The 144,179-nt window shown below is 38.9% G+C and overlaps 3 protein-coding genes across 4 annotated transcripts; 1 reads left to right on the top strand and 2 right to left on the bottom strand.

Moving 5' to 3' along the window:
- Nucleotides 1–658: 658 nt before the first annotated feature.
- On the bottom strand, nt 659–78,879 carry marchf2 (membrane-associated ring finger (C3HC4) 2). 2 transcript variants are annotated; one of them, XM_073068643.1, is made up of 6 exons: nt 78,743–78,879; nt 46,540–46,679; nt 31,668–31,892; nt 22,287–22,482; nt 21,395–21,604; nt 659–7,841 (listed from the first exon to the last, which is right to left on the bottom strand). In XM_073068643.1, the coding sequence occupies exons 3-6, from the start codon at nt 31,841–31,843 to the stop codon at nt 7,689–7,691; spliced, it is 735 nt and encodes a 244-aa protein (XP_072924744.1). In that variant the 5' UTR covers nt 31,844–31,892; nt 46,540–46,679; nt 78,743–78,879; the 3' UTR covers nt 659–7,688. The 2 variants fall into 2 exon arrangements, with proteins under 2 accessions (XP_072924744.1, XP_072924745.1); XM_073068644.1 differs by lacking the exon at nt 78,743–78,879 and adding an exon at nt 78,417–78,637.
- Nucleotides 78,880–79,123: 244 nt separating this feature from the next.
- On the top strand, nt 79,124–100,794 carry LOC140739947 (ras-related protein Rab-11B). Its single transcript, XM_073068646.1, has 5 exons — nt 79,124–79,280; nt 91,461–91,656; nt 92,321–92,514; nt 97,211–97,291; nt 99,327–100,794. The coding sequence occupies exons 1-5, from the start codon at nt 79,241–79,243 to the stop codon at nt 99,470–99,472; spliced, it is 657 nt and encodes a 218-aa protein (XP_072924747.1). The 5' UTR covers nt 79,124–79,240; the 3' UTR covers nt 99,473–100,794.
- A 16,458-nt stretch (nt 100,795–117,252) lies between these two features.
- lmnb2 (lamin B2) lies at nt 117,253–136,570 on the bottom strand. The gene is made up of 11 exons (XM_073068647.1): nt 136,071–136,570; nt 130,808–130,964; nt 130,138–130,263; nt 128,724–128,894; nt 128,487–128,612; nt 127,863–128,083; nt 122,694–122,913; nt 122,326–122,433; nt 121,619–121,735; nt 120,563–120,652; nt 117,253–120,265 (listed from the first exon to the last, which is right to left on the bottom strand). Exons 1-11 carry the CDS (start codon nt 136,418–136,420, stop codon nt 120,224–120,226), a joined length of 1,728 nt encoding a protein of 575 aa, XP_072924748.1. The 5' UTR covers nt 136,421–136,570; the 3' UTR covers nt 117,253–120,223.
- Nucleotides 136,571–144,179: the final 7,609 nt, after the last annotated feature.

Below are 144,179 nucleotides of genomic sequence, written 5' to 3' on the forward strand. Positions count from 1 at the left end.
GATCTAAAGAAGTCAGAGGTATCTTCCATCTGTGAACAGATGCTTAGAAGTACCAGCACCACACCTTTCTAAGATATAATGATCAACTTTCTTTAGGGCAGAGTTATTGCTTTGATGCTTCAAAAGCTGATAATACAGTACCACTTGTTCATTACACTTCACTCTAATACTCTGTTATGGAAAATGTTTTCAGTACTAGTGTCATTGAAAATACAGGAGAATGTAACAAGCAGCATTGCAAAAGTGAAATGGCAAGCTATGAATTCACAGACATGGATTTGTATGGGTCAATGGACGACATATGACCTGATGGATAATCCATAGAATGTTAGCTCTCTGACAGCTTGACCAAATGGACTATGTTTACAGAGGCACCTATAGATAAAAACAACATTTGGCATCACTGCTAAAGCCAACAATACTTTTACAGTTAATCACATGTGCTCTTTCCAGCAGAAGACAGATCAAATCAGAAGAAGCAGCCTCATGCAATTCCATCTGTCATCTTACAAGAATACCCAGCACACCAACTATTAATCTAGCTGGCAACTCAATGCAGATCAAGTTCAAAACTTTAATTTCTCTTTTGGTCTACAGGACTTTAATACACATATGTATAACATAACATAGTTATAGCAATGAAGTTCATCAAACAGAATGGAGTTTGAATAAGGTTTATTCCAGGTACTAAATTGAATTGTGAGTACATGTATCTTATTTATAAAATGGAATTAAGATAATCAGCCAAAGGCATTATAATAATTGTGATAATAAGAGTACAATAATTGGATATACAGTATATTTACAATTTAAAGCAACTGCAAACCAGATAGTTAAGACATCATACATTCAAAGAATAATGACATTAACAACATATATAGTAATTAACTACCATTGGGACAAAAACCACAGGAACGTATTCGACACCTGGTGAGGTGCCTAAAGTCTCAATTCATTTCCATGCAAAAAAGTCCTTTCTGCAAAGAGCTTGGTATAGTCTTTTCAAAAACAGTCTTTACAAAAACATATTTCAAAAATAAAACATTTGGAAATAAGTGAATGAAACATCATTGATTGAATTAATGTTTTCATATAATAAGCTTTTTGACTCTTTCAAGAGATGGTACAAAGAGAAAGAAGCAATTACTGAACAGTTTCCATCCTCAACAAGAATTTACTCCACAAAGTTTCAAATTCAACCAACAGTAAATCAATACAAAACAGAGCTGTATTCTGTTCAAGTAATTTTAGAGTGTCATTATCAAACACTTCAGGTTTAGAGAGGATTTTTAGGCAACCTCCTTTTGCCACAAGTCTTGTTCCTCATTCAATGGAACTAACAAAAGCCCATCTAAGTAATGGATTAAAATATGCTTTTACCTTCCTAAAATGTGACAAGTACTATTTTGGTATAATCAGATAGAGAGATTTATAGAAGAGGGAACTTTTCCAAAGATTAATTCCCAAAACTTTGCATTGGAGATATAAATCAGTGCATCATGGTGATTGGATTAACATACAAACAACTCCTCAATGGGATTCTAGCTACTGATTTCTTTGTGCAAATTCAAAGGTGCTTTAAAGATAAAAGATCTTACTAAAGATTTTGCCTCATACTTTTCTCTTTCTGTGTAATTTTAATTTCCACTTGAGTAATGTTCTTCCTGTACCTTATTCAAATACCCATTATTGATTTGATTCAAGAGCCCCTGCAAAGAAGGCTACTGGCAAAATATTTGACTATAACAGAACTGAGCCAGGCAACATACATGCATGCCATTAAGCAGGAACAGTGTTATGAAGCATGATAAATGCCCTCTTTCAATTTAGGCATTTGTGTTGAAAACTACTGTTGCTGAAGTCTGTAATAAAATTTAAAAATGCTGGAAACATTCATTAGATCAGGCAGCATCTGTGGAAAAGAGAAATAGTTAACGTTAGAGGTCAAAGACCCATTGACATGTTGTCTGCCACATGTTTTCAGCATTTTTCTTTTTATTTCAGGTACTGGCAGCTTCTATTTTACCTTAACTGGTTAAGTAAGGAGTGGGATCAAACTTGGAATTCTTGTTCTGCATGGTTCAGCCAGATGCTGTCTTTTTTGAAATTAAACTTATTTTTGGAATACTAAAAAATTAGAAACATGCACAAATAAATCTACTAAGTGCATATAATACAATTAATTTTAAATGCAAAGTAGTTGATTTAGATTATGAGCTCCATTAATCCATGTGTATAATCTTGCTCTAGATAAAATAGAAACTTTTAACTTTTACACTTAACTGGTTGCAAACACATTGCATCTCCTATTCTATTGTTTGGGAGATTTAATTTTGAGAAATATTCTAACAGTCAAGTTTATAAAACTGTACCATTTTAATATGTGGATTTCCAGTGCATTATTATCTCATCCAAAACATTAACTCCAGACTTACCTCCAATGAGTCTGAAAGATAGCACAGAATAGTGAGGCACATTTATTTACATAATCAAAATAAAGAATTCTACCAAGGTCAAGAGTGGAATCTGTTTCTTGAATCCATTTAATTCATGACAACCAATCAATGAAGAAAAACAGAGCATGAGACCAGGGCTCTGGGAACAAAATTAGAGTTTTGAAAATCCTGTCATAAATATCTGTGCATCAATTAAGACATTTTAAAACTTTGAAAAACAATAAATAAAAATGCATTAGCTGAAGATCCAAATGGAGGATCTTTAAAGTAAATCGGTACAGTATTTTATGTAAAATTAGAGTTCTGTTCCATTCTCAGAAGGAAAAGAGTGTCAGTTTAACAACTAGAGTACAATCTTTTGTTATCTTTCCACATCTATTAATCCAAATTTTGTGCAACTATAAAAAATACATCTCAGCTACATTTCTACAATTTTGAGAGTGATTTTTGCCACAATGCCAATTTAGTCAATGGTTATTCTTAATATACTTGATAATTCAAAAATGGATCAGTTTCCTAACTCTGGCTGGGCCAAGGATTCAGGGGTTGTTGGTCACCATTTGATACATTATCATGCAGCTATCCTTTAGAATACAAACAAAGAATTATTTTATTGTATAAGGGCTAGCCCATCTTTTTTCACCAAGATATCAATAAATGTGCACTGAGCAACAGAAGTCAGTTGACGATGATCAGGAACAGGAAACTTAATTGATATCCCTTCCCTTCTTGGCATTGGGATCACTGGATACTTGTTAAATACCATGGCCACATTACTAGCATCAGATCAGGAATTCATTCATCATCTCCCACCGTAATTTCCCTGAACCACGTAACATTCCTTGAATTTCTGCTAACTTTATATTCAACCAAGTACAATGAGTGTCCAACCAATTCACTACATCTCCACATTTCAATCAACACCTCAAAAATAAACCCAATGGAAGGAGTACATCTATTAATGCATATATAAACACTTTGAAAACCAGCTTTGGACGAGGATTAAATATTTTTTAAAAGTGCAGATCAAATGTTAAGAATCTGCAGCAAAAAAAGCAGAATTCCAATCCTGATTCACTTTTAACTTGGTGAACAATTGACTAAAAGATTCAAAGGGCAGCAACTTGGTTACATTTTGCAATTTCTATGCCTTTAAGCAAAAATAAAAAAATTATATCTGTAGCACATGAATACAATTCTATGGACACTATTAAAAGCTACCAAGAAAAATCTATAGAATAAAACATGTTTAGTCAGCACACAAAAATTACTGAAAGGGAATTAAAGTAAACAAATTAAAGCTCAAAGTAAAGCAATATCAGAAAATTCAAGGAAATTCAACTTAATTCTACAGTTTTATATCTAAACTCCTCAGAGAGATGCTTATAGAGTACCGACAATGAGGTATACACATTACCCAAATCGGCAAAAATTCTTTGAGCCATTAGGCAGTAAAATAATAGCTTTTCAAGCATTAAGTGTTCAAAAACATCATTAACAGATTATATTGCTAAGATTCTGTATATTACCAGAAGAAAGGCTGTTGCACACCACTGTACCTTTCATAATTGATATTTCCATAAACCAGGTAAGCTTCTACCCTGTTTTCAAACTTATTCACGTAACAAACAATGGGGAAGTTCTTTCCAATGCTGATAATACTGTGATTTTATTCATAAACTAGAATAAGCTCAAATAAAAAGGTTCAAATTAAGAAAGCAAAATATTACAAACTTTTCTTAATTAAATGCTTAACTCAGAGTTAGAGTATGAAGTGAGATGTGCCAATCTTACCCCGTCTAACCCTTAACTTGTACATTCTAGTCTGATACTTCAGATGTAATACTGACTGAAGCTACTCAGTCTTGTTTAGATAACATAATAAACCACTTTGTTTCTCTGTTCCATCAAATATAAAATACTCTAAACGAGCATGTGGCTTTCACAGTCTCCTAGTCAATACCTTCTCTTCAACAATAACCAACATAGTTCGCAGCACTCCTTTATTTTGCATTGCTGTTTCTACACCTTTATACACTGTCTGTTAGGGATAGTGACATCTGGTCATACGGGGCTAGGAAGCTTCAACAGGGCCCAGGGCAGGGACAGACGCAAACTGGTCCAGGAAGAGATGTGAACAGCTATTGAGGAAGTCTGTACCACCCAAATGGGGCAGCAGAGAGCTTGGACAAGGTGGGATGGTGCGCTGAAGCGGAACATCTTCTGTTCCAATCTTTGGCAGGCAGAACCCCATTGCATCAAGTTCATGATCCAGGCTGTATACAACGTCCCGCCTAGTGCACTGAACCATTTTGCTTGAGGCAAAAGCGAGGCACCATCATGTCCTCTCTGTCCTGGAAGAGAGGCCCTGGAACACATCCTCAGCAACTGTCCAAAAGCCCTGGGAGAAGGCTGCTACCACTGGTGCTATGACTAGGTGTTGAAGGCAGCGGCAGAAAATATCTCCTCGGCCATGCACCTCTGTCAATTCAGAAAGCCCAAAGCCTTTGTCAAAGCTGGAGACCAACCACAGCCTCAGCCCAGATCACCTGCAGGCTTGCTCACCATGGTGTTTAACTGGCAACCAATAATTAATCTTGGCAAGCAATTAAAGTTCCCTGACTTCATCACAGCATCATCACTGAGGTCTGACATGGTCATTCTGAAAGAAACCTCAAAGCAGGTGCTTTGGGAAGACCAGATTGAAGAGGCATTTGAGTGTAAGAAGGCCAAATACCAGGAGCTGGTAGAGCAATGTCAGATTCAGGGGTGGAGGGCATGTTGCAAGCCTATAGAGGTGGGGTGTAGAGATTTTGCTGACTGCTCACTCTGCAAAGCATACTCTCTCCTTAACATTACTGGAGCTGCAAACAGAAGAGCCATCAGGACTGTCAAGGATGCTGCTCCAAATGGCTATGGATCAAGAGGTGTGACCTGTGAACCAATGTTGCTGGGACACAAGCCAGGACCGGATCAACCTTGAACAGACCGCCTGGCCAAGGGTGTATGATGTTGAAACACCCAAAACATCCAATGACCCCAGGTTACATGAGTAATGATGTGACCCAGCACATCTTAGGATCTATCTCAGCATCATACACATTGTTCAGTAAACACATGCTGATCACTTTGATTACAAGAATAATAATGAAAATTCTTCAATGAAACAGTAATCCAATAGTTGTGGTTGTGAAATGTTTTGGGATATTAAAAGAATGTGATAAGACTATTTTTGAAATGTTAGTGATCAATTCAATTAAATTTACTTTATTAGTTAAAATTTTAAAAGTTATAAATAGATGTAAACCAGAATTTCCAATAAAAAAAGCTCCTTTTTATGCTCTCATTACCACTCTAATTCAATGAAGATATATCCACTAGGTTTGATTCATCATTTGAAAAATTGGTTTAAAATAAAAGCACATTTGTATTCTGAATAAAATGAAACATTACTACATAAAAAATAAGGCCATAATGCTTAAAACCTAAAAGTGCATTTCCAATGGGACAACAGGTTATCTTCTTACCCAACACTTGTCTTTCTGCAAGTGCTTTAAACTGACAGCATCATAAATGCATTTATTTAATATTTTATGGATGATCAACAACTTTGAAAGATAATTAAAAGGTGAGGTGTGAGGTCCATAACATGTGTTCAATTTTCTACTCTTTAACACTGTATCACCAACAACTTGTCGTAAATACAAATAATTTACAAACACAGACACAAACGTGAAATGAGAGATGAAGAGTGCTGTAGAGTTTTATCAATACTGGTGTTCTCTGGTACACTACTATTCATTTTAGTTCTGGAATCAAAAAGATAAATGAAAACTGTTGAACAAAATTTATCATATATTTTTTCAGTCTCCTTAAGCTTGTGTTCAAAGTTTAGATAATTTTTGGAACTTTACAAAAGTAAATTTAAAATGTGCATCAGGTATTCTATGACAAAACTATAGTAAGTGGTATATTCATTGAAAACTAAGTTTTAATACTAGCTGCTGTAATCATATATTTAATAGTGTTCTTTAGCTGCCTGACTCACCAAATGATTATGGAAAGACATAATGGGAGATGCAGCGTCCTAGCTTTAATATACAAAAGAGCCCTAACAAACATTAACCAATGAAACATAAAGGCATGTTTGATGAAGAAATTTCTTCATTCCCTAACTCATTCTATACCAAAGCCCAAACCACATTAAGATTAGATTATACAGCAAAGATTCAAATCTTCTACTATACAAAACATATTGAATAACAGTTTTCTAGACTTCCCTCTCTCGTTAATGAGTACCATAGCTCCAATTTTCCATTGGGAACATTTTTACTTCCTCTTATCCCATTTGGAAAACATTCTGCTTCAATATTGCAAATTTGACCTCAGAAGGTATTCCATTTAGTGAAATTCTCCGACTATATACTATGAGTGCTGCAAGCTGACTGCAGTGTTACTAACTGTATCACAAGTGAGTGATCTTGAAAAACATGCAGATTTTTTGGTGCTCAGAAGTGTCATTTAGTAAAGCAAGCACAAAGCTTCCCAAAAATCAATGCATAATAGTGTTAGAGTGTGTCAATTTGTTGCAAATCACTGATATGAGACCAGCACCACATCCTGTATACAAGAAATACTTCAGCAGATTCTTTTTAAATGTGGAAATTCCAAACATCTACAATTCAAAACTCAGCAACCGCATTTAAACTTTCTGATTTCCTCCAGGGCTCAGATTTCTGTTTCGTCACTTCATTTATAAACAACATTCACAAGAAATAAAGATCTCCGAACCTACTTTAGTTAGTGCTGACCGACCCAATAACTGGCTACTGTGCAATGCCGAAGCCATATCTCTCAAAATAAAAGCAGTTCAACACATTGTAACCTTAAGTCATTTTCTAAGCATGGTAAAACAAATGATTGTCTAAGTTCAAATTTCAACGGTCCCATTCCATAAATTTCAATCTTACAATGGAATAACAATACTATCCAAATGAGTGGCGCTAATATGAAGTTTCAAAACCCCACTCTTTATTGGGAATGCATTTAGATGCAGGCTGCATATATACTGTCTCCTGAGAGTGTTGCAAATGAAGTTTGCGTCATGTGTATTCCATGAAATTAAACAAGTTGTTGTTGTTTTGTCATTCCTTGCTGAGATTAGAAAGCACATTTCAAGGACTGTAGACTTAATGAATTGTCATTTCTTTAAGGTTCTCTGTGTCAATGAATTTACACAATTGTTTCACTAGAATCTTTCCTCACAAGTTTTGAAGAGAGGAGAGAATGTTGAGCGATATTCTTCTGGTCTGCAGCCATTAATCGGACTTTTTGGTTTGTCCTTCGCCATTCTGAGTAAAGCTGGCAGTGATAGCGGAATGAAACCTGTGGGCAAAAATCAACATGTATTATTCTTACAGGTACTGTTATTCCCCCAGTGTGATTCCATTATCTTGCACAGTCTATGCTTTTCTTCCTTTGGTGGTGGTGGTCTGGTGAGAAAAGGGGGATGGGTTATCGGTGGTGAAACATATTTTGACATCAGAATGGATAGCCATTTGGTGGCCTATTTTAGTATTTGGTGAATATTAGGCAAAACCAATTGTGTCTTTACTGGCCAATTGTACCACCATTAAGATAATCTAAATAGCAATTAGCCAATTTAACCTAGACCAGCAATTGATGCAAGGGTGTCCCCACCAGACCCCAAGACAGGAAATAATTTTCTGCAATTATTCCAGATTCTGAAACTTACTTCAGTTGTCAGTTTACTTTTCTCACATCAATTATGTACTAAATCGGGAAAATGAGATATTTGCCTTTAAATAGCTTGCCAATGGGTTTTTAAATCCAGATACAAGACACAAAAATGATATCTACAGTATTTCATTTTAAATCCATGTACATTTGCCAATGGAAACGATCTAAATATTGGTTTCATATTTACAGGTTCAGAGAAAAATGTCCATCAGCAACAAGTAGTGGATCATGCATCATCATACCAGACCGGAGTTGCAGTTCTAAATTGGGCTGCTGCAAGCCACACTGCAGATTGCTAGGGTTGTTTCCCTACAGAAACAACAAACAACCTCAACTTTGTAAGTTTCTTTCCAAATCTGTGCCCCTGACATTTAGAATGACAACAGCAGCAGATGCGTGGAATGATACCAATTTCAAGTTCTTCTGCACGTGGAAGTGTTTGGCTCACCATTGTGCCAGGAAGTCTACAGTTCAAAGTTTAAGGTAAATTTATTATCAAAGTACATATATGTCATCATATAAAACCCTGAAATGTCAAAGAGCATAGCGAATACATTTCCAACCTCACAGTGGAACCCTGGGCCAGATACTATTCTTGCTAGTAAGGATGGTGTCAATCCAAACACATGGAGCAGGTTTCTGCTTTTACTATCTACAAGACCACACATTAGGAATATGATGAAATGTACAGTAAGAGTGATTAGAAAGTACAGAACACTACATGATGCTGTTGTAACTAGGTTTTATTTATTCAGTGCAGGTGTGTATCCTCAGTCATTTCATGGGGATGAGCCTGAATTTATTATTATAGATAATAATTTCCCTGCCAGACATATCCTTGCAGAAGACTTTATATTAATCTCTTTATCGATTATGAGGCTGAGGATAGAGGTGTATCAGCTTCTGACACCTTCACTCTCTTCCACCCCACCATGTACATGCTTCTGCTTTCACACAATGAATAAATTTAAATGGACTTACAGTATACTTCAGTTAAGCATGGACATGTAGACTTCAAGGTGCATGGACATCATTTTATAACTTGGGCAAATGACTAGAAAAAGATGTGATGACCAATTATAGGGCAGCAGTAGTTCTGGTTTCCCCTCTCTGTGTTTCTAAAATAATGTGTTAGAAATGACTGCACTCCAGGATATAATGTAAAAACACTATGTTGCTTCATGTTAAACAATCAGAATGCTATCGATTAAATGTGGAAAAGACATTTTGCTATTGCTGAATATGAAGTCTTAGAAACCCACAAACTGCAACTGTGGTTGCTATGTACCATAGTTGAGTCTGCATTGATTTAATCAAATCAAGACCTTTAATCCTTGTCAGTGTGTTAGGAAAAGATGAGTGCTAAGCAAGTAATAGGAGACTGCACATTCAGTGACTTGATTACAACAATCCGAGCCCATGACAAATGGCTTTTAGCATGCAATTTGGGACTCACTAACATACACTGTTACTACCAAGATTATAAGAGGGGAATATTTTTTAAAACAAGAGATTAACCAGAGGGAACCCAATTGAACACAGCACTGTAAGAATAAACTTACTTGGAACATAACATTTGCTAAAGGGTTTCCCCAAGAACAGGTCATTGGTTCATTGTGTAGAGGCGATAGTGAGTACTCACATTATGGAAAATACTGTACATGCCTGTGCCCTAGTACATCAATCTCCCAACACACATTTCTGAGTGCTATTTTAGTGATAATTCTGAAATCAGCTGGGAAATTCACAATTTGAAAGTCCCAAAGGAACCATGTTTAGCCTTTCCACCATGCAAAATTACAGTTGCAGTCATCTTTAAAAGAGAGTCATGGTCTGTGAGGAAGTTCCTTGGTCGATATGGCTAAGAGCTCCATATGCTAGCTCACGAGCAATTCAACTTTGACCGTATAATTCAGCTGCTTTAGAATAAATCACAATGAGTCATAATGTGTTGACCAGGATATGAGTAGATGAGACTATTATAAACACACAAAAATGAAAACATGTAATAGCACATAATATACCTAAATAAGGTAGCTATTTTGACTGTAGTCAGAGAAAGTTCTTCCTTCAAGCCAAAGTCTTCAAGTTATTCTCAGTACAGATAATTACATGTTTAAATTTTAGCAGTCTATCAGCCTTATCAGATTTAGTAATTTAGTTGATGTCTAACAAAGCCTTAATAATATTTATGTAGAAAGAATCCTCATTAGGGACGAGTTGTTCCTATCTTTGTTTCTTTACTGATAATGATAAACTCCAAATGATTACCATCATATATCTCCTTCATGGTAGGGCTCATTAACAAAGTGAAAGGATAATGCCACAAGAGCTGCAGTTTCATAACTGGCTAATAAATTGGTGGATCTGGTGTCCTCATGGTCATTTCCAAATTGTTCAAAGCAAGGAGTGTGGATACTGGACATGGACTGGTTAAGCAAGTGTAGGTTACATCTGCTGTAATTGAAATTGAAACTCCCAGTGAAGCAATACACTAAGATTAAACATAGAAAACCTACAGCACAATACAAGCCCTTCGGCCCACAAAGTTGTGCCGAACACGTCCCTACCTTAGAAATTACTAGGCTTACTTATAGCCCTCTATTTCACTAAGCTCCATGTACCTATCTAAAAGCCTCTTAAAAGACCCTATAGTATCCACCTCTACCACCGTTGCTGGCAGCCCATTCCACGCACTCACCAGAGTAAAAAACTTACCCCTGACATCTCCTCTGTACTTACTCCCCAGCACTTTAAACCTGTGTCATCTTGTAGCAACCATTTCAGCCCTTGGAACAAGCCTCTGACTATCCACATGCTCAATGCCTCTCATCATCTTGTACACCTCTATCAGGTCACCTCTCATCCTCCTTCGCTCCAAGGAGAAAAAGCCAAGTTCACTCAACCTATTCCCTTAAGGCATGCTCCCCAATCTAGGCAACATCCTTGTAAATCTCCTCTGCACCCTTTCTATGGCTTCCACATCCTTCCTGTAGTGAGGCAACCAGAACTGAGCACAGTTTTAGAGCACCTTCAACATAAAAATGCCAATGTTGCTTTCAGGTAGGCTATCTTTACCTCAGTTACACCTTCTTTGACTGGATGAGGAGCCAAGAGTTTAAGTTTCTTCCCATTAATTTTGAACTTTTAAACATACCTTGAAAGAAAGGATCTCCCTTCATAACCATTGTCAACATGCTCCTTCATTATTGAGCAAAATGCCTTCACCTCCTGCTCCTGCTATTGCTAAAGGTTTAATAATGCTCATCCACAATTAAGGTTGAGAAGCTACTATTTCTGCCTGTTCTTGCCCCATGGAACTTATCTCCCTATACCTCGACTCCCTCCCATCTCCATTTGTCCAGTCCCTTTCCACCTATATCTGGGACATCTCACTAGCCCTCCAGCATTTGGAAAAGTTCCAATTCCCCAGCCCCAACTCACCTTCACTACAAAATCTTAATACACCTTAATCCTACCATCAGGAAGGTCTAAAGGCTCCTTTCTACAACTACCCAGACAGAACAGAGATAGAGTTCCCATTGTCTTTACCTTCCACCCCGAGCCTCAGCATCCACTATACCATCCTTCATTGTTTTTGCCAGCTGCAACATTCATCTCCTCCAATCTTGATTACTGCATTCAGTACTTCCAATGTGGCTTCCTCTACATCGGCGAGACCAAACACAGACTGGGTGACCATTTCACAGAACACCTTCGGCTCGGTCTGCAATGGGCATCCCAAGCTCCCATCTGCAGACCATTTCAAACTCCTGCCCATCCCCACAATAACTTGTCCATCTCTACTGCCAAGATGAAGCCCTACACAAACAGGAGGAGAACCAACTTCTGCCAGGATAATTTATAATCTACCAGCATGAATACCATATTTTCCAGTTTTTGGTACCTTCCCCTTCTTTTTTCATCCTCTCTTACCTCCTTCCCCTTCTGATCCTCCAGTTCTCATTTTTGGTCCTCTTTCCCATCCCTCAGCCTCTCCATCACCCATCTTTATCCCCTTCCTTCTCCTAGCTCCATCCACCCACTTCACTCACAAGTTTCCACCCACTCCCATCTGGTTCTAACTGTCTTTCACCTCTCCTTTCTCCTCTAATGGTTCCCATTCTCATCTACTTATCCAAATCTAGCTTTGAGTTTTGTGTTCTTGCTCATCTCACCCCAGGAGGTGTCTCCCATATGCACCTCCTCTCCCTCATCTTGCTCCATCTTTCCCACCCCCCATTTCCAGTATAGGTCCGTAGTCTAGTGCAGCTTTCTCTGTGTTGTTTTTATTATTACGTAGTTCAGTCTAGTTTTTTGTACTGTGTCATGTAACACCATGGTCCTGAAAAACGTTGTCTCATTTTTACTATGCACTGTACCAGCAGTTATGGTCGAAATGACAATAAGAGTTGACTTGACTTTTTGATTGTCTCCATTTATCACTCACCAGCCACAGTCTTCCACCCCCTTTTCCCTTGCTATACTGGTCATCTCATCTCCCCACTCTCAGTCCTGAAGCAGAGTTTCAACCCAAAATATTTACAATCCCTTTCCTCCCACAGATGCTGCTCAACCCACTAAGTTCTTCCTGCAGATTGTGTGTTGCTCTGGATTTCAGCATCTGCAGTTTCTTGTGCCTGAGGATAAATGCATCATGCAAGCTCCCCAGAAACAAAGCATCAACCTTGAGAAACTTCTTCTCGTGCTTATAGACAAGTTGGCCATTAAGGTAGTGATTGATCACGTGACTGAAGTAGGGATCCAGCTTTAGTTGGGGAGCCACAAGCCACCAATGCAGCAGCAATTCACACTCTGTAAACCTTTGGAAAGTTCAAAAACCTTGTAAATCTACATGCCTGTTCCAGCTTCTGCTCCAGGTAAAAGAGAGAACATTTGTGGTCCAACAGCAGTTCTGAGCTGCAGATTGGGAAAGATGACAAAGATCACCTGCCACAGCCTGGAATCATCCAGTAGGTAGGCAGTTTAGAATGACTGCAGTCTTTGCCTTCATAGGCTGAGCAGTTCACACGTGGGTGAGTGTAGCTAGTGCTGTCTCAAGTAGATTACTGATCAGTACTGCCTTTGAAAAGAGCTTTCCAGCTTTGCTCCTGGAGTTGAAGTGTAATCCCAGGTATTTCCAGGGGTATATAGCCTTCAGTCCTTCTATCCAGTTCTCCTTTCTCTAAATTTTGACTGCCTAGGATAACGCACCTCTAGCCATGCAGCACATCCAGTGGCACAGTCTCTGAAGTAGTCAAACTGGTAAATGGAAACTTGCCACTGCAGATCAATTCCTATTTGTTCCATTTTAATGCTGCCCATCAGGAATATTAAAAAAAACTTCCTTTTGTTTCTCCTGTGAGATCTTTGGAAAGGTATTGGATGATGACACGGTTTACAGAACCATTCACTTTCTGTTTAGTATTAGTAGTGCGCACATGATAATTTAGAAATGGTGCATGGGCAAAGATTATAGGTGGTTATATCTATGACTGCAAATCAGGGTCCAATAGATGAAAATCCAAAAATCTCAGATACTAGAAAACTGAAATAAGAATAAAATGTTGGAAAACAATCAATGTATCCTGAAGTTTAAAAAAATGCTTTAAATAAACTGCAAGTCAGGCAGCATCTGTGGAGAGGGAATCAGAGTTAACATTTCAGATCAATAACCCTTCATTATGTCACCACAGATGCTGCCGGACCTGCAGTGTATTTAAAGCATTTTTTTAGCTTCAGAATACATTAGATGTTTGTTAATGTATTTGATCAGTTTCACACAGTATGCAGTTTGCTAAGAATAAATCACTATTTTGCAATAGTTAGAATTCTGAAAAAGGGAACATTCTATTAATCTTTGCTGCAGCAACTATAAATGATTTTTTAAATCCCCAACGCTAGGTTAAAAATACTTCAATTAAAATCCCTTTATAGGCTTGAAGTAGAGAGCCAAGCTAAGTTTTCAAAGGAAATGTACTGAAAGCAGAACAGATTCATTGTTATGAATTGCTTGTTGAACTTCGACCAACATTACATGGATGCCTTTATTGCCCATTTCTTAATGACTGGTATAGTTCTTCGAGACCGCCTCTGTCTGTCGATGGAGTAGCAGTAATTCTGTGCTGCTCTTAGCTTTCTCTCTCTTCCCCCCAGCTTAAATATTGAATTTATAATTTTTAATTGCTGATTCTTGAAGGGGAGTAATATGTTTACAAGAAGTGGGAAGAATTTGCATGAATCTACTGACAAAGGGAATGGTAAAGGTAATGGAAAAGGAAAGATGCCAAAGGAAAGATCTGATGAAATGCCATCATGGGCTGAAGACATTGTTCAGGCATTGAATTTAATTCAAGAACAGAATACGGTAATTAAAGATCAACTGGAAAGGAATAATAATGAAATTAAGTTATTTCTGGGAAATCTTAAAGATGTGGAGACTCAAGTTACTAAACACAAAGAGGAATTGAAGTTAACCAAGCAGAAATTGTCTGAAACTACAACCCGTTTGCAAAAAGATTATAGATTTAGAAACCAGGTCTCGCCAAAACAATATACGAATCGTTGGATTGCAAGAAGAAGCTGAAAATTGAGATTTAAGAGTTTACTCTTGTAAGCTCTTTCATACTTTATTTCCGACTATTTTATCAAAGCCGCCTGCTAAAGAAAGAGCACACAGACTTTCGAAATTTAAAAACTCAAGCAGACCAAGAGTTATTTTGGTTTGTTTTCATCACTTTAAAATTAAAGATCAAATAATGTGGCAGGCAAGGAAACAGAGTTTTCAGATTCAACCAGTCTGAGCTCCGTTTTTATGAAGATTACCCGAAAGAAGTAATGGAACAAAGATTAAGATTTGCTTCGGTAATGAAACAAGCATATGATAAGAAATTATTTCCCTCTCTGAGATATCCAACAAGAATGAAAGTTTCTCCTCCTAATTCTTCTCCACGTATTTTCTTCGACCCCAAAGCCACGCTGGATTTTGTTCAGGCTATACCTATCACCGTCACTGATGTTACTACCGAATGAACTATTTGAAAAGCTGTTTGATTATTTGTATATTATTCATAGTTTTAAAAGAAGATATATGAAGGCTAACTGGATATTTTATTGAGAGATTAATAAAAGAAGATAAGAAAACCTGCTTATTATTATATCCTATTGGATTTTTTTTGGAAAGATTTATGGCTCAAGTTTGACTGTTTAAATGGCTAATTAGATATTTGACTGAGAAAAGGGGATAAAGGGATTTGTTCCTTTTATCTAATATTTGGTTTTGATGTTTCTTAATTTACTGAATGGTAGTTTTCTTTCCTATTAATAGGGTTTCTTTATATATATATATATATATATCCAGGAGGGTTTAGTTACTTATGATATTACTAATTAATATTTCTATAAATTTAGTTCAGTTAAATATACTATTAACCCTTCTTTTTTATATCTGTTTTATTATAGTGATATATAACTGAAATTAATCATTTTCTTAGAGATTTAAAGCTTAATTTAAGATGGCGCTGGTTTTTCTCTTTAAGAGATTATATTATTTTGGTTCTTTTTTGTTTAATACATGACGGAATGTAAACACTCGCCTTTGCTGAGACGTTATTGTCTTTCTTGCAAGGTCATCTTATTTTTTGTGTACAGGCCCTTGCTGGGGGGGGGGGGGGGGGGGAGAGACCGACAGAGCAGCCCATGGCTTCGCATCTATCTTAGTTTGCTTGCCTTTCTTCGGACTTTTGGGGGGGTGGACGGGTTTAGAGTTAGGAGTTTTTTTCCCCATTGGGTGGTTCCGGAGCATGTGTGTTTTCTATATGGCTGTATTCGTCATCACCGCCATCTTTGATAATCCCGTATTGGTATGTGCTCTGCGCATGTATAAAGTAAATTAGAATAAAATTATACTATGGCAGTCAAACGGATTAATGTAATAAGTTGGAATGTACGTGGTTGGAATCATCCTATCAAATGAAAAAAGACTTTCAAAATTATTAATCGATTCCAACCTGATATAATTTTTGCTCAGGAGACACATAACAAGGCGGGAGATCAAAATAGGTTTTTTAGATGGTGGAATGGCCTGCAGTTCCATGGTACTTCGCAAAGTAAAACTAAGGGCGTATCTATCTTTATTAAATCTAATATATTTACTCAAGAGGATATTGAATTAGACTCTAATGGCAGATTTTTAATTGTTAAAGGAGTGATTTGTAATAGAAAGGTTGTTTTAGTTAATTTGTATGGTCCCAATTTAGATGATCCTTCTTTTTTTAAAAAAGTATTTGCTTTATTGCCAGATTTAAATGAGTATATGTTAATAATGGGTGGGGATTTCAACTGTTGTTTAAATCCTATGATTGATAAGAGTTCAACTAATCAGAGACTTCCAAACCGCTCTACATCAGTTATCAACTCCTTTTTGATTGATTTTGGGTTGATCGAATTATGGAGGCATTTACACCCTGATAATAGAGAATATTCCTTCTTTTAGCGTGTCTACAAAAAATATTCCAGGATTGATTATATTATAATTGATCCCCGCCTTTTGCCTAATGTTAAAAACTGTGAATATGACGCTATTGCTATATCTGATTATGCACCTTTGAGTTTGTCCTTTGAATTTGATGATGTCATTTTTGTCCGTCCACCATGGCACATGTCTTAGACTTTATTGCAAAACTCTGATTTTAACAGTTTTATTGAAAGCCAGATAAAAGAATTTTTTCTTTTTAATGATATAGGAGGTATGTCCAAATTAATTATATGGGATACATTCAAAGCATTTTTACGTGGTCAGATTATTTCTTATTCAGCTAAACTCAAAAAACAGACAAAAGCAGAATTAGATAAAATTTCAAAACAAATTAAAGATTTAGATAATGTCTATGCGGTTTCCCCTAATATTGACTTATTTTTTTAAAAAGGGTGGAACTTCAATCACAATATAATCTATTATTAACTCATCCAATTGAAAGTTATCTACTTAAGTTAAAGAGCCAATTTTATATGTTTGGAGATAAAAGTAATAAATTACTTGCATTTCAGTTAAAATCGGCTGGAGCCAAAAGGCAAATTTTGAAAATTCATAGAAAGGATGGTACCTTGGATCACGAATATGAAGAAATCAATAAGATTTTCCAAGATTTTTATACTGAACTTTATAAATCTCAATCTTCAGCAGATTCTTCTGAAATGAATGCTTTTTTACGAAAGATTGTTTTCCCTAAAATTTCTGCTGAGGATCAAAAAACTCTTGATGCCCAAATTACTGAATCCAAAATCCATAAAGCTATTTTTTCAATGCAATCTGGTAAGGCTCCTGGACTTGATGGTTATCCTGTAGAATTTTATTAAAAATTTGGAAAACTACTTTCTCCATATATGTTGGAGATATTTAAAGACTCTTTTGTGAAAAGTGACTTACCCTTTACTTTCTATGAATCTTCTATTTCTTTAATCCTCAAAAAGGATAAAGATCCTACTGATTGTACCTCATACAGACCTATTTCATTACTGAATATTGATGCTAAGATTCTCTCAAAGATAATGGCCAATCGGTTAGAGAGTATTTTGGGTAAAATCATTTTTAAAGATCAAACAGGCTTTATAAAGGGTCATTATTCTTTTTCAAATGTCCGGAGATTATTTAACATTATATATTCGCCCACTTCTAAAACTCCACAATGTGTTATATCTTTGGATGCTGAAAAAGCATTTGATCGAGTCAATATTTAATGTTTTAGAAAAATTTGGTTTTGGTATTAATTTTAATAATTGGATTAAAATGATATATAAAGCTCCTGTTGCTACTGTTGTCACCAATAACTGTAGGTCTCCCCTTTTTCAGCTATCATGGGGGACAAGACAAGGTTGTCCATTAAGTCCTTTGTTATTTAACTTAATATTAGAACCCCTTGCTATTGCTCTTCGTGAAGCTAGGAATATTCATGGGATTTTTATGAATGAGACCATGCACAAGATCTCTCTTTATGCTGATGATTTATTGGTATATATATCTAAGCCTGAAGAATCTATTCCTGCTTTGCTAAAATTATTTGACAAATTTGGAGATTTTTCAGGATATAAAATAAATTTTAGTAAAAGTGAATTACTTCCTTTAAATGAATTTGTCTCTATTTATGATAATATTCCTTTCAAAGTTACGGATTCTTTAAGATATATAGGTGTCAGAATTACAAAAAAAATAAGGATCTTTATAAAGCTAATTTTCCTCCTTTAGTGGACTCTATGAAGTACTCATTTAGTAGATGGAGCCCATTTACATTTTCACTTGTTGGTCATATTCATATAGTTAAAATGATGATTTTACCGAAATTTTTATATTTATTTCAGAATATTCCTGTTTTTTTGACTAAGGAGTTTTTTGATTGGATTGATTCTATTATTCTATCTTTTATTTGGGATAATAAAAGACCAAGGATCAGTAAAAATCATTTACAAAAGTTGAAAAAGGATGGAGGTCTCACTTTGCCTAATCTAAGAATGTATTATTGGGCTATTAATTTGCGATATATGTCCTTTTGGTTATATTGGGGTGATAGGAATGATCGGCCAATCTGGGTAGACCTGGATCTGACAGCGGTGAAACAGTTTTATTTAACTTTGTTATTATTAGGAGTTGCTCTACCTATACAATTAGCTAAAGTTGCTAATTTAAATTTATATCCTGTGGTTAAGCACTCTTTACAAATTTGGCTCCAGTTCCGCAATTTTTTTTAACGTTAAAAAATTTAAACTTTGTAGTATAATTTATCGTAATTACTTTTTTAAACCTTCCTGGAGTGATCCAATTTTTTTACTTTGGAAAAATAAAGGCACTAAGTCCTTTTTGGACTTATTTAAAGAAGGCAGATTGATGTCTTTTGAACAATTAGTCGATAAATATTCTCTTTCATATTCACATTTTTTACAATATCTTCAAGTTAGACATTTTTTACAAAAAAATTTAAGTAATTTTCCTTATATGTTGGAGGCTGACTTGTTAGATACTATTATGAATATGAACCCCTTGATGAAAAGTTCTATTGGAAGAATTTATAATTTATTATTACAATGGGATAAGTGTCCTTTACTTAAGATTAAACAGGATTGGGAGAAAGAACTCAATTTGACTTTTATATGGGAGGATTGGACGCAGATTTTGAAGTTGGTTAACTCTTCCTCGGTTTGTGCTAGTCATTCACTGATTCAATTTAAAATTGTACATCATTACCATTGGACAAAAGACAGACTTTCTAAAATATTTCCCAATGCTGACAAGTATTGTGATAGATGTAAAACTGAGATAGCCGCACTGACACATATGTTCTGGTCATGTTCTATATAAAAACCGTTCTGGAAGTCAGTCTTTTCGACAATTTCTAAAGCACTTTGAATCAATTTACAACCTAATAAATTGACTGTGCTTTTTGGAATAATTCCTCAAAATATTCATGGTATTTCTCTGTCTGACCAACTGTTATTGCGTTTGTTACATTGATAGCTAGGAGGGCCATCTTGTTGAAATGGAAGGATATATCTGCTCCTACTTTGTCACAATGGTTCTCTCAAGTGATGCCGTGTCTTAGCTTGGAGAAAATTAGAAGTCGAACCTTTGAACCTTTATTTGATTTTGAGAAGAGATGGGGCTCATTTGCTCTTTATTATCATTTCAGTTAACTGATAGATATCCTCCACGATCTAAATGTAAATTTTGTTTTGATATATTTTTTCTTCTTGTTGGTGGTTTGATGTTTATTTTTAGAAGCTTTCTATATGACGCATGGCTCCGGGGTTGTGCCCTCAATGGGTTCTTTTTTTTCTCTCACTTTTCTTGCTTAGTAGGGATTTTTTTTAATTCACAAAAATTTTCAATCTTTAAAGATAATTTTTTTGAGGCATTGTAAGTGTTGGTACTTCGCTGTACCTGTGTATTTTTGAATAATAATAATAATAAAAAGATTTGAAAAGAAAGACTGGTATAGTTCTTTGTTTTATTTTGAAACAGATCCCCAATTCAAAAATATGATATCATCTTGATTTCATATTTCTTTGAGGATATTGGAAGGACAGTTGGAAAGACAGGTAGAGTGTTGAAAGATAGAATTTAATCCAGATAATTGTGAGGAAATGCACTTGTGGTGTCAAATACTATCAAGGCATGCAAGTTAACCAGCAGAAACTTCAGGAGTGTTGGTGCACAGGAGGACCTTGTAGATGAGGATATGTAGATAAGGTAGGGAAGAAAGTCTTCAGCATGCTTGGTTTTGTGGACCAAGAAACTGAGTATAAGATTTGGGATGCTATGTTGCATTTGTTCAAACATTGGTCAGGCCTCACTTGGAGTATTGTGTAGAGTTCTGGTCAGGAAGCTACAAGGTAATGTGGAAGCATCAGGAAGAATGCAGAAGAGATTCATCAGGATGTTACACCTGGAATGGAGGGCTGTGGTTATATGGAGAGTTTAAATAGACTGAGTTTATTCTCACTAAAAACTCAGCCGAGGAATGTTTATAAGATGATGGGGGGGGGGGGGGCATAGACATAGACAAAATCTTCTTAGGACGGAGGAATCTAAAACTAGAAGACACACGTTAAAGATGGAAGAGGAAAAATTTAAAGATCTTAGGAGCAAGTATTTCCTTTCAGAGGATGGAGGTTAGATAAATAAACTAACAGAAGAAATGGTAGAGCCAGATGCAATAACAATGGCATTTAGAAAGCTACTTGCATTGGAAAGGAGAAAAGGATAGAAGTCTAATGCAGGCAAATGGAATTAGCCTAGAGAGACATCACAGTCAACATGGACAAGGTGGGCAAAAGGGTCCATTCCTACGCTGCACAATTCTATAACTCAAAGACAGATTCATCATTTATCCAACTATTGTTGTGTTACTTTTTTTTAAATTCTGCATTCTTTGCACAGGAATTCATTCATTTTAAAAATATATACTGTTGATTCAATCTCCAAGATGTATTACAAAGGACAAAGTAGACTTATTTATATAAATGAAATGGGAGTCTAGTTTAGTAACAAAGCTATTAAAATAATTATTCTATAATTGCACACATAAAGGTGGGAAAAGGAGAAGTATTTCTTTCAACCTAGCAAAATGAGTGACACTATATGAGTGGAATGATTCAGCAATGTTTTACCTTGCTTAACTCCTACTTACCAGTGTCCACAGGACATAGATGGTAAAAAGTGCCACAGTGAGTGCAATAAGTCCAACTGCTTCTAGACGGCTGTTGAATTGTAGATGATCCTGTGCCCCTCGCAAGCAAAGCCAGCCAGAGATTGCTGCTAATGGAGTGATGAAAAGAAAGCAAATCATGTCACAAAACAATGTCCTCTTCTCATTCCTTGGACCGGGATCTCTCAGCCACTGAAAAACAGAAGAGCTTCATTACCTACCAAATATGTACAAGTCACATGCAAGATTCCTGATCTGTTATGCTTTTTTAAAAAAAATATTTGGTTAATAATAGGGTAGATGGCAGAAAAACTTAAGAAAAGCATAAATCCGTGGTTTGAGTTTATGATTTAGTCACAGGTAAAAAGCTACATAAATCTGTCTTAAAATATGCTACAAATTGAATATCAATAGCTTTCTTCTAACATTAGTGTCACTTCCAAAAAACTGAAATGTTATTAACTCCATAATTCAAGATTTGCAGTTCAAGAGAGCTTAATAGTAAAAACTTCAGACCTTATAATGAGGCAGAGAAGAATGAATTTCTACTTACTCATGAAATACCATGCAACAATTTGGCTTCAACTCAAAGGATATAAATTGGTGTGATGTGGTTACACAAATGCCTCCAGCTTAAGAAGGTTTGTTGTAGCCTTAGTGATCTCGTCAATAAGTGGGGAAGTGCCAAACCACTGTCAAGCATGCTAGCATTAATTTTATTTAGCCTTTAAAGCCTGATAAACTTCATAAAAATCTCTCAGAGGTGAAATCTATCATCAAATTTGAATGTACAGTAAAACCAGTAAAAAAAATGAGACATAGATTTCAAATACTGGTACCATAATGAACCGGATCATTGTTATCCTAAACCTACCTCCCTCAAAGGTCTAGGCTTTCGCTCAACCAGAAACTCAGTCTGGCATAGTTCACAGAAGCTGGTATTAGAAGATGAAAGCCATCGCTCTAGGCAGGTTTTGTGAACTGCTCCAAGTGTTCCAGTGCAACCACAAGGTGAAAGCAAAATTTCCAAGTTGTTGCCCTCATGACATATCCGGCAGATTGGTCCATCACTGGAAACAAACAAATATATTTTACTATGACATGCTTTTTAAAACATGTGTTGCTTTCTATTGCAAAGAATGCAGTAGACAGAACCAAATACAGTATCTAGCTAACCAATTTTATGAAATGAAGAGAAGAACCAAGCTAAATGTTGTAAGCCGTAACATAATCTTGTGTTCTGAAAAGGTTTATTAACTGCCTAAACTTCACATGTACACTTAACAGTCTCCACTAAGTTACAATGTCTTTATTCCCGTCCATGCGAGATATTGACAAGGACAAACTTGGGCAGCTAAAGGCAAAAAAACAAATATTTGACAGAATATCAAAATGTATCATTTCTCATATAAATACCCCTTTAAAAGTTACAATAAAATCTGAAAGGACCAGCATGAAGTGAGACACTAGATTTTGTTCTTGCCAATTCTTTCCCCATCCTTTTTTGATGCCTAAAGCTAGTGTGTTTTCTGTCTCATTTCTGATTAAGAGTCCTGGTTTTGATTGTTCACTGTTTCTTTTTCCATAGATGCTGTCTGACTTGTTGATTTTCAGCTTTTAAAGAACATTGCTCTACTGGTTAATTAGATTCAATGTGGTCTTCCCTGTACTACCACAATTAAATTAACTGAATTCTTCAGTATTAAAATATTGGTGGCATCTTTAGTTATAAATGAATGCAGCTTCTAAATTCGAGTGCAAATGTAAAGGTTAGATTCCACAGCATTCAAATTTCAGCCCAATTTGTAGCAAGTCTGTGCAAACCATAAGAAAATCATCACATCTTCCTGAAGTAAAACAATACTATATAGTATGAAAAAAACACCCACTAGCCAGCTGCAAAATGCATCCAGAGTGCTTGCCAAGCAGGAATGTTTCCAGAGCTGTAATTATATAATAAATTCAGCTCAGTGCTCAAATTTTGGTCATATTTAGTCCAAAAAATAATTTAAAATGATAAACTTCACTTTCTATAGCTGTTCACAACAAAGTCTAGAATTAATTTTGGTACTACATGACAAAACATTAAAATAAATTAGAGATATTGATTGTAAAACTGGAGGATTTTAAAACCTGTCTCCAAATCTCACCAGGACCTCTAGCTATTTCTTAACATTTCTTTACCCTTGCAGTTCAGATCTCTGCATAACCTACAATTCTCTCTACTCCTTCATCGGTGACTGTACTTTTAACTCTGGAAGTCCATCCCTAAGCCCCTTCTCCTTTAAAATACATTTTAATGCTATTTCTTTGGAGCTTTTTAACCAGATCAGGAAAACACTGTGCAATGTTTTATGTAAAATACAAATGGATTTTACAATGACTAAAAGAAAGTTAATCCCACATTTAGCCTTGCTAAGAGAAAAAAATCAAGCTTATGTCAGTACACAAAATGCTGGAGGAACTCAACAGGTCAGACAGCATCTATGGAGAGGAATAAATAGTCGATGTTTCAGGTTGCGACCCTTCATCAGACTCCTGGTGATAAAGACCTTCATCCTGATAAAGGGTCTCTGGATTTAAAGCATCTGCAGTAGAAACTGATGGAAACTAAGTAAGAACTCATGAACAGAAACCATTCAGATCAATCAATATGTATCCATAAAATGTTTACTTAAAATATTATGGAATTTCTTTCTTATGTTGACCTTTGCTTCTCTAGCTGTAATTGTTGTTAGATAGATAGATAGATAGATAGATAGATACTTTATTCATCCCCATGGGGAAATTCAACATTTTTTCCAATGTCCCATACACTTGTTGTAGCAAAAACTCATTACATACAATACTTAACTCAGTAATAATATGATATGCATCTAAATCACTAACTCAAAAAGCATTAATAATAGCTTTAAAAAAAGTTCTTAAGTCCTGGCAGTTGAATTGTAAAGCCTAATGGCATTGGGGAGTATTGACCTCTTCATCCTGTCTGAGGAGCATTGCATCGACAGTAACCTGTCGCTGAAACTGCTTCTCTGTCTCTGGATGGTGCTATGTAGAGGATGTTCAGGGTTTTCCATAATTGACCGTAGCCTACTCAGCGCCCTTCGCTCAGCTACCGATGTTAAACTCTCCAGTACTTTGCCCACGACAGAGCCCGCCTTCCTTATCAGCTTATTAAGACGTGAGGCGTCCTTCTTCTTAATGCTTCCTCCCCAACACGCCACCACAAAGAAGAGGGCGCTCTCAACAACTGACCTATAGAACATCTTCAGCATCTCACTGCAGACATTGAATGACGCCAACCTTCTAAGGAAATACAGTCGACTCTGTGCCTTCCTGCACAAGGCATCTGTGTTAAAAATGTATGAAAGCTAAAACATACTAGGATGATTATACATTCCTCTATCTACTTTCCCAAAGTTTCAGTGCAAAACCAGAAAAGATCCCAAGTGACACTAGCCAACTTCCTTCTCTGAGATTCCACTACAAATCCACCATCCCGTGGAGAAAAAAAATCAATCTCCCCCTCCTCTCCACACCTTTCCCAAATCAAATCCTGTTAACAATTGATCAATGTAGATACCTAGAAAAATCAGTTAATAATGTAAGGGGTTTAGAAATTCTGATTGTATTCCAATCTTCAAAGTGGAAGTCAGAAAATGAGGCAGATACTCCTCTCAACATGTTCTTGATATGCCTTAACCTCTTTCTCAATACCCGAGACTAGACCATGAAGGATTTTATGAATTCAGAATATCTGTATCTTTCAGGAGGAGATTAAATATCTGGACCTCAGCTGATAGCTCCACCAGAAAAAGAAAGCTGCCATAATTTGTGTTTTTTCAGGACTACTCTTCCTCCTTGGGAGTTGCATGATTCCTCATTATGCTGCTGTAAACTCTGCGGGACATGCTCTTGATGAGTCCTGCCAAAAATTTGCTGCCTGTTCAAAGTATGAAAATAACCATGAGTTCCGCCCTCATAAACCTCTACAAGCACAGTAGGCTTTCCAACAACTAAAGCACGAGTTTACTTCATCAACAAACCAACTCATTGTCCAATTACAAAGGAAACAATTTCACAATCAGAATGCGATCGTTGCTCGGCTCCTAGACCCCCAAAGTATCGTGACTAAGCATCCTCCTATTGTGCTTCCTGTAAAGATTCCATTCCTTTCTCCCCTACTTCCACTGTCTTCATTGTACTTGCTGCAATAATGAGACTTTTCACACAGGCGTCTTTGTAATGTCTTTCTTTCTCTCAGACTATGACTTCCCCTCAGCCACAGAAGGGAAGTATGGAGTCCTTGGTCTCATTTTATCTATTTCACACATTTCAGCTCTCATTCTCTATCTTCCTGACCTCTGGTCCTCACCTTTCAGCAGCTTCAGCATTCAACAGACCATCCTTTTCCATATCTGTCAGCTCTAGCAAGATTCCATCACCAGACAATCTGCTTCCCCCTCCTATTATGGTATCTTAAAAACTCCATTCCCTTTACCACTCTCAAATTCACTCTATCATATATCCTCATTAACCACTCATTGTCAAGCGGCATTTCCTCATGCAACTACAGAAGATGTAATACGTGTTATTTTGCTTTTTCTTTTTTCACCATCCAGGAACCCAAGTTGTCTGGTCAAATGAAGTAGCAATTCATTAGCAAACCTACCAATCCAGAGTACTGCATTCAGTATTCACAATGTGATTTCCTCTCGATTATAGGAACCAAATGCTGCTGGATATCTATTTTATGCTGAACCTGCATTCAGTCTGTATAGGCGATCCTAAGCAATTTTATTTTCCAGCCCACTGTCACTCTGATCTATCTGTAAACCGCTGGTACGAGGCCCACAGTAAGCTTAAAGAATCAGAATCAGAATCAGGTTTAATATCACTGGCATATGCCATGAAATTTGATGTTTTATGGTACCAGTACAGTGCAATACATAATAATAGAACATAAATTACAATAAGTATATGTTTCAAAATTAAATTAAATAAGTAGTGCAAAAAGAGAGGGAAAATTAGTGAGGTAGTGTTTATGGATTCATTGTCTATTCAGAAATCTGATGCGAAAGGGAAGAAGCTGTTCCTGAAATGCTGAGTATGTGTCTTTACTGATGGATGCTGCCTTTTCGAGGCATCACCTTTTGAAGGTATCCTCAATGCTGGGGAGGCTAGTGCCCATGATGGAGCTGACTGTTTACAATTTTCTGCAGCTTTTTCCAGTGCTGTGCAATGGCTCCTCCATACCAGACACAGATGCAACCCATTAGAATGCTCTCCACGGTACATCTGTAGAAGTTTGAGAGCATCTTTGGTGACATATCAAATCTCCTCAAACTCCTACTGAAATATAGCAGCTGTCATACCTTCTTTGTAATTGCATCAATATGTTGATCTTCAGAGATGTTGACACCCAGGAACTTGAAACTTTTCACTCTTTCCACTGCTGATCCCTCGATAAGGACTGATGTATGTACCTTCAACTTCCCTTTCCTGAAGTCCACAATTCCTTAGTCTTACTGACACTGAGTGCAAAGTTGTTGTTGTGACAGCACTCAACCAGCTGATCTATCTCACTCTTGTACGCCTCCTCGTCACAATCTGAAATTCTGCCAACAATAGATGTGTCATTGGCAAATTTATAGATAGTGTTTGAGATGTGCCTAGCTATACAATTGTGGGTGTAGAAAGAGTAGAGCAGTGGGCTAAGCAGGCATCCTTAATGCGCACCAATGTCACACAAGGAGGATATGCCATTTCCAATCTGTACAGACTGTGGTCTCCCAGTGAGAAAGTCAACAATCCAGTTGCAAAGAGAGGCACAAGGCTCTGGTTTTGGAGCTTTTTGACTAGAGCTAAAGGTATGATTGTGTTGAGCTATAATCAATAAATAGCAGCCTGATGCACATAGGTATTACTCTTGTCCAGATCCAAGGCAGAATGGAGAGCCATTGAGATTTCATTCACCTATTGTGGTGAAGCAAATTGCAGCAGGTCCATGTCCTTGCTTATGCAGGAGTTGATTCTAGCTATGACCAACCCCTTAAAGCACATCATTACAGTAGATGTAAGTGGCACTAGGCAACAGTAATTGAGACAGCTCACTCTGCTCTTCTTGGGCTTTGGAATGATTGTTGCTCTTTTGAAGTACGTGGGAACCCCTGACTGCAGCACTGAGAGATTAAAGGCATCCTTGAATACTCCCACTGGTTAGTTAGCACAGGTTTTCGGAGTGCTACCAGGTAAACCATCAGGACCTGACACCATGCAAGGGTTCGCCATCTTGAAAGACATTCTGATTTCAATCTCCAAGATGGAGATCACAGAGTCACTAAATACTGTAGGGATTCGTACCTGTGTAGTTTTATTCTCCCTTTCAAAGCGTTCATAAAAGGTGTCGATCTTATCTGGGAGTGAAGCATCACAGCCATTCATGATGTAAAGTTTTGCTTTGTAGGAAGTAATGACCTGCAACCCCTGATAAAGTTAATGTGCATCCAATTCTGTTTCTAACCTCAATCAGAATTTTTTTTGCTCTTAAAATAGCCTTCTGTAGGTTGTACCTGGTCATCTTGTATAGTTCTTGATCACTAGTCATGAATACCACAGATCTGGCCCTCAGCAGATTACAAATCCTGTTTCATCCCTGGCTTTTGGCTTGGGTATGGCCAGTATGTTCTCAAAGCCACATACTCATCCACACAGGTCCTGATGAAGTTGGTGACAACTGTGGCATATTCATTCAGATTTGAAGATGAATCCCTGAATACTGTCCAGTCTACCGACTCAAAGCAGTCCTGTAAGCACTCCTCTGTCTCCCTTGACCATTTGACCATACCTTCTTGGTCCTCATCAACGGTGCTACTATCTCAGCCAGGTGATCAGACTTTCCAAAGTGTGGGCGTGGGATGGCACGATAAGTGTTCTTGACTGTGGTGTAACAGTGGTCAAGTGCGTTGACTCCTCCAGTTCCATTGGTGATATGTTGGTGGTAATTGTTCAGAGACTTCTTCAAGCTGGCCTAGTTAAAATCCTCTTCAGTGATAGGGAAGGCATCAAGATATGCTGTTTCATGGCTGCAGATTACTGTGCTCAGCTCCTCCAGTGCCTGACTGACATTGCCTGAGGTGGAATGTACACTGCTACCAGGATGATGGCAGAAAATTCTCTTGGCAAATAAAAACAATAACATTTAGATGCTCCAGGTCAGACGAGCAGGACTGAGACGGAACCGCCATGTCTGTGTACCACAATGAGTTAATTGTAAAGCATACTTGAGCTCCTCTACTTTTAAAAGACTGAGCTGTCCTGTCTTTGGGAAGAAAGGTGAAGCCATTTGGGTGCAGTGCTGCATCCAAAATGGCGAAGGAAAGCCATGATTCTGTGAAGCAAAGTACACAGCAGTTCCTAATGTCCCTCTGCTATAGTAATCTTGCTCTGAGATCTTCAGTTTTATTTTCCACAGACTGTACATTCGACAGCAGGATAGCTGGAAGCGGAGATCTCAGGCCTTGATGTTTCAATTGTGTCCAGTGCACTGTCCCCACTTCCTTTTTTTTTAAAAAAGGGGAACTGCATTCGTGACACGAGTCTGCTGTATGGGATCTATCGATTTTGAATATTGATAGATTTTTTTTAAAAACTTCTTAAAATGATGCTGCTTACTGAAATACCCATGGCTGTGACTGTAGATTTAAGCTGTAGTAGTCCTAAACGGGAATATCTGATGATTCCCATAGGAACTGCATGCAAACTGTCACAGCACAATCCAACCTTCTGGATTCAGTGTTGAATTCTCCAACCTCCAACACTTTGCATTCTCTGTTGACATCAGAACAGGCTTTCTTTTGCTCCTAGTCATTTCTAATCTTTCCCTGTCCCTGTGTAGAGTGCCCTCTTGCTTCAAAACATCCACCATTGTCCCTGTACCTAAAAAGACCAAGGTAACATATCTGATCGATGGGGTCCTGTCGCACTCACCTCAATAATAAGCAAATGATTTGAGAGGCTGATCAAGGACTACATCTGCAGCATGCTATCACCCACACTGGACCTGCTACAATTCGCCTACCAACACAATCGATTGACAGATGACACAATAGCCACAGCTCTACACACCAGCCTTACACATCTGGAGAAGGATGCTTATGTGAGAATATTGTTCTTGGTCTACAGTTCAACATTCAACACCAGAATTCTCTCCAAACTCAACAAGAAGCTCAGAGACCTTGGCCTTCACCCTTCCTTGTGCAGTTGGATCCTGGACTTCCTGTCAGATTGCTGGCAGGTGGCAAGAGTGGGCTCCCTCACCTCTGTCCGTCTGACCCTTAACATAGGAGCCCCTCAGGGCTGTGTCCTAAACCCCCTCCTTTACTCTCTGTATACCCATGACTGTGTCACCACCCACAGCTCTAATCTGCTGATTACATTTGACGACAATACTACATTGATTGGTCTAATCTCAAATAATAACGAGGCAGCCTACAAAGAAGAAGTTATCACCCTGACGAGGTGGTGTCAAGAAAACAACCTCTCTCCCTCAATGTCGCAAAAACAAAGGAGTTGGTTGTGGACTACAGAAGGAACGGAGACAGGCTAATCCTTATTGACATCAATGGATCTGGGGCTGAGAGGGTGATCAGCTTTAAATTTCTTGGCATACACATCACTGAGGATCTCACATGGTCTGTACATACCGGCTGTGTGGTGAAAAAAGCACATCTCAGACGGTTGAAGAAGTTTGGCATGGGTCACCAAATCCTAAGAACTTTCTACAGGGGCACAATTGAGAGCATCCTCACTAGCTGCATCACTGGGAACTGTACTTCCTTCAATCACAAGGCTGCAGAGAGTGGTGCGGACAGCCCAGCACATCTGTAGATGTGAACTTCCCACTATTCAGGACATCTACAAAGACAGGTGTGTAGAAAGAGCCCAAAGGATCATTGGGGGCCCGAGTCACCCCAAGCACAAATTGTTCCAGCTGCTACCATCCGGGAAACGGTACCGCAACATAAAAACCAAGATCAACAAGCTCTGGGACAGCTTCTTCCACTAGGCCATCAGACTGATTAATTCACACTGACACAATTGTATTTCTATGTTATATTGACAGTCCTGTTGTACATACTATTTATTACAAATTACTATAAATCGCACATTGCACATTTAGACAAAGACATAACAAAGATTTTTACTTCTCATGTATGTGAAGGACGTAAGTCATATATGTCAAACTCAAGGCCTGTGGGCCAAATCCGGCCCGCGGTGGAATTATCTTTGGCCCGTGAGATAATATCTAATTACTATTAAAGCTGGCCCCAGTAATCGAAGCGCCTATGGTGTATGATATAGCTAATGCTGAGTTTATTCAGGTACCAGGTTTTCAGGGTTTTTAGTGTTTATTCGGCAGTCTTGCTCGGCAGTCTTCTTCATAAGAAATGGAATTTGTAAAGTGAAACACTTTGTAGTTATAGCAGAGACTGAGACACATGAGAGCAGGCTGAAAAAACGGAGGCAACGAAAGCTGCGTTCGCACGCGTCCGACTGATCCGGCCCGCATGAAGCTGCATTTTGCTCAATCCGGCCCGTGACCTAAAATGAGTTTGACACCCCTGACGTAAGTAATAAGGTCAATTCATCTATTAATTTTTTACCTCTCTTCATTAACACATACTGACAACAGACTACATTTCTTTGTCACCCTCTGTCCTATTGAAATTCATCCTAACTGCAATCCTAGCCCCACCCAATCACAGAAATTCCCCTTTACTTTTTAATCCTTCATCCAGGTTCCCTGTACGGAGTTGAGACCAGCATAGATCCATGACGATCATTTTGAAGGTGGGACAATCTTGAGGGGCCTGATGGCCTACTCCTGCTCCCATTTTCTCATGTTCTTGTATCTAAAAAACTTTTTAAAAATTTCCTCCCCCATCTCTGAAGAAGGGTCTCCAGTTTGAAACTTAACTCTGTGCCACAGGTGCTGCATGATTTGCTGAGGATGTCTAGCATTTTTTGTTTCTATGACATAGTTGTCCCAGGTTTGCAAAAAAGATCTCTAGCCCACAGACATGTTAATTTGGTCTCCTGGTAAACTGCAGAGAAAAAAGTTTCAGACAGAAAAAGCTGATTTACCTATAAAGCTGCTAAACATAACACTCCCTTTCTGTCATACTGTGAAATAGCAAGAACAAATAGAGAGAAATGTATTCCCATTTTCTGGCGGCGCACATTCACTTACCTCTGTGTACTTAGAGCTTTCACCACAGTTGATAGGAGACGGCCATTTTTTGCTGTCACTTGCGTGATGTATTGAGGCCGACCCACATCGGCTGTTGCTACCGTCTTAGAAAAGGCAGCACTGGCAGCACAGTCACAGAGAGAACCAGGGAGATGACAGCAGTCACCCGTTGTCATGGCAACAATGAATAAATGCCACTAGGGACAGACTCCCACTTTCACACGTCTAAAAAACAAAATTTATAAACCTTGATATTCTAAATTGATTTATCCTAATCGCAAGCCCTATTAGGACTAACGGTGCAGACATTCAATAAAAGATCATAATTACCATCACATCCATGTGTAAAGGTTTCTTGGAAGATGTCTAAGAAGCATTTAAACAGATATATGAACAGACAGGGAATGGAGAGAGATAAACCACATGCAGGCCGATAAGCAATTTAAATTGGCGTCACAGTCAGCACATATATTGTGGGCCTCTGTTCTGTGTTCTATGTACGTATGCTGTCTTTGTTAGATCATGAGTACTAAGAACCCTCACCTTGTCCTGCCTTGAAATATGTCACACTATTGTTTGTGTTAACATTACAATAAATACCACTTAAAAATCCACCTGATCAGTTCTCTTTCAGAGAACACTAAATATCATAAGACAATTTTTTGGAATAAAGGCAGTTGTAAATTTAGCACCAATCAAAAAGATCTTTCAATCATCTAAAATTGATTAGATTAGACAAATGTTCAATAATGGCAATGCAATCATACTGAGTGAATGAAAGGATTTAATCTTCATGTGTACTCGCAATACCAAATTTACAAAAGTAACAGAATGCATGTGTTTTTTAAGAATGGTATGTCCAAGAATCAATGACCAACAGCCATTTTAGATCAGGTATAAGAAACAAGGGGTGGCAGGGTGGAGATATGTCTCTACCAAAGGAGGTGTAAGGCTCTCCCTCCATCCGCTAGCCTGCAGGCCACCCTTGGATAAGGTGTAGCACCTGCTTAGCCCCATAATCAGTGTCACTGAAACCATAGGAGCTGGTGGTAGATGGTCATATGAGCAGCTGGTTATGCGACCTCTGATGCCAGGCAGACAATTTCTGAAGAATATTGATAATGGGTGGGGTCATCCATCTTGTAAAGACACTGCCTAGAAGAAGGCAATGATAAACCACCTCTGTAGAAAAATTAGCCAAGAACAATAATTGTCATAAAAAGACCACAATCAAGACATGGCACATAACAAATGAACAAAGCAAAATATAAACTGCTGGAGGAACTCAGCTCTGGATTCCAGTGTGTCCATTTTAGTTTTAGTATTGTGTTACATGACAGCAATAATTAATCATATTAAAAGAACATTTTAAAATAGGTGATCAGATTTGATAGATCATCAGAAAGTTTTACGAAAATTGTTGTTAAGTCTTGCATCAGACAATTTAAATAGCCATTTACAATACGTTAGTTGCAAGATGGCTTGGGAAATGAGAATAAAAGACAGGACAGGAATAACTGTAAACATCTGACAAGATTCCGCATGGGAGGTCAAGAAGGTTCAGTCACTAGGCACTCAGGATGAGGTAGTAAATTGGATTAGACGTTGGTTGCCTCTCTGACTGGAGGCCCATGAGTAGTGCTGTGCTGCAGGGTCCATTGTTGTTTGTCATCTCTGTCAATGATCTGGATGATAATGTGGTAAACTGGCTCAGCAAATTTGCAGATGACACCAAGATTTGAGGACAGTGAGGAAGGCTATCAAAGCTTGCAGCAGGATCTGGACCAGTTGGAAAAATGGGCTTAAAAATAGCAGATGGAATTCAGTGCAGACGAATGTTTTGCACTTCAGGAGGACAAATCAGGTTAGGACTTGTACATTGAGTGGTAGGGCACTGAGGAGTGTAGTAGAACAGAGGAATCTGGGCATACAGATCTTAATTCCTTAAAAGTGTTGTAGATAGGGTCATAAACAGAGTTTTTGACACATTGGCTATCGTAAGTCTAAGTACTGTACTGAGTACAGGAGTTAGGATGTTATGTTTAAGTGGTATGTTTAACCCTGCTGAGGTTAACAAAGCTTTGGCTGACGACCTTAATACCTTTTACTGTAGATCTGAGAGGGTCCATCTTACACCTGTCCCTCCCCCCTCTTTGGTCTCTCTTCCTGCCTTCCCTCGACCATCAATCACTGCAATCACCTCCCCACCATCTCTGCCCAGCCCCCCTGGATCACAGCTTAGAATCAGCGAAGGAGAAGTATGTCGACTGTTCCAGCGACTTAAGACCCGAAAATCTCCAGGCCCAGATGGGGTCTCCCCCTCCTGTCTACGAGCCTGTGCTGATCAGCTGGCTCCCATCTTCACTCAGCTCTTTAACAGATCTCTGGAGCTGAGTGAGGTTCTGACTTGCTTCAAGCGCTCTACCATCATCCCGGTCCCCAAGAAACCCACCATCACAGGACTGAACGACTACAGACCTGTCGCACTGACATCTGTAGTCATGAAATCCTTTGAACGCTTGGTGTTGAACCACCTGAAGACCCTCACCAGCAGCCTGCTGGATCCCCTGCAGTTTGCCTACCGGGCAAATAGGTCAGTAGGCGATGCAGTCAACCTGGGACTGCACTATATCCTGCAACATCTGGATCGTCCTGGGACCTATGCTCGGATGCTGTTTGTGGATTTCAGTTCGGCGTTTAACACCATCGTCCCTCATACCCTCTGCTCCAAAATCTCACCTTACTGTGCCACCTGACCTCTGCGATTGGATTTACAGCTTCCTGACCAACAGAAGTCAGCAGGTAAGGATGGGACAGGTCACCTCGGATATTCGAATCACCAACACCGGCACCCCCCAGGGGTGTGTCCTCTCTCCACTGCTGTTCTCCCTCTACACCAATGACTGCACCTCCTCTAACCCCTATGTGAAGCTTTTGAAGTTTGCAGACAACACTACCGTCATCGGACTCATCCAGAATAGTGATGAGTCTGCATATCGACAGCAGGTGGACCAACTGGCGCTCTGGTGCAGTCGGAACAATCTGGAGCTGAACACGCTCAAGACAAAGGAGATGATAGTGGATTTCAGGAGACATCCCCCCGCTATGTCTCCCCTCACAGTCCTCAGCAGCCCTGTGTCCACCGTGGAGATCTTTAGGTTCCTGGGAACCATCTCTTAGGATCTGAAGTGGGAGCAGAACATCAGCTCCATCCTGAAGAAGGCCCAGCAGCGTATGTATTTCCTGCGGCTCTTGAGGAAATACGGTCTGCCTCAGGAATTGCTGCTGCAGTTCTACACTGCAGTCATTGAGTCTGTCCTGTACACCTCCATCATTGTGTGGTTTGGAGCCACCACCAAGCAGGATAGAACCAGACTACAGCGCACAGTGAGGACTGCCGAGCGCATTATTGGAGCCTCCCTGCCCTCTATTGTGGACCTGTACTCTTCCAGGTTGAAGAAGAGGGCGGGGAACATCATAAAGGACTCCTCCCATCCTGCGCACGGACTGTTTGATCTGCTTCCGTCTGGTAGGCGCTTCAGATCCCTCCAGACTAAGACTAATAGGCACTGGAGAAGTTTTTTCCCTACTGCGGTCACTTTGCTGAACAGTTAACTGCCGGTTAACTGTCGGCTAACTATTACTTGGATTGCACTACCTGTATCTATAATCTATATTTTCATTTATATTTATCATTATTATTGTTATGAGCAGAGAGACAACATCTGCCGGAAGTAAATTCCTTGTATGTGCATAGTTGGAGTATTGTGTCCAGTTCCGGTCACCTACTGTACCTACAGGAAATATATCACTAACAACACACACAAAATGCTGGAGGAACTCAGTAAGTCAGGCAGCATCTATCAAAATGAATAAACAGTCGATGTTTCAGGCCAAGACACCTAAGATTGAAAGAATGCAGAGAAAATTTACAAGGATGTTGCCTAGAGGATCTGAGTTATAAGAAAAGGTTGAATAGGTTAGGGCTTTATTCACTAGAACACAGAAGAATGAGGGGAGATTTGATTGAGGTATACAAAATTATGAGGGATAAAAATAGGGTAAATGCAAGCAGGCTTTTCCCATTGACATTAGGTGAGACCAGATCTTCAGGTCATGGGTTAAGGGTAAAAGGTAAAATGTTTTAAGGGGAACATTAGGTGGAACTTCTTCACTCAGAGGGTGATGAGTACGTGGAATGAGCTGCCAGCAGAAGTGCTCAATGCAGATTCGATTTCAACATTTAAGAGAAATTTGGAGTAGTACATGGATGAGAGGTGTATGGAGGGCTATGGTCCGGGTACAGGTCGATGAGACTAGGCAGAATAATAGTTCAGCAGAGACTAGATAGGCCAAAGGGCCTGTTTCTGTGCAGTAGTACTCTATGACTATGACACTTTTAAAGAAATTCATCCCAATCTAGACATTATAGGTTTCTGTTTAAATTCATGTATGTTAATTCAATTTCTATCCACAAGCAAGTAGATAGTAATTTGGTTTTATTTCTAACCTTTTATGGCCTACATTTATTACCCTTCCTAACTGCACTCTAATGAAATGCTCTGCTGGCTGATTTTGGCTGGCAGTTATAGTAAGAGTCAACCACATTGGGTGTGGAGCACATATAGGCCAGACAGGGCAAGGTTCACCAAAATCTTCTCCCAAGTGGATCAGTAAACCAGATGGGTTTTTATAGTAGTGCAACAGCTTTATAATTACTATTTCAGACATTGACTTATTTTTGAAAGTCAGATTTTATTTAATGAACTGAATTTAAATTCCATGACTGCGACTGTGGGACTTGAACACATCTCTGGTTCTTTTGATTTCAATTTAGTATTTACAGCTCCACTTCCATCTTCCAACAAATACCACCGGTATGAATGTTTCTTTAGTTCTCCTTTAGCATACATATCTGTTACATTATAAGTTCTTAATGTAATCAGAGGCACAAACTTTGTTTTCAGAAGGATATGGGGTGGGCTATGATTATCTGTTAAGCTTAGGGAGAAAAAAAAATGTGCGCATATGATACTGATCCTCAGAGTACCTTATGTGGCCCTCATGACGTGACTGGAAAGTACAGAGTACGTGGCTGATTTACTAATTATTTCAACATCTGTGTCGAGATATGAACACACACACACTGACAAAACAGGAATGAGTCAAGATTGCCAATGATTACTCACTGGCCTAAGAATTCAATCGTATTGCTAATTCAACCAGGCACTTCCCAGTATGAGCTGATGTTTCCAACAATGAATGTGCAGCCAAAAGATGTTAATCCTCATTTTTAAGCATTGCTGAATGCAATCAGTGACCTTTATCCAAAGCTTACCAGCTGTTGACCACTCACAAAACAAGTGTTATTAATGCTGCTTTCTATAAAATATAAAAGGGCAACTCTTTTCTGCACTCTGCTTCAGCTCACTTTGCAACCTGGATGCTCATTCTAAGATCTATTACCAATCATCACTGGTTTTCCAATGCCAGTTCAGAATCTTGGATCTCCATACTGAATGTTTGCATGGTTCCCTGGTAACTTTATTTCAAAGCTTGGAAATGGACTGCAGAAACCAGAGGGATTACGTGCAGTACTCTGCAATAGTCTTATGCACCCTAGATTTTTTAAATATTGTTTCAGAATCAGAATCAGGTTTATTATCACCGGCATGTGTCGTGAAATTTGATAACTTAGCAGCAGCTCAATGCAATACACAATATAGAAGGGGGGGGGGATTAATTAATTAATTACAGTGTATGTATATTGAATAGATTAAAAATTGTGCAAAAAACAGTATATTTTTTAAAAAGTGAGGTAGTGTTGAAGGATTCAATTTCCATTTAGGAATCAGATGGCAAAGGGGAAGAAGCTGTTCCTGAATTGCTGAATATGTGCCTTCAGGCTTCTGTACCTCCTACCTGATGGCAACAGTGAGAAAATGGCATGCCCTGGGTGCTGGAAGTCCTTAATAATGGAAGCTGCCTTTCTGAGTCACCGCTCCTTGAAGATGTTCTGGGTACTTTGTAGGCTCGTACCCAAGATGGAGCCAACTAGCCTCTGCAGTTTCTTTCAGTCCTTTGCAGTAGCCCCCCCATAACAGACAGAGATGCAGCCTGTCAGAATGCTCTCCACAGCACAACTATAGAAGTTTTTGAGTGTATTTGTTGACATACCAAATCTCTTCAAACTCCTAATGAAGTATAGTTGCTGTCTTGCTTTCTTTATAACTGCATTGATATGTTGGGACCAGGTTAGGTCCTCAGAGATCTTGACACCCAGGAACTTGAAGCTGCTCACTCTCTCCACTTCTGATCCCACTATGAGGATTGGTATGTGTTCCTTCGTCTTACCCTTCCTGAAGTCCACAATCAGCTCTTTTGCCTTACTGACGTTGAGTGCCAGGTTGTTGCTATGACACCACTCCACTAGTTGGCATATCTCGTTCCTGGGTATGCCCTCTTGTCACCATCTGAGATTCCACCAACAATGGTTGTATCATCAGCAGATTTATAGATGGTATTTGAGCTATGCCTAGCCACACAGTCATGGGTGTAGAGAGAGTAGAGCAGTGGAGTAAGCACACACCCCTGAGGTGTACCAGTGTTGATTGTCAGTGACGAGGAGATATTATCACCAATCCACTCAGATTGTGGTCTTTGGTTAGGAAACTGAGGATCCAATTGCAGAGGGAGGTACAGAGGCCCAGGTTCTGTAACTTCTCAATCAGGATTGTGGGAATGATGGTATTAAATGCTGAACTACAGTCGATGAACACCATCCTGACGTAGGTATTTGTGTTGTCCAGCTGATCCAAAACCGTGTGAAGAGCCATTGAGACTGCATCTGCCGTTGATAGGCAAATTGCAATGGGTCAAATGGTATGGCCTCTACAGAGTCCTGATCTCAACATCATCAGGGCTGTCTGGGATTACCCGGAGAGACAGAAGCAAAGCAAGACAGCCTAAGTCTGCAATAGAACTGTGGCATGTTCTCCAAGATGCTCAAGACAACCTAGCAGTCAATTTTCTTATAAAACTGCATGACACTGTACCTAAGAGAATTGATGCAGTTTTAAAGGCAAAGTGTGGTCATACTAAATATTGAGTTTTAGGTTTTCATTTGTCACTGCTCTTTATAGTAACTTCTTTGATATTTAGAAACTTTTCATTTCATTATTTTTGGAAGCATCTTTGCTTTACAGAATTTTCTTGCATGTACCTAAGATTTTTGACAATACTGTACAAGAGTAGAACTGTGAGGAAGGAAGTATAGAAGGGCTAACTGCTGCACATCTTATCCTATAGAGAGTTCTTTAAGGGAACCACTATCCAATCTCAATTACATCCAACCCCCACCCCCCCAAGGATAGTCCACAGAAATCAAACTTTACCAAAATAGTTTCTGACGGAATTTGCAACCTTCTGTGGGTTCAACTACAGGCTGGATTTTGCAAGTCAAGATCAAGGTCACTGAGACACATACTTCCATAGTTTCAGAATTTAACAGAGCAGGCTGTCAATCCCTTATGCCTACGTTACTATTCAATAAGATCATGGCCCATCCTTTACCCTATGCCACTTTCTTGATCTAGTTCCGTATCTTTCAACTCCTTTAATACCCAATGTACTCACATCAGAGCCTCCACAGTCTTTGAAAACATTGAGATACAGGTTACCGGATTCTGATGATTTATCGGCTTTCAGTATCATTTCCCTCTAGACCTCCTGTATAACATCGGACAACAAAGATCTTGCTTCCTGAATACTTATGGACATATCTTATGGATTTTGGGCTGCGGATTATGAAAATTGCCATGAAGTTTCCCGATCATGCACCAATTTTTGAAATCACCTATATTTGTTATTTCAATTCATAATTCAAGTCAATTAAAATGTTGTCCACAATGTAAGCTGGAAAGTTTTCTGTCTTGCCCAAGAGCAGCTGGACATACTGAGGTAGGGCAGATGTTGCATGGCAGGGCAGGTTTTAGAAAGGCTATTAATTTCCTTAAAGGATTTTGATATATGATGTATGCATCTTTGCTCTCCAGGTGTTTCAGTTAATGACAATGTGGGGAGAATAAACATGGGACTAATTTTAGTGGCAATGTGTGGTTGATGGTCAGATTGAACTTGATGTACCAGACATATTTCTGTGCTGTGTCTCGATCATTTTGTTGATCATTTTCGTCTTAGCTGCATACAAAAGCCTTTTCAGTCTGTTTTCATGCTTCCTGCAACATTATCTGTCCTGATTGAATTTATTTAAATTTTACATCCATCCCACAATGTGAGAGCAAAAATCTTTGCGTTATGACTCCAACGCAATGTACAGATATGTGAATTTACAAGTCCAATGGCTTGTAAAAAGAAGCCTGTTGGTCCTGGCTTTAATGCTATGGTACTGTTTGCCAGACAGAAACAGCTGAAACAATCTAGGTTGGGGGTGACTGGTGTCCTCGATGATCTTCCAGGCCTTCTTTAAGCACCTGTTGCTGTAAATGTCCTCAGTGGAGGGAAGTTCACATCCACAGATGCACTGGGTTGTCTGTACCGCTCTCTACAGCGCCCAGTGATCAAGACTGATGTAGTTCCCGTACAAGGTGGTGATACAGGCAGTCAGGATACTCCCAAAGGTGCCCCTGTAGAAGGTCTTGAGAATTTGAGGGCTCATGCCGAACCTCTTCAGTCACCTGAAGTGGAAAAGATGCTGTTGTGCTTTTTTTGCCACACAGCTGGTGTGTATAGTCTAGGTAAGATCTTCAGTGATGTCTACACCAAGGAACTTGAAACTACTCACCCTCTCAAATGCAGTCCTATTGATGTTGAGTCTATCTCCATTCCTCCTGTAATCCACAATCAGCTCCTTTGTTTTAAGTGTTGACTGCTTATTCATTTCCATAGATGCTACCTGACCTGCTGAGTTCCTCCAGCTTTTTGTGTGTGTTGCACATTACTGTTATATTCTAGTTACCCTTTTCTTGGTCATTCCTTGCAGAATTCTGTAACTTTCAAGTCTTCAAGTGTATGGCACTTCTTGGTTACACTATGCCACTATCTTTAACTCTTCGTTAGATAACTGAACACTTTTTCCATTCTGTTTGAGGGAATATGTAGCTGTTGCAAACTACAGTATATGTTAATTATTTAAGTGTTAGCCATTGCTTGTTTAGTGTTACACCTTTTAATAATTGCCTAATCTATGAGTCAATTCATATCTCATTTCATTGTAGCTTGAATTATTTAGATTTAAGATTGAATTAACTCCCTTCTAGTCCCAATAATATAAAATTTTATATCAAATTATCAGTCATCCCTAAAGGCCTCTTAATTACAAAAAACATTAATTAATCCTTACTCAATGTATAACCATAGATCAAAAAGGCCTATTTCTCATTTGATTTCTCAACATAATGATTTGGAAAACTATCTATTATAAATCGAGGAATTTGTTCTTCAGACTATCACAGCTAATATCCCAGCTTAGATGTAGATTAAAGTCCCCCACTATTACAGTGTTATTCTTGTTAATATGCTCAATTCTCTTAGTGATACTACCTAATAATTCTCATCACTGTATTCTGCCCATGCTTATCTTAGCTTCACTTACCCTAATCCCAGATCTTGATTTTCGAGGTAGGATCCTATCTAGTGCTTTTATTCCATGCTTTTATAACAGATGTAATCAATTCTCATTTTCCATTTGCAAATCTTTGCAAAAATTTAAATACCTTGGAGTAATTAATTCCAGCCTTGGTCACTAGGCAGCCATATCTTTGTAATTTCTCATAACTTCTATATATACAATTCAATTGTCTATTATGAATGGTATGTGCATTTAGATAAAAAGCCTTCACTTGTGTCATTATTTTTCACTGTTTACCTAGAGTTCTAACTTTACATGTTATATTCTTTCCTTTCACACTGGTTCTCTCTATCCATTTTGCTGCCAGCATAATCACCTTATCATTTCTTTTTGACTTTCTACTTCAGGTCTTGCATGAACATGAACCCCAAATTTAACTACTTAGAATAATGCCTTGCTAATGATTTGAATTATTAGATTTGCTGCAACTCAGTTGATCTGAAGAATGCCCTAATCGGCTCTATTCCAACCGCTTTGGCAGTTCCCCAGGTCCACAGTGTTCCATGAAAAGAGAAACATTTCTCCCACTCTAACCTTTGAGCCAAGTATTCAATACTCTAACCTCACTGCCTCTGTCAGTTTGACTATATCTCGGGTAGTAATCCAGTTTTTCTGCATTTTAATTGGACCCAGGATTTTTCATTTCCTTCAGCAAAACCACCTCCTTCATCCTACCTATTTTGCTGATTCCCACATGGACCAGGAAACTTCTTTCCTACTTCTTTCCTTCTCCTATTCTTCTCATACACTTTAGTTTGTTTCTGAAAGGAAAGAGTAAAATATACTTTCCTCTCCTGCTCCATGTTTTTCTCCAGCTTCAAGGTCTAGTCCTTACTCCTGACAATACAGCAAGCAATACAGCCTTTGGGACTCACATTAGAGCTATAGAGATTATCTATCCTCTTAATTATATTATCCCCTCTCACTACAACATTCTTTTTTATTCCCCCTACCTTACTCAAACTCTAAGGAGTCCCTGTTCTTGTTCCAAAGCTTATAAAAACTTACTCACATTGGCCCTGACGTCACACATCATGAAGAGCCTAGAGAGGCTGATCCTGCCTTATCTCTGACCCCTGGTCATATCAGCTGTCAATCCTCTGCAGTTTGCCTACCAGGAGCACACTGAAGTTGATGATGTTATCATCTATCTGCTAAACAGAGTTTACTCCAATTTGGATAAGCAGGGCAGCACTGTGTGGATCATGGTTTTTGATTTCTCAAGTGCCTTCAATACCATACAGCCCTCGTTGCTGGGGGAGAAGCTCCGATCATTGCAGGTTGGCACTCCCATTGTATCCTGGATAATGGAGAACCTGACTGGCAGACCACAGTTGTGCAGCTTCAGAGCTGTGTGTCAGACATGGTTATAGCAGGACTAGAGCCCCATAGGGGACTGTATTTACCCTGTATACCTCAGACTTCAGATACAACAGTGAGTCATGTCATCTGCAGAAATTCTCCAATGACTCGGCAATAGTTGGATGTATAAAGGGAGGACAGAAGGATGAACACAAGGCTCTGGTGGAGGACTTTGTCGAATGGTGCAAGCTGAATCATCTGCAGCTCAACATCAGTTAAGACAAAGGAGATGGTGATAGACTTTAGGAAGACCAAGGCTATTGATGGTGATGACGTAGATGTGGTGAGGACCTACAAGTACCTGGTGATGCACCTGGACAACAGACTTCAGTGGAGCACCAATTCAGAGATTGTGTACAAGAAGGGCCAGAGTCGCCTCTACTTCCTGAGGAGACTGAGGTCCTTTGGAGTATGCAGGCCTCTCCCTCACATGTTCTACCAGTCTGCTGTCTGATAAGAGAGTGGACCATGGGAGAAAGGGAAGGAGGAGGGCACCAGGGGTATTTTGATAATTTAATAAAATCTGGGTGGTAGCTAGCATTTCAGAAGTGTAGCCAGGTTCAATTTCAATATTAAAGTGAAAGCCAATGAAATATACACAACTTGTGCATCTCAATAGAGATGTATAAATTGACACCTCTCTTTTAGAAGTAGAATTAACTGTACAATGATCAGAGGTTAATCAGAGGCCGAGGTTATCATTTCAGAGGACCTGTCCTGGGCCCAGCTCGCAAGTGCAAATACAAAGAAAGCACAGTAGTGCCTCTACTTTGACAAACTTCTATAGATGAGTGGTAGAGACTATATTGACTGACTATATCATGGACTAGTATAGAAACACCAATGCCCTTGAATGGAAAATCCTACAGAAAGTAGTGAATACAGCCCAGTCCATAAAGGTTAAACCCCTCCCCACCATTAAACATATCTACACAGAGAGCTGTCGCAGTTAAGCAGCATTCATCATTAGGGACCACCACCACCCAGGTTATGCTCTCTTCTTGTTGATTTCATCAGGAAGAAGGTACAGGAGCTGCAGGATTCATACTACCCAGGTTCAAGAACAGTTATTTCCACTCAACCATTGGGCTCCTGAACCAGAGGAAGTAACTTCACTCAACTTCACTTGCCCAACACAGAACTGTTCTCACAACCTATGGACTCACTTTCAGGCACTCTTCATCTGATGTTCTCAATATTTATTGGTCATTTATTTATTATTAATATTATTACTTTTTCTTTCTTTCTGTAATTGCAGTTTGTTGTCTTTTGCACACTGGTTGTCCGCCCTGTTGGCGTGGTCTTTCATTGATTCTACTATGGTTATTGGATTTATTGAGTATGCCTACAAGAAAATGAATTACAGGGTTGTATCTTGTGATGTATATGCGTTTTGATAATAAATTTACTTTGAACTTTATCAATCTGAAATTAGTTATTAATCACTAATTAGATCAACTAATTAGTTATTAATCACTATCTGCACTGAATCAGCAAATTCCAGATGTTCATACTATTTACTGAAACACTGTGGATTAGGCCATCAGTCAATCAGATCAACTGTTTATTTGGGACAACTCTTAAAAAACAAAAACTAGTCAGGATTTCCTTCATTTATTTGGGGCACAATGCAGCTTACTTGGGATAGTAGACTGTACCAAACAGCATCTAACTATTGTCAGTCATGTGCACTTGTGTGGCCATTAGACACTACACTGTACTTTAAGCAGTTTTTAAAGAGCGTCAGTTGCATGTGCTTGTGTTCAAAACACAGTGATTTTTGTCATTGATAGTTGGTGAGAAATATGCAGTAAAACGATATGGAACTGTTTTGCTCACTGAGGCTTCAAGTATTTAGGCTTGGAGACGTCAGGCACAGCCAGGAGTGAAAATGAAACAATTTCGTTATTTCCACAAGTTAGGAACTACAAAGAATTTGAGGGTATCGACAATCATCTTGAATTTTACAATGAAAATGGAGATTTGGAGGCTGCAGTCATCAGTATCTTTGTGCACTAAGTACACTAAGTTTCTGCACTGATTTTGATCGTTTACACACAAAAGATCACAGTAGCATTCACCAGATTAATTCCTCTGTCGACAACTAAAACACAGTTTTATAGTACTGGAGAGGTATTGGTAGTGTTGTAATTTGTCCTATATTTAATTTAAATACATAAATTGTTCCTCAGTTATATGGTAGTTTGTCTTAGTACTTTTTTTTAGCTCTTTTCATCAAACTTCAGCTAATTGGGGCAGCCATTTAATTGGGCGAAAATATACTGGTCCTGATGTGTTCCAATTAACCAAAATTCACTGTATTGGATTTTCTTTCAGATGTTGTATTTCTTTGCTTGTACTTGAGAAGCAGCCATAGAAGTATTTTATTTCAAGACAGGCAGGCGAGGGAAATAAAAGCATTAGCTTGAATTCATCAAAGCTGTGCTGTTAATGGTCTGCTGATGTGAAGGCATAACCTTTGCTGACATCCATTTTCGAAGGAAGAGGTCTTGAGGATGAAACTACTGCAATTACTAATGAATGTTAGTTCTAAGTTGCTATCTTGTTTCAACAGTAAGTGGCTCTGCAAATAGGATACGAAACTCTATGACATGATTCTACCCCTTCAAATAGAATGGCAGTGTTAAATGTCAAGTATCTTTTGCTTATGTAGAACACACACTGAATTATCAACATGCAAAAAATGTATGACCATCTAAGAGGAAATTCAACAAAGGACAGTGGTCATGGTGTACATGAACTTTCTTCTGCTGTCAATGCAATTAACTTTCTGTACTTTGAAATAATAAGAGGCAACAAGGCTTTTTCCAAATACTGAGCTTCATAAAGACAACAACCACAGAACTACTTCCAAAGTTATTCATCCTCTGTAATGATAGATGCAAATACATTGGCATTTAATCTGTGATGTCTCTGGCTGTTGAAAGTCTGATTCTGGAGTTTCAGAATATAACAACAATTGCTGTTTAATATATCAGTTCATCTATTCTGATTGTGGTACCTCATTGCTCTGCACAAAATTTCATGACACACAGAATTAAGCTATTACAAAACTACTTTATTCAGCATTAAAAATAAAAATTGAAGTTCTAAAATCATGAAACTGATAACATTTAAAATGAAATTGAAAGCAGAATTGATACAATATTTACTATACTGGTTCCTATTTATAAAAAAACACTTCAGTGTGCTTTGCCATGTTACCTCAATCTCTACAGCTAGTGCCAGGCTGCACACTTTCCATGCTAGGGGATGCAAAACTATATGCTGAACACCCAAAATTAGCTCATTCCCTGGAAGGGCTAGCTTCTACTTCCTGTGTTCTACCAGGAATGGCTATAGCAGAAGTGGCGAACATGCTCAAGATAGCACACACGAAAAGTTTGTTGACACATGACATGCATTCCCACCACTAGATTCATTAAACCCCATCCATAATAAAAAAGATAAATAATCATCATCTTTACTGCCAAATGAAGCAGCAAATTATTATTCATTACCTGAGAGCAATGAGGTATTTTCACATCACACCGGCTTGGGGCCAGCTAGATAGTTGATAGAGCACGTGACAAGTTAACCTTTCTAAAAGGTTCCCATGCCTGGTATAGAAGTGAACTTACACTACAGATTAGAATTGACCTTCTCCAGGTTGCACCTGACCTCCTATGAAAGTGATGGCTTTCTCCATGTTCTTAGTAATCATAAACATTCGCTCTGACAGGCTGGAAAATGTCTAAGCCTTTCACTGTACAGCCTTTATCTGTAATTCCCTGTATTCCTGCTGAAAAAAATTGACTGCCAAACCATGTTCTGCCCTCATGTTATCGGAGTTGCACTTACCGGGGATAGAAGTAATGTACAGGGTGTCCTTCTGCCCCCACATCATCCACAGACGCATCATCTTTAAACTCCTGCTCTTCCACAGCAATTATTTCTTATTGTCATGCAGGAGGTGATCTTCTCTCTAAGGAGCTGCAATGCTAAGGACAGAAATAAAGAGCATATTAATAATGACTATATATACCTTTTGCAGAATACAGTACTGTGTGACAGCTCACGTGCAGAATCTTTTGGAATTAGATTTTAACAAGGAAATGAGTGGTGTTTAAGAATAATAAGATACTTGCATACCACAAATATTGTGTTCCCCTCAGGGGACCCTAGCATTATCAGATTTAACTGCCCAATACCCATCAGGCAAAGGACCTTCTCCTCCTGTGTCTGAGCCCAAGAGGATCCCCTGCTCTCTAGAAGTGACTATTCCTTGCAATCCTGGCATGTTTGGCTGTTTGTGAGTGCAGGAAGATGTCTCAGTATGGTCATTTGAGATTGTTATAGCGTGGCGAGTGGGGGGAGGGGGGAGAAGAGGAGGCAGTGGAATTTGTGAAGGGAAAGAAATATCCTTATGTGACTGTCAATTGTGTGGAGGGGTCAGAAATGGTGCTGAGTGGCTATGGCATTGTAGAAAGTACCACATCTAAGTAGTGAACATATTGGCTTTGTGAGAGAAGCCAGAGAGTGGTCATAGAGGGTTGACTCTGACTGGAGACCTGTGACTAGTAGTGTGCCACTAGTATCGGTGCTGGGTCCTTTGTTGTTTGCCATCTACATCAATGTTGGTAATATGTTTAACTGGATCAGCAAATGTGCAGATGATACCAAGACTGGGGGTATAGTGGACAGTGAGGAAGGCTATCATGGCTTGCAGCGAAATCTGCATCAGCTGGAGAAATGGGCTGAAAAATGGCAGATGGAATTTAATAAAAACAAGTGCGAAGGTCTTGTACTTTGGTAGGACCAGCCAGGGTAGGTCAAGTGACACAAAGGTTGGGGGTGTTGTGGTTAGGCTGGAGGGTTGTCAGAGGTTACTGTGGAACATCGATAGAATGCAGAACTGGGCTGAGAAGTGGCAGATGGAGTTCAACACAGATAAGTGTGAAGTGGTTCATTTTGGTAGGTCCAATTTGAAGACAGAATATAATATAAATGGTAAGACTCTTGGCAGTGTGGAGGATCTGAGAGATCTTGGGGTTTGTTTTGATAGGACACTCAAAGCTGCTGAGCAGGTTGACAAGACGGCATATGGTGTGTTGGCATTCACCAACCATGGGATTGATTTCAAAGGCTGTGAGGTATTGTTGCGGCTATATAAGACCTTGGTCAGACCCCACTTGGAGAACTGGGTTCAGTTCTGGTCACCTCACTACAGGAAAGATGTGGATACCTTAGGGAGAGTGCAGAAGAGATTTACAAGGATGTTGCCTGGATTGGAGAGCATACCTTACGAGAATAGATTGAGTGAACTTGGCCTTTTCCTCTTGGAGCGAAGGAGGATGAGAGGTGATCTAACAGAGGTGTATAAGTTGAAGAAGGGTATTGATCATATAGACAGCCAGAGGCTTTTTCCTAGGGCTGAAATGGCTAAAATGAGGGGTCATAGTTTTATGGTGCTTGGAAAAGGGTACCAAGGGGATATCAGGGGTAAGTTTTTCCACACAGAGTGGTGGGTGCATGGGATGTGCTGACAGTGGTGGTGGTGGAAGCAGATACGAAAGGGTCTTTTAAGAGCCTCTTAGATAGGTATATAGAGGGCTATGCGCTAGGGAAATTCTAGGCAGAGTACAGGTCTGGTCGGCACAACATTGTGGGCCAAAGGGCCTGAAATGTGCTGTAAATTTCTATGTTTTATGTCTTACACGGTGATCGGTAGGGCACTGAGGAATAAGGTAGGTCAAAGGGATCTGAGTACAGAAGATGGGATGTTATGTTGAAGTTGTACAAGATGTTGGTGAGGCCTAATTTGGAGTATTGTGTGCAATTTAGTCTCCTAACTACAGGAAAGATATAAACAGGGTTGAAAGAGTACAGAGAAAACTTACAAGGGTGTTGCCAGGTTTGGAGGACCTGAGTTATAAGGAAAGATTGAATAGGTTCTGGCTGTATTCTTTAGAACGTAAAAGATTGAGAGGATACTTGATAGAGGTATACAAGATTATGAGGGGTATAGACAGGGTAAATGCAAGCAGGCTTTTTCCACTGAGGTTGGGTGGGACTACAACCAGAGGGCATCATTTAAGGGTGAAAGGTGAGAAGTTTAAAGGGAACATGAGGGGAAACTTCTTCAATCAGAGGTTCGAGAGAGTGTGGAATGAGCTGCCAGCAGAAATAGTCCATACGAGCTCAATTTCAACATTTAAGAGAAGCTTGATAGTAGTGATATGCAGGGCAATGGTCCCAGTGCAGATCATTGGGAGTAGACAGTTTAAATGGTTATTGGCATGAACTAGATGGGCTGAAGGGCCTGTTTCTGTTCTCTACTTCTCTATGACTAAGTGTTCAGCTCTTACCTTTATATCTCTAAGGCACAGGTTCTCAACCTGGGGTTGATGGACCCCTCAGTTAATGGCAGGGGCCCACGGCATAAAAAAGGTTGGGAACCCCTCCTTTAAGGCCATAACACTCTTTCTGCATTGCTCAGTATTTCAGTCCTGGAGAAAAACTCAGATGGTGCTCCTGACTATAAGACTCGATGATTTTCTGGCACTCCTGGCTAAGAGAACCTCTCTCCTGCTGACCTCCTCCACTAGAATCTTCTGTTTGCAATACATGAAGAGGAAGAAAAAGTGCTCCCTTGCCTCTCCTGTCGTTTCGCACAGAAGACTAATTACAGTATTTTTTTCTTGTGTGGTGTACACAAATTGCACAGGCTCCTTTAAGGGCTGAAGTTCTAGCTGAGTGGCTAAGTGCCAACAGCTGTACAAAATTCAATGCACCTTTTCTTATGGACTCATCACATTCCATAAAAGGAAAAACTTGGAAAAACAGAATGACTCCTCTGTTGCACTGAGCCAAAAGCTGAAAACATTTGGGAGCAAATGTAATTCTAGGCCAGTCTGAGTTAGTTAAATTGCACCAGCATCCTGACACATGGCCGAGAATCCCCAGTGTTTTTCTCCCCTCAAAAGGAGACTGTGCGCATCTGCATCAGGCAAGTAGAAACTCTGCATGCATTTCTCTGCATCCTGATTTGGCTCTGCTTCAACCTGATCATAACATTTGACCATAAAAACCACAAGTCTTGCATTCTAATCAGATGTACAAGTAATTTTACTCTTTCAAGATGAAAGTTTTAGCAGTCCTTCCCAAAGTAATACGTAACAATCACATCGTAGGTGATAACATCCATGCTTAATTTACATTCTAAAAGTATAATTTTTAATACATTTTTAGATTGACATACACATTAATTTGTCCAGATGATAATTTAATATTTGTTTTCCTGAGAAAATGGTATAATTAACAATACAAAATACATTTTAGATTTTTGAGAGAGAATTCAGCTGGAATTGTCAATAAGAACAGATAGCTGGCATCAAAAAGAGAAATGTCTTTATTTGTTAAACTGGGAAAAATTCCCTGTTGGATAATGTAGAGGAAACAGTTCAGCCCTTCACACATATGGAGGAGACTGTAATAACAAGTTTAAAAATCCAGAGGGATTTCTTAAATTTGACTCACATGAATGCAGTCTGTGTGCAAAATGGTACCCACACTTCTAAAAAATAAAAGGATCAGCAACATCAGAGGCAGCATGTAATACTAAAAATGGCTGCATTTTATATTGTATCATTAGTACTGGTGCAAGATTAAACTACCTGTAATACGATCATGATATAGCCCTCACCAACCACACCTCAAACACATCCCTTATTCTTCTGCCACATTCTCTTTGGAGCTCCTAATTCAGTTTCATTTCTATCACTGATAACTTTTCCACCAGCAGGAAATCACATTCAGTTTTGTCCAAAACTGTCATCTTCCTGTCTTTCCTCAATTTCTCATGTTTGCTATTTTGATCTCATCTCCATTCTGCTTTCCCTCTATAGTGACATTAACTGCCTTTCTAATCTCCCTTCGTAAAATTTCTCCGACAATATTTGTGAATAATTCTTTTCAATGTCTTGTGATTTTGATCACAAGGCACTTTGTCATCCTCCTCTGACCAGCCATATCAACATGTGCATATTTCTTGGTTAGTCTGGGCATCAAAGGTTACAGGGAGAAAGCAGCAGAATGGGGTCGAGAGGGATAATAAATCAGTCATGATGAAATGGCAGAGCAGACTCAATGGTTTGAATGGCCTAATTCCGTTCCTATGTCTAGTGGTCTTATATAGCTCATGAAAAAAAGCGCTTCCTTTGGTTACATTATTCAATTCCACCTGATTAGCCCTTTGCCAGAATACTTCATTCCAAAATTACTGCATTCATTGTACAAAGTTATTACTAGCATAATCAGCATTTACTGGTTTCCTATAAAGATCCCTGGGCACCAGTGGCTTACTTGGTAATACTGGGGCAGTTCAGGGTCAACCATAATTCAATGGTTCCAAAGTCACAAATCGCTGGATTTGATAAGAATGGCAGATTTTCTTCCGTGAAAATTTAGTAAACTAGATGTGATTTTAAATGACAAAACAGAAGTTTCTTAGTTACCATTACTGACAAGAGCTTTTTATTCCAGATTTGCTTAATTACTTACGTAAATTAAATTGCCCAGCTGCTATAATGCAATTAGAATTCATTTTGCCAGATCAAATGTTTTGGTCCATGGAGACTAATCCAATAACTTAACTAGAATGCTTATTTGTTCAATTACCACATAATATCTATTTACAATCTCTTCACATACATTAAAACTTCACTGTTTCCAGCCACTATCAATTCTCTTGTGCCCTCCTTCCACCTTGTTCCTTCATCTATGAAATACAAATATAACATAATTCACATATAACTGGTGAGCCATGAAATATGACAACTACATGAACCATATGGAGCCCTATACCCTTCTGCACAACTAGCCATTCTCTTGGAGCTTCCCAGCCCAATCCTCACTGATTTGCAGACACATTTCATTGTATGCTTCAACATACATATGAAAAACAAAGCTCATCTTTATCTTTAATTAATCTTTATCTGGAGGACATCAATAAGACCAAGGCTGTACTACTCATCCTTAAAACCCACTTCATGTTCCTTCTATCCTCAGAACCAAAACTATTAAGATGGATGAAAATTACCTTTGCAACCTGGAAGCTGTCATTTGCCTAGAAAGGGCAAATCACCCTCTCTCTTGGTTTTGTTAGTCCAGATGGTTACCACTACCCCTCTTCAAAGCTCATTTCCTTTAATTCATCCCAATGAGATTATAACCACACAGTTTGCCTTCTTGGCTTTATCAATGATCCTTCATCCCAGGCATTCTCCACATCCTTTTAAAAACCAATTTTGTTATCCCTTTTCAAAAACTTCATACTAGCTTAGGAGAATCGATGGCTCCTAACAGCGACTCCATTGCTTACATCTTTGAGAAACAACTCTATTTCTATCTTTAATATCTCCATTTTTCCCTGTCAAGGTTTTTTTGAAGGCCCTGACCTGGAGTTACATGCTGACTATGGTTCTTTGCAGGAATGGGACCCGCTCTTGGGGTTTCACGACTGACCGTTATTCGGCATGCCAAGGGTGCAGCACAAGAGCTTTGTTCACCTTCAGAGGTCCGAGATTTCATGGCTCTGGAGACAGGGGTGGGGGGGGGGGGGGGGGAGTCAGAGGTTGGTGTCTAGGCAGGAGACCGGTACGTCATGTGAGTTGGAAGATCATAAGGCTATGTGTCCAGACACCCGAGATCTTGGCGCACAGAGCTCGGAAAAAGCGATGCAATGGACTTTTAACATCATAAATCAGCGAATTGTTTGTTAAGTCTCCCCTCTTGCTGTGGAACGGAGACACCTCTTTCTCCCTTATTAGGGGGAGAGAGAGAGAGAGCCTGTGGTATGTTGAATACTGGGTGAACAAGTAGTCTTTGGAGTACTGCAAGTCTGCGTCTTTGCTACTGCTTTGCTACACGCTTGAGTGCTCGGTGGTGGGTGCCGATGCTTTTTTTGCTGGTGCAGGGAGAAGGGATCATTGCTTGCTGTCGCTCACACGCGGGAGGGAGAGCTGGGGGGATATTTGGGGTTCTAACATTTAACTGTCATTCATTCTTTGGGGGCACTCCTCTGCTTTTTGTAGATGGTTGTGAAGAAAAAGCATTTCGGGATATACTTTGTATACATTTCTCTGGCATTAAATGTACCTTTGAAACCTTTAATCCTTCTGACACCCCAATACAAAGTCATCTTTTTCTCTCCAAATTTTTTGAATTGGTGGATTCTCTTAAATTTGATCCTGTTCTCTTTCTTTTTTAATCTATTTGTGCTCCAATCCACCACAAAACAGAAATCACCAAACTGCTATATATTCTGTAACACTTATCTACCTTCTTTGTCCTAGACCTCTTTGCAATCTGCAACACAATCAAGCAAATTTATCTCCACTAATTACCGCTTTACATTTTCCAGTTTAGTATTACCTTGTCTCAGTTTACCTACATATCTGATCATAACCAACTTAGTCCAATGATGCTCCACCAAAAGTTTGCTGAATGTTTCTAAACACACACCAAGATCTGCCCTGCACCTCCTTCATCACAATTTATGTTGTCCCAATTCTTAAATCGTACAGTATTAATAGTTTGAAAATTATTATGTTTAACTTATTCTAGGATTTCACTCCTTTACTGCACCTCCTCTAGGTTCAATTGCCATCACTACCACAGCCCAACTCTCCCACAAAAAACATGTCCTTAAACTTTCACATAACTTTGCCCCACTCTTTAACCAGATTCTCTTTCCTGTTCCCACCCCTTTATTCTTAAAAATGCTATTTCAGATTTAGTTACAATTCATTAAGTTCCACTATCATAATGTAGTTATTTTAAACTATCTCTGAAAATCTATTTAAATAGGCCCCTACATCAAACACAAGCAATTCCAAACTCAACTGTTGAGATATCCATCCTGAGCTACATTAAAAAAGGGAGAAAATATACCCACAAACACTGTGTAAGATCATTGCTTAAAAAAATGCACATTAATAATTCTCAAGGGGTAAAGCAAGACAATTTACTTTCCCAAGCCCCAAAATGATATAGATTACTTTACTGCCTCAACATTGAGTATCAGCAAATTATTCATTTTTGGGATGCATTAGACATACCTGAACATATTCTTGTCCCTCAAAAATCAAATCATACTTACACCAGGGTCACAGAATAATAATCAAAAGCTAGAACCCTGGACAATCTAATGACAAAGAAAAACCGTGACACCTCCCCAGTGTCGTGTCTGAAATTAGCTGATTCATGGCCTGTCTAGTGCAACTCTGAAAACACTTCCTTGTTTTTAAAGAAAAAACAAAGCATTTAACAAAGACAGGAGTTTTCACTTGATCAAATCTGTGGTCATATGCAACATATTCATCACAAAGAAGAAAAAAGCAAAAATAACCTTCTTCTGGAATGTTAATAATTCAGTTGTAGGATACATTCATTTCATTTTAAATAAGACTGGCAATGCCAGACATCAATTTCTTAAGATTGTGGGACAGTACACACAGCTGCCTGATGTGTTCCGTGCGGTATTCTATTTATATTTACTTATATAGTCAATTGCATGTTATTTTCTTCCGCAAGGCACTCTCTAGACATTTATCACATCTAAAAATTCATCACAATCCAGCTGGTTGCATCACTGTCTGGTATGGAGGGGCGACTGCACACGATTGGAAATTTAAACTCAGCCAACTCCATCATGGGCACTAGTCCCCCCCAGTATCAAGGACATCTTCAAGGGACAATGCCTCAAGGAGATGGGATCCATCACTGAGGGCCCCCATCACTCAGGATATGCCCTCTTCTCATTGCTAGCAACAGGGAGGAGGTACAGGAGCTTGAAGACACTACTTAGTGTTTTGAGAGAATCTTCTTCCCCTCCACCATCAAATTTTTAAATGGACAATCAATCCACGTACATACCACCTCAATAGTTTTTTTTTCCATTTTTGCTCTCTTTTTGCACTACTTAATTTCTTTAAATATATTTCTTACTATAATTTATAGAACATAGAATAGTACAGCACATTATAGGCCCTTCAGCCCACAATGTTGTGCCGACCCTCAAAACCTGCCCCCCACCTTAAATTCCTCCATATACCTGTCCAGTAGTCTCTTAAACTTCACTAGTGTATCTGCCTCCACCACTGACTCAGGCAGTGCACTCCACGCACCAACCACTCTCTGAGTGAAAAACCTTCCTCTAATATCCCCCTTGAACTTCCCTCCCCTTACCTTAAAGCCATGTCCTCTTGTACTGAGCAGTGGTGCCCTGGGGAAGAGGCGCTGGCTGTCCACTCTGTCTTAATATCTTCCGTTCTTAATATCTTGTATACATCTATCATGTCTCCTCTCATCCTCCTTCTCTCCAAAGAGTAAAGCCCTAGCTCTCTTAATCTCTGATCATAATCCATACTCTCTAAACCAGGCAGCATCCTAGTAAATCTCCTCTGTACCCTTTCCAATGCTTCCATATCCTTCCTACAGTGAGGCGACCAGAACTGGACACAGTACTCCAAGTGTGGCCTAACTAGAGTTTTATGCATAATTACATCGCGTCTCTTAAACTCTATCCCTCGACTTATGAAAGCTAACACCCCATAAGCTTTCTTAACTACCCTATCTACCTATGAGGCAACTTTCAGGGATCTGTGGACATGTACCCCCAGATCCCTCTGCTCCTCCACACTACCAAGTATCCTGCCATTTACTTTGTACTCTGCCTTGGAGTTACACTCTTCCAAAGTGTACCATCTCACACTTCTCCAGGCTGAACTCCATCTGCCACTTCTCAGCCCACTTCTGCATCCTATCAATGTCTCTCTGCAATCTTCGATAATCCTTTACACTATTTACAACACCACCAACCTTTGTGTCATCTGCAAACTTGCCAACCCACCCTTCTACCCCACATCCAGGTCGTTAATAAAAATCACGAAAAGTAGAGGTCCCAGAACAGATCCTTGTGGGACACCACTAGTCACAACCTTCCAATCTGAATGTACTCCCTCCACCACAACCCTCTGCCTTCTGCAGGCAAGCCAATTCTGAATCCACCTGGCCAAACTTCCCTGGATCTCATGCCTTCTGACTTTCTGAATAAGCCCACCGTGTGGTACCTTGTCAAATGCCTTATTAAAATCCATGTAGATCACATCCACTGCACTACCCTCATCTATATGCCTGGTCACCTCCTCAAAGAACTCTATCAGGCTTGTTAGACACGATCTGCCCTTCACAAAGTCATGCTGACTGTCCCTGATCAGACCATGATTCTCTAAATGCCCACAGATCCTATCTCTAAGAATCTTTTCCAACAGCTTTCCCACCACAGATGTAAGGCTCACTGATCTATAATTATCCGGACTATCCCTACTACCTTTTTTGAACAAGGGGACAACATTCACCTCCCTCCAATCCTCTGGTACCATTCCCGTGAACAACGAGGACATAAAGATCCTAGCCAGAAGCTCAGCAATCTCTTCCCTCGTCTCGTGGAGCAGCCTGGGGAATATTCTGTCAGGCGCCGGGGACTTATCCGTCCTAATGCATTTTAACAACTCCAACACCTCCTCTCCCTTAATATCAACATGCTCCAGAACATCAACCTCACTCATATTGTCCTTACTGTCATCAAGTTCCCTCTCATTGGTGAATACCGAAGAAAAGTATTCATTGAGGACCTCGCTCACTTCCACAGCCTCCAGGCACATCTTCCCACTTTTATCTCTAATTGGTCCTTCCTTCACTCCTGTCATCCTTTTGTTCTTCACATAATTGAAGAATGCCTTGGGATTTTCCTTCACCCTACTCGCCAAGGCCTTCTCATCCCTTCTTAAGCTCCTTTCTTGCTACCCTATGTTCCTCAATAGACCCATCTGATCCTGGCTTCCTAAACCTCATGAATGCTGCCTTCTTCCACCTGACTAGATTTTCCACCTCACTTGTCACCCATGGTTCCTTCACCCTACCATTCTTTATCTTCCTCACCAGGACAAATTTATCCCTAACATCCTGCAAGAGATCCTTAAACATCGACCACATGTCCATAGTACATTTCCCTGCAAAAACATCATCCCAATTCACACCTGCAAGTTCTAGCCCTATAGCCTCATAATTTGCCCTTCCCTAATTAAAAATTTTCCTGTCCTCTCTGATTCTGTCCTTTTCCATGATAATGCTAAAGGCCAGGGAGCGGTGATCCCCCAGATGCTCACCCACTGACAGATCTGTGACCTGACCCGGTTCGTTACCTAATACTAGATCTAGTATGGCATTCCCCCTAGTCGGCCTGTCAACATACTGTGACAGGAATCCATCCTGGACACACTTAACAAACTCTGCCCCATCTAAACCCTTGGAACTAATCAAGTGCCAATCAATATTAGGGAAGTTAAAGTCACCCATGATAACAACCTTGTTATTTTTGCACCTTTCCAAACTCTGTCTCCCAATCTGCTCCTTGGTATCTCTTCTGCTACCAGGGGGCCTATAGAATACCCCCAGTAGAGTAACTGCTCCCTTCCTGTTCCTGACTTCCACCCATATTGACTCAAAAGAGGATCCTGGTACATTACCCACCCTTTCTGTAGCTGTAATAGTATCCATGACCAGTAATGCCACCCCTCCTCCCCTTTTCCCCCCTCTCTATCCCTTTTAAAGCACTGAAATCCAGGAATATTGAGAATCCATTCCTGCCCCGGTGCCAGCCAAGTCTCCGTAATGGCCACTACATCATAATTCCATGTATGTATCCAAGCTCTCAGTTCATCACTTTTGTTCCTGATGCTTCTTGCATTGAAGTACACACACTTTAGCCCTTCTACCTTTACACACTTTATTCTGCTTCTCTTTCCTCAAAACCTCTCTATGTGTTAGATCTGGCTTTACTCCATGCACTTCTTTCACTGCTCTATCGCTCCGGGTCCCATCCCCCTTGCAAATTAGTTTAAACCTTCCCAAACCATGCTAGCATACCTACCTGCAAGGATATTGCTCCCCTTCGAGTTCAGGTGCAACCCATCCAATCTGTACAGGTCCCACCTTCCCCAGAAGAGATCCCAATGATCCAAAAATCTAAAACCCTGCCCCCTGCACCAACTCCTCAGCCACTCATTCAACTGCCATCTCCTCCAATTCTTACCATCACTATCACATAGCACTGGCAACAATACTGAGAACACCACCCTTGAGGTCCTGTTCTTCAGCCTTCTGCCTAGTTCCCAAAACTCACCCTTCAGGACCTCATCCCTCTTCCTGCCTATGTCATTGGTACCAACATGTATCACGACTTCTGGTTGCTTTCCCTCTTGTACCAGGATGTTATGCACCCGGTCAGAGACATCCCAGACCTTGACACCCGGGAGGCAATAAACCACACGGGTGTCCTTCTCACGTCCACAAAATCTCCTGTCTGTTCCCCTGACTATTGAGTCTCCAATGATGACAGCTCTCCTCTTCTCCGTCCCATCCTTCTGCACCACAGGGTCAGACTCAGTGCCAGAGGCCCTGCCACCGTGGCTCACACCCGTTTATAGTTTTAACTATAATTTATAGATTTTTATTATTGTAGGAGCCATGTATCTATTTATTGTCCGTCTGTATTTGTGTTGCACACCCTCACTCTGGGTTAAGATAATTTGTCATGTGGGTTTGAGTGGCGGTAGAAATAAAGGAATATAGTCACCTGCACGGCAGCATAGAGAGGGGGCGTGCAGGGAGTCCATATTCTTGGTTGACACCTCGTCTTTGAATTTGATCCAATTAAGCTCGTCCTTGTTTGAATTTAATTCAAATATGCTTGTCTCGCTTGCTTTTGTTTTATATAAATTATGGAAGAGTCAAATGATTTTACTCTTGGATTGTAATAAAGAATTGAACATACTTTTTTTAAACTTGAAATTCAGTTAGTTGGGAGCGCATCATACAGTGTGATATTCCCTTTCTTAGCCTCTCAGCAACTTCAGTTTGCTTTCAAGTAGTTGTCAACAAAAAATTTTTTAATACCAGTTTATGGCAAAGCCATCAGCATGGACTGCTTCACACCAACGTTTCACATTCTGGATGAAGAGGGCTGCTCAAACCTGGGGGCAGAAGAAGAATTCCCATACAAAGGAACGCAAAGAAAGGCCAGCAGTTATCTGAGACAACTACCATCGCAACACTGGAAAGGCAAGTCAGCAATGTGAGCAGCTGAAGCAGAAGGCCTACCTAGGGCTTTATGTTGGTACATGCTGTGTTATCTGTGGATTGAACAGTTTGCATGGTCAGTGGTGCCTGTCCATTGGAGACTGTTGCTCATGGTTCATTGTTCTATTTTAATGAAGTACTCAAAGCCCTGAATTGCTGTGTGGTTTGCAAAATTCCTGAGTGCTGAATTATTGTCCTGGTTGCAGACATTTGTTAGTTTGGTTTGGTTGATGTGCTGTGGATGTGCGAATGGTTTGTTTGTTGCCTGTGTAGATCGAACAGAATACCACCAGTGCATTTTGTGAATGTGCTGTAGGTGAACAAAGAAATTAATTATGAATTGCTCAATAAGGAGAAAGCAATACGAGTGGATCAAAGGATGGGACTGAAGTCAGTGGCTCTGAAATGGAGAATGGCTAGAGAGAAGTTAAACTTACTACCAAAGCTTTGGTGAATAAAATTTAATGTCTTCAAAAGGAACATAAAATTAACTATGAACAAAATTAAAGGTTTAATACCATTAATTAAGGATCTTATGAAAAACAAGGAAAATGCTTCACAGGTGCAATCCCAATTTGAGAACTTGATTAACTTTTGTGAAGCTGCCACTAAGCTACATCACACAGCGATTCCTCTACTTTCCAAGGATGAACAGGAAAAACAAAATGGATTACCATCATTAATAAACACAACAGTACATCTAAAGAGGATGTGGAACAATGATTTCACATTGATGGCCATGTTCAACCTGATGCAGCTGCAATGAATGAAAACATGCATCACCTTCCAACAGACTATGTTTCTCGTTCCAATACATGTTATCATTCCATATATAACATATGACGTACTAGATGATGTAAAATCAGGTGTCAACCTGTCAGATGTTGAATTACAGAGCTCTGCTGCAGGAAGAAAATCTTCAATATCAACTACCTCCTTCGCACACATAAAACCAGAAGCTGACTTAGCTGCACTAACGGCACGTCAATGATTATAGAAGGACAAACATGGGCTGGAAGAGCAAGAGGAGCAACTACAGAAAAGAACAGCCAAACTCAGGTTGGAGGAGCAACAGCTCATATAGCGTCTGGGTAGTTTCCAGCCCCTTGGTATGAACACTGAATTTTCCAACTTCCGGTAATTCCTTCCCTCTCCCTTCCCCCATCCCACTTTCACTCTGCCTCCTCTCCCAGCTGCCTATCACCTCTCTCATGACTCTGCCTTCTTCTACTACCCACAGTGCTTTCCCCTTACATTCCTTCTTCACCTTTCCTGCCTATCCCCTCCCTGCTTCCCCTCCCCCACCCCTTGATCTTTCCTCTGATTGGTTTTTCACCTGGCACCTTCTTTACAGGGCCCCTGCCCCCTCCTTCTTCAGTCCTGATGAAGAGTCTCAGCCCAAAACGTCGACTGTTCGTTTCAACGGATGCTGCCCGACCTGCTGAATTCCTCCAGCTTGTTTGTACGTGTTGATTTGACCACAGCATCTGCAGTGTAACTTTGTGTTAAAAGAACAGCTGAAATTGGAGGAAAAGATTGTTGCACATATGGCTAAGATCAGTGTGCTAAGGGCTTCAAGTGCGTCGTGTGCCAAAAGGGTGCCACAGCACAGTCCAATGGCATGAATTTCTATTTTGAACAGTCACAAAGAAAAACAAAAACGCCCAATGTCAATGCTGATATATTCATCCCTCAAGTGTCTGGGAAACATGAACACAATCTCCAAAAGGTAATACTGGATGTTTACTCTCGACATGCACTATTGAAGCACTCTGAACCATATCCCATCCAACAGCTCAAAGTGCTCATGGGGACTTCCAACATGGAAAAATTCATGCTTCAGACAACAGAGATCAAGACAATAGTTTTGATATTATGATTAAGCAAGATGAAATAACAACCTTATTGGTAAAACAACAATATCATTCATTTTTGCCTAATAGAAAGATTCAGATCTTCAACATTGATCCATTACAGTATCATGGCCTTTCAAAATAAAACTGACAGCCATAGTGACTGCCTCTATTTCATTGAACAGTACACTAGGGGTTGCCCAAAGGAACTTATTAGAAATTGCCAACATATTAACCCGAAGAAAGGATGCATCAAGACTAAGACTTTACATTTTCCACATGTGGAAAATGGACTCTGAGCCTACGTACGATCTGTGGCTGAGAGAACTGGCAAACACTTTACATTTGGAGAGACTGAACTATGTAATGAGGACAGAGGGGACATCTTTGAAAGGATATGGGGCCCTGTATTGGACTTTCTTACGGGGTGAGGACTGAGGTTTTTTTGGTGCGGTGCACCTCTGCTGTATATGTTTACTTTTGCCTTTATATTATTCTCACTTTTGCTGCTCAATACTTAATTTGATTTTGTTATGGTTGTGGTTTTTGTGGATGTGCTGTATTTTTTTTGTTGTTTGTAGAAAAAAAAGAATAAAAAATATATTTAAAAAAAAGACTAAGACTTTACTACAGGAACATTTTGTTATGAATAGAAAATTGCATCCACCTACATGCAAAGGATTCTTTCATGGGTATTCATCGTATCTGAAGATGTGAATGCCCTTCAAGATAACAGTCTTTTTCTTAGAGACTGTTGCAATGCCATGGAACAAGTGCAGTACATGTATAAGCTAAACATGCCTGCCAATATGTTAATTGTTATAAAGAAATTGCCCCATAGCTTAGGGATAGATGGAGAATGATGGCCTGTGAACTGCAAGAAAGACACAACCATAGGGCTACTTTCATTGACATTGTTAATTTTACTGAAAGGCAAGTAAAGATTTCAAAAGACCCAGTGTTTGGGAATACACAGGATGCTCCATAACTGGCAATAAGCAAAGGTGAGAACAAAATTAAGTCACAACTTCATTCTAGAGCTAAAGAAAGCAGCTTTGCCACTACTGTGGCCACTGTGGGAAGTATAGCTAAAATTGAACCTGGAACTAAAGGAAGGGAAATGGTCTCATAAATGGGAGACAAAAGGGGTTTGTCTCTTCTGTGAGGGTGGACACACTTTAGACTTCTACTGGAGAAAAGAGCGGATTGTGAGAAGATTGTCTTCCTAAAGGAAACAGGGGTCTATTTTGGCTGTTCGTGCACAGGACACATCAGCAAAGATTGCAGCAAGTGTCTTTCATGCAAGGTATGCAGTTTTGAAGAAGGAAACTCTATGTTGTGTTTGACTGTGGAACGACTTTTCAGGAAAGATCACTTAATGCTCAGCTCTTACAGGGATCAGATCTTACTAGCTCACTGACTGGAGTCATGTCCAGATTCAGATCCACTTAGAGGAAAGGGGAGGAGAATCGGAACAAGCCATGAAGGAATCAGACACAGCAGAGGGCAGTTTTCTGGTCTCTAGTGGCTTTATGCGGGCTGCCGATCATGATTGTAAACTTCCCATTGTTCTAGTACAAGGGAAGTCTAAAAAAGATAACAAGATAGTGGTTACTTCTGCTTTCTTAGATCAAGGGAATATAGTAGTTTTCTGCACAATGGGCTTAATGAATAAGCTCAACCTCACAGGAAAAGGAACACAAATTTCATTATGCACCATGAATCACAAGAAGATCATAAGTAGCTACATTGTTTCAGGATTGGAAGTGGCTGGCTTAGATAATGAAAGTCATTTGTGAATGACCTAACATCTATACGCAGGAAAGGAGGCCTGTCCACGGAGGGAACATTTCACAACAGAGGGATCTCGAGGACTGCTCTCAGCTGAACCATGTCCATTTGCCAGAGATTGATTCAGATATTGAGCTGCTGAAAGGGACAAATGTGCCTAAAGCACTGGAGCTGTTGCAAGTGATTTACAGTATTAATGATGGACTCTATGCAATTAGGACAATGTTGGGTTGGACTGTGAACAGACCACTGAAAGGAGACAATTGTGATGGAGCAGTGTCTCCGAAAGGGAGCGTCCTTTATTAAGGACTCTCAGCACACAGGGCATGTTCTTTTCTCATTGTTACCATCAGGTAGGAGGTACAGAAGCCTGATGGCACACTTTCAGCGACACAAGAACAACTTCTTCCCCTCTGCCATCTGATTCCTAAATAGACATTGAACCCATGAACACTGCCTCACTTTCTTTTATATTATTTCAGTTTTTGCACGTTTTTTAAAATCTATTCAATAACATATACAGTAATTGATTTACTTAACCAGCACACACAAAATGCTGGTGGAACGCAACAGGTCAGGCAGCATCTATACGCAGCAGGCCAGGCAGCATCTATAGGAAGAAGCACTGTCAACGTTTGGGGCCGAGACCCTTCGTTAGTCCTGATGAAGGGTCTCGGCCCCAAACGTCAACAGTGCTTCTTCCTGTAGATGTTGCCTGGCCTGCTGCATTCCACCAGCATTTTGTGTGTTGCTTGAATTTCCAGCATCTGCAGATTTGCTCGTGTTTGAATTGATTTACTTGTTTATTTATTTTAAAATTTTTTTCTTCTATATTATGTATTGCATTAAACTGCTGCTGCTAAGTTAACAAATTCCATGACACATGCCGGGTGTTAATAAACCTGATTCTGGAAGAGATTGCGCACAGCCAGAGCTGACAGTTAGTAGGATTTCAATTTTGAACTTGGACAAACAACCTGGTTTGTCAAGAGAAGTCTACAAATTCATGGAGCTGATTGCAAATTCTGCAAAACTGGTGGATGACCATGACCAGATTGGTTTACCTTTGAGAAAGAAGGTTAACATGTCAAATAATAGGAAGATTGCAGAACATCATGCTCTAAATGTGAGGAGGAGATTTAAGAGGGGTTTGTCATTTCACACTGACTACACAGCTGTCCTGAAATTTGCCAACTCCAAAGGTTATACCGAAAGAGTGCAGAGGATCTGGAATGCAGTGATGTGCAAGTCTGGTATATTCCACACCATGGTGTTTACCACCCTAGAAGAAGGAAACTCCATGTTGTGTTTGACTGTGGAGCGACTTTTCAGGGAACATCACTTAATGCTCAGCTTTTACAGGGATCAGATCTTACTAGTTCACTGTCTGGAGTCATGACCAGATTCAGAAAAGAACCAGTGGTTATTATGGCAGGTAGTGAATCACTGTTTTACCAGGTAAAGTACCAGTATAAGATGCAGATCTGCTTAAGTTTCTCTGATGGCCTGATTGTGACTTTAGCCAAGATGTGATGGATTTTAGAATGGTGGTACATCTCTTTGGAGCAATTTCATCACCAAGCTGTGCTAACTTTGTCTTTTGCGCATTTCCTAAGGACAATGAAAAACAGTTCAGCTGCAAAAGGTTTTGCCTTGCTTCTATGTTGATGACTGCCTTGTGCCAGTGTCCTCTGAGGAAGAAGCAGCATCCCTCTATCATGACCTTGTATCCATTCATACTAAAGGTGACTTTCAACCCACAAAGTGGTATGAAACAGAATTAGTGTGCGAGCTGTTATACCAGAGGAACAAGAGTGAAAGATATTATGCATTTGTATCTAGATCAAGATGCACCTTCAGTGGTGGGAGTACTAGGTGTACAATGGCGCATTTAGTCTGATACTTTCAAATTTAAGATCACAATCCAAGACAGATCACTCAGCAGAAGGGGCATCCTCTCCAAAGTTAGTTCCATCTGTGATCCTTTAGGACTCTTGAGTCTGGTGGTGCTATCCACTAAGAAAATCCTATAAGATCTCTACAGGAAAGAGCACACTGTACCAACATCAGTTGCTCATGTGTGGACAAGCTGGCTGGAAGAATTCTGTCAGTTAGAAGACTTTAAGATTGTTAGATGTTTGAACCCAGATTTTGGAGAAGCTTCTGCTGCCCAGTTACACCACTTTACAGATGCAAGCAAAGATGACTATGGAGCAGTGACCTACCTAATGTTGTACAACACACACTCTCAGGTGCTCAGTGTTTTTATCATGGAAAAATCTAGGGTAGCTCTTTTGAAGTCAGTTTCCATCCCTTGTAAGAAGCTCACTCACAATGGTGGCAAGCCATATGGACACACTGTGGAGGAAGGAGTTGCACATGCAGCTTCAGGACTCATTCTTTATATACTTCAGTGCTGAAGTGTATCAAGAATGAAACTTCCAGGTTCCAAAACTTGGTTGCAAACAGGCTTTCAAAAATGGCCTGGATTCTTAGATGTAAGAACCTGCTGTAACACTTACCCAACAGGCTGGTATATGTCTAGGGGAAAAGGAGATCCAGCCACACACCAACCCACCACCCGTACACGCAGGTGCTGTGAGAATTGAGTTTATGCCTCGCGCCGCTCACCGTATCAACTTCACACCAAATACCGATATGACATACACTTTATAGAATTTACTAACATTAACTAAAGAAGTATTAGGCAATACAATATATATATACAAGGAAAGAAAAAAACAAAAGGCGCCAACTTATCAAAGTTCAGTCAGTGTAGTGCACATCGTAGGAGCTCAATCAACGAATCATCTGACAGCCACGTCGTCACCCCTGGGACCACCCGGTGGTCTTACGAGCCGTCTAGCGCCAGTCGCGGTGGTCCTACGAGCCGTCCAGCGCCCGTCCACCTTCCTCGTCCGTCTCTCCTGCTGACTCCCTTCACCCCCAAGCCCGCGCAACCCCTCCCCCAAGTTCCCAGCCTCACAAAACACAACAACATTCCCCATTGATTAACAAATGAATACAATTACCATATCAGCCATTCTAAAGCGAAACAACGGCGAGAGAAACATTTAACAGACAAAGAAACATTCCTACTCGTAACAAACCAAAGAAGCCTTTTGCTCTTGTTTCTTAGTCAGAAGAGGAAGCAATTGAGATGGCTCTTGCTTAGTCTGACTTGGATGAAGAACAACAAAGGTATTCTTTGGAGATAGAGATAAAGATAGATTAGACCAGCCAAGGTTATTTCTCAGTGGAGGACCTCTGAAAGGCTGAACTGGAGATTGTTGTGTATGTGGCCTGTTTACACAACTATGTTATCAATAAAAATGCGGGAGACGGGAGCTAAGTTTCATGGTTCTTTACTGGTAGAGTCCGAACTTTTACTCGCACATATACAGATCCATACGTGCCTAACAGCACATGCAATGATGTGTTACTACAACATGAAGTAGTCCCTTATTATAATGTAGACAATACGGTACAGAGATCATTGGGTTTTGCCACAGAAAGAGATTTCCAGATGAATTCTCGTTTGCAAGGGGAGAAAGTATGAAAAGGAACAGCCATATTTTTAGGCTCAATCCAGAGCTTAAAGATGGTACCTTGAGAGTTGGTGGATGACTTACTAGGACAGCTATGCCTGAAGAGTCTAAAACATTTTGTTATACTGGTAAAGGATCTCCATACCTCAAACATCCTTCTGAGGCATGTACATCAAGAGGTGGGACATGGAGGCCGCAACCACATGTTGTCCAGGTTGCGCCAAAAATACCGGATTCCCAGCATTAGAAGAATCCTATCTAAGTGTGTAGTTTGTCAATAGTTGCACACAGCTCCAGGGTGCCAGCACGTGGCAGATCTACCTCTGAACAGGATCTCTCCAGGTGAACTTCCGTTTAGAAGTGCAGGAGTGGACTACTTTGGATCTTTTAAGATGAAAAGCAGAAGGAACACAGCGAAGAGGTATAAGGTCATACTTACCTGTCTAGCTCTACAAGCTGTCACATTAAACTGGTATTTTTGTAAGACACATTTGTTAATGCACTTCGACACTTCATAGCAAGACAAGGACAGGTTTGTGAACTGCGCTCCGATAATGCGGCAAACTTTGTTAGAGCTGAGCGTGATTTTAGAGTAGCCATCAAGAAGTGAAATCATTAATAGATCAGCGATGTCCTCCTTCAGAAAGGAATTAAGTGGATTTTTATGGTGATGGCTCACCATATGGCTCACATCATGGGAGAACATGGGAGAGATTGATCAGATCTGTGCAAAAGGTCCTCAATTCACTATGAATGTACAGAACCCTGACAAAGAGAGTTTTCACACTGTCCTTTGCGAAGAAGAGGCTTTTATCAATGGTCGTCAATTACTAAGGCATCCTCTGATCCCAATTATTAGGAAGCACTAACACCCAACTATCTGCTGCTTCTGAAGACTTCACCATCCTAACCACCAGGAGAATTCCAAAAGGACGACATTTATGCTCATTGTAGATGGAAGCAACTTCTTTTAGAAATGGTGAGCAAAGGAGTACTTACCACAGTTACAGGAACATCAGAAATGGTCAGGTATAAATCACAATTTCTTCCCAAGAGACATTGTGCTTATTTACAGTTAACAACCCAGCACCTCGCAACTCATGGATCATGGGAAGAGTCATCCAAGCCTTTCCAGACAGAAGAGGATTTGTGCGACAGGTGTGCATCAAGACCAAGACCAACTGTGTGAACAGGTCTATAACCAAGATCTGTCTTCTACAGGAGGCAGAGATTGGAGAAGCTACAGCTATAGATCCAGAAGCTTCACCTACTTTGGTTGTTTGACTTCATGACATTTACTTGACTTACTGAATTGATAGCGAGTGGTGATGAAGATCACTTTGTACTGAGCTAAGTGCGAGTAACCTCTGGCTTAGATGACTGTTATATGACTTTGTGTAAAGAAGAAAGAAGATATTTGCATGTTAATATGCATTGATAATATGTGAATGTTTATCCTTGAAGATTTCATGTCTCCTATTTTGTAACATATAGTTGTAATTATTATAGTGTTATTAGGGGTGGGGATGTAGGTGCTATGTATCTATTTATTGTCTGTCTGCACTGTATTTGTGTTGCACATCCTCACTCTGGGTTAAGGGTATCTGTCATGTGGGGTTGTCTTGTGGGTTTGGGTGGTGGTTAAAAAAAAGAATATAGTCACCTGTTCACTTACATGGTGGCACAGAGGGGGTGAGTAAGGAGCGCGTATTGCTTAGTTGACCACTCATCTTTGTTTGAATTTGATTCAATTACGCTCGTCTCACTCATTTTTGTTTTACATGAATTACGGAAGAGTCAAATTATTTTACTGTAGGTTTGTAATAAAGGATTAAATGTACTTCTTTGACTTTGAATTCAGTTAGTTGGAAGCGCGATACTCCCTTACTTGGCCTCAGTGACTTCCAGTTTGTTTTCAAGTAGTCACTACAATTATAATGTACTGCTGTCTCAAAACAACAAATACTAGTGACATTAAACCTGATTCTGACGTTGACATCGCCAAAGATTGGAAGTTAAGTTTTCTACTGTGTTATAGTTCAGAAAATCCCACAAATACATAAATTATTCAAGAACAATGCCAGATGATAATAGCTCTGTTAATAAATTTCTTTAAGTTTCCTCATGGTAGTTATGGAACCCACCAGTCCCCAGGTCAAATTATGTAGTAAGTAAATTCGAGACTGCTGTTTACTCAATGTAAAAGAGCTAGTGTTAACAGCGCAATTCAAATTTGCACTAGCATAGCAGAGTTAAATTGCTCACTGCAAAGAATTACTGTACTAAAAAGGTATCACATCCATTTCACCAAGAAGTGTTTCCTGAAAGAAATCACTACTCAGTCACAGGCATAGTTATCTTAACATATTGTCCACATGCATGATCGAGAAATTAATACTGTACCATAACTCAGATAAAATTATTTTACATATGTATTTGTTTAAACATAAAACAGTTCTTAGAAGAACTTTGTAGAAGTTATCTTTCACACTGAATCTGGTGAGGCAGGGCTTGAACCTCTCTGGATTTTGCTCTGAATTCAGTGCTGGCTGCAGGACAGTGTACTGGGTTTCACCCACTTCACTTCACTGCATTGTCTGTGGGAAACGATAAAATTTTCCACTTTTTCAGGCATACTACTATATTGATTGGCATAAAGACAACTTATATTCACATTCAGCCTCTCAATCAGCTTACAAAGTCACAACTACTCCACACTATTCCTCAAAATGTCTAATTTGAAGATTTGAAAATAACAAGTTCAGTACAGTATTCTGATATGAACTTACCAAACACATCATATTTTAATGCATCTTCTAGAACTTCACCCAGCAATTGCAAATAGCATTTTGATTCTAAGAGCAATTGCTAAGAACAATGACTCACAATAAAATAGACATTGTTCCCCACCCAGAATATGTTTAGGTGCAGTTTTTTCTTTTTCATTATTTTGCTAAAATGCTGGCTTGGAGCACCAATCCGTTAAAAAGTTAGCCAAGTTAACAGCTCTTGCCAGCATTTGTCAGTATAAGTGGTCCTAAATAATGGGATTCCTGCAGGAACAGAGAAGCCTCAAACTTACTGATTAAGCTCTGCCAGCTATTTCCTGACTATGCTATGACACAGGAATCCCCAGAATGGAACTGGGAACTAGACCCTGCTGACATTCCCCAATGCAATTTGTACTGGGGAATCTGCTCTAGGATTCTATGCCCCAATCCCCTAGTACAGGATATTTTATGTTTTCTAGTTCATTTGAATGGGAAGTGCAAAATTATGGGGAAAATAATGTAAGAAGACAGGTTAATATTTCTTATTTTTAGTTTAATCTTTTCTATTTAAAAATGTTTTAATTATATTTGTCCAGACCCCAGGATGGCTGCAAAACTTGCAACAAAATTAGAGGAACTACACAATATGACAAGTTCATTGTGAACTGCTCTGGCATATATTTGAAAGAAATAGCAAAGACAACAGACAAAAAAGATTTAAACAAAATGGATTGGGTTTCCTACTATCAGAAAATCTCACGATAAAAGTTTACTTTGCATCTGTTTGGAAGCAACAGCACCATTCTCACTGTCAGTGCTGGGATAGGAAAATGGCAGTATTTGCTTTTACACAGCAAGCTGTTGTGTCAGAACAGCTCTCAGCACAAATTCTGGGTGACATAATGAATTCTGTTTAATTAATGTTTACCATATACATTTTCCTATAAACGGAATCAAACATTTATAAACAACAAGAACATTAGAAATGTTTTCAGAAACAGACCACTAAAGTCAAAACACCATTAAGAGAGGAAATACATGGAAGAAAAGGACATTTAAGAGACTCTTAGATAAGCACGTATGTGCGCAAGAAAAGGAGTATTATGGCCTATGTAGGGTTAGATTGATTATGGAGTAGGCTTATGTATAGGTTGGCACAACATCATCATGGCCATACAGTTCTATATTCTACAGTCTACAATGCATTAGTTTATTTACATTATTTCTGATGAAATTTGAATACCTGAAATTTAACCTTTCCAAAAATCTACAGTACTGTGCAAAAGTCTTAGGCACCCTAGATTTTTTATATGGTTTCAGGTGGCATGGCCTCTACAGAGCCCCAATCTCAACATCATCAAGGGTATCTGGGCCTACCTGGAAAAACTGAAGCAACCAAGATAGCCAAAGTCTGCAGAAGAACTGTGACAAGTTCTAAGATACCTGAAACAACCTACCAGCCAATTTTCTTATAAAACTGCTCAACAGTATACCTAAAGAATTGATGCAGTTTTAAAGGCAAAGGGTGGTCACACCAAATATTGATTTGATTTTGTTTTCACTGTTTATTGATCATTATATTAAATGTTTTGATGTTTAGAAAATTTCAGTTTTGAAATCATCTTTGCTTTACAGAGTTTACAAATGCCTAAGACTTTTGCACAGTACTATATAATACAGCACTGTATTTTTACTTGATATTCTTTATTCTCCATCTTGTTTCCAGTTTATTCTATTTTAAGGTGCACTTGATTCATCACACAATCCTGTTGAAAGCAGAAGAGTAGCAATACACATCAATTGACAAGTGAAATCTCATAACATTAATTCGTGGTAAAATCAGTCTTCTTTCCTTTTAAGTAAAAACTTGGACATACCTCTCTTCATATATGGACAGATGCTTTAAATGGCGCAGGAAGTAAATGAATACCAAACTTTCTGACACTAGGGAAGGTTATAGATCTGCTTACTTAAAGCACAGGATGAAATAAAAAGCAGTTACAAGGTATGTGAAAAAGAGGGCAAACTGTCTATGCAAATAGCTTTCCGGAGACAATTCCATGTTGTCAGATCTTGGCTCAGTTGAAAGGATGGTTAACTTGAATGTGGGAAGCAGTCAACCACAGCAAGCAAAAAGATGAGGACATGAGAATGTAAATAATGGCATCTGTGCAAGAAGTATGCTGAAGAGAGTAGAAAAGAAAACAATTGAGAAGGCAAGGGTATGGATAAAGATTTTAAAAGTAACCATCTGGGAAAAAAATGTATATCACATGGTTCTGCTTAGAGCATAGTTCATCAACAGCAGGGAAATTACAGCTGTTCCCATTTCTAGATCAACTACGGTTTAAGAATGTCCAGAAATATTTCTTCAAATTATTTCACTAAATGTCTCCAGATGAGCCGTGTGCTGTCGTACTGGGAATTTGTTTCTTTGAAGCAATAAATCTGTGATCTCATCACCATCTGTCTTGATGCAGAGTGAATGGCCACACAAACTGCAGAGGGCGCATGCATGGGCTAAAGTGAACAGTTCAACTGGTCAGCACTGAGATGAGCAACTCCAATCTGTTAGGGACTGGCAACATCTGTTCCATGTGTTGATAGATTTTACGGTCCCTCTCACTACCTCCTGTTGGGTTGGATCACAGCTATTGTCTCCCTTCTTGTTGCAAAAGGATATGGAGACAGCAAATTCAACAGGTGACGAAGAGAGTGGTTGTAAGATCCTGTTGGTTTGTCAATACACATAGCAGTTGTTACCAGTCCCATCTCATTTTAGTGTAAAAAGGTGCCACGCCTCTTTCCAGCCCACCCGATACCAGCCCTCACATACAGCTCTTGCACATTACCTCAGTGGTTCACTCCACTTAAACCTGTGCAGTGAAACAATTACTTTTAGCAGTTTTTTTGTTGCAGGAGCACCAGCAGAGAACTGAGCCTTAACCAGCTTCCTGGCACAGCTACACACAGCCATAGGAAGGCTAAGGGGCTCATACCAGTTTCCCAGCACAATAACACGTCTTTCTCTTCATGAATATTCCCTTTTAGCAACATTTCCATTTGCACACCTCTCCACAGGAATACATACTGAATGCTAGGTGAGGTGAGGTTATTTTATAGTAATAGCAAAATAAAACAAATTCCTTCAACACAAATACTACTGAATTGGAGACAATATCATCCAAACCAACAGAATGATCTCCATATCCAATACCAGCATTCCTTTTTATGCTAATAGTGACAGAAGTGTCATAAATATGATTACCACTAAAGAGTAATACAAATTCTTGCCTTTTTCCTATGTTTTAAATATAGCATTCTCCTTAAAAACAGGTTAGCTTTTCCTAATCTACATCCTTTTGTACCTTGATCTTCATTTGCAAAATTAAGTACACTAAGGATTAAGGTACAGTCTACCAGTTTAAATAAAAAGCAAAATAAAAATGAGCATTATATTATTTTAAGCAGTAAAGTTTAAAAATTGCAGACTGCAGGAAGAAAGAATTTATGAAGATGGGCAATTCTTGGGAAAGAAATGGCCAGATGATGGTAAAGAGTCAAATGTCCAGATTTAGAATTATGAAGGAAATACAAATATGATAAAAATTAAGAAATACTACTTTTCAGCTCAGTCTACAGCATCATTGACATCTTGTTTTAGGGATTCTCAGCATTGTTCTTTTGTGGTAGCACTGTACTCTTATCACAGAACAACAAATCTGATGACATACATATAAATTTGTGGATGATACAATCATTGTTGGCAGAATCTCAGGTGGAGGCGAGATGGCATACAGGAGCGAGAAAGACCGGCTAATTGAGTGGTGTCACAGCAACAACCCTGTAAGTAAGACCAAAGTGGTGATTGTGAACCTCAGAAAGGGTAGGATGAGGGATCATGAACCAAGCCTCATAGAGGGTTTGAATTGGATAGAGTGAGCAATTTCAAGTTCCGAGGTGTCAAGATCTCTGAGGATCTAAACTGGTTGATGCAGCAATGAAGGAGGCAAGACAGCAGCTATACTTCATTAGGAGATTTGGTTTGTCACCTAAGGCAGTTGAAAACTTCTACAGACGTACCATGGAGAGCATTCTGACAAGCTGCATCACTGTCTGGGTGGGATGGGGGGCTACTACAAAGGATCGAAAGAAGCTACCGGTACATAAAATTGTAAAATTAGTCAGCTCCATCTATTCTCCGCAGTATCCAGGACATCTTCAAATATCAGTGTCTCAGGAAGGTGGTAGGACCCCCATCACACAGGACATGCCCTCTTCTCATTGTTACTGTCAGGAAGGAAGTACAGAAGCCTGGAAGACACATACTCAGTGATTCAGGAACAGCTTCTTCACCCCTGCCATCCAGTTCCTAACTGGACACTGAACCCATGAACACTGCAATATTTTTAATTTAACTATTTAATACACATATATACTTAGTGTAATTGACTCACTTATTTATTTTCCCTATATTATCATATATTGCATTGTACTGCTGCCACTAAGGTAACAAATTTCACAATATATGCCAGTGATATTAAACCTGATTCTGACATGTCAGTGATAATAAATCTGATTCTGATTCTAATTTGGAGTTGTGTTTCTACAAGCCAGGTGTTTTGTGAAAGTAGTTTAGGGTCATTTGTATTCAGATTTTGCTTACAACTGCAATTTTCTCCTGAGCTTCATCTAAACAAAAATAGTTACTATTGTTCGCATCCAGTTTCTGCTTCTAAAGCCCCATTCATCAAAAACAAGGGTCTCTAACCACATTAGAAAAAAATAATCGCAAATTGATTCTGTTATTTTCATTTCCCAAAAAGTTAATGGGAAAAAATTGTATGCACTAATATTTTGGGAGCACTTGTCACACTCATTTTGCAGCTTTCCTATTAATGATAGCCATAATTTCAGCAGAATGGAGTTGAGGGAGGAAGAAATAGACAACTAAGTGTCTATGTAGTTACTAGAATTAATGAAGTTCTATTTATTTCATATTACTATGTTTTAAAATGGATGAAATTACCATTAGTTGAAACATATAGAAATTAACACCAAGTAAAAATGGAAAGTTTGCAAAATGGAACATACCCATTGTTAACAACATGAAAATATTATTTTGGATCTACCTGACTTCCTAGTAACCGCTTGAAGTGAACTAGTAGTTCATAAAAGTTACTTTCCATTATATTTCTAAGAGGTTTTGAAAATTCTATGAGAAAATAAAATGCTGGAGGAACTTAGTGGGTTCTTGTAGCTGTTTTTTTTCTCGCTGCAGATCTCAGCATCTACAGCTTCTGCATATCCTATCAAAATATCTTGGTTTGAATGGTAACCACTCAAGTTACATTGTTATTCAATCTTGATGTGCATTTCTAGAGCTGGCAGATCATTTCCAATTGATCTGGCATTCTTACAATCAACTTTAGGAGGGAGATCAGCTGATGCAAGATTAATTTCTATAATAACTAAAATGTTAGGAATACTTATTTTATTCTATCCATTCAAGGTGCAGATAGGACAAGTATTGAGGAGGTACAGGAGCCTTAGGTCCCACACCAACAGTTCCAGGAACAGTTATTACCCTTCATTTATCAGGCTCCTGAATAAGTGTGGACAGTTTTACACACCTCAGCACTGAAATGATTCCACGACCTATGGCTCACTTTCAAGGACTTTGCAACTCATGGCCTCAATATTATTTATTTATTATTATTCTATTTTTTTCTCAGCTCAAGCTGGTAAAACCTGAGGTATGGGCATAGCCAAGCAGACTCATTTCTCAATTGCTGGGAACTTTCAGATTAGGCTAGTGGTGTGTAGTATTGTGGTTTTTGAAGATCAACATAAATATTGCTATGTAGGCCTAATTGTTTAATACTATTGTGTAGTGACTCTGGTATGATAACAGTTCTAGCTATTACTATCAGGACAACGTATACCCTGTTCATATTCCATTGTCTTTCAATTTCCTCTTTTAATTCAGCATGTTTCTGGTGTTTTTCACTTATTAATTTCTGTAAGTTGTTTGCATTTGGAATGGCTATATCTATTACGTTGTCCATGCTTGTTTATCCTGTAATGTTATATCCAGATGGTTATTATGGATTCTCCTATTTGTAATAATGGATCAGTCGTAATATAATTTGTGGGACTCTGATTCTAAAACTGGATCACGCTTATATTTATAGTAAGGTATAATGTCTTTTTTGAGTTGATATTTTTAAAGCAAGATTGTGGTGAACAGTATTTGCCAATTGATTGTGCCTGTGTACCAATCAGATTGAGGTAAACTGCTGCAGGATCCTGAAATGTGTTGGATTGTTTCTGGTTTCTTTTGACTTTTTCTGCATTTACCATCTTGAATTTGTTGCTTCTTTATTATGTATTTTTGATCATTTGTGTTAACTGCCTGGTTCCTTGTAGCAATACGTGTACTGCCACAAGGAACCCCTATCATTATGTTTTTTTTAGCATTTGTCTTCCTTTGCATGTTGGCTGTTTGTCCGTCTTTGTGTGTAGTTTTTGACTGATTCATTTGTGTATCTCTGTATCTGCTGTTAATACCACAAGAAAATAAATCTTGGGATAGCATATGGTGACGTACATGTACTTGGATGATAAATTTATTTTAAACTTTGATGAGACCATGGCATTTGATTATTTAAATAAAAATCACATTTCTGTATTGCACCTTCTTTCTATGATGCAACTTACTCATTTTATTACATTTACAGTATTTGATCAAAACTACAGTAACTTTTTATTACCTACAGTTAGATGAAGGATTGATGAAGGATCCTTTGCCTAGAATGAATCCAGAAAAAGGTGCTGAATGGCTGTGCTAATCTAATGGTTATCCAGTTGAAAGCCCATTTTAATAAAGTGCAGCCCACTGACAGTGGATCACAAGGTTAATATCAGTTCATGCAACAGTCACTTGGTAAAAAGGCCACAGTTTCATAGAGAATATTAAAAAATACAATACAATCCTGAGTTGAATTAAGAGATAGATAAAATAAGTTACCAATGAAGAAACATGCATAATTAAAGAAAGAAAAAGAACAACTGAGATATACGATGAGTTACAACTCCACCTCAATCATGGAGATTTTTTTTATATTTCCTTAGCATATTTTATAGATAATAGTCCATTCAGGCTATTTAATCTTGCACTCTTCACAGATGCTTAAATCTGGAAACTGAACTTGTATTTTACATGTGAACCTATTTACCAGCTATTTGGCAAGAACCAAACAGTTCTCCCACAACAGTAATACTTCAGTGTGTGTTTCTACACAAGTGTTACATATACATGCCAATAATAAATGTTGCTCTTAAACCTAGGAATTTTACAATCATAATAATTCCCTTTATAAAGAAATTATAGAACAGAGTTGGTGGAAAATCTATTTCATACTGGCACTCATACAAGTGGTTATCGGATATTTTGCTTATAAACATATCTCTAGAACCTTAACATTTTCCTATTAAGTTAAAAAATAGCTATTTTAATTCTAGCTTTTAAAAGCTAATATTTTAATTAGGAATAGTTGCAGATTTTATCATACAAAATAATTACTTATTTTGTTATAACCTTCTAAAGCACTAAAGACAGCTATTTGGCACACTATGCTTCTTCCAGTTCTTCAAAACAGCTATCAAATTTCTCCTATTTCCTGCAGCCCTGCAAGTCCATGTTTAATTCTTTAAGAGTTACTAATCAAAATTCTTTCACCACTTGTCAGGCAATGCATTCCAGATCATAACACACTTGTAAAATATTTCTCTCTTCCATTCCGATTCTACTACAAATTATAAGTGGAAACAATTTTTCCACAGGTTATTACTGGAAACTTATTTTTCGTAATTACTATTCAACTTGTTTTAAGAAGCAACATATTCTTATTTTATGGTACATTTTACGAGTTTGCTCAATACGATTAAAATAAATATGTCAACTAAAATTTACGATTACTATACATGAAGTTCCAAATGATTTACAGTCTGACATTACCAAGACCACAAAGCCTTTCTCTGGTTAATTAAAGAAAAGGAATTGGGTACTGAGCAGCCATTCATTAACTCTTAGTAAATTTCAACAATTCTCCGTAATACTTTCACATAGTCATCGTATTTCCTTAAACAAAGTTTTGAGGAAAAGGTTACTCAATTCATTATCTAATTATAGTCATAATCTCTTGAAAACGCAGAGAAGGTCCATTTATAAATTATCCTTCCCAGAAAAAGGAAAGAGTGCAAGAGGAGGCATTATCAAATACAGACCAAGAAATCAAGGACCAGCTTTATTCGCCGTATACATTGACATCTATTTGGAATTTGCTGTGGTGTGTTACTGCAACATGCAACAAAAAAAAAACAATGTTCAACAATTATACAAACGAAGAATCATATTCAAAACTAAACAGAGTTCAAGAATGGATGTGGAATAAAATATCCAGAAATATGTAAATACCATCTTGGCACCAAGAATGTGTCATCAGCTGAGGGTTTGCCCACAGCAGACTTCAGGTATGTTGGTTGTTAATGCAAATGATACATTTCACTGTACGTTCTGATGTACATGTGACAAATAAACTTGCATCTTGACTGTCATGTATTTACAATGTAAAGAGCATTATAAAGTGCTTACAGAGCAGTGCAGTGACTGAGCTAATAGATGGAGGGGGTGGGATGGCTAACAAGAATGGTTGATCAGATTAACTGCCTGGGTGAAAAACATTCTAAGATGCAGCGCAGTTTCTATTTTAATAGCCCTATAGACTTTCCAGAAGGAAGCTTTTGGAAAAGATCGTTTGCTAGGTGGGTAATGTCCATAGTGATTTTTCCTGCCTGCTTCTTTGGACGTATACAAGTGACCTTTTCAGTTGACCTCACAATTCACTGTAGTTTTTGTACACTGTGAGAGGAAATAAACTAACTAAAGGAAAAACAAAAAAAAAACATCAATCCCTGTTAACCAAGAACATTTTATGCTACATCATTAATAAGTTACGAATAATAATCACATAACATATGCATATTTTCCATTTCCCAAAGGCAGATAAATTAATCTCTCTCTTTTGCCTACTCATCAAAAATAACCTGTACAAGATCTATGTAACTTTTGTCTGAACTTCATCAATATATTAGAAGGGAGAACTTTATAAACATAACTCTCAGTCCCAACTATGAACTGAAAACAAATCATTCCAAGCTCTTCATGCCACAGATTCTGCTTAACCTGCTGAGCATTTCAACCACATCTCATTTCATAGATTCAACATTTGTTTGTGCTTTTCATTAAGTACTTGCCAAATTTAAGATTCTATGAGGTTGCGAATAATGAAAAAATATCCTGTCTCAGAATTGAATCAACGGCCAACAAAGAAAAAAAAATATAGACAAACATGGCAGTGATATCATTACCCTTTCTACAAGATTTTAATAACATGTTAATCTAGAATTGCCAAGCCAAAATGAACTATGTCACTATATGAGGTGACTCCGATTACACAGTCATCAAGCGTGGCTCGTACCTAAAGCTTCCATATCATTTGACAACTCACCTGGAGCATTAGTCTAGACACAAAACACTTTCGTCAGGGAACAGACGTTGGTTAGATTTAACTGGGAGTTTATCAATTATCCAAAGCACTGAAGGATTAGCCTAACTTCCACCCGAGTTGTCACCGAAGGATCCTTGCAGAAATGCCAGGCTGCAAACCGAGTGACAGTTCACAGGGAGGCCTGTTTAAATGACCATTTGAGGAGACATTTTAACCATAAAATAAAAGCCAATCCCATGACTGTGACGCACACCGCCTCATCGGGAGAGAGCAATCTCTGTGTATTCGTGTAAAAGATCCGACTCCCATAATTTGTCTTTCGTTACCTCAGAGTTGTCGCTTTGGGAAGGGCCGATGCCCAGAGATCAGTTCAACGTCTCATTTGACCCATCCTTCCATCACAATCACCCGCGATGCGCAGGACGGCTCATGATTGAAAAAAAATCCGCGCCGGAAAGGTGTGTAGAGAGGATGACTATGAATGACAAGGCGAGATACGCAATCAACAGTCAGGATTTCTTTGATTGATAGATCCTATATGCAATCAGTGATTACGGTGTAATAAAGGGCTGGACGATTTCCAGACGGAATCGTTTCACCCAGTCAGATGGGGTGTTGTCACGCAGCGGTAGAATTTCTACGGTCTGTTGAGTTTGATTGGTCTATTACCATGTCGATTAACCAGGGAGTGGGCGGGCTTATTTTAATTTCCGGTTGTCCGCTAGGGGTTGGGCTTGTGCCTAGGCCGAAAAAAGGAAGGGTTTTTTTTTGCGGTTGTTGCAGGTTTTTTGGGTTTGGTGGACGCTGTTTAAATTGACGCTAAGATGGGAACTAGAGACGATGAATACGATTACCTCTTTAAAGGTAAGTGAATTAATAACCATGATATAGTTTAAAATATATGGGACATTTTACTTGTAATAGATGTAGGCCTTAGGCTTTGAGTCTTTAAACTGGGGAAAGGACACGAAAAAGCTGCTTCGTTGCAAACAAGTTTTCTCTTTTTTTATCGGAGGTTTGTTAACTTGCTAGCAGAAGGGAATGAGGGGGAGCCTAGAAAACAAACCTCTCTACCTTCGTTCCTCCTCCTCCGGGGTGGGGGGTGGGGGATGCTGTAGTCGGCAAGAAATAAAAAAGATCCATTGGTTGGCCAAATCATAACAAGCAGTTGGAATCCCCTTATCGCTTCATTATAGTTTAATTGTTAATTAAAAAGAGTTATTTGTCCGCAAAGTATGTTAACAATTGTGGGCACAAGACTTTTCTAAGAAATAGTTCATGTTTTTTTTGCGTAATTCATACGTATTACATTACTTCTCGCTCCCATTCTGTGCTGTTGAAATAGGACTTCTGTCAGGTATAATGGGCGTGAGCTGTAATCCTGAACGAATTTGTCATAACTCTGTAGTTGTGTAAACTGTAACTTGGAAATGTAACGAAATAGACCACAATGTTAAATCTTATTAGACCAAAGCAGTTTGTTTTAAACCATTACAACTTTTGGTGCCAATACATGAAGCCTCTATGATAACAGGAGTTAACCTACATGTAATTGATCCTCAGATTCGTGTTTGTCATTTCACAATACCTTATTCTTGTATTTCAACTTTTTATACACTTTAATAGTATTAATACTATTTTCACCCCTCCCAAAAGAAAAAACTCTATATTTTGTGTGTGCCATATCTTTTAGTGGGATAGAAATAATTGTACCCCTGTGACAACTTTAAATCTTATTTCAACATTAATATTTCACATTAAATGTAGAGTAGGCTCTGTGCTTCATAAATATGCCAAAAATTACAAGTGTTTGCCGTTTTAACTACTGCTTTTTAACAATTATAGAAACAAAAATTTTCTGCGCTTGAATGGTTGCCTACTTGACCTGGCAGCCACTTTTGAGGCACTTTTAGATTATCATCTTTTTTTATGTATTGTTTTATTTGTACCAGTTATGAGTAAATATTTCTAAGTAACCTTGGATTGTTTCTTATGAACCAATTAGCAGGAAGTTAAAGTTTAAATTTCAAAATAAGAAACTGCTGACATTTCATTAGTTTGTAATTGTTGGTAGTATATATTTAAAAGTGCATGTAAAATATAGTTCCATTGTTTTCATTTTTTAGTTATCATTTTTAAAATCTTAAGACTTTTTCTGGATGTAAAAATTGTGACAACTACTATCTAGGGTATTCTAATTTTTGCCTCCTGTTGAACCATTTTGGGTGAATTTAGAAGCATACTATAGAGCACAGCTCAGTTTCTAGTGGATAGGTAAGTGGAACGGTTTGCAAAAGGCAACTTTTCTTTCTTCTAGGCATAGGCTTACCTTTTCCTCAAAAGGGAAGTAACTGCACCGGAACAGATTCAGAGCATAGTTCTTTTAGGTTACAATGTATGGCTTCCCTGTTCTGATTTGTGCATGTTGATATTGTGCAGTTCTAAATATTAAACAAGATTCCCAAGGTCAGAGAGGGGAACAAGTTGGATATGCTTGTCTGTTCTTTTTCAAAAGCCTAGTTGCTTTTTTGAAAAATAATGGGAGTTTAAATGCAAAACAAAATTTGCAACTTCATCTAAGATGGAAGATTGTGTGTGGGATGAGAAAATACCAATTTAAATTTGGTCCTCTGTATCGTAAAGCTCCTAATATAAACACTACTACATTCTGAATGCACCTAATCTGTCTCATTACTTGCAGTACTAAATGTCAACCCCTTAACCCTGTAGGGTGCAGCCTAGGCAAGCATCTACAATGCCTTATGTCGTTGGGACACATTGCAACATTGGTTGAGGTTGTGAATTTTTAAAGTGGTGAATGGGTTGCCAATCAGGTAGGATGTGTTTTATCCTGGATGACGTCAAGCTTGTGTGTTGTTGAAACTGCACTCATCCATAACAGAATTTAATCACACCCTCATCTGCATCTCGTAGAAAGTGGAAAAGCTGTATCAGGTGAATTGTTTGGTGCTAGATGCCCAGCTCAGGTCTGCTCTTGTCACCACCATATTTATGCAGCTGCTCCCATTGAATTTCTGGTCACTGATGGAGAATATAATGCATGGTGAATGGCGAGGGCAGTTTGTAGGCCATCTCGTTGGCCATGGTTGTTGTCTGGTACTTGCGTGGTGTTAATGTCACTTGTCATTTTTCAGCCTGTATATTGAATGTTGCTGCATGCTGAGTGCAGTAACAAATTGCTTCACTTACTGGGACATTGTGAAATGTATTCAACATTGTGTTATCAGTAAAAGTAATTTCTGACTTTAAAGATAGAAGATTATTGGGAAAGATAAACATGTTTGGATCTGTGGTACTGCCTTGAAAAATGTGTCATGATTTGGTGTAGGGCTGAAATGATTGATCCCTGTCAGCCGCAACCCGTCTGTTCATTCGTAAGGCCAGCGATGTTGTGGGGGTGGAACTGGACTCTCTGACAGTGGTGTCTGAAAAGAGGATGCTGTCCAAGTTGCATGCCATCTTGGACAATGACTCCCATCCACTCCATAATGTACTGGTTAGGCACAGGAGTACATTCAGCCAGAGACTCATTCCACCGAGATGTAACACTGAGCATCATAGGAAGTCATTCCTACCTGTGGCCATCAAACTTTACAACTCCTCCCTAGGAGTGTCAGACACCCTGAGCCAATAGGCTGGTCCTGGACTCATTTCCACTTGGCATTATTTACTTATTATTTATGGGTTTTATATTGCTATATTTCTTCACTATTCTTGGTTGGTGCGGCTGTAATGAAACGCAATTTCCTTCGGGATCAATGAAGTATGTCTTTCTGTTAATTCGTTCCAGAAAATTTATATATTTTTTTAAGTTGTCAGGACTATTGTAGCAAAGATTATTGCACAAACTGGATTTTGGCTGTGGTAACAGGTTGCACCAGGGAGCCAACTGCACTTTGAAGCAAGCTATAATATTCTAGTATAGATACAACACTGGCTTCTGTTCTAACTTGTTGCCTAGTAACCAGTTTTACTAGGGCTTCTTGAAGCCATAGTCAAGTGCTGCCTTGAAGTCACATTCTTAACATCCCACTGTTGTACAATTGTATGACCATGAGTATCAGTTAGATTGCAATTTTGTATTTTTTTTAAAAAGGGAAAAGTCTCTGGTGGTAATAGGCTGCAGGCACCCTAACAGTATAGCAAAGAAAACAAGAAATAGGACTTGCAAGAAAGATAGTACAATAACTATGACTTTGATCTCCTTATTTCACAAATCAATGTAGCAAATAGAGCCTTGAGTATGTCTTCATAGTCAAGACTAATTCTTTGAGCAATCTGTTGTGGAACCAACTGAGAAAATGGAAATTTTCTTGTCATTTACAATACAAAAGCGATTGATCCCTGTCAAATAGAAGTATGTGGAATGAGCTGCCAGAGAAAATGGTTGAGGAAGATGTATTAACATTTAAAAGATACACATGTACATGAATAGGTAACATTCAAATAAGACTAGCTTTAATGGGAATCTTGGTTGGCGTAGACCAATTGGGTCAAGGGGCTTGTTCTGTGCTGTATGACTTATTCCAAAAGCTCTTCAGGGGAAGAGTGATCCTGTAAATTTCCTAATAGGTTTACAAATAGCTTTGCTCTGGACCTCTTAAACGTTAAATAATTATAGGCAAGCTTTGCCAAAGTGGACTAGGAAAACCAAAGGTAAGATGATAAATTAAAGCAACAGATTTTAAAATATTTCATAATTCTCCTCTACTCCACTAAGAAGTTCAGTTGATGAGAATGATTCAGCTGTGGCTAATTAAGGAAGAGAAGGGTTGTATCTCATTGAAAAAGCATGGATTGTTCCAAAGATTAGAGATATGCAAGAAGGTGGTGGGAATTTTTGAAAAGCAACAGATGACTAAAATGAAAGTATTTTAACTAAACTAGCAAGAAACATAGCATGAGAAGCAAAAGCGAACAAACTTTAAGAGATGGCACTGACAAATTAACAATGGGAAATTAGGTCATGGCAAAGAATTATCTTCATGGTAGAAAATGATACAAGTATTCCAATGAAAGATCAGGGAGCAAAGGAGAAAGAGGAGCTTAAAAGCACCATGATGGAAAAGCTAACAGGTAAATTAAAGGGTATCAAGTCCTGAAATTGATCACTTTCATCGAGTGATCTTAAATTAATGGTTACTGAGATAATGAATGTATTAACTGTTTTTCTTGTTCCCCCCCCTCAAAAAAAGCCCTAGATTCTGCATAGATTCCAGCGATTAGAAAATCACAAATGGAGTGCCCCTATTCACAAAAGTAAAAAGAATATTAATCTGATATCTGCCAATAGGGAAAATGCTTCCCATTTTAAGGGAAGATCAGCATGGAGATTTTTTTAAAATAATCATCATACAGTCTTGTAGTGGCAACAAATTCAATGGAAAAGGAAATGCTTTGACAAATTCTTGTGGATATAATAGGCAGGGTAGACATACTGTGTTTGTTTCCAGAAAGCATTTAAATACAGGTTTCCCCCACTATCCGAAGGTAGAGCATTCCTTTGGAATGGTTCGTAAGCCAGAATGTCGTAAAGTGAAGAAGCAATTACCATTTATTTATATGGGGAAAATTTGTGTGCGTTCCCAGACCCAAAAAATAACCTACAGTATCATGCCAAGTAACACAAAACCTAAAATAATAGTAACATATAGTGAAAGCAGGAATGATATGATAAATACACAGCCTCTATGAAGTAGAAATACTTTTCTGCAATCATTGCAGCACTGTCTAGCGTAGCGAAAATCTCATGCAAGCGCTCTCAACAGAAGCACTCTCCCCAGTAACCTTTAAGCTATGAAGCTGTCAAATCATACCAAATAACACATAAAAATACACAGCCTATGTAAAGTAGAAATAATGTATATACAGTGTAGTTTCACTTGTTGGAATCGAAGACAGTGAGCACACTGATGATGATGTTTTAGGCTGAGTCGTCGGAGGTTGGGGTGGTGGGACACTTGCTTATATGAATAACCACCTTCTGTAATTATTTTTATTAATGGGAACTTTTCGGCAGCTTCAGTATCAGCTGAAGCGCACTCTGCAGTAAACGTTAAACTATGAAGCTGCCCTCGCCTCAGAAACTGATCAAACCACCCATGACTACCTTTAAATTTCACTTTTGCAACACTTTCATCATCATTGTCCAGTGCTTTCTGTTTCAGCTTATTAAAAAGACTGATTTCTCCTTAAGTATAAGATAACTTAATAGAACATCACGCTTTGTACACCCATCAATCTACTCAAGCAGTAGACTTCCCATTTTATCCATTATTGGATGCCGACTAAAAGAGACCACTTTGCTACTAGCAGAACCAACAGTAACATCGGCAGCTTTCAAGATTCTTTCTCTCTGTGTGTAAATAGTGTGAATGGCGGACCAGGCAAGTTCAACGTGTGGACAGTGTCCTTACTTCATTCACCACGATCAAAACGCTTAATTATGTTCTAGTTTTATGCTAAGTGTAACACCCTTACAAGCTCTTTTAGGCCTTAGAACTCATCTTGCTAATGGGTGCACAAAATAAATCAAGATAAAGCACAGATGCTCACAAGCACGTGTTTAAGCAATGGCAGCTAGAATGCAGTTCCGGGGGAGGAGCATGGCTGCTCGTGGTGCGCGCTGCCTTTTTTCATAAAAGCGAAAACGCTCTTCGGCTAGCGAAAATGGATAACTAATGTAGGTCTTTAGTAACAGCAAACTGTCGTAAAGTGAACGTTCGAAAAATGGGGGCCACCTGTACATCCCATAAGGTTATTATAGAAAATAAATTTTCTGGGATTGTCTATTAATATAGATTGGTCAGTGGATTAGTACTGTAACTTAAACTATTTACAGACTACTTTATCTCTTACAGAAAGAGACTGAGTTTGCAAATCATGGATGAGAAAGTATGTTGTGATGAATGCATAAAAAGTCTGAAAAGATCCATTTGTTCATTTATTGTGTTGTGTTATATGACATGGGCAATCATGTTCTTGACCATGATTGTTCTTGGCAAATATTACTACAGAAGTGGTTTGCCGTTGCTTTTTTCTGGGCAGTATCTTTACAAGACATGTGCCCCCCCCCCCCCCCCCAGCCATTATCAATACTCCTGAAAGGTTGTCTGTGTGTCGTCAGTGGTTGCACAATCAGGACTTGTGATATGCACCAGCTGCTCATATGACCATCTGCTCCCATGACTTCATGTGATCCTGATCAGTGGGGGGGGGGAAGCTGAGCAGGTGCTGCACCTTGCCCAAAGGTGACCTACAGGCTAGCAGAGGGAAGGAGCACCCTACACTTCCTTTGGTAGAGACGTATCACCACCCTCTGAAGAGATTATTTGTGTATAATGTAGGAATTTGAAGTTATCCACTTTGGTATGAAGAATAGAAAAGTAAAATTGTTTAAATGAAGAAATTACAGAATGCTTCAGTACAGAGTGATCTGGTTCTCCCCATACACAATGTTAGCATGCAACTAATTTAGTTTATTTGGGATTAGGTGTTCCAACTGTATAACCTTTGCCACAGCTTCAGTCCACTGCAATTTAGTTGAGTGGTTAAACTGTGACCTTGTCTGTTCTCCCAGGAAAACATAGAATTGATTTATTATCCTGAAGAGCAAGTAAGTTTAAACTGAAATACTGTCCTTCCACCAGGGAGAATCTAGTGCCTTAACACAAGGGAAATTGTTATAGTGTAGTTTCCAACTAATCTCAGATAATGGGCCATGGTGTGCATGTATAAATTCAATCTCCATTTTAAAAAAAAACATGCTGAGTTTAATTATTTCTATCAATTAAATCTAATTTTCAAATTAACCTACAATCTACAAAAAAACTTGTCTTTTTTAACTAATGTGTCAAGTATGTATGCCCTGTTCCTATTCAAAAGTGTGGGAGTAATTTGTAACGTGAAGCATTTTAAGAAAGCATCAAGTATGTAAAATTGTAAGGTAAATAGTCTACAATTGGTTTTCTATAACCAGTCCTATTAATGTTGAAAATCTCAGATGTCACAGCCTGTTTCTATCTGAGTCATTCCTGACAGCACTACATCTTTGTGATATTCTCTTTGGAAAAATTACTGTGAAATTCCAAACATATTTGTGGTTGGCAGATTGAGTTTCCAGTTACATGAGGGTCCTTGATAGTTTGCTAACTTTGTAACTTTTTTCTATGCTATCAATTTGAAGTCCATCCATTGGAATCTGCCAATCTACAATCAAGAACGTTTACAGGTTTAAAAAACAGCACGAGCTACTAAAAAGGCACCTTTTTATCCTGTCAAGTATTTATACATTTTCATTCTTGCCAACACAAGCAGCAACATTTTTTGAAAATGGCTGTCAATACTTTTTCCAGCTGAGCCCTTGCAGAGCTTTCATGTTCTCCAATTGGACAAAAGTTAAATCTTAAAGCAGTAACAGCAAGTTATACCAAGAATAAGTAATTTTAGTTTTTTTTAAACACTTGAACAGTTTCCTTCTCACTATTTAAAATGTTTTAATTTTTAAAAAAAAAAGATTAGACAACATTGTGTTATAAAAACCATCTTCCAGCATAGTCAAATTTTAAATCTGTAAATTGGATGATGAAAGGAAGATTGGTTGAAGTAATGAGCTCTGCTAACTGCATTAGATTGGGGATATTTGTCATTAAAATGAGAAAGTAAAGACTAGTTTTACTTGACATTTTTTATTAATTTTTTATACGTTTCTACACTACAACAGGAAAAAACTGCCAACAAAATGGATATTTATACATTGATAAACAAATGTGTCTGTTAAACAATTCATAACAATACAGAAAAAAGCACCCAAAATGAAATCGTATAAAGTTAGTATCCTCCCCACCCTCCCACTACAAACCTCCAAGCCAAATCAGAGCTTTCGTCACCAGAGCTGTAAATATAAAAAAAAGTCTACTATCTAAACTATAATGTATTTCACAACAAAAAAAACTGTAAAACTTAACCAGAGGGAGAGAAAAGCTGAAAGTAAGGGATTGTAGTACAAAAAAAAAGATAAATCTTTAATCTAAAGATGAATTATGAAAATATTCAAGAAAAGGTTGGGGACCTTATGAAACTTTTGTCAGAATTAAGGAGTGAATAATGAATCTTTTCAAGGTCTAAGCAGGACGTAATATCTCTAAGCCATTGAGCATGAGCGGGTGGGGCAACATCTCTCCACCTGACAAGAACTAACCATCTAGCCAAAAGAGATGCAAAAGATAATGTTCAACGTTTAGTCGGACTGAAATGCTTGTCAGCTTCACCCAAGGTGCCAAAAAGAACTATCAGAGGGTTAGGTTCTAAATGGCAATTAAGAATATGAGATAAAGTTTTTTTTAATAATCTCTCCAAAATTTCTCCAAACTAGGACAGGCCCAATACATATGAATAAAAGAAGCCTCGCCCCCTTTACACATCACAAAAGGGACTAATATCAGGATAAAACCGCGATAATTTAGTTTTAGACATATGTACAAACTTAAACTGCAAAAGGCAGTGGCGAGCACATAACACGGTTGAGTTTACTGATTTAAGAATTGAATCCCAAACCTTATCAGACAGAGAAATATTTAAGTCATGCTCCCAAGCAGTTCTGATTTTATCAAAGGGTCTCAAGGTCGCTAACTTACTGCGAATTGTAGATATTAAATCTTTGCCCAATGGTTTATACAAAAAAACAAGTCCACAAAGTTTTTCTCAGGCATCTCAGGAAAGTTTGATATTAAGGGGTTAATAAAATGTCTAATTTGAAGATATCTAAAGAAATGAATATTAAGTAGGCTAAACTTTGTAGACAATTGTTCGACAGTTGCAAAATGATTATCAATGAAAAGATCTTCAAAGCGCCTAATGCCCTTTCTGTATTCACATTTTAAAATATGCTGTAACATCAATTAATTATCTAAAAACTCAATATTGAGAAAGTTTCTAAATTCCACACTTACTATTCTGGGAAAGAATTAAAAGCTGAGATTCGTGCAGGTACTTTGATTAAACAGGATTTAGGGAGGTCTCTATGTTATTGTTGTGGAGGAACCAATCTCATTCAGTTGCTCTCTTTTTGGAATACAGGGTTGACACAGGAAAGTGAAGTTGAAATACACAGTTCATCATAATCTTGAATGGTAGAGCAGGAGCTCTGGGGCTGAATGACAAATTCCTATTTCTGATATTCTTGTTTCCAATTTTTACACCACAAATATCTGCTTATGTTGTAGTAGTTTTATTTTAAAAGAGCAAGGTTCTTTTAAATGGTTTGAAGTCAAACCATTTGATTCAAGTTTGACTTTATGTACTGGGTTTGGATGGTGACCAAACAAATAATTTCCTTGAGTCCAATTCAGTATAGTTATCTTGAATAATTTTTGCTTTCTAAAATTAACTTGCATTTTTTCAAAGGCTTGCATATTTTTCCTCAATAGAATGCCTTCTGTGCTGTGCTAAAACTAGGAATTAAGATGTTTGGTTATAAATATTCAAATAAATATTGATGTGCTCTAAAACTTGTTTTGATTATTGTACCCAATCTGACTTTCAAATGTTGAAGATTTCTAGGTACTTGTTTCTAGAAAAGTATGTATAACCAGGTTATAATTTTAATTTTAAAATAAATAACTTTATAGAAATTATTCTGCATTATTAAATAATCCTTTTCACCTGTATTTTTTTGCCACAATCCTCCCTATTGAAGGCCACACCGGTCAACTGTTCTTGTTAACCTCTCTAAAGACTTTATCAATATTGTGCTGCCAACCATTTTTCAAATTTCAATCTCAAATGGCGTTGGTATTACATATTAGTGGCAAAATCTAACTAATTTTGGTAACGTTTAGATTATCCTGCAAATTGGGCCTTGCGTTGTTTTCCTATCAAGTGGTCCATATTGAGAAAGGTACACATTTTCTCTAGCCATTTATGTTGTTGCCTTTAGAACATTACATTATCTTGATTTATTAAGCATAACAGTAATACTTATTCACATACAATGTTAATTCAGGTAACTTCATAATTGTTAATGTATTTAGATTTATATTCAAATATCTGTTAAATGGACAGAACAGTCATAAATTGAGCTCAGTAGATGAGCATTTTCCTATATTTAAACACTACCTAAACAGTAATTATGAACTAAAGATTTATAGATTTCTGGATTAGTTTGCCTGATTAGCACAATCGGGGAAAGAACTATAGAGCAAACTCCTGTATAAAATTATCTTCCACTTGATTAGCCTGTGCTGCTTTTTGTTCTATGTAAAATAGTGCATGAAAATGCAGCTAAAATAGAAATCAGCACAGATCAAGGTAAATTCACCGGCTGCGCTTTGCTTATTGAAATGGAAGATGGGTCAAGAAGGTTCAAAGTTGATCGGAATCCCTTCTGAATTTCCTGATTTCTGCTAGTCCAACATTTGTGGAGCCATAGTGTTCATAATGGTCTTTGAATATTTGTTTTAGAAAAGTGAAAGTCAATCTGTCACTCTCACTGGATGTATTATTTTATGGATGTCATTGTATGCTAGAATTGGCACTCTGGACTTATGGAAAGTGTTTGTTTTGAGGTGGTACTGAAGCATGAGCTTTGCAAAAGCATGAGGATGCCATCATTGGCAAGTTCCCAGTCAAATTGCACACTGCCCTGGCTTGTGTATTATATTTTCTTCATCACTGGATCTAAGTATTGATACTTCTTGCCAAGCATGATTTTAGGAATACTTGAAGTACTCAGATAGACCTCAGCGGTTCAAGAAGGAAGCTTGCTACAATTTTCAGTAGGATTGGTGATGTTCATTTAGAGATGCAGTGTGGAACAGGCCCTTCTGGCCCAATGAGTCACACCACCCAGAAACCCACCTATTTAACACAAGCCTAATCACGGGACAATTTGCAATTACCAGTGACCCACTAACCAGTGTGTCCTTGGACTGTGGGAGGAAACCCACGTGGTTCTCATCACACATTTTTAAATGGTTATAATCCCTAACATTCCCCCCAAAAAAGTCTGCTTTCAAAATGTTAAACCAAAAACAAGAGAGTAAAGAGAAAGGTAAGATTTGCCTAATTGGACTGTTTCATTTGCACTATCTCAATGTCAAGTTTACAACTTGTCCTGATGCTTTGCTATCAACCTTGGACTACTTGACTGTTAAGCACCTTTTAACTCAGTTTTAGTATTCAGACTTTTTGTAAGCCACTTTATTTTGTATCTTCTTACAAAGGCTACTTAATTTGGGGATGCATGCACTGATTCAAGTATTGCATAAGTATGGCAGAGAATAGTAGTCAACCCTGCTGCAGACTTCATGTAGTTACCACAAAAACCCAAAGATCAACCAGGGCTTCACAACTGTTAGACTGAGAGATTAGAACTCACAGAGCCTCTTCAACTCAGGGGAGGAGAATTTCCTAACACGTTTTAGCTTTCATAACCATTTGTGTCTTGAAAAATAAACAAATGAAGCATTTTTAAATTGTAATTTTATGGATATTCTTTGAGACTTTAGTGAAAAGTGCCACACAAATGCAAGTGATTATTTTCACAGTTTGCCTTATTACTTAATTACTGAATAGGCCAGTGTTATTGGGAGATCCAATTTCATCCTCACAGAGTACTTGCCATAAAATAAACTATTTAAAGTTTAAATGTAGATATCTAAAGTATTTCATCTTTCAGTTTATAACTATATTAGGACCTGATGGAAGTTACAAATAAGAAATTATCATTAAAACCAGTTGTGCAGAAGAAGAATTTGAGCTTCAGCAAATTTCAGCTTCTCCCTGGGAAATGTGTTAACACAACAGTACAGTCTGCAGCAGTGAAATTATATTCCTCATTCACTTTAACCTACCCTTTAACAGCTTGCTTAAATGTGATTGGCAGACTTGACCATGTGGGATTAATGAAAGAAAAGACATAATGTCAGGATGTTGGCAGGGATCTCAGGAAAATAGTCTTTCACCAATTTTTTTTTTCTTTCTTGAACTGCAACACTTAAATGTTTAATGTGCTTTTTCTGCCAGTTGTGTTAATTGGGGATTCCGGGGTTGGAAAGAGCAACCTCCTGTCGAGGTTCACACGCAATGAGTTTAACCTGGAAAGTAAAAGCACCATTGGAGTTGAGTTTGCCACCAGGAGTATCCAAGTAGATGGAAAGACAATTAAAGCACAGATCTGGGACACAGCAGGACAAGAGCGATACCGTGCCATCACTTCAGCGTAAGTATTTCATTTCTAGATGTAGTCAATTTATAGCAATTATAAAACAATCAGATGTGACCATTGTAAGGAGAATACCTATTACATTTTGTGTAATGATTGTTTACTGGAACATAGAAGTATGTGTACCACATGCTGATATAACTGCCACTATCAAGAGCTAGTAAATGATTTTGTTAGCCTCTAAATGAATTATTTGGAAAGCTGGAAAAAGGTTAAAATCAGCTCCAGAAAGCTAAAAAGCTCAGAACACTTGGTGAAAAATGTTAAGTAAGATGTCGAAAATATAAACATTTATTAAAAAAAAGTGAAAATTAAAAGAAATGAGAGGAAATGTCTAAAATTGTTCATGTTTTTATTTATATTAAGAAATTCTGCTGACTTCTATGGCTTCTCACTTAAACTCCCATGCTGACTTTGACCTTTTCCTGTATTTGGTCTGCACCAAACCTCAGTGCAATCTTCCCAAACAATATCTCTCTTCCTTTCCATGCACCCTCCTGTCTCCATCTCCACATCACCTTCACTATATATCTCATGAAACAAGCTTTCTAAACATCAATGCTGACTAAAATTGTCAGAATTCTTCGTAGTCCACAAAATAGAAGGGTGCAGTCTACACCAGGTGAACAGAAATAAGGACTGGTGCAATCTGTGTTCTCAGGTACTACCGTGGAGCTGTAGGTGCCCTGCTGGTGTATGATATTGCCAAGCATCTAACATACGAGAATGTAGAGCGGTGGCTGAAAGAATTGCGTGATCATGCTGATAACAATATTGTCATTATGTTGGTTGGGAACAAGAGTGACCTTCGTCATCTGAGAGCTGTGCCAACGGATGAGGCACGGGCCTTTGCAGGTAAGGATACAAATGAATAACATCTAGACACTTGGCAGTTTTGAACTGTACTGGAATAAAAGTCACTGTGAGAGGCTCATCTTAAGTTAATTGCGACAGGGTTGCACTGAAAAGTGCTACAACCTGCCCAGAGGTTAATACTGCAGAATCTGGGTACATAATCTTTGTCCAATTTTACCTACAGAGATAAATGTTTGGAGAGTGAAGTTACTTGGGGTTGCTTAACTCTACCTTGTGCCTTTCAGAGCTTAAATTGTGATATACCAATGAGCCAGTAATTGTGGAGTTGTATCCTAATTCTCCATAAGAAAATGAGAAGGGGGGGTGTGGTGCAAAGTGTCAGGATGGGGTGTTGTCAGGACAGCAAGTGGGGTAGACGTGGGGAAGCCTACAAGCAAAGATGCAAAGCAGAAGGTTGAGCATGTTGGGACTAATTTCCTAAGTTGCATTTATTTCACTTGAACACGATGGGATAATTTCAAGCAAGGAATTTTGTAAGTCAGACAGATGAGCTCATAGCAGGGATCAACTTGTGGATTTTATATTGTCGCAATTAATAAGGTTTGGTTGCAGAACGAGCAGCTGAATGTTGTGGGTTTATTTGTTTTAGGAGTGAGAGGAGGGGAGCTATTAAAGGGTGAGGAGTGGCATTATTCATCAGGAGAAAAGGTCATTGCTTTACTCAGATTTGTCATACTGGAGGGTTTGTCTACTGGGGCAATTTGGGTGGAACTGAGGAATGAAAAAGGGGATGACCACATCAATGGGACTGTGTAATAGACCTCCCAATAGTCAGTTGGATTTAAAGGAGCAAAGGTGTAGAGGTAGTAGACAGTTGTAGGAAATAGAAGGTAGTGATAGTAGGTGATTTTGATTTTCCTCATTGATTGAGACATCCATACTGTAAAGGACTGAATGGGATGGAGTTTGTTAAATGTGTTGAGGTAAGCTTCTATAATCAAAATGTAGAGATCTTAACTAGAGGAAGTACAATACTGGGTCTCTTCTTTGGAAATGAGACAGACAATGTGATGGAAGTGTGTGTAGGGGAACACTTTGGATCTAGTTATAATTTCATTAGTTTCAAGATAATTATGGAGAAGAGTAGGACTGGTCCTTAGGTTGAGATTGTAAATTGGAGAAAAGCCAATTTTGGCATCAGAAGGGATCTGGGAGACATGGATGTGATATTTTCCAGCAAAGATGAGTTTTTTAAGGGGGAGGCCTTCAAAAGTGAAATATTAAGAGGTAGAATTTGTATGTTTCTGTTAGAATTAAGGGGGAAAAAAAGGCTAACAGGTTTAGGGAACCTTGATTATCTAAGGAAATTAAGATCTTGGTTAAAAAAAAGAGGTGTATATCAGGTATCAGCATTTAGGATTAAATGAGGTGCCTGAGTGTAAGAAAAGTAAGAGAACCTGAGAGACGTCAGGAGAGCTAAATAAAGATACAAGGTTGCTTTAGCAGAAAAGGAAAATGAGGATCTCAAGAGCTTTGAAGAGCTATATTAAGAGCAAAAGGATAGCAAGGGATGAAATCCCTCTTGAATTGTTCCTCGTGGCCAATTCTGCTTGAAGGCCAAAAGAGATAGGATAGATCTTAAATGAATTTTTTGCATCTGTATTTACTCGGGTGACAGATACAGAAGCTATAGAACTGCAGCAAAAGAGTAGTGAGGTCATAGACCTATTCCAAATTATGGGGGAGGAGGTGCTTGCTGCCTTGAGATGAATTAGGATTTATAAATCCCCAGGACTTGATCAGGTGTGCCTTCAGACCTTGTGGGAGGCCACTGCAGAAATTGTAGGGACCCTAGCAGAGATATTTAAAAATCTTAAACATAGGTGAGGTGCCAGAGGTTTGGAGGATTACTAATGTTTATGAAGGCTCTAAGAAAAACCATGAAGTGATAGGCCAGTGAGCCCGACATCAATCATGAATAAATTATTGGATGATATTCTAAAGGTCAGGATATAAAAATATTTGGATAGACAGGGTCCGATTAAGAATAGTTAATGTGGCTTTATGCATGGTAGGTCTGTCGAACCAATCTTGGACTTTTTCGAGGAAGTTACCAAGAACATAGGAAGAAAGGTGGTAGTAGTTGTCTACATGGATTTTAGCAAGGCCTTTGACAAAGTTCCACGTGGGAGGCTGGTTCCGAAGGTTAAGTCACTTGGCATTCAGAATGAAGTAGTCAGTTGGATTTGACATTGGCTTAGTGGGAGAGCAGTAGTAGTGGTTGCCTCACAGATTGGAGGCCTGGAGTGGTGTGCCACAGGGTTTGGTGCTGGATCCATTGTTTATTATCCATATTAATGGTTTAGTTGGTAATGTGGTAAACTAGATCATTAAATTTGCAGTTGATACAAAGGTTGCGATGTAGTGAGTGGCAGGGAGCCAACGAAGTGTGCAAAGTGATCTGGACCAATTAGGAAAGTGCAGATGGAATTTAATGCAACAAGTGTGAGATATAACATTTTGGGAGGACAAACCAGGGTACGACTTGCACAGTGAATGGTAGGGCTTAGAAGTGTGTGCTAGAACAAAGATCTGGAAATACAGATCATAATTCCGTGAAAGTGGCATTTCAGGTAGATAGTCATAAAGTGAGTTATTGACACATTAACTTCATAAATCAGTGCACTGAGTACAGGAGTTGGAATGTTATATTGAAGTTGTATAAAACATTGGTGAAGCTGAATGTGAAATATTGTGTGTGGTTTTGGTAACTTGCCTACTGAAAAGAAATCAGTAAGCTTGAATCAGTTCTGATAAAAGGTCTGAGAAATGCTATTTATTCATTTCCATAGATGCTGCCTGACCTGCTGAGTTCCTTCAGCATTGTGTGTGTGTGCATAATGTTACATTACGTTACTCTGGATTTCCAACATCTGCAAAGCCTCTTGTATTTGTTTCAAGCCTATTGACAGTACAAAGAGTGTAGTCCTATTTAAATTTTGTGAACAAGTCTGTATACAACCAGCTTGTGCACTTCCAAAAGGACTGCTAATCACTGATTAGATCTTTGGGATTTATTGAACACTTTCAGTACACACTTGCAGCTTTTTATAGTAGCTATTGAAATATGCAGCACTAAACAGTAGAGACTGATATATGAATAAGTTTCTCTCCAAAAAAATTGATATTATTTTGATTTTAACTATTACTACAAAAATGTTTAAATCCACTACACACCTTTAACAAGATGTTGTTCCCATCAACTAGTCAACTCAAGCTGTAGATGCTATTTTCCCTTTAGTACTAATTTTGTAATAACATAATGATTGCTCTAACTTTCTTAATCCCTTATGGGTTTTGGAATTTAGTGTTGGTCCTTTTCAGAATTAATTTCATGCTGATGAGTTAGATGGACTTGAACAGCAGTTGAGGATAATTGTTCTTTATGACCTAGACTTTGGTATCAGGAGCTGGCAGTATTTGTGTTTGTAAATGATCTGCAAATAGTAAAGGTAGGATAAAGAGAGGATATTGGGCGTCAAGATGATGGGATTAAAAATGGGGAGAACTGGCAGATTTCCAGTGGAGGAGTAAGTTGTACATTACAGAAACTGGACCTTCAACCCAAAGTGTTCATGCTAAGTTGTCTCCTTGAGTTAGGCCCATTTCCTGCACTTAGCCCATATTCCTCTGAACTTTTCCTCTTCATACACCAAAATGTCTTGAATATTTTAATTGCACCCACTTCTACCAATTTCAACTGGTAGCTCATTCCATACACCCTCCACTTTCTATATGGAAAAGCTCCCACTTAGATTCCATTTCCCCCTCACTTTAAACCTATGGCCTATAGTTTTTGATTCTCCAATGGCAAGACTGTGACTATTTTCCCATCTATGCCCCTTGTGATTTTATAAACCACTAAGGCCACCCTTCCACCTCTACATTAGAGGAAAAATGTCCCAGCCTATCAAGTCTCTCCTTATAATTCAGGCCTATTAGTATCGTTGTGAATCTTTTCTGTACTATTTCCTGCTGAATGTCATCCTTCCTATAATCAGGTGACCAGAACTGCATGTAGTATTCCTACTGTGATCTTACCAACGTTCTTTACAACTGTAATAAAATATTATCTCTTATACTTGATGCCCTGACAGATAAAGGCAAACATGCCAAATACTACCTTCAACAGTTTGTACCTGTATCCACTTTTGGGGAGATGTGTACTGTGCCCCTAGGTTCTTCCATTCTACATTTACCATGGCCGTATTATCTACTGTGCAAGGCCTTCTCTGGTTTAACTTATCAAAAAGCAGAACCACATACTTGTCTGATTTAAATTCCATTTGTGTAATTTGTAGAAGGAATAGTAAAATAGTATTGAAAAGTGAAGTTGTGCAGAGACTACTTCTGTTTTATACTGAAATTCATAAAGATGGCAGGTGAAGTTGATTAAGTGACTTAAAGATATTAAAGGGTTTCTTAGGTTTATCACTAGAGAGAGTGGTGAAAGCTCATTTGATAAACAATTTTGAGACTGGACAGCTACTTGGAATGAGGAAAAGTCTGGACTGGTCGTAATTACTCTTGGACTGGGTGCTGCATGGACTCTATACTCGGGTTTCTAGGATTTGTATAAAAATCACTCAGAAAATTGACATAGCCGGTGAATTTATTATGTTCCTCTAAACATGCTATGCCTTTTCTCTTTTACTAATTTTTTTCTTATTTTTAGAAAAAAATAATCTTTCATTCATTGAAACATCTGCACTGGATTCAACAAATGTAGAGGAAGCATTTAAAAATATTCTTACAGGTAATATAAACTTTTTAATGGGGAGAAACTTGACTATGATGTCTGGATTGGCCTGTATTTCTCAGTTCTGTCGTTTTAGATCTGAAAAGTGTTTCCAAAAGTTAAGACTGAATTAAGACCATGAGACATAGGAGCAGAATTAGAACATTTAGCCCATCGAGTCTACTCTGCCATTCAATCATGGCTGATCTTTTTTTTTCCCCCATCCTCAGCCTCACTTCCTGGCATTTTTCCTATAACCTTTGATGCCATGTCCAATCAAGAACCTATCAATCTCTGCCTTAAATACATCCAACAACCTAGCCTCCACAGCTGCCTATGGTAACAAATTCTACAAATTCACCACCCTCTGGCTAAAGAAATTTCTCCACATCTCTTGTTTTAAATGGACACTCCTCTTTCCTGAGACCATTTAGAAAATAATCTGCATATTTATTTTACTACTACCAAAGTGCATGACCAAGCATTTTCCAACATGGCCCTAGCCCATTTCCCTTCAGCCTATCACCTCCCAACTCTCTACTTCATCCCTCCCCCCACTTCTTATCCCCCCTCGACCATCCCATGTTACTTCACTCCTGATGAAGGGTTTTGGCCTGAAACGTCGTCACTACCTCCTCCCATAGATGCTGTCTGACCTGCTGAGTTCACCAGCATTTTGTGTTCTTTCTTATTTCCAGCATCTGCAGATTCACTCGTGTTTCAACATTGTACTTCATTTGCCACTTTCTTGCCCATTTTCTTAATCTGTCCTTCTGCAGCCTACTTGTTTCGTCAACACTACCTTCCCCTCTACCATTCTTCATATCATCTGCAAATTTGGCAACACAGCCAATTCCATCATCTAAGTCATTGATATACAGCATAAAAAGAAGAGGTCAGAACACCGACCCCTGCGGAACACCACTTGTCACTGGCAGCCAACCAGAAAAGGATCCTTTTATTCCCACAATTAACTCAACTTGGAGCTCCTCTTATGTCAGCTCTTTAATTATAGAACAACTAAGTATAGCACTAAATAAAATAAAAAAAACCTTTTACGGTTATTTATGTCAAACTGCATATTGCCTGATTTTTACCCATTAGCACTTCAGTAAATTTCATTAACTCTCCCGTCTATTATTTCAGTCTGGTTCTCTTTCTCTCTTTTTTTCCCCCCTCACTATAATCTCCCCCAGCACTACCTTTCTTTCTCTTTTATTTCCCATAATTCTCCACCTTCCCCTAGCCCATTTCCCTTCAGCCTATCACTTCCCAGCTCTCTATCTCTCCCCCCACTTATCCCCCCTTGACCATCCCATGTTACTTCACTCCTGATGAAGGGTTTCGGCCCGAAACGTCGTCACTACCTCCTCCCATAGATGCTGTCTGGCCTGCTGAGTTCTGCCAGCATTTTGTGTTTTTATTCATTAACTCTTAGTAGTTTGGTTTTTCTAAGAATTCAGTAAAAACATTGGTGTGAAAGTTTCTACACTGGCAGCTCCTCTTTCACCACCCAAGAGTAAGCAGAGAAAAACATGGTGCTGGCAACAGACAATACCTAGGTTTGAATAGTGAATGTCCAATTTTTATACCAACTGTAAGTACAGCCTAATGTAAAATGAACTCGTATGGCTCAGTTTTCAGTTTGGCACTAAAGGATTTAAAGTTATAGCAGTGACTCTTTAGGAAAAATTAATTGAAATTCCTGTACCATTGCATATTAGGTGTTTGCCTGTGATTTCTCACATTATTTTAGAAGGAAAATTTCTTCAATAAAACCAGGCTCTGCCTGCATTTGTGATCTGGGCTGATCTTTTGCTTACCTTAATGGAAAAGGCAGATTTTTAAAACTAGGGTACATTATGTGGACCTGACGGGCATAAATTCCTGTGTGAATCCATTTAATTGCATTTCTGCACTTTTTCTATTCAAGCAAAACAATATTTTTAAGACTTGTGGTATTGAGAACTTATAGCTAAGAATGTGAGAACTCTACATTTTAAAAAATGAAGTAAATATTTTAATAAAATTATAATTTTTTTTCTTAAACCAGAAATTTACCGCATAGTTTCGCAGAAACAGATTTCTGATCGATCAGCTCATGACGAATCACCTGGTAACAACGTGGTAGACATCAGTGTACCACCGACAACTGATGGGCAAAAATCCAATAAACTCCAGTGTTGCCAGAATATGTGATGTGCTTCAGCTAACCCTCCCAATTTCCAACTCTTTCTTGCCTGTGCATTGTAGTGTTGTAATTGCTTCTGTCTTGTCCCGTAATTGATGAAATCCCGTCCAAAAGTTGTAACAGTAAAGTTCACATTCCTTTCTGCAGATGGAATATCCCTTTTAATGTGACTACATTGCATGTGCATCCATTCTTTTGCTTGTAATTATGAGAACATTCAAGACTACAGTATGTTGAGCAATACTTTATGTACATATTTTTTAAGACTAAAGAAACACATGCCCCTTCTACATATTTCATGAGCAAGTTTGAGCTTGTGCATATTTATGCTTCTATATTTGAAAGTTTCAGTATGAAAAGATCCAGACTGAAACGTGTTCAAACTGTGGAACTTTTTTTTAATATAGCGATAAGGCCTTTTTATCCTGTCAAAGTATTTATATCTTCTGCTTTTGAATCTTTTCAAAGAAAAACAGTTTATTCTATTCCATACAGCTATCAATAATGAGATCTATTGATTTTAACTAAATTGTAGCCTCTCTGCTGCAACATAATGTAGCTGTACAACCATGAGTGCTGCTTTGCTGAGTAGTCAGTAGTCGAGTACATTAAAAGCTGACATTCCTGAAGCATGTAAATATCCATAAAACCTGTCAGCAATTGCACCTTGCATTTGCATGCTCAGGTTGGGGGGGGGGAACTTCTTGGCATGAGGATTGAATGAAAAGTATCTTGTTGGAAGAAAGCAATATCCAATTGTATTGGGACAGATTTTAAATCATGCACATTTTTCATATTTGTTTGATTCAGCTTGTCCTTAGTTTCACCCAAGAAAAGTGCTCGAACAACACGACGTATCCCTACCGAGAGTGGTGTTTGCAATGTTCATTGCCCATTTCTTAACAGGGAACTCCACAGAATGATTAGCATAGGTTTGCTCTTTATATAGGGCTTGTTTGAAAGCTTCACCAGCTTGGTGACCTGGAAAATACAGATGACCACTTCAGTACTGTCTCCCTACCAGCTGCCCTCTTTTTCTTTCTTTCTCCCACGCCACCTGGTAAAAGTAAAATGCCTGTCTATGACTGACACATTGAAACATTTGGCTCTTAATGATTTAGAGCACACTGTTACTTCCATGGCACTAATATATTCTGTATACTGTTAACCAAATCCATTTTGTAAATACATATTGCCACTTGATTGTGCATGGTTACTATGTATGTGGATAAACATGTTGCCAAACTTTTCTGTGTGAGTCTCTGTTGCTGTACTACTAATTAGATTAAGTTTAAATTAATTCAAATACATAAATAGTCATTTTTGAGAATCTATTGGAATTCTGTGTTCTGTTTTAAAAATTGAACAAACAACGCAAAGGACTTGTTCCCATTCCCAGTTTGAAAGAGGGAGGAGAGTTAGTAAAGCATTTAAAGCATCAACTTTGATAACTTTGTTTTGGTATATTGCAGAGTGCAATGAAGTGAAATATGTGTGCACAGAGAGCAATTGCTTTCATGCTTTCGGGTGTTATGGAAACACACAACTGAGCACTTGCTGGCAATGCATCTCCAGCAACTGAGGCAGTGAGATAGTCATAAGCTGCAGCGAGCAAACGTTGGGCAATCAGAAAATCAACGTCTATTCCCAAATTTAGGGCTTTTGACTTTCTACATTTAGTTTCTAATCAAAGGCCAGGAATTCAAAATTTAATCTTGAAAATTTCAGACAAGTAGTTTGTTGCAGGAAGCTTGTGTGGAGTTTTAATTACTGTGGTTTTGGGTGCCTGCTATCCATTAATATTGCACATGTTCCTTTTCAGTTCCTATTAATAAAAGCAAAATTCTGCCTTAAAACTTCTGAATGGTGATTTTTAAATTTCAGCACCAGTTGTGTAAATGAAATAGAGTCCTACTAGTTAAACTAGACAAGAAGAGGTCAAAAATTAAAATTTGAATACAGGGTTAGTACCAGTGAGTCTTACTTCAGTGGTTGGTAAGTTGAAGAAGATCCTGAGAGGCAGAATTTATGAACAGTTGCAGAAGCATAATATGATTAAGAATAGTCAGCATGGCTTTGTCAAAGGCAGGTTGTGCCTTACAAGCCTGGTAGAATTTCTTTGAGGATGTGACTAAACACATTGATGAAGGTAGAGCAGTAGATGTAGTGTATATGGATTTCAGCAAGGCAGTTGATAGGTACCCCACGCAAGGCTTCCTGAGAAAATAAGGCATGGGATCCAAGGGGACAATTGCTTTGTGGATCCAGAACTGGGTTGCCCACAGAAGGCAGAGAGTGGTTGTAGACAGGTCATATTCTGTATGGAGGTCAGTGACGTGCCTCAGGGATTTGTTCTGGGACCCCTATTCTTCATGATTTTTATAGATGATCTGAATGAGGAATGGGTTAGTAAATTTGCTGATGACACAAAAGTTGGGGGTGTTGTGGATAGTGTGGAAGGCTGTCAGAGGTTACAGCAGGACATTGATAAGATGCAAAACTGGGCTGAGAAATGCAGATGGAGTTCAACCCAGATAAGTGTGAGGTGGTTCATTTTGGTAGGTCAAATATGATGTATTAATGGTAAGACTCTTGGCAGTGTGGAGGATCAGAGGGATCTTGGGGTCTGAGTCCATAGAACACTCAAGGCTGCTGCGCCTTGAGTTAAGAAAGCATACAGTGCATTGGCCTTCATCAATCGTGGGATTGGGTTTAGGAGCCAAGAGGTAATGTCACAGCTATAGAGGACCTTGGTCAGATCCCACTTGGAGTACTGTGTTCAGTTCTGGTCACCTCACTACAGGAAGTATGTGAAAACCATTAGAAAGTATGCAGAAGAGATTTACAAGGATATTGCCTGGATTGGGGAGCATGCCTTATGAGGATAGGTTGTATGAACTTGGCCTTTTGTCCTTGGAGTGACGAAGGATGAGAGGTGACCTGATAGAGGTGTATAAGATGATGAGAGGCATTGATCGTGTGGAGAGTCAGGCTTTTTCCCAGGGCTGAAGTGGCTGACATGAGAGGGCACAGTTTTAAGATGCTTGGAAGTTGGTAGAGAGATGTCAGGGGTAGGTTTTTTATGCAGAGAATGGTGAGTGCATGGAATGGGCTGCCGGCCATGGTGGTGGAGGCGGATATGATATTTAAGAGACTCCTGGACAGGTACAAGGAATTCAGAAAAATAGAGGGCTATGGGTAACCCTAGGTAATTTCTAAGGTAAGGACATGTTTGACACAGCTTTGTGGGCCGAAGGGCCTGTATTGTGCTGTAGGGATTCTGTGATTAGTAGAAAAATGAGAAAGCAAACAAATGAAATGGTGAGGTAATTTTAACTAGATTCCTAAGGTTGACTTGAGATGATAATTTGAACAAAAAACTGACAGGCTTTAATGAGATTTGAGGTAGTTCACTCTACCCTTGCCCATTAGAGTTGTTCATCTTCCTGTTGTAATCTGAGGCAATCTTCATTCCTCTTATTGGTTGTCTGTTGTACCAAGTAATAACAGTTAAACTTTTGCAGGAGATTTTTTTTTTAATTGGAAAAACCAATTCACTACAGTGGGGTAGTTCCACTCCCGACCTCAGAAATCTGGGTCCAGTGGTTGCAGTGAATGACCATGATTTCTTGGCCATTGGATCTCACTTGGTCTCATCTGCCCAATCGGCCGGTGCTGACTTTGCATGCTAGGACAGACATGACTGTACCAGAGTACTATTGAAGGACTGTGCTGGGGTGAGACTGCTGTTGCATGCAAAAAGCTACTTGGGGCCACTGGTGAGAGCTGAGTGTCCAGTGGGACCAAGGGTAGGTGAACCATTCAGAATGGACACTAGAGGTAGACCATAAGACATAAGAGCAGAACTAGGACACTTGACCCATTGAATATGCACTTGACCCATTGCTGTGTGGAATGAGCTTCCTGTAGAAGTAGTAGAGGCCAGTTCAGTTGTGTCATTTAAGGTAAAATTGGATAGGTATATGGATAGGAAAGGAGTGGAGGGTTATGGGCTGAGTGCGGGTAGGTGGGACTAGGTGAGATTAAGAGTTCGGCACGGACTAGGAGGGCCGGAATGGCCTGTTTCCGTGCTGTGATTGTTATATGGTTATATGGTTAATATGCTCTGCCATTTCATCATGGCTTACTATTTCCCTCTCAAACACATTCTCCTTCCTTCTCCTTCCTTCTCCTTAAAACCTTTCATGCCCTGACTAATCAAGAACCTATAAACTTTGTCTTAAATATGTCTGATGAACTGGCCTCCACAGCACCTGTGGCACTAAGTTCCACAGATTTACCAGCCTTTCACTAAAGAAATTCCCCTTTATCTCTGTTTTAAATGGATGTCCCTCTATTCTGAGGCTGTGCCCTCTGATCCTAGACTTCCCCACCACAGGGAACATACACTGTATCTAGGCCTTTCAACATGAGATTGCCCCCCCCCCCCCAAATTCTTCTAAATTCCAGTGAGTAAAGGCTCGGAGCCATCAATTGTTCCTCATTCAATAAGCTTTTTGTTGCTGGAATCATTCTTGTGAACCCTCTCTAATGTCAGCACATTCTTTCTTAAATAAGGGGACCAAAACTGCTCATAGTACTTGAAGTGAGGCCTCACCAGTGTCTTATAAAGCCTCAGCATCACATCCCTGATACCCATTACTGGACACCCCCAACCTCACTATAGCACACATTTTGGTGTCATCTGCAGATTACTAATCATAACATCTATAATCTCATCCAGATCATTAATATATACTGCATGACAAACACTAATCACCACAGCGCAGGCCTGAATTCTGCAAAAAGAACTCTATAACTACAAATGTTCATTCCCTCTGCCCCTTCCCACATTAATCTGCCTACCATTCAAGGCCTTGTCAAGACATTTACTGTCTTACTCTCATCAATTTTACACAGCTCTTCAGGGGAAAACTAAATTTGTGAGACATGATTTCCCTTGCACAAATTCATATTGTCTGCTCTTAATCATTTGCCTTTCCAAATGCAAATAAATCTAATCTCTCAGATTTCCTTACAGTAAGTTTCTCACTATTGATGTATGGTTCACGAACCTAGTTCAATGGCTTATTCTTAAATAACAGAACAGAATTAGGCACCCACCAGTCTTCTGGTATCTTACCTGTAGCTAAGGAAGATATGAAAACCTCTGCTAAATAACTATTTTCCAATAAAGTTAATGGGGAACTCAACTACTGCAGCAGCATACTGAACAGATGATCTGCTTCAACTGCTTTCAAGACATGGCTGAGGTATGAACGTGTCTGTTACATTATTTTTGATTACAGTTGAGGGTGGCAAGCTGCAAGTAATCCTTCAACTATAAAGGTGGTGAGAATTGGATTTCATTGATATGAAATTTGTTTATGGCAGCAGTACAGTGCAAAATCAAAATTTGCTATAAGTTACAAAATATATATTTTTTTTAAATGTAATCATGAGGTTGTGTTTGATCATCAGCTGTTCAGAAATCTGATGCTGGAGGGGGAAGAAGTTATTCCTGAATCAGAGCCTGTAAATATTCAGGCTCTTTTACCTCCTCTCTGACAGTAGTTACAAGAAGAGGACAAGTCCTAGAAAGTGTGGGTCTATAAGATTCTGTTTCCTTGCCACTGGCACTTGATGATGTCCTTGTTGGTGGGTACCACGATGGAGCTGGCTGAGTCTAAAACCCTCTTATCATCATCAGGTGCCGTGCCCAGTTTGAGCTTTGACTGCCATGGCCCACACACTCCTGTTTCGGATCAAGTGGATCAGTTCATTGGTATTCATTTCCAGTTCTCTGGCTGCTGTCCCCATCATCATTTGTCTTTGCCTTCCTCTTGCTTTCTTCCCTTCAATCTTTCCCATAATTACCATGCATTCTAACTCCTCTTTCCTAATCACAGGTCCAATGAAGTTACGTTACCTTTTCATGATCTTATACATTATTTCCCTTTTTGTGCTTGCTCTGTTCATGACATCCTCGTTAGATATTCATTTCGTCCATGATATTCTTTGCACCCTCCTCAAAAACCACATCTCTGCTGCTTCAATTCATTTCCTCATGTTGCTAGATGTTGTCCAACATTCTGAGCCATATAACATAACTGGATAGAAGTAAAATTTCAGTACTCTGAGGTGGGTTGTCATGCCTAGTTTAGTGTTGGTCAGTATATTCTTCATTCTCGTAAAGATGTCTTTTTCCATCCCTATTCTTTTGATGTCCATATCAATAATTTCAGAAATGCGGATGACACTATGTTAATTGCAAGTATAGAGGAAGAACGGCAAAACTTAATTGATACAGTTGTTGAAGAAAGTGCAAAAATGAGTATCAATTGCAAAAAGACAGTGTATGGTGATATCAAGAAAGGAGAATCCTATCTTGCAGGCTGAGAAAACCCTCTACAGCCTCTTGAAATCCTGTGCATTGGACCCTCCATACCGGATTATAATGCAACCAACTAGAATGCATACATAGAACACAGAAAATAACAGCACAGTCCAGGCCCTACAGCCCATGATGCTAAACCATCCCTCCCACACAGCCCTCCATTTTTCTTTCGTCCATATGTCTACCTAAGAGTCTCTTAAATCTTCCCAACGTACCCACCTCTACCATTACCTCCAGCAGTGCGTACCACACACTATTCTCTCTATTAAAAATAAATCCTACCTCTGATATCCTCCCTCTGCTTTGCTCCAATCATCTTAAAATATGCCCTCTCGTATTAGCTATTTCTGACCTGGCCGTCCCACTATGCCTCGCATTATCTTATACACCTGTAACAAGGCACCTCTCATCCTCCTTTGTTCCAAAGAGAAAAGCCCAAACTCACTCGTGCTATCCTCCTAAGACATACTCTCATCCAGGCAGTATCCTGGGAAGTTCAAGTTTAATTGTTATTCAACCATACATTGATACCCATGAATACAGACAAATGAAATGATGTTACTCCAGGGCCAAGATGCAAAACAGAACCAACAGTCACTCACAGAACAAAGGGCATATAGCACATACAAGGTAGCAGTAAATTAAGTCACACACACACAAATAGTGTCCAAGATCCTGAGTCCATGAAATGTTGCAGCAATCTACAATTGAACACAATTCAGTTTGTCTTCTCCTGAACAAACAATAGGGGGCAGCACTGACTCCAGCTTGGATGCCACGTCACACCACCTCCAGTGGAGTGGACTGACTCTGACAACTCAAACCTGGGTGGTTGTAAACTGGCAATATCGAAGCTTGAGGTCTATAAATCAGTGAATCAGACTTGCAGCATTCCACATTAACAATATTCAATAGGGTCTCGCAATCACAAGAAAAATAACTAAGACAATCACTCTCTGTTAGACTCTAAAGCTTCCCCATCCTTCCTATAATGAGGCTACCAGAACTGAACTCAATACTCCAAGTGTGGTCTAACCAGGGTTTTATAAAGCTGCAACTTCACCTCACAGTTCTTAAACTTAATCCCCTGGACTAATAATCTAACAGCCTATCAACCTGCATGGCAACTTTGGATGTGCACCCCAAGATCCTGCTGTTTCTCCACTTGCTAAGAATCCTGGTATTAACCTATTACTGTACCTTCAAGTCCAACCTTCCAAAGTGCATCACTTCACACTTGAACTCCATCTGCCACTTCTCAGTCCAGCTCTTCATCCTATCAATGTCCCATTGCAGCCTATGAAAACTTCTAGATTATCCACAACTCAACCGACCTTTGTGTCATCTGCAAACTTAGCTTTCCACTTCCTCATCCAAGTCATTTATAAAAATCATAAACAGCAGGGGTCCCAGATCAGATTCCTGAGGAACACCACTGGTTGCCAACCTCCAGACAGAATACACTTCATCTACAACCACCCTACGCCTTCTGTGAGCAAGCCATTTCCTGAAACCACACAGCCAAGTTTCTGAACGAGTCTACCATGTGGAACCCTGTTGAAATTTTTACTAAAATGCATATACAGCACATCCACTTCATCATCTATAAAAATTGAAAGTTTTTGGTGACATTCCAAATCTTCTGAAACTCCTAATGAAGTACAGATCTGGTGTGCCTTCTTTGTGATGCATCAATGTGTTGGGCCAAGGACAGATTACAATGAGTTAAATAACTGAAGCTGGGAATAGACAGGAAATGGCAGAGGATATTGGAGCAGGCAGAAAGTGGGGGGGGGGGGGGGAGTGGGAGGAGAAAGAAAGGGAAACAGATATTTAGCTTCTTGAGCCTGCTTTGTCATTCACCTCAGGCACCAATTTCCTGCCCTATCCCTATTTCTCTTAATGCCTGTAATGTACAGAAATGAAACAATTTATTTGAAATGCATTCTATGACTCAGCCTTCAGAGGCCTCCAGAGGACAGAGAATTAAAAAGATTCACCGCTAAATAAAGCAATTTCAGGCCTAAATGACCTACTCCTTATTTTCAAACTGTTACTTTTTGTTCTCATTCCCTAGGCAGTGGAAACATCCTCCCTACATCTAGCCCACATAATTTCATAGCTGTGACTGAGGTCAAACCTCAAACTAGAGAACAGGCTCCCAGCCTAGTCAATCTTTGCTTATATGAAAGACAGGTCATCCCATCCGAGGAACCACACTATAATAACCACTATAATATTGTACAAAATATTTTTTTTATTCTGGGATTCGAATCCTCTTGCAATTAAAACTAACTAAAAACTTGCAACTTAACCGTTTCTATTGCCTGCTGTACTTGCATGTCAACTTTCAGGGTTGTAACAGGACAGCAAGGTTCCCTGGGACACAAACATTTTCTAATGCCTCACCCTTTCAAAAAATGCTTAGCATTTCTGCTTTTCTACATTTTTTTCTTCTCATTTTTTCACATTGTACTCAATCTGTCCACGCGCTTAGATCATCTACAAGTCCTTGAAAGCTTTTCATTTTTATCACCACTCATTTCGTTTTGTGCCATCAGTAAATTGAGAAATGATTACCACTGGTATTCCGAGCTAAATTATCAGTATAAATTATGAATAGTTGGGAACTCAAGCACAGACCCATGATACATCACTGCCAACATCAAGGACCTATTTAGTTCTAGTCTTCGTTCACCATCCATTAATCAGCTCTCAATTCACATTAGCTCCATGACCACAGGTTCTAACTTCATTCAGTACACTTATTCCTGTGTGAGATGTATTGAAAACCTTTGGAAAATCCAAACATATCATATCTACTGGTTCCCTTTCCTTTGCTTTTCTAGATATCTCCTCAAAGGATTTACAATAGATTAGACAAGCTTGATTTATTTTTCATAAATCCCTGTTCATTCTGCCATATTACTTTTCAATATGTTTTTTTCTGGTTTGTCGGTCAACTGCAGACCGACAGCTGCTGGTCCAGCTGAAATTGGCTCCAATTACATAACTGAATAACATATGAATAACTCAAAATGAATTTTAAATGTAGGGGAGGGGTATAAAAAACATGATCCAATTGAAACTCCCTGGGTCAGCAGTGTTCAAATCTGTTACAATTGATAAGTAAATGTGGTTGCACCCATCTCTAGGGGCTACTAAATCTTTATCTCACTGGACCATTAGTATTCACAGCAAAATCAACAATAAAATCTGGTAACAATTTAAATGTTGGATGAGCTGCCAGTACAAGTGGTGCATGCAAGCTTGATTTCAACATTTAAGAGAAGTTTGGATAGGTACATGGATGAGAGGGGTGTGGAGGACTATGGTTCTAATACAGGACTTCTTCTGTTCTATACTTTTTTATGACTATGACTAATTGATAAGCACTATTACATCTATTCTAGCCTGCAGTAATAACCATAATTTTTAGACGTAAACTACACTAATTTCTCATTCAATATTGATTTGGCAAACATTATTTGCTATGTGCCTGGTACAATAGGTAAATTCTTTCATCTGCTATTTTGCCATTTGTCAGCAAACCACTGAGAACCATGATCATACGTTGAGCAACACAATCTCCCTTTTACTCTCACTAGACACCTTGATAGATAGATAGATAGATAGATAGATACTTTATTCATCCCCATGGGGAAATTCAACTTTTTTTCCAATGTCCCATACACTTGTTGTAGCAAAACTAATTACATACAATACTTAACTCAGTAAAAAATATGATATGCATCTAAATCACTATCTCAAAAAGCATTAATAATAGCTTTTAAAAAGTTCTTAAGTCCTGGCGGTAGAATTGTAAAGCCTAATGGCATTGGGGAGTATTGACCTCTTCATCCTGTCTGAGGAGCATTGTATCGATAGTAACCTGTCGCTGAAACTGCTTCTCTGTCTCTGGATGGTGCTATGTAGAGGATGTTCAGAGTTATCCATAATTGACCGTAGCCTACTCAGCACCCTTCGCTCAGCTACCAATGTTAAACTCTCCAGTACTTTGCCCACGACAGAGCCCGCCTTCCTTACCAGCTTATTAAGACGTGAGGCGTCCCTCTTCTTAATGCTTCCTCCCCAACACGCCACCACAAAGAAGAGGGCGCTCTCCACAACTGACCTATAGAACATCTTCAGCATCTCACTACAGACATTGAATGACGCCAACCTTCTTAGGAAGTACAGTCGACTCTGTGCCTTCCTGCACAAGGCATCTGTGTTGGCAGTCCAGTCTAGCTTCTCGTCATAGTCATATGGCATAGAAATAGGTCCATCACTCCACTGAGTCCATGTCAACCATCAGCTATTAATCCTCTTGCATATCAGCATCAATTCTTTTCACCCCTGATTTTATGCAGATAGTGTAATTTACAGTGGCTGCTTAAGCTATGCCCTCCCTCACCCTTGGGATGTAGGAGCACCATAGAAATTCTGCACAATCACAGGGAGAAGGTGCAAATTCCACACAGACAGGTCAGAATTGAACCTGAATTACTGGAACTCTAAGGCAGTAGATCTGCTAACTGGGACACTGTGTACAGCATGTGGTTAATGAGGGGTTTTTTTCAGAAATTGGATTTGCGCTATTCAGTCTCAAATGAGGTTTAGGTGATGGTGGTAAGCCTGGTGGTGAGAAAATGAGGGGAAATCATTTGAAATTAAATGAAAGTGTTTTGATGTCAGAAAACAGATGAAGGCAGACTACTTATGAAAACCTCAGAAATCGGTACAAACATAGCAACGCTGACATTACGCGACACTTTCAAGTGCTACCACACTAACTTGTGCCAGATGCAGGATCACAGAATAGGTGTAAGCTGTGTTCTGTGCTTCAATCCAATGTACCTCTTAATATCACAGAATTCTACAAACCAATCACTTGTAAATTCAAGTTTTATCTGTATTGATCTTCTTAAGAGTGTTCAACTTGCATAACAGTGATAGCTGGAGCATCTAGTTCCAAAACTGAAAAGGGTGGAAAGTTCTCCATCTAATCAGCGGAGAGATAACAAGCCTCTAATGCTGATGAGAAAACTTGATTGGATAGAACTTATTTCTGAAGAAAAATAATGCTGCAGGTCGTTGTACAAACCTTGACGGCATCAGGAAATACTAAGGCTTTATTTTCCCTGCCACTGAACACAACCATTGGTCCATAGATCATACAGCAATTGTGACATTTAAAATTTAAAATTCACATTGCATTTTTCTCCCAGTCCCAGAGGAAGCAGGTGGTGAAGATGTGAAATTTAGTGAGACTGTAACATCCTGAATCAGAATCAGAATCAGGTTTATTATCACCAGCATGTGACGTGAAATTTGTTAACTTAGCAGCAGTTCAATGCAATACATAATCTAGCAGAGAGATAATAATAATAATAAATAAAATAAAACATAATAATACATAAACAAGTAAATCAATTATATATATATTGAATAGATTATTTAAAAAATGTGCAAACACAGAAATATTTTATATTTAAAAAAGTGAGGTAGTGTCCAAAGCTTCAATGTCCATTTAGAATTGGATGGCAGAGGGGAAGAAGCTGTTCCTGAATCACTGAGTGTGTGTCTTCAGGCTTCTGTACCTCCTACCTGACGGTAACAGTGAGAAAAGGGCATGCCCTGGGTGCTAGCAACTAGCAACAGAGGAGCTGAAGGCAGTGTGGACAGGGCCAACGAACTTAACCTGTTCTTCAACAGAATTGACACTGTAGCCCCTGCCCATCCCCCACATGATTCATCTGTTGTCGGCCCCCAACCAACACATACTCCACTTTCCCTTCCTACCCCTCCTCACAGCCCCCCCACCCTGCTCTCATGACTACACCCCTCCCCCACCTGAAACCACCATGGTGGGCTTCACAGCTGAACAGGTGAGAAGACAGCTGAAACGTCTCCACCCAAGCAAGGCTGCAGGCCCGGATGGTGTCAGTCCCCGGGTGCTCAAAGCCTGTGCCCCCCAGCTATATGGAGTACTTCACCATGTCTTCAACCTGAGCCTGAGTCTCCAGAGGGTTCCTGTGCTGTGGAAGACGTCCTGCCTCGTTCCTGTACCGAAGACGCCGCGCCCCAGTGGCTCCAATGACTGCAGGCCAGTGGCATTGACCTCCCACATCATGAAGACCCTGAAGAGACTTGTTCTAGAGCAGCTCCGGCCTATGGTTAGGCCACACTTAGACCCCCTCCAGTTCGCCTATCAGCCCCGACTAGGAGTTGAGGATGTCATCGTCTACCTGCTGAACCGTGTCTACGCCCACCTGGACAAGCCGGTGAGCACTGTGAGGGTCATGTTTTTTGACTTCTCCAGTGTGTTCAACACCATCCGCCCTGCTCTGCTGGGTGAGAAGCTGACAGTGATGCAGGTGGATTCTTCCCTGGTGTCATGGATTATTGATTACCTGACTGGCAGACCACAGTACGTGCGCTTGCAACACTGTGTGTCAGACAGGGTGGTTAGCAGCACTGGGGCTCCACAGGGGACTGTCCTGTCTCCCTTTCTTTTCACCATCTACACCTCAGACTTCAACTACTGCACAGAGTCTTGCCATCTTCAGAAGTTTTCTGATGACTCTGCCATAGTTGGATGCATCAGCAGGGGAGATGAGGCTGAGTACAGGGCTATGGTGGGAAACTTTGTCACATGGTGTGAGCAGAATCATCTGCAGCTTAATGTGAAAAAGACTAAGAAGCTGGTGGTGGTCCTGAGGAGGGCTAAGGCACCGGTGACCCCTGTTTCCATCCAAGGCGTCAGTGTGGACATGGTGGAGGATTACAAATACCTGGGGTTATGAATTGACAATAAACTGGACTGGTCAAAGAACACTGAGGCTGTCTACAAGAAGGGTCAGAGCCGTCTCTATTTCCTGAGGAGACTGAGGTCCTTTAACATCGGCCAGACGATGCTGAGAATGTTCTACGAGTCTGTGGTGGCCAGTGCTATCATGTTTGCTGTTGTGTGCTGGGGCAGCAGGCTGACGGTAGCAGACACCAACAGAATCAACAAACACATTCGTAAGGCCAGTGATGTTGTGGGCGTGAAACTGGACTCTCTGGCGGTGGTGTCTGAAAAGAGGATGCTGTCCAAGTTGCATGCCATCTTGGACAATGTCTCCCTTCCACCGAGATGCAACACTGAGTGTCATAGGAACTCATTCCTGCCTGTGGCCATCAAACTTTACAACTCCTCCCTCGGAGTGTCAGACACCCTGAGCCAATAGGCTGGTCTTGGACTAATTTCCACTTGGCATTATTTACTTATTATTTAATTATTTATGGTTTTATATCGCTATATTTCTACACTATTCTTGGTTGGTGTGACTGTAACGAAACCCAATTTCCCTCGGGATCAATAAAGTATGTCTGTCTGCTGGAGGTCTTTAATAATGGACACTGCCTTTCTGATGCCTTTCTGAGACACCATTCCCTAAAGATGTCCTGGGTACTTTGTAGGCTAGTGCCCAAGATGGAGCTTACTAGATTTGTAACCTTCTGCAGCTTCTTTTGGTCCTGTACAGTAGCCCCTCCATACCAGACAGTGATGCAGCCTGTCAGAATGCTCTCCACGGTACAGCTATAGAAGTTTTTGAGTGTATTTGTTGACATACTAAATCTCTTCAAATTCCCAATGAAGTATAGCCACTTTCTTGCCTTCTTTATGACTACATCAATATGTTGGGACCAGGTTAGGTCCTCAGAGATCTTGACACCCAGGAACTTGAAGCTGCTCACTCTCTCCACTATAAGAATTGGTATGTGTTCCTTTGTCATATGGAAGATAACTTGTTAATTCATGTGATAAAGTTACATGAATGCTATTAAATGACTTTGAAGGATTTAGCAACCAGGCCTCCAAGACTTAACTCAAACCCATGTTGCCTTTGAAGAGAAAGGAGACAATTGTGGCAGAACTGCAAGTCCCAAGATGTCAAAGATGGGTTAAGTGCAATGAAGGTTTCAAGGAGCTGAAGAAAAAAGGAAACTATCAAAACACCACCTCATGAAAGTTAACAATGATCCAAAGCTTTCCAAATTTATTAATGAGAACAATCCAAATAGTAAATAGAGCAATCAATGATTATATTAATGTTAGAAATAATGGTTTTTGGATTGTTTCTTTTGTAGGAAGAAGCCTGTGTTAAGCTAATTTCATTATTGTTGCAAATAGAAATCTGCATGAGAAGTTACACAATATTTCTGTCAAAAATAGTTGCTTTATTCCATACCAAACTCCTTTACTTCTTTTAAGCTCCTAAATTTTTTTTATACAGATATCCACTATTTTCAGCTCCACAATAAAACATGAATATTTTAAGCTGAAGAGAAATTTTGGTTTCCCTAAAACTCTGTCTGCCACCCACCTCACTAAAAGCAGAAAGCTTACTCTAGCATAGAGCATATCAAATAGGAGCAGAATCATGCTGCTCTCCCCACATTCTAACTCTGACTTCTCATCTTTTGTTCACCAATCCTGCTAAAGGGTCTTGGTCCAAAACATCGACTGTACTCTTTTCTATAGATGCTGCCTGGCCTGCTGAGTTCCTCCAGCATTTTGTCTGTGTTGCATGTAATTCAAACTTGCTTCTCTATTCATCAAAATGTGCCTGATTTACTAATCCAGTCTCATTTCCCTGCTCTTTCCCCCATAGCCCTTTATTCCCTTAATATCCAGAAATATATCAATCTGTATTTCAAATAAATTCAACAATCAAGTTTCCACAGTTTAAATATTTCTCAATTTCCAATGTTCATCATCTTTCTCCTCATCCTATCCCATCCTCCCTGCATCAAGCTTGTTAACATCCCTTCTAGAGGAAACAGGCATTATCTGGACAATATTTCCTCAAACATCAAGCCTACTATCCCTACAACTAGTCTAGAGAATCTTTGCTGCACTCCCTCGGTAGCAGGTACATCTTCAGCAAGTAGATTAGAACTGTACAATACTAAAGAGCAGTCTCACCAAGCCCTTATAATACTGTAGTAGGTCCTCTGTCCCTTTATCATAAACCTCTACTAATAAATGTAAACACACCATTTGTCTTTATATTTACTTTTTGTATTGGCTTCTCCCTTTTTATTCTTAAGTCCATCACCCGTAATGGAGTGAAGGCCACCGACAACAGCTTGCTAGTGTCCTCTGTCCTGGGCCAGTCTCTCAAGTTGTCCCCAGGCAAGATCCTCCCTCTCCCTTTAGAGCTTCTGTTAGTATTTTTGTAGCTTTGGGTTTTTGTGGGATGGGGTTGCTAGCCCCATGCCAACCTTCCCCTTTCACAGCCAGGCTTAGGACCATCTGTTTTTTTTTGGTATAGGCATTGGCTGCTAATGGCTTCTGTGTAAGCACACCTGGGTACTGTTGAAAACAAACACTAATTTCACCATTTAAAATATTCTGTGCTTCTGTTGTGTGTACAAAGTAGATATCATATTTTATTCTGCTTGTCACATTCTCAGCCTCTCAGATAGCTTGTCTAAATCCCTTTGAAGTCATTTTGATTCTCAATACTTAAAAATCCCAGCTGGTTTAGTATGATTGCAAATTTAGGAATATGACATTTGATTGCCACAAATTAATGATATGTATCATGAACAGATGGGACTCAAGCACTGGTTCTTAAAGTACCTCACTAGTCACAGCCCGATAACCTGAGAACGATTGATTTATACATACTCCTTTGCTGTCCAATACACAAATCTCCATCAATGTATGTATAACAATACCCAAAACCTTGCCATCCAACTTGGTTAGCCAATGCCCTGCATAGGATCTTCTTGACAATCCAAAACATTTTAACCATTTGCAAGATGTGACAAAGTAGTCTATTTACATAGGTGAGATCAGCTCCATCATCAGACATCATTCAGCACAAGGCAGCCTGCCTGATTGGTACCCACCCAATCTAAATAATCATTTCCTCCTCCATCAGCAAACAGTATAAACCATCTATAAAATGCATTAGATTGGCTCATCCATTCTCTAGTTATATTTCCCCATATCCACAATTTTTATCACCAAGGACAGTAAGTGACTTCAAGCACATTGGAGTCCACTCCCCTCATGTTCCCTGGTAAGTCACACATAACCTTATTGTTAATCATTTTTCCTTCATTGTCACTGAATCTGTTATGGAACTACAAGCACCAGGACAGTAGCCTTTCAGGACAGCCTCATCTCCATTTCTGGTCACTCCACCTTAAGATGCAAAGGCTCTGGAGAAGGTGCAGAAACGTTTTATCAGGGCAAAAGTTCTTAGTTATGTGGTCAGGCTGGAGAAACTAGGATTGTTCTATTTGAAGCAGAAGTGCAAGATTTTAAAAAAAAATTATCAATGAGCCAGAATATAAACATGAGGATATACTTTATGAGGAAGACAATTGTCAAAGGTGATGAGGATTTTTCTTTTAAATTGTAATAGTTATTAGGCTCTAGAATTAACTGCCAGCATTAATAGTAGAGGAAGATTTAACTACAGTATTTAAAATGGTGCCAGACAATCTGAAAAAAATTGCAAGGCAAAAAATGCCAACTTTGCTAATGATAGGAATGCTAAAGAAATTGAAAAGTTCTGTTGCAAACTTTGGATCTAATCACACATTCATTTCATGAAAAATTTTGAAGGGACCCAAAGAACTGCACATCAGTAACGCTAAACAAGTTCTCTAGTGTTCCCTATAAAACCAAAAATAAATCATTCCCCTAAACATGCCTTAAGCATTTTGAGCCTAGCATTTAGGATTTAATTTTTTTCCCCACCTTTGAGCATCCGACTTCTATTGAAATACTGCCAGATGCTTTAAAATCAAGTGGAGAAGCCCATTACCTTTATTCAAGGACAAGCAGGAAAAAGCCAGATAATTTCAAGCTTGTGAGTCAAACATCAATGGTTTATAAAAATGGTTAGTCCACAGCTCTACACATTCCTGGTCACCCAATTTTGGTTAGAAAAGATTGCATTTAAGAGATTGAAAGAGATTCACCATGATATTGTCTGAATTGAGCATCTCAGTTATGATTATGGGACTAAATTCATGTGCACACAAAATAGTAGGCCTACCATTCAATATCCTAATAGCATCCATTGTAGGGGAATCTTGCTCAAAAACCTGCATTAAACACCGAATTAGATGCTCAAATTTCAAATGATGCTTGGAACAATCTTTTGAATCAAACAATTGAGATCTACAGAGAACCAAGGATAACAAAGCCAAACAGTTAAGTATTTTCTTTATGCAAGGAAAACCTGTAAATGTGTTTTGTTCTAGGCTAGAAACTGCTTCCAACACCTTGAAAATAAATTCAAAACCAGGCTTTCTTACAGGTCATAATGCTTTTTGAAGTACATGCAAGGAAAAAAGATATACTTTAAACCACATTAATAATATGTAAAACCATATTTATTGAATGTTCATAAAATTTCCAGTTATAAAATGTTTACAAATTACAGAACTTTTGCTTTTTGGCATGGCATCTCCGTACAGCAAAACACCTCAGTGACGGTGTCTAGCTTACTGGCATATCAAGACTCTTTACATTCTTCACCTGATATAGGAAATCAAATGCAAAGTTACTTTTTATAGAGAATCAAAATAGTTTATGGGCAAGCTGAAATTCACTGATATATCAGAAAAAAAACCAGGATTATGATTCTATGGCAAACAAGAGAAAATCTGTACTTGCTAGAAATCCAGGCAACACAAAATGCTGGAGGAACTCAGCAAGCCAGACAGCATCTATGGAAAGGAGTAAACAGTCGATGTTTTCAGTTGAGACCCATCAGACTGTTTACTCTTTTCATAGATGCTGCCTGGCCTGTTGAGTTCCTCCAGCATTTTGTGTGTTGCTTATATCTCTATGGATTTTGTTTAGTACAGTTGGATTTTCTTTGGAGTAACACTTCATTGAAAGTCCATTTAATGCCCATTTCCAGAATTATCATTACACATTGATATCATTGATAATGTATTAAAAAATCTACAAATTAAACTCACTCCACAAATTACTGTACCACCAGCTACATTTAATTTGATCCTGGTGAATTTATCTCAAATAAATGTGACAGAAATAGCTCTGTTCACATTGTTTTATTCTACTGTTCAAAAATTCACATTAACTATGCAGATGAATGTGCCATTTTGCACATGCTCTCCGAATATGGACTAGTAACAAGTTTTAAACTTTGTAAAATGACAAATCTGTTTCATGGGAATCTTAATTCCCTTGCCACCCAAAAGCTTTATTACAAATTAATATGCTATTTAGAAAGTTTGTATAGAGTGCACAAGGAGTGGAGTGTACTCATGCACCAGTGGAAGAGAGCATAGATCTGTCATCTTGGTCTATGCTTTAATGAAAAATTTCAAATAAGAAAACAAATTTCACATTTGCTTTGTGGGTTTCTTTTTAATCAGTGGAAAGTGTTTAATTTTACAAGGGAAACACCAGAAACCTTGCAACAAAACCTTTTAAAAAGATTTAAAAGGAAAATAATCACAGCAATGCATATCATGATTTTCCCAGTAAATTGATCATTTAACAGTCAATGTGCACATGATTAAGACCATCCATTATAGTTCAAATAAGTTTAATATAAAAGCAAAAGTACATTTTTAAACATTGTTTCCCAGGCTATAAACTGCTCACCAACTTCTAATGGAGGATAATTTCACATTACATAATTATAATTCACGTTTTAGGAAGCCTACCAAATCAACCTTATGGATTCAAAAGGAATTCCATCATTCAATATCAACATTCCTCATTAACAGGTGCTCAGTCCATTTAAAAATCATCTGAGAAACAATCCTAAAAGTTTATAAGTGATACAAGCATAAAATTTGTTATTTAAATCATATATGATACATAAAATCACAAGGATCGGGGTGGACAATATATGTAACATTCCCCCCCCCCAAAAAAAAAACTGCTCCCCACTCAAAAAATAAACAAATTTAAAAATAATACAGGAGAGAATATTCAACAGTTGGCTGTAGATCTTTTACCTGCAGTTTCATTGAGATTCCCAAATAATACGAATTATTGAAAATCTCAGTAATGAAGGAATACACTTCTCTGGTTTAAATGAAATGTACTATCTAACAAAAATCTCACTTTTCTAGAATCTTACATTTGTTTAGTTACAATGCCAAATGATTAAAACAGAAATTAAAACTGAGCAAATTAAAGCAGCTACTGCAATTGCTAGGTAAATTGTCCTCAGGTTAAAATTTAATTTGTTCCAGTGCTGCGAAACATTTCCTCCCCCCGCCCCCCCCCCCCCCAAAATCCTGGTTACTTTTATCTGAAGGTCAATCTAACTAGCCTCTAAAACAAGCAAGCTCTACTACAAATCACTGTCATTTATTAAATACTAACCAGCCATCAGCAAATAAAAAAACTTCCATAAGCCACCATCCAAAATATTGATAAACCAGCCAGTAAATATACTCAATAGCATTAGCTAGTAAGATTCCAAATTATCAAGGTACTAACTTAAATAATGGAGGTTTAAGTACAAAGTTTAACATGAGAACATAAATGATTACATGCAGCACTGATGCTTGAAAAAATTAAAAAGCTTGGTGTATTCTGCTGTTTTTCATGCAACATTTACACTTCAATAAAGACATGATTCCTAATTCATCCAATTAAAATTAATTTCTCATTGCCAGATCAGTGAAAGCAATGCCCAAAAAGGTAAGCCTCCTCTCAATTATACAAATTCTTACAAATCCATGCAGCATTTTTGTACAGAATAGCCAAACACAGCATTTTTGGGCAGGATCAAAGTAGAAATCTTTAAGGCCCATTTCTCCACAACACCCGAGATTTCTGCATTAGAGTTCAGAATACTCTGAGGCAGTTATGAAGGAGTTTCATACCACTAACAATATTAACTTTGTTTGGTTACTAAGTTAACACCAATTTGGTGGAGTTTTTACAACAACCCTTTGGGTTTGAAAAACTGCAGAATAACCAAATTCTGATCAACACAGGCCGTGATGCAGTGCTACAGCTAAGCCCTGGATGTATTGAACCCAACCTTCCATCTATACATGACAAATATAGACCAAGGCCATCTGGCTAAATCATTTTTCTTCTCCCTCAAAGCCCATGTAAAATTGATAAATGTCCCATTACCACCACTTTGGGTGTTAAGTGATCTATAAAAACCCCTTCAGAACTCAGGTTTTACAGAATAAAACAATGGATTAAAATACCAAAACTGAATGATCTCAAAATGTTTAAAGAAAATATTGCATACAAAAATATTTTTCAGTGGCTCTGGACAAAGTAACTCAGGATAAAATATTCCCACATCTGGGAAGAAAACGGAGCATTTTTTGATGATCACATGACTGCACATTGACGAGATGTGGTCCTTGGGTCACCCTGAAATAGAACAAAACACTAATTTTATTCCATATTAAATCACTAAACTCATATTTAAAATAACCCCCAAGCCATTTCTCAAGTTCCACAGTCAAGTGAGCAAAGCATGGTGATCATGTTGTGGTAGACTGCTTTGAAGTAATTTGATTTCAACTGGTCAACAAATTCAGTATGTCAAAGCATGGTTTACAATTTTTTTTTGTGATTATATAGGTACAAATCTCAGGCCCAAACTATTTGTAAATACCCCTGGTTACAGCAAAACATTTAAATGTGTCAAAAAAATTTACACTTTACCTGTTGATGGAAAAGGTCTTCTTCTCCATATTCTGGCTCCTCTTCAACATCTTCATGGTAAGTTTTTTGAAGAGTTCTCACTGCAACTTCCTGTTTAAGAAAACCATGCATTAGTACTCGAAATACTTATAAAGCAAGCTTAATATTTTTCATTTACAAAGATAATTGCCAACATGTGCAGTTTTGGAATGATTCTGAATATGTAACTAAAATTATTGCCTACATAACCTGCAAAAATGGCAAAACATATCCTGGGGTGGGAGGCAGACTGGCCTGATAGAATCACCACTAACATACCCAGAAGGACTTGGCTATTGAGTGAATCAAGTTTATTACAGATACACTGACCCTTGACAATAGGGATTGGTCACTCTACCGTACATCTTCATGGAGACAAAGGTCAGTCTTCACAGTAAAGACCGAGCACCATATATGCCATGATCATTGCAGTAAATGGGATGCATTTGGACCAGATGTCCAGTTTTGAACAGCCACATCCAAGTCAGCAGAATTAAAATGCACCATCAGCAAAACGATGACACAGCACATCCCTCATTCTAGCACTGCAATCAATGTCAGGGAGCCAACTTGGTTCAATGGATATGCTTTCTACTGCTCCAGCATGTCAATCTAGTGATTGCACAATCCAATAGAAAAAGCCAAATGCAATGGATCAGCTGACAATTATTTAGGGTTAGTGTAAATGATAATGTTGTGGGCTCAGTGGGCTGAAGGGCTTCTCTATGCCATTTCTCTCTATGACTATAAGGTCAACTCAGATGGGTACCCTATGGCGAGCAACTCCTCTCCAGATAATCCAAAGCATTTCTGGCATATGTGAAGATGAGTCAGGAACCTTCAATATATTACGTTTACATAATGTGGTGAATGACAAGTCAGCAGTGGGTGCTGGGAGTGGAGCCTGAAGGTGATGTTGATGTTAATGTCAACATGTGTTTACATACTATATTTCTACAAAACCACGCTCTCTTTCTGCAATTAAAGCATTGTGAAATTTTACCACTTACAATATTTTAACCAACATTTAAGCCATACCTCTCCATCAGAGTTGACAAGGACAGTCTTGATGTCATCCCCAGTGCCCCAACTCTGACTCTTCCACAGAAGGTCAGTAGGAGGGCTGTGCGCTTTACCAGCATCTGCACTCCAAATCTAAGCACAAAAAATACAAAGTAAAACAATTATCCTCCTAATGCCTTGATATGTATCAAAGACCTTTGTGTCCTTTGACTGGGTAAAGAAATTACAACAAATGACAAAGATGAATAACATTCTGCTCCGAGTTATGTACTTAGCTAGGCTAGTAAACATTTTTCATCTTACCCAACTCCTGCACTAGACCCAGCTTCAATTACTTTTCATTAGCTGTGTAGCGTTCAGCTAATTAGCAGAAACTTACACTTTGGAACTAATGCCATCACCACTCCATACCAGCTCAAATTTGAAGACAACACCAACTTATGACAACTATGAAGAGCTGTAAAAATTTTCTTGAGCAGGCTTCGTAACTTTGTTTTGATGGCAATTGACAAACCAGGTCCCATTCTGAGGTTTAAGAAACGCTCAAGGCTCATCTCACAAAACTACAGCAACGCTGCTTACACTCAAAAACAAATGCTGGAAATTAGCTGTGTTCTACACGATTTGTAAGACAGGCAAACCAAACAAAAGTACAACTGCAAAACATGGCAGTCAACTCTACTATATTAGTCAGAATTTATAAACTACAATGAGCAACTCACTTTAACTTTCTGTCCAGCCTTCAAGGTGTATTTGGGAGTGAACTTGTAGACTATTTCCTCCCCATCTCCAATTTGCCTTTTCAGTCTCCATCCCCCAAGTGGCTGATCCTGTAAGCAAAAGTGGCAATGAATTATAAACAGCCAAATTGAGAATGTCACTAGGGCATTTTGTAAAATAGTTTCTCAGATAATAAAAACAACATCCAATAATACAAAACTTCATAGCAGTGACTAATGTTATGTAAATGGTACTTTCTGATTTCATACCTAAACAAGATGATCACAAGTAGCTCTCAGGCAGTCCCACAAATTCAAGAGTCTAGCAACTGCAAAGGTTGTACTCTTTTTTTTTATAAAAACATGCTCACCTTCTCAGAATTATTGCTGAGACAGACAAACTTTCCCTCAAGATCAATTGGCTCAATAATGATCAAGCCAGTGCTCGAGTGTGTTTGCTTTACATGACTGCTTTCTCTGGGCTCTTCCATTTCTACCCTCTTTCGTTTGGCACGAGATGTGTGAACAGCACTGCTAGAAGTAGCACGGGACACTGTCACTTTAGAGGAGGGACTTGGGGACAGCTTCAACCTGGGAACAAAAACAAAGCGTTTTAGTAGCATTCATCTTCCTCAGATAGATACTACATTCTGAATCCCATTACTTGTATGGAAATTTTCCAATAGCTTTAAGAGTGCTACTCTTCATAACAGATAGGACAGACAAAAGGATAGTCAGTGGATGATGTGTATTTGGATTTACAGAAGGCCTTTGACAAGGTGCTGCACACGAAGCTGTTCAACAAGATATGAGTCCATGGCATTAGCATCAAGATATTATGCTTGGACAGAAGATTGGCTGACTGGCAGGCAGGAAGCAAAGAGTCAGAATAAAGGGGGCATTTTCTAGTTGGCTGCTGATGATGTGTGGTGTTCTGCAGGGCTCAATATTGGTACCACTTCTTGTCAGGTTATATGTCAATTATTTGGATGATGGAATTGATGGCTCTGTGGCCAAGTTTGCAGACAATACAAAGATAGATGGAGTGGCAGGTAGTGTTGAGGAGCAGAGAATCTGCAGAAGGACTTGGACACATTGGGAGAATGGGCAAAGAAATGGCAGATGGAATGCAGTGCTGGGAAGTGTACGGTCATTCACTTTGATAGAAGGAATAGAGGCATAAAGCATTTTCTAAATGGGAAGAAAATTAAAAAATCATCTGTGCAAAGGGACTCTAGAATCCTTGTGTAGGATTCCCTAAAGATTAACTTGCAGGTTGAGTCAGTACTAAGGAAGGCAAATGTAATGTTAGCATTCATTTCGAGGGGACATGAATACAAAGCCAAAGATGTAATGCTGAGGTTTTACTGGTCAGACCACACTTGAGACGATTGAGTGTGGTTTTGGGCCTCTTATCTAGAAGATGTACTGGCATTGGAGAAGTTCCAAAGGTGGTTCACAGGAATTCTTCCAGAAAGGAAAGGGTTAATAGGAGCATTTGATGGCCTGTACTTGCTAGAATTTAGAAGAATTAAGGGGGATCTCATTGAAATCTATCAAATATTGAAAGGCCTTGACAACATTGATGTTTTCTATAGTGGGTATGTCTAGAATAGAGGGCTATCAATTTAGAAGAGATGAGAAGGAACTCCTTTAGCAAGAGAGTGGTGATCTGTGAAATTCAGAGCCACAGATGGCAGTGGAGGCCAGGTGATTTAAAGCAGAGACTGACAGTTTTAGACAGGGGTGGGTGGCAAAGGTTATGGGAAGTAGGAAAATGGAGTCGAGATGGTTAAAAAAAAAAACCAGCCATAATGGAATGGTAGAGCAGACTCCATGGGCCAAGTAAAATTGTGTTCCTATGCCTTATGGTCTTTAGACTGCTGCCTTTTATACCACTATCACTTGCTTTTTTTGCTCTTCTGCCATGGATCAACAACCTCTATTTGTGTAGTACCATATCATGCAGCTCAGATTTACTTGTTTTTAGTTGTGTTTTTAGGTTCATATGGATGGTTTGGGGAGGACAGAGGATTAGTGGTTAGGTTAGGGGAAGGGATTGGGAGCAAATAAGAAGTCAAGCGAGAGTCCAAGACTCCACTCAGCATTCAAAAACCTGTAGCACAGACATGGATGTTGGAATAGCAGACCCTCAGGGACAGAGTCAAGGCCAGAATCAGAAGTAAAAGCCCACTGGCCAGAGCCTGAGTCTGCTGGGGAAGCTGAAGGCCCAATGTCTGAGAATCCAAGTACACTGCAGGCTAAAGATGACCTATCCTGGATTTGGAAGACTGTATATGTGCGTGGTGGGAGGGAGGAATGGGGCTTGTTTTGCTGTTGTTTTGTTGCTTGTTGTGTTCTGCAAGTATTGTGGGCATGCTACGTAGATGCTGGAATGTGTGGTGACACTTGTGGGCTATCCCCAGTATATTAACCTTGGTTGTGTTAATTGTTAATACAAATGACATATTTCACTGTATGTTTTGATATACTTGCGGTAATCTGAATCTTGAATGTTTGATACATAAAAGACAAATAAGATGCAATAATTTAAACATTTTGCCTCATTTTTCATCACTCTTAAACTTCAGTAGCATGCTTTGCCTTAGCAATTTAATTACTTGTCTAGATAATGAAATGCTGTGAACCTGATCCTCCACCACTTTCTCAGACTATGTACCCCAGATTCCGCCACTGAGTAAAACTATTCTTTCCCTTTGGATATACACATCTATTCTGGGGAAAAGATACTCAATATCTAACCTACCTCCTTGAATTTTATACATCTCATCAGGTCCTTTCCTCAATGCTCTCCACTCCAAGTAAATAATCGCAACATATCCCCATATCCTTCCCAAAGCTGAAACTATCCATCGCAGACAATATCCAGGTGAATATCCTCTACATCCTGTCCAGTGAAATCACAGCCCTCCTGGTGTGGAATCAGAACTACAAGATTCTAGCCATGGGGCCAAAGTTGTACAAAAACACCAATTAAGAATCCAGTACCAGTATAGTCTTAATTTTTGACCAGTATAAAATTCAAAACTCAACTATTACAATTTCCAAGACCATTGCACACACCAGTCCCCATCGTCTCCAGAGAATGTGCAACTGGCTAATTGTAATACGAAACCTAAAAATCCAATTCCACATACAGTTAATTGGGCTATGGTTAATCGGGGCAGCCACTTATTTGGGACAACTCAAAGAACAAAATCTAATCAGTAAACAGCTGTGATTCTCTTATTTATTTGAGACACTGTGCTGTTTAATTGGGACAGGAGACTTGTAAAACAGTTTCTCACTAGTGTCAGACGTGTGCATTTGTGAGGCATTAGAAACTACACTTAGAGTAAACTATCTTAAAAATAGCATCACTTGTGTGTTGCCTGTGTTCAAAAAGCAGTGATTTTTGTCACTGAAGGTCAGCAAGAAATGAGCAGTATGACAATTCAGAACTGCTTCGCTCACTGAGGTTTTAGGCATTCAGGCTGAAGATGCTAGAAATAGCTGACAGTGAAAATAAAACGATTTCACTACTTCAATTTAAGAATTAAGTATCAAAATTATCTTCAATGTTACAATGAAAAAGAATATTTGGAGAAAGCAATCATTAAAAGGATTGTATGAAGGCAGCCCATTTACAGGTGTCTACATAGTTTCTGTTCATTTCCAGTCAAAAGAACCTGTGGATAACTATTAGGAACTAATACAGTATTATAGCACTGTAGAAGTATTGATAGTGTTCTACTTTGTTCTGTATTTGATTTAAATACAGAATGTGTTAACTCAATTAATGGTATTTTGCCTTTCTTGTAACTATTTCCATGAAACTTCAGCTAACTGTGGCAGTTGCTTAATTGGACCAAAATGACCCACTCCCAAAGTGTCCCAATTAACCGGAATCCACTGTATTTTGAATCAAAATACCACCTATATTACAGACAACACACACAAAATGCTGGTGCAACACAGCAGGCCAGGCAGCATCTATAAGGAGAAGTCATTGTCGACGTTTCAGGCTGAGACCCTCGACAATGACTTCTCCTTATAGATGCTGCCTGGCCTGCTGTGTTCCACCAGCATTTTGTCTGATGTTTGAATTTCCAGCATCTGCAGATTTCCTCATGTTTGACCTATATTACAGAACATATTTTCCAACTAAAACTTAAATTCAAGGTCAGTGACCAGCTGATCAACTTCATTTGTTTACTAATATTTATGAGGTTACATTATAACAAAGAAAACAGCTCCCCTCCCAATCAAAAACCTTTCAGATTATAAACCTGAAACATCAGTTCTTTTCCTTTCCATCGATGCTGCCCCATCTGATGAGCATTTCTAGCATTGTTTTATACCTGTACCTGCAATTTTTAATTTCATTAAAAACAATGGCTATTTTCAATGTCCAAGATGAATTTGCATATCACCCTGGCCCAATGCAAATCTTAAGCCATATTAACCCCTTCTGCCATCCAGGCCTTCTTACCTTAGCTAGCAGCATCCTATTTTCCTCACACATCAAAACTTGTCTCTAGTTCATCCCATCCTGAGACAAATGGTATGCAATACTTTAATCAGTTTAGATGTTTTTGAAATACTTCTCAAACACCCATCTTCCCACCATCTGTTTAAAGTTCACCTCTAATCAAATAGTGCTCTAAACACTTAATTCAAACCCCATCTTCTTCTTCCCCCCCCCCCCTCCGAATAAAACACACGAGAAAGGGCATGACAATAAAAGGCAGCAACCTTCAACAAAATGTTCACCTTCCAAAGTTTTCCTTAAACCGCACAAGCCAAAGACTACGAAATGAGAAGATTTGGGGCAGTCAACAACCCAAGCTCAAGCTCAAATCCAGAGGGCAAAACTAGAAGACAATGAAATCCAGCCTGTAATATTACCTTAAGAACAAACTATACATACCCTTTTCCCTTTTGTATTATCTTATTTCAGTTAGACAGAATGCATGTGCTGTAAATTTGGAGCAAATAAATAAAACCATTGGAGGGATTCCAATAGGTCAACCAGCAGTATTTGTGGAGACAAAGGGATGTTTGACATTCTGGACAAGACCATGTCTTAATAAAGGATCTTAATCCAGAACGGCCATCCCTTTCCCTCCATAGATGTTGCTTGGTCCACTGAACTCCTCCAGCAGTTTTTGCTGTGTGGATTACAGCATCTGCAATCTTATGTTTCCACGTTGCTATCGACTGTGGTCTCTTCAAGGAATGTCCTCTTTGAAGTAACTTTTCTCCCCTCATCAAAAGGAGTCGCAAGTCTCTATCTCACTGCTCCATGGCTCCTACTGCTCTTCAACCATGTTCTTACGAAGACATCTTTCCTCCATATTCATCTTTGCCAGCTCATTTCAGATGTTTTATTTAACCACTAGCAAGTACACTTTAATAAACTAAATTATAAAACAAAAATTTAAAGAACTTTGAGGAAAGGATCTTTCAAATCAGATTGATTCAGTAACGTGCAATCAAAATGACAAGCAACAATAAGGGAGCTTTTAGTTGCAGCATACCTCTCTTCTTCACCTTCCAGGAGTTTGCGATAGGCTTGAATTTCCATGTCAAGGGCCAGTTTAACATCAAGGAGGTCCTCATATTCTTGCAACTGCAATTCCATGCGATCCCTCAGCTCAGCCATTTCCTGATCTTTTGCCTCGAGCATCTTACGGTATTTATCACGGTCACCTGCAAGCAGTTCTTCCAACTCCCTAATTCGCGCCTCGGAAGCTGCAGACTATAATGGAAGTTAATTAGGATTGAAAACAAAGTAGTGCTGAATGTCATCATAAGGTTACGAAAAATGCTCACTTTATCATCAAATGGATAATAATGGATCTATTAGCTCCTTAGCAGGAATATAAAAGATTTTATATTCCTGGGAATGCAATAAAGAATTTTGACAGGGAGGAATATGAGACTGGGAATAGGGCTGGGATGCAAAAGACTCAATTACTTTATATGACTGAGCGTCATAATAGGATTAAAAAGCTATTTAAATTGCTTAGAGGAACACTGTACCTTTTTGGGGAGGCAACTTTTCCAGTAAAAGCCCAAGGAGAAAATATTATTTTCTTACATCAACCATTACCATCCACCACACCAAAAAGCATACAAGTCCAAGTGAGTGAAATGATTACCTGTTTCTGCAGAGCTCCAAGTTGATAATTGAGACTCTCAATCCTATGATAGGCCTCCTGTAGCTCTTCCCGTGCTGTTCCAATAGCTTTGTCATTTCTATCAGATGCTAACTTGGCATTTTCCAACTATAAAAGCATACAGAGAAAATCACATAACTAAGCTGGAAAATTACCATTTGTGTAGTTTTCAGCTCCATGATACAATAGTAAGAGAGTTTACTGCAACATCTTAGTTACCTTAGCTTGGAAAGTTTGCTCCAAGTCTTCTTTGTACTGTTGCACTTGATCTTCATGCTGCTTTCGCAGATCTTGAAGAGCCTCAGCCAATTTGGACTCATAATCAATTCTTCGCCCAGAATCTACTTCTACAATTCGACGGTCTTGTCTCTTCTTAGTCTCACGCACTTCCTACATTAAAAAAATACTCAATTTTGGCAAGGTTGTACTCATTAGTTTGTGAACTAAGGACCAGTATAAAATACAAGGGATTAACTGGAGTATTACAGTTTTAAAGAGACTTTATAATTTGCACATGCCACTCTTCTTGCAAACGTAAAAGAAAATGGTGACTTTAACACGTTGTAAAATTCTGATAACCCACTTTTGGAAATTGTGATGGATTATTAACTGGTGCCAAATGTTGATTGCCGTTCACAGGGACTATGGTTGTCACGTTTCCATTAAACTCAGCTGATTTGGTTGGCTACTGGAATCACTAAATTTTCTTTAATTCTATTTAACATTTAAGTTAAAAGTGTGTTGGGGTGCTAAAGATAATTCTAGATAATTGAGTATTATTGCCACATGGATATTTAGCTGAAAGCAGTGGATTCCAGTTAACTAGGCTAACAGTTAATCAGGGCAGCTGCTTATATGGGACGTCTCTTAAAGAACAAAAACTAATTGAGAAAATAACAGAGGTTCCCTTTGCTTAGTTGGGACACGATGCCACTTAATTGGGACAGAAGATTGTTGCAGAACAGTTTCTAACTACTGTCAGTCACATGCACTTGCATGGCTGTTAGACACTATACTGTGCTTAGATCTGCTTTAAATGTACTCAATTATTAGAAACTACTACAGATTTATAGTGCTGTGTAGTATTGGTAATGTTTTAATTTGTTCTGTATTTCATTTAAATACATAACTTATTACTCAGTTAAACATAGCTTGTCTTTTAATACCTTTTTAACTATTTCCATGAAACTTTGTCTCATTGGGGCCACCACTTAATTGGGCCCAATGTGTCCCAATTAACCAGAATCCACTGCATGCAATAGATGGCAACGCATTGCTAGAAGGCACAGCAATGCTGGTCAGTAGCTGAACAAGAAATAATTTAGGCTTCGCAATTTGTATTCAGGTACTGAAATTTCAGGACATTGGAAATAATAAAAGGCAAAAGGGAAGAGAGGAAAAATAAACCAGCAACAGCTTAATGGTAGAGTTGATGGGCCAAATGGCCCAATCCTACTAGGTCTTTGGGTCTAAATGTCTTGTGCTTGAAATGGAAATTCCAACATCAAGGGAGTAGTTCCCCATTCTAGACAGGGAAATTCACTTGCTAATGCTACAAATTTACAAAGTGTAGTATTTTAAATTTTGAAAAGTGCTTTGCAATTATCAGCATTAAGAACATGGAAAAACATACCTCTTCAAACACATTTTTCCTGAATGCTAGTTCCTCACTTAGGCTCTGACACTGATTTTCCAGGTCAACTCGCATTAATGTTTCTCCTTCCAATTGTTTTTTGGCAGCAGCCAGGGAGCTTTCAGCCTAAATTGAAATACAAATGTAATTATTGTTCTGAATTATCTGTTGATGTACACAAAATACATGTCAATCGTGATTTTTGTTCCAAGCAACTTCAAATAGGATGGGACTACTCCAAAACAAAATCAAAGAAAAAAATCTAATGCTGTTGAACTTAATCTTCTAAATTGTTGTACTATTAAGTCAATGCAAGATGAAAGTACAATCCATCTTAAACTATTTTTCACCATTAAGTACATTTATTTATTAGAATTGAAACAAATATGTTGAAACCCATCAATGCCTTTAATAGGGTATGTGCAAAACTTGGGAGAAATTAGTAACTTTTGGGCTCTTTTTAAAGAAATATTCAACAAACTATCTTCAACAATCACTAACAAGCACATCGAGTACTAAATGCAACGACACCAATCTTGTTAGCAAGAGAAACATCTAAAGCACAGCTGTAAAGAAAAATACACGTGCAGAATTCAAATATCCTATTCCAAGCTATATGACATTTTACAGAGATCATCCCATTCCTGATAAGTCAACCACAATACTTTACCTTAGCAAGCTGTGAACGCAAATCATCCATCTCTGCTTCCAGACGACGATTTTCACTGAGAGCAGTGTTAAGCGCCGCTTCATTTTTGTGATAGGTCTGCTCAAAGTCTTTCAACCGAGCAAGAGCAGATGTCAGGTCACTATCTTTCTTCTTATAACTAAGGAAAACAAGCTAGTTTCAATAAATGATGTAAATATAGTCATAAATAAAGAAATGTATTTCAAAAGGTGGCAACTGCTAACCCTTAAAACACGCAAACATTACACCGAGTTGGATTTTTCAGAAAATATTTTAAATATCCCAATATCCGCAGAAAGACAAATATACAATCAGAATGAAATAGCAATTCCTAATGCAGAAATTCATAAATCAAGACAGATAGCTGCTAAAATAAATTAAGTTGATGTTAGACTGCTTTCTTCCAGTAGAGGTCATGCAAGTAACATTTCCGGAAAAAGAGGCTTTGCCATCCTAGCTCATCTACAATTTCCAAGTACAAACTGCATCAAAAATAATGAGAAATTGGCTTATTCATCACCCCCACAAAACACCCAGCCACCTTAACCAACAGCATAAAATTCTGGTACAAATAAGGATACAAATCTATGGTAGGGGTGCAACAATTTTGAAGTGCAGAGGACAAGAATGAACAGTCGCAGAACACTTGTTAGATTTTGAGACAGGCCACTGAATGGTGAGAAGTGTAATAAGATTTTGACAAGAAGCAAAAGCAAAATAATACAATGGATGCATGACAGTCCATCTCAAACAATATACAAGTTGATCAAATGTCATACTTTCAAGCTTGCTGACAATATTAAATCAGGCATGATGGGAGTATAGAGAAAGATTAAGGCAGACTTCAGTGGTATATGGACAGATTTAATATGCGAGTGGAAATATGCAAGTTCACCCACTTTGATGTACATAGCAGAAATGTTAAATTTTGACACAATGTTCAAAAGGTAAACAGTCTGTACGCTTTATAGAAGCAGCTGTGTAAGTACAGCAATCAACAAAGGCTGCAAATAGCTTTTGACCACTTTTACAAGACTTTCACTGCAATTGTTCGGTCTAGACCACACAAAGAGTCGTTTATAGTGCTGATCTTTTTAACCAAACAAAGATTTTCTGGGCATTTTCAAGAAATGGAGATAGATAAATGCAGGTAGTGCTGCTGTCACAACTCGAGCAACTCCGGTTCAGTGTGACCTTCAGTGCTGTCATATAGCTTTCATTGTGATCATGTAAGATCCGGTAACCAAACCAGAGCACGTTTATCCTGGAACTTGGAATAAATCACACACCAATCGGATTGAATTTTCCTGCGACCTCCTCTATTCAAATTATCCAGTCTCGCTGCTTTCAGATCAGTACCCTCCCTCGCGAAGAAACGAATAAGCGACAGGAAAGTGAATGCTTATAGGCTGGACCTTAAAAGCTAATTACTCAAAAAAAACACATGGGCCACAGCCGCTCCGCATTATAATATGCGTTAAATAGTTGAAGTGCAGTGAAGAGATGAAATTTTTTTCCTTAAAAGATAGTTACGCGGAGCATACAGACGATCCAAAATTAAAATTCCGTGAATAACTTCCATCCTAGACCGCAAAACAGTCACGAAACGCAAGGGTGAAGAGTTTCGCTGCGCTTTCTGACATAGCGTGATCTCCCTGACATCATAACCACAACCAAAGAGCGGTGGCGTAGCAGACCGATGACTTACAAATTGTTACATTCAAAAAGGAAATCAATTTCCCGAGCAATTTCCAAAGGCGTTCTTCGAATTGAAAGTTGGACACTAAGGACACAACGCAACGTATGAAATTTTTATTTTGATTACATCGATTTAGTCTTACCAATTCAATCATATTCATGTGCATCTGCGTTTCAAAAACACTTAAAATTGGGTTTGATAGGCGTGGCAATGATTTTTCAAAGAACCTCGCTTTGGCGGGCCACGAACCATCAAAAGGCGAATTAAGGGGGAAATTCCTGTAAGATTTCTTTAATTTAGTTCAATTTGCCCCAATCAAAACGAGTTTACAGATAGCTTAAGTCGTGAATCTTATTGTTCTATCCAACGCGTAAATTTTAGGCGGGATCATTCGTTATCCAGCACAAAGGATAAGGCGTCGATAATACACTAAGACCCGAGCCAGCCTACTTCAGCGAGATGACAGGAAGGGAGGGGCGAAGTGCAGGGAGCATCCTCGTGGCAAAAAGAACAGCAAGAAATAGTTTTGAATAAATTCCACTCAATGAAACTGTCACTTCATCTCCAAATATGAATGGTATTCTCATATGTTCAAACGGAAATCCAGGCACTCAAGCAGAACAGATGGGCACCAACAATGGAAATTAAAGCTTATATCGCCATTTTGAGTTATGGCCCACCGGAGGCAGATTCCAAATCCGACGGTAACAATGGAGATGAAAAAGCACAGACTTCATGAAAATCTTATTCAATACGTACGATGATTACAATTAAATCTTAGGGGCTTGCCTACCAAAACAAGCAAAGTGATTCTTAAAACGAATCATACAGACCTCAATGATACAATATCAAAAACAGTATTACAAATATCAGGTAAATTAGCTTGCCCCGAAGAAGCAAATATTTCTCCAAGTGCACTTAAGTCTTCTTACTAATTAATGCAGGTACAAGTATCAAGGTGCTTGTAGCAGCTGAGTGCTGTGCATTGAAATGTTTAAAGTAGATGGTTCATTGTAATCAGTTGGCAAAGAACACTCACTTCCACGAAATCAAAAGGACAAGGCAAAAATGGTTTCAGTTCCGACCAAACTGAATTAGTATTTGTCTATCACAATTTATTTATTTTTTTTTTTTTAAAAATCAGATCAAATTTCTTTCCCCTGAAGCATTTTCAATGCATCTGCAAATTTGCCATTGGTACACAGCTTTAAGAATGTAAATACAGGAAACTGCAGAATCAAAAAGTACCCGAAATCACAACTTGAATGTTTAAGTAGTCTTTGGATAACCACGCAGAAAAAGTCTACGATCATTTTGCTTACTCGCCAAACGAGCCTCTGAAAGGCAAACACGAGGAAATCTGCAGATGCTGGAAATTCAAACAACAACACACACAAAATGCTGGTAGAACACAGCAGGCCAGGCAGCATCTATAGGGAGAAGCGCTGTCGACGTTTCGGGCTGAGACCCTTCGTCAGGCACTTTTGATTAGGGTGGTGTTAGAAACTCGCGGTAAAGTCCATCTCTTACACGTTCCAATAAAAGGGTGGACACATATTCAATAATAATTACCTAGCACAGCTATATAGACTTGTCAAAATATTAAAAATAACGTGTATGAATCCGAAGCCAAAACCTACGACAGCCAGGAGCTCTTCCTACCAAACTGTTACTTTAATGTTACGTTTTTCCTAAAAACACGATTGTTTCCATAATATTCCATTCGTCTATGGGCTAACTTGTATCCAATGTTACAAATCTGACCATTAGAAGAGCTACCCAAGATAATGGTTTCAAATAGCTAGCTTCGACCCAACACCACAAAAATCAGACAAAGCAATTAAGCTAGAATCACTGGAAAGAGTGTAGTTGAAATAAATAGAAATTTAAAGTACTGTATTCAAAAGCAGGTTAGCTCGGGGAAGTCAGAAACATTGGAAAGAATCAGATGGAGCTAACTTTATGTTTTCCAAAATATGGACGAGTTCAAATCAACCTGTCACCTCTTATACAAGTACATACAAACAAACCATCCCCTGCTTGTCCTGTAACACCTTTGAGGTCATTAATTCACATAACAGAAAACCAAGGTGATTTTGTTATGAATTCTACTCAGTTTAGATCACTCCTTCCTGCTCAAAAATACGATCTTGACAAATTACCCTTTGTCTCCCACCCCCAACTATATCGACATACTCACTTCTCCCACGCCACCATATACAATATGCATAAAGCCTACAGTGGAAGATACTTGTATTAACTGAAATGGAAATTAAAGTGCAATCATAAATTATAAAAGTGGTCAGGAATGTCTGTATATTTTCATAAACATATTTCCCCTAATTTTCAAGCAAACGATGCTCCTTCACTGTAGCTAATTACTACCTGTAATTGGCTCAAAGTTAAAAGGGTCTCAAATCAAAGTCAAACTTCAAAATGAAGCTGCCATAAACTTAACTTCATGACAAGCGATCACTATTTTACATGGCTCGGTCTAGTGTAACGATAAAGAGCTAAAAATGCTAGAATCTACTTAGTCGGCGTACTCGTCATTAAAAAAAAAATCTGCCAATATTTCACAGTATCACTCTTGCACTGCAGATTTTTTTCTTCAATTTGTACGCTGCTACGCCTCATCAGAAAATATCAAGTGGAAGGAAGAATGGTCACACGCTGCAGTTCTGCACGTTTGACGTTTCTCTAAACTTTTAACAATTAAAACCACCAGTGCAAAAAAAAATGCAAGTAGTCATAATTACTACATTCTCACGGATATTTAAGAAGTTACAATATCTGATTTCCCCTGTTGGGAAGGCATAGGACCAAAGAACACAAACTTGAGATTAGAGGGTCGGTCACTGAAAAGTTGAGCACTGGAGGGGAGAGGGCGGGGTATCATCAGAAATCTCAGCGTCTGCTAGTTACGGCCGCACAAAGCGGACGAGCCACAACCAAGATCAGTTTAATGAATTCAAGACTGGGTTAGAGACAAAAAAAGAGAGTTGATTGACTATAACCTACGAACTCACTAAATGATAAAGTAATTTGCCCTGCCAACAAGTCACATTAAGGGCAATTGGCCAAATCTGTCACTCCATTGACATGGTGCACAGGAAAAATAACATGAATTTAACCAATTATTGTGGGTAAAATTGGATCAATACTTGGGAAATTGTTACATACTACATCACGAGTGGTAAAATATTACAGTAGTAGTCAATATTGGGACAGGACTGTATGGATGACGGCTGAACCTACTTAGAGAATTGGAGATTTCACGTGTAAATCGACAAACTGAGCGGTGTTTAAAAATGATCGAGTCTCAAAATAATTAAGTATCCAATGAAAACAGACGAAAGTCCTAATCATGCATGGGAAATTAGAAGGCTACGGCTAAAAGGACTGGTCAGTATCTACCCCACCCCTTCGCTGTACTAATAAAGTGCACAGACTAGCTATTTAGTTTCAGAAATTTACATTCACATTAAAAAAAGCGGATCATTCTACATGCAGCCGGCCAACTTGACAAAGAATAATGTACTTTACTTTTTGTTCAGCTCATCCAGCTCCGTCTTGGTCTTGCCCAGCTCAATTTGCAGTTTAGCTTTCTCTCGGGCTGTCTCATCCAGCAGCCTTCTGGCGTCCGCCAACTCAGTCTCGTAGATGGTCTTGATGCCGGTCAGCTCTCGGGTCGTTACCTCTTCCTTCTCGGAGATCTTCAGCTGCAGGACACTATTCTCGCACTCCAGCGAGCGCACTTTGTCGATGTAGGTAGCCAGGCGGTCATTGAGGTTCTTCAGGTCTTCCTTCTCCTGAATGCGGGTGATCCGAGTCGGGCTCAGGGGCGTTTGGGCCGCACTGGCCCGCGACTGTTTCTGGGCCGGGGTAGTTGACATGGCAACAAAATTCTCTTTTTCGTCCTTTATAAATCGCCGGTAATTACCTACTTATAAGTAAGCTCGAACCCGTACCGGTCAGCAACTCCCACCGCCGCCAAACCTCTTTTATTCAATGAACTAGAAAATGGCGCCGTACTCATGAGGGCCTCGCTTAGGAGAAGCAATGCCTGCTGGGAACTGTAGTTTCGCTTGTCCCGCCTTTCTAAATACTTTCTCGGAGCTTAGTAAACAGTTTCCTGCAACGGCGTATGTAATTGCACACTTATAAATAAAGCGATTCCAAGTTTATTTGCGATTTAAAATAAGTTTTAATTGAGAGTTCCGTAAGAGTCAGGAGCCCCCGGACTACAAACACCAGTACTCTTTGTAGGGGGGAAACGGCGCCGCTCCTGTTACCCGCCAATAACGTTGATTGGCCCAGCCGTCAGCAGTTAACTGTCAATCACCTGCGCCACCGCCCCCGGCTGTAATCCAGCGCGATTTTTAAATTTTGGCGCTGCCCGAGAAACCGCAACAGACTGCGCTGGGATTGTCAACAATAGCAGTTGCCAAAAGGCATTATCAAATTCTGATAGCAATTAAAAGGAAATAATACATAGAATGTCACTAGCTTGGACACCTCCCGCTACTTACACATTTCAAAAGTGAGTCCGTAAAACACTCCTCGTTGTCATTGTTTTTAAACGTACACATTAAACGCCTTACAGGGTTTTTTTTCCCTGAATATATACAAAGCTCATTTTAATGAAGTACAATTATTTATTTCTTCAAAGTTAATTTAATTGCTCAATTATTAGCGATACCTTGTATTCTGCGACTCAAAAATACCTTTTGGCACAAACATCACACTAAAATATATCACACTACCTGCGCTGCTCTAGAGACTATAAAAATGCGAAACTAGATCTCATTTTATAATATCCACCTATTGTCCAATGCTAGCTTTAGCTCGCTTTTATTTAAATTAAATTTTCTCCTACAGATAAAGGCAGCAAGAAATAGCACTGATTATGTTATGCCGTTAACGAATTCTCCTTCCCGTTTGTCTGCATTAATTCCATGAGCCTCTATTTATTCTCCTCCTTGGCAGGTACTCTTTCTCGCATCTACTTCTATGAATTTAATCATTTAGAATTGTCCAATACAGAAAGAGAATTTAAATAAACCCATAACATGTAACCTTGCCTACCTCTATGACCCGAGAGGTTCAATTAACCTCTGTCACAGGCACTGATTGCAGATTTACCAAAACAAATCAACCATGCATTAATTTACTTCATTGTAGCCAATCCTTTGGCGAGTCAAACAGTTTTAATTTGGAACAAGTGATAATGAGGCAGGTTCAATATATTTCCTCTTCAGGCTTGTCTTCATGTAGAATCTCTCTGGGTGTTGGTGTTCTCTTTGGCAGGAGAGCTGTATGCGCTTTGAAGCTATTGTCAAAGAAACCTGTATGAACAGATATCATGTATTTTGTGGCTGGTACCGCCTGCAGGTACATTCTGCACTTGTTAATTAAATGGTTGCTTAATTCTGTGTTGTTGGAGGTAGGCTCAATCAGGTTTTAAAAAATCTGCATTTACTGTGATGATGTCTGTGCCATGTTACGTACCCCGTAACTGGGTGTCTGACCAGCAGAGAAAGAAGAATCCGTTGGAGTCTGGTGGTACCAAACTAAAGGTGTTTATTAGTAAACTACACAATACAATATCAAAAATGCAAATACACATATAAAACAAGTTAGCAGTAATAAACCTAAAAGTGTAGGAATAATAATAATCAATAATAAACAAGCTCTATCGATGTCTAGGGGTAAATGAATTGACATAGGAAAGTATAGAGTTCAGTTCATAAATGCTGAAGAGAGAGAGAGAGAGAGGGAGCGAGAGGTAACAGCTACAGCAGCCAAACCTTCCTTTGCTTTCTTAATCCGTCATATCGTTGTGGTCATTCAGTTATGACCCCTCTGTTCTTCAGCTAGACCGTTCTTCTGTGGTGGACTTGTCACTCTGGCATGAGTGGACACACACACAAGTCCCCACCAGCCCTGCTGTAACACTGTGAGCTTTACTGACCGATCTCCTGGTTCGGTCTCCGAAGCCCCCACCTTTCTGTGGGTTCCCAACACTCAATCAGTGTCCACTGGTGTGTCTGAAGGGTGTCTCTCCAGACCTGTCTTTTATCCCCACTCATGGGGACTCAGCTATCCATCAACTCTGAATGACTGTGTCCATCAAATCAGGCCACTCCTGCTATTTCCTGAGGAATGTTAACGAGCAAAGTAAAGTCCTTGTAGTAGAAGGTAAATAATTCAGAAAGAGTCATAATACAGTAAATCAACAGTCTCTCTCCCCTCTTATCTGTAGCAAATGTTCTTGTCTGGGCTTTATCTCTCTCTCTCAATAGTAGCATAACAACAGCAATAGTTTGTAGTTCTCAGGAGGGGGGTTGGGAATGGTTAACTCTGCACCCCATTGTCCATCAGGTCTGTTCATCACTCATAACAGCCATAATGCATTTTTTAAAAGAGATGCAGATCACAAGGTATTACTAACAATTAAGCAGTTGAATATAAATGTGGAAAAACATTAGGAGCTGGAAATCCATAATGCCCACCTTCAGTAGGCAATTGTTTTAAGTGGCTAGTCTACTTAAGTCTCTGGTTGGACTGCAGGATATTGATAGTGGGGATCTGGCAATAGTGATGTCATTTAATGTTGGGGTAGGTGGTTAGCTACTCCCTTGATAAAGGAAGTATACAGCATGTTTGGTCACAATGAACTACATATCTGGTGCCCACTATGCCTCATGAATGGCCAGTTTTGAATTTTACATAATCCTACTTCACATTTTAGTAGTACCACACAATATCATCGCTGGCCTCAACAGGGGAGGGAAGACTTTGGGGACATGTGATGGTTAGGTTGTTGTCTCTGCCAATACCATCATGGGTACCAGACTGAGTGCTGAGGACAAGGGAAAGTGAACTCTACATTGTTTAGTTTTGCATTTAGAATTGAACCTGAATTTTTAATTAATGGATTATTTTAGATTTAGTTGGGCTGCCTGCTATTGTTAGTTAATTAGCTGGTTGGTAATAAATGATTAGCTGAACAGATGGTAATTATGGTCAGTAAAGTCTAGCTTAGAAGTTGGGGAGTGTGGGTGCAGCTTAATTATATATACAGGATAGGTTTGACTAGAGCTTGAACAGATTGTGAAACGAGGAGGTAAGTAATTTTGTAAATGCATTTGGCCGAAGGAGATATTGCTTTATAAATGATATTTTGTTTTTACTTCAAACAGGAAGTAGATATGTTTTGGATGTTGCTTGCTGCAAATGATTTTTTTTAAATAGACATCTTACAGAAGACTTAAAAGTATCAGATGTAGACTAATTCCTTTTACTCTTTTTAAACTTAACTCAGTTTTGAAGGTGTTAAGGTAGTTATTGTTCCCATTGTGGGAACTGCACAATCTAGTACAGATAGGGTAGGAGATGGCCAACACAATTGGAGGGTAGGCGGTTTGTGAAATGCTTAAACAGGGCTTCTATGTGCTTCCAATGCATGAGTTTGAGTTTCTTAAAAGCATCCTGAATACTCCTTTTCCACTTAAGAGTTTCTGAGGAATCAGTCGGAATATCGAACACCTTCATGGAAACTCTTAGAACAGCCTTGTATCTATTTTTCTATCTGCATGGTAATGTCTGCCCAAAACAAAGGTTTGGAATAGGCTGTATTTCAGGAGGCATATGTCAGGTATAGGAATGACGTAGTCTGCTTAACATGGTTGACTGAGAACAACCAGAGCCTTAAACTGGAACCACTGGATATTAGAGGATGAAGTGTGTATGAAGATCATGTCTTCTGACCTGGCTTTGCTCCCTCGTGGATACCAGTTAGACCTGTACAACTTCCAGGAGGCAACATAAGGTAGGGTAGGGATGGGTAGACACCAACAATGCTTCCACTATATCTTCCAAATTCACTGGAAAGAAATGCCTAATCAATCTCAGCATCTACTTCTAGACCAGCGTTTCCAAAACTCAGGTCCTTGTTACTCTCAATGGGAAAGCCACGTTATTTTCATGCCTGACACCAGACTCCCGAAACAGATGATACATGTTGAGTTCTATTATGGAAGGAAATTACAAGATGGATAAGTGGGGTGGGGAATCAAGATTAAATAAATATCAATAAACTGTAGATGCTGAAGTCAAAACTAATGCACAAAAAATGGATCAGGGAGAATCTGCAGAAAACAGAAACAGTTAACATTTCAGATTGAAGACAATGTGGTGTTTTCAGATTTATGACTGAGAAAGACTTCAACATTGTGCTCAAAGTGTTCCCCCCCCCCAATAATTGCAATAACCCCACCAACTCTGGAAATTCAGGGATAGACTTTTCAGACAAATTAGAATCAATTTAGCAGGTAAATGGAACATGAAAAGAGGCCTTGGAGATTAAAAGTGGCACAAAACGTCATGATTCCAAAGAAATGGGAGGGAAACCCTGAATGACATCATGGGAGTAGGTAGTTGATTGGATGGTGAATATAAACTGATTTATGCCATGCAAATTAGGGAAAGGATTTGAGAACTAAATGAAATCTGTATTGTTGGTTTTTCATCATGAATTTTTTTTTACTTTAAGTGGGAAAGCAGGAAGTTGGGTGTATATGTGACTAAGTCTTTAAAATAGCAGAACATTTTGAAAGGGTAACTAACCAAGTACATGTTTCCTAAATTTCACAGACAGATGCAAAAGGAAGAAGCCACATTGAATCTTTGGAAGTAAATACTTGGGCTATAACTGAGGATTGCATCCAGTTTGGTTTATTCTCTGATGAAATATAAAGAGCTGAGAGCCGCTGAAGGAGGAGTTCCAGGAAATAGGTTTTTTGTTAGTGTTACGAATGTGCCACAACTCTGAGGGGCCGAAGGGTACAAAGTAGCCCCCTCCTTTTTGAGAATCACAAGATCGCTATTAATTTGGGTCTGGGACCCAGGAAATGAGAGAGAATCCACAAGGGTTTGGAATGTGTGTCCTGGCCTCAGCGATACAAAGCCACGGATACCGGCCATTGTCTCTTGGAGACGGAATTGTGTATTGAGTACTGTACTATTCATTGAAGCCCTCAGGGAATGACCAGAGTGGGCTGGTTGAGAGATTGCATCATCCCAACCTGATTGACATCTGAGACCCCGTGAGTAAGGATAAAAGAGGGTCTGGGGAACAACCCCTTCAGACGCACCAGGAGAAACGCTAGAAATCCCACGACAGCATTTAATAGCGACAGCCGGTGGGGCCCGTGTGCATCCTTTCCCGTTGCCTGGGATTGGCGGGACTTACCACGGAAGAGCGGCTTAGCTAAAGAAGAGGCCACCAACGAAATTTCAAAGGATCGACATCATAAAAAGGAAAAACTGGCAAGTTCAAAATTCTCTCTCTCTCTCCAACAATTGAAAACCCAGCGGTCCCCAAAGGCGGAAGCCTGCCTGAACTGAATGACTTTTATATTTCCATCGGACAATACATTATCCCCTAGACAACGATAGAGCTTATTTCTTATTGATTATTATTATACCCGCACTTTCAGATTTAGTGTTGATGACGTATATTATCTGTATGTTTGCATTGATATTATTTTTGTGTATTTTTACCAATAAATACTGTTAAAAATAGTACCATCAGACTTCAACGGACCTCTCTATCTTTGCTGGTAAGTGACCCAGTTACGGGGTTCATAACATTAGGAATTTAGAAAGGAGAATGTAGAGTTGTTTCCCTTGGACAAACAAAGGATGAGAGTGGTTTTAATAGTGATGCAGGAGTTCATCATGGGTCAAGATATTCAAAGTTGGTAGAAGCTTTTAATGTTAATGTATGATTTGGGAACCAGAGAATATAAATTTAAAGTAATGGACATAAAATGCAAGGAGAAACTATGATTATGATCTGGAACTTGCTATCAATCTGCATGAAGAAAACGGAGTTAATAGGACTTTAAATGGGAATTGAATGGATACTTAAGGGGAAATAATTTGTAGGGCCATAGGTAGAGAAGATGGAAGGGGAATGACTGTGTCTCAGTTGTAACATTGACTCTGTTTCTCCTCCCACTGATGTGGACTGATCTATTGAGTTCAGTATTTTATCTTTGTCTTGGAGTTCCAGCATCTGTGGTTTGTTTTTTTTTGAATGGCTGATTTGCTCTACAAGGGCTTTCACAAATTTGTTAGGTGAATTAGTATCCATCTGTGTTACAATAATTTTAAGCTAAAATGATAGTTACCAGCCGACTCCCTCAACTTTAATAATTTAATTGAGACTTTTATGGCACAATTAGATTCATTTCATCTTCACCAAGGGTATCTTCTCGCAAATTCTAGATTCTGAATGATTGAAATAATTTTTGGCTTGCATTTAAGTTCCTCAACTGGCATGATGAGAGTAGAGGTCTTGAGATTTTTAGCCATGTAATTTAATCATTATGCCTGATTTATAGCAATAAAGACTAGGTAAGAGACTTTAGTGAGTAGCTTAAGCACAAACTATGCACAACATTAAGCAACGGGATGATGTTGAGGCATATTTAAATAGAAATACATTACCAGCCTTTGTGTGACTTGAAGTATGAATCAGTAGTGGGCATACAGGAAATGAGTAATAACTTTCTGGACTTTGTCAGATTACACTTTGCAAATAACTATAAAAATGAACTATGCACAATGGAAATGTAGAACAGTGCCAATTGGTAACTCACAATATTGTAAACTTCAATCATTGTTTACGTTAAATAGAATTTTAATTGCCAATACTATATTGTACTTTCATCAATGTTTGATCCTCATCCAAACATTATACTCTTGTCATTTTAACCTGGTTTGAACAGAACCTTTGATATGGAGATGGGACATTTTTTACCCAATTAAAGGAGCATAGCAGGGTTTAAAGTACCAGGAATGACTTTCTCAGTGTAAGGTTGCCAGAGTGTCCATTGGTTTATTTTTTTGTGTGTAGCAAATAGACAGGAGTACCTCTGGAAGCAAGTTTTTAAATGTAACCAGCACATAATGCACTACTTATTAAATTTCTTACATTTGAAGAAACTCACTCAAAAAAGATTGAAATTCAATAACTATAAAGGATGAAGATTTAGTGTATTTATTTAATCTTGCTTTAACTGACATTTTTTGTCCTTTATTTTCATTTTTATTGTCTTTTATTTTTGTGTTTGTACTTCATCGCATTGCAAAACATTTTGAACTATATAGTCCAAATGAAAAGTGCTCTATAAATAATTTGCTATTATTATTATTGCTTCTACTTTTTTTCAGCAATTTTTTTTAGTTGATTGGGCTGCTTGTTTGATTATTCAATTAGTGGTAAATTAAATAAAACACTTCCTGTGTTGGTTCTGGTTTCTTCACTCCTATGCAACTCAGTCCTGTTATTAGTCTAGACCCATTATTGATCTAGATAAAAGTAATTAAGGAAAAAAGAATGATATTTTGTCACTCTGTACCCCAACTATTTATTTACAGATTAACACTGAGCTAAACAATGTCTGCTGTTGTCAAAGGTGAAGGGTTTCCAATTAGCAGCTTAATAGTGACAAAACAAAAACCACAATTTGACAACTTGTTACACCAAGAACTTTTGTCAGCTCTTCATTTACCGCTGAGGAACTAATTTGATTAGGATTTGACATTGAAACTGAAATCAATGTATAGTCTGATTACACAAGT

Source organism: Hemitrygon akajei, chromosome 16 (assembly GCF_048418815.1).
Source record: "Hemitrygon akajei chromosome 16, sHemAka1.3, whole genome shotgun sequence".
NCBI classification, from domain to species: Eukaryota; Metazoa; Chordata; class Chondrichthyes; order Myliobatiformes; family Dasyatidae; genus Hemitrygon; species Hemitrygon akajei.

Bases quoted from the DNA above. Each gene is read 5' to 3' on its own strand.
- marchf2 (XM_073068643.1), bottom strand. From the start codon at position 31,843: ATGACAACGGGTGACTGCTGTCATCTCCCTGGTTCTCTCTGTGACTGT. The intron at 22,483-31,667 runs GTAAGTGAATGT...GTTTGTTTCCAG, and splicing joins AAAGCTCTAAGTACACAGAG to TGATGGACCAATCTGCCGGA. The intron at 7,842-21,394 runs GTAAGTAGGAGT...TTTTGCCCACAG, and splicing joins TCTATGTCCTGTGGACACTG to GTTTCATTCCGCTATCACTG.
- LOC140739947 (XM_073068646.1), top strand. From the start codon at position 79,241: ATGGGAACTAGAGACGATGAATACGATTACCTCTTTAAAG. The intron at 92,515-97,210 runs GTAAGGATACAA...TCTTATTTTTAG, and splicing joins TGAGGCACGGGCCTTTGCAG to AAAAAAATAATCTTTCATTC. The intron at 97,292-99,326 runs GTAATATAAACT...TTCTTAAACCAG, and splicing joins ATTTAAAAATATTCTTACAG to AAATTTACCGCATAGTTTCG.
- lmnb2 (XM_073068647.1), bottom strand. From the start codon at position 136,420: ATGTCAACTACCCCGGCCCAGAAACAGTCGCGGGCCAGTGCGGCCCAA. The intron at 128,613-128,723 runs GTAACTAAGATG...ATGCTTTTATAG, and splicing joins AGCAAACTTTCCAAGCTAAG to TTGGAAAATGCCAAGTTAGC. The intron at 122,914-127,862 runs GTATGCTGCAAC...TTTTGTTCCCAG, and splicing joins CTGGAAGGTGAAGAAGAGAG to GTTGAAGCTGTCCCCAAGTC.